The sequence below is a fragment of the Carcharodon carcharias genome, chromosome 30 (assembly GCF_017639515.1).
Source record: "Carcharodon carcharias isolate sCarCar2 chromosome 30, sCarCar2.pri, whole genome shotgun sequence".
In the NCBI taxonomy this organism is placed as follows: domain Eukaryota; kingdom Metazoa; phylum Chordata; class Chondrichthyes; order Lamniformes; family Lamnidae; genus Carcharodon; species Carcharodon carcharias.
This window is the reverse complement of record NC_054496.1, coordinates 3,913,321-4,057,499: the sequence shown is the minus strand read 5'-3', so window position 1 is coordinate 4,057,499 and position 144,179 is coordinate 3,913,321. Positions and strand designations below refer to the sequence as shown.

At 46.1% G+C, this 144,179-nt stretch overlaps 1 long non-coding RNA gene across 1 annotated transcript; it reads right to left on the bottom strand.

The window, feature by feature from the left end:
* Positions 1–44,365: 44,365 nt before the first annotated feature.
* LOC121271307 lies at positions 44,366–133,610 on the bottom strand. Its single transcript, XR_005941702.1, has 3 exons — positions 133,556–133,610; positions 125,117–125,250; positions 44,366–44,480 (listed from the first exon to the last, which is right to left on the bottom strand). It is a non-coding gene; the product is annotated as an uncharacterized LOC121271307 (long non-coding RNA).
* Between the last annotated feature and the right edge of the window lie 10,569 nt (positions 133,611–144,179).

Sequence of the window (144,179 nt, the reverse complement as noted above, 5' to 3'; positions counted from 1 at the left end):
CGTGAGTGGGCCAATTAAGGCCCGCCCATTGTGACATGCACCCAGAAGCACTGAGTGGTTCCCTGTGCAGGTTGGAGGGGAATGGGATGGTGGGGAGGGAGATCTCCTGACTGCTCCCTGTGCAGGTTGGAGGGGACTGGGATGGGGGGGATATCTCCTGATTGGGTGTCTGTGCAGGTTGGAGGGGAGTGGGATGGGGGGGATATCTCCTGATTGGGTCCCTGTGTAGGTTGGAGGGGAGTGGGATGGGGTGGGGGGGAGATCACCTGAGTGGTTCCCTGCGCTCTTTGTGCATGCAGGTGAAAGAGCACAGAGATCTCCCCAGGGCACCTCTGTGCCTCATGGGGATCTGTTTGACATGTGTAAGTTTAAATAAAGGAAGGAAAAAACTTTTGAAACACCGTCACATGAGCTGGGACATTTCAAAGAATTAATGTAAAAATGTTTACTATTTTTTAAAACACTTCATGAAGCCTCATCACCCCTTAAGGTTGGATGGGCAGCTCATTTAATTAAGTTAATGACTATTTAAATGGCCTTAATAGGCCTTTGACAGTTTGGCGAGCACACAGCCGGGTTGGCTGCACGCCTGCTGAACTGACAATCTAAATGACTCGTGGTGATGTCAGGACGCCAGCCCGACATCACCGCCCGTCATTTTACCCGTTGGCGAGTGGGCCCCACCTCTGGTCACCGACTGGAGGACTCTGCCATTTTCTGCCAAAACAGTCATTTTACAACATGGAAACCAGACTACTTGGGTACACTCACCAAGGTTAGCTGGTGCAGATTATAACACAGAAACCAGACTACTTGGGTACACTCACCAAGGTTAGCTGGCGCAGATTACAACATGGAAACCAGACTACTCGGGTACACTCGCCAAGGTTAGCTGGCACAGATTACAACATGGAAACCAGACTACTCGGGTACACTCGCCAAGGTTAACTGGCGCAGATTACAACACAGAAACCAGACTACTCGGGTACACTCACCAAGGTTAGCTGGCACAGATTACAGCATGGAGACCAGACTACTCGGGTACACTCACCAAGGTTAGCTGGCGCAGATTATAACATGGAAACCAGACTACTCGGGTACACTCACCAAGGTTAGCTGGCGCAGATTACAACATGGAAACCAGACTACTCGGGTACACTCACCAAGGTTAGCTGGCGCAGATTACAACATGGAAACCAGACTACTCGGGTACACTCACCAAGGTTAGCTGGCACAGATTACAACGTGGAAACCAGACTACTCGGGTACACTCACCAAGGTTAGCTGGCGCAGATTACAACATGGAAACCAGACTACTCGGGTACACTCACCAAGGTTAGCTGGCGCAGATTATAACATGGAAACCAGACTACTCAGGTACACTCACCAAGGTTAGCTGGCGCAGATTACAACATGGAAACCAGACTACTCGGGTACACTCACCAAGGTTAGCTGGCGCAGATTACAACATGGAAACCAGACTACTCGGGTACACTCACCAAGGTTAGCTGGCGCAGATTACAACATGGAAAAACCAGACTACTCGGGTACACTCACCAAGGTTAGCTGGCACAGATTACAACATGGAAAAACCAGACTACTCGGGTACACTCACCAAGGTTAGCTGGCACAGATTACAACATGGAAACCAGACTACTCAGGTACACTCGCCAAGGTTAGCTGGCGCAGATTACAACATGGAAAAACCAGACTACTCGGGTATACTCACCAAGGTTAGCTGGCACAGATTACAACATGGAAACCAGACTACTCAGGTACACTCGCCAAGGTTAGCTGGCACAGATTACAACATGGAAACCAGACTACTCGGGTACACTCACCAAGGTTAGCTGGCGCAGATTACAACATGGAAACCAGACTACTCGGGTACACTCACCAAGGTTAGCTGGCACAGATTACAAATTTGTGGGTTCGGAAAGTGTTGCAGGAAGGGACGAGGAACCATATACTTCCCACACCCATATGTTGCATGATTGTGAGGACCAGGTAGCTGAAGTTGACAGGGCATCTGAAGATTGAGATAGTAATTCGGATGAAGAAGATGAGGCAATTTATCCCAGAGGACACCTGCTGAAAGTGGTACTAAAGCTACTTACTCACCAGAAGGGGCCAGTCATTGGCTGGATGTAGAGCAGGAAAGGCCACTGGAAAATATAAAAACTGGTTGAATGTACGAGATAAAGGACAGGAGGTTAGGCCTATGGATTGGAAACATGAAGTACAAAAATGGAAGGCACGGGATGCAGTATCAGTTCAGACAGTGGGTCTGGGAGTGAACATGCCTCCAGGAAGAGATCGCAAACTGTTAAAAGAACGTCTATAAATGGGAGAAGCCAGGTTAGTGGCACGAGGGTTTGAAGAAAAATTGGGTGACCAGGATATAAAAGTAGATTCACCTACAGCAGGGAAAGTTATGTTGAAAATCTTTTTAGCTCTATTAGCTACAAATGCTTGGGAATGTAAGTCCATAGATATTAAAGCTGCTTTTTTGCAGGGACACCAACTTCAAAGGGAAATTTTTCTCCGTCCACCGAAAGAGGTGCTAAATGCAGAAGGGACTCTCTGGAAGCTAAATAAATGTGTATATAGTTTAAATGATGCCTCCAGAGTTTGGTATTTCTCAGTGAGGTTAGTGTTGTTACAGTTGGGCTGTCTTCAGTTGGAAGCAGACCCATCAATGTTTTATTGGAACCATGGGGGGGGAAACTTGCAGGCATCTTTATGATGCATGCAGATAATTTTTTGTGGGGTAGTAGTAGCAAATTTGAAACAGTTGTCATTAATGGGCTCAGAACGGAGTTTAAAATTGTAAGTCGGGTTTCTGGTGCTTTACACTGGATTGGAAATCAGGCAGCATGGATCGCACTTTGTTTTACATCAGCAATCCTATTTGGAGAACGTCAATCCCATTGCAACTAATTGTGATCGGGCCTCCCAGAAAGATACAGTAGCTTCTGAAACAGTAAAACAGGAACTCAGAAGTCTAATTTGGCAACTCAATTGGCTAGACATACAAACAAGGCCAGATGTCAGTATTGACAAACAAAACATTGACAGAAGTAAAAACGGAGCAGTGTGTTTTGAAATTCCCATCTTTGGGTGATGTTAGAAAAATTAAACTGATTGTGTTCAATGATGCATCTTATGCAAATCTATTTGATGGGTTTTTAAGTGCGGAAGGATTCATATTTCTCATGGGGGTGGGGACAAAAATGCAAATGCTGCCCTTTGGCATGGAATTTAAAAAGATACAAAGATTTGTAAAAAGTATGTTGACAGCGGAGACTCTCACCCTTGTTGAGGCGGTGGATATGGCCTTCTTTATATCAAAGATACTGGCAGAAGTTTTAAAAGGAAAAGGGTCACGTTGGGAAAATGTTCACTCTACAAAGTGCGTTAATGAGAAGAGATTGAGGATTGACATTGCAAGCTTAAAACAGATGCTCGAGAATAAGGAGATTGCCAGGATCAAGTGGATTAATAGCAGCTACCAATTATCTGACTGCTTCACCAATAGAGGAGCAAGCTCCAAGAAGTTACTAGAAATCCTCAAAGAGGGGTGTATTTTTCTTTAATTGTGGACATATCTTTCTGTGTTTTTCTAAGGAAGGGAATAAGGTCAATTTATTGAATGAAAAAATATAGATTGATATTTGGTACTGCCATTATTTTTTTATTATATAAACTCTGGGTTACTTTCTTTTTAAGAAGAGGGGAATCTGTTAGGGAAGGAATCATATAAGGCAGTTCATTTGCTAATTATTAAGTTGTTAACTAAGTATCCATTTGATTGTATAAAAGGGATAACAGCTGAGACTATTTCTGGCTGTGGAGAGTTTTATGATAAGCAATAAAATTCTGTCTGGAGGAGTCTGTCTTGGATTTGGTCTTAATTTCCAAACAACTATTGGAACTTAACATCTCACACAGGTACTGATGTAATGCATCCTCTCCAATGCAGATACTGATATAACACAGCCTATCCGATGCAGATACTGATAAAATACAGCCTCTCTTACACAGACACTGATATAACACAGCCTCTCTCATATAGGTACTGATATAGTCCAGCCTCTCTTATACAGGCACTGATATAATTACAGCTTCTCCAATACACATACTGATATAATACAGCCTCTCTGATATGTACTGATATAATACAGCTGTTCCAATACAAGTACTGATTAAATACAGCCTCTCCAATACAGGTACTGATGTAATAAAGCCTCTGCAATACAGGTACTGACGTAATAAAGCCTCTCAATACAGGTACTGATATAATACAGCCTCTCCAATACAGGTACTGATATAATACAGCCTCTCCAATACAGAGACTGATATAATATAGCCTCTCCAAGAGAGGTACCAACATAATTCAGCCTCTCCAATAAAGGTACTGATATAATACACCCTCTCCAATACAGGTTGTTGTGGCACAGCATTGATGTTGAGCTACTCAAATCCCAGAGGGAAAACTGAAACAGCTGTCACAACTGTTCTGCAATTTGTATTTTTATTTCAAAATGCATGCCTTGAATTCAGTAGTAACAAGTTCCCCAAGTCTTAGGGTATTTTTACAAAACTAAATTAAATATTGATTAATAGAAGAAAAGATTTTAAGAACATACATAGTATATCGTTCTACAAAACACTATAATAACTCCTAAATCTCCTAATTAATCTAGCTTCCAGTTGCACCTCCATTAAGGCAACAGTAAAACAAAATAACTTTCAACAGACCCCAGCAAAGCACACAATACCCTGGACAAGGATATTCACAGTGAGTTTTCTTAGCTTCAGTTCCTGCAGACAGCAGCTTGATGCACAGAGGCTGGACACTTTTCACACTAGTGTTAGATCTTAAAATGTCTTCCTCCTTACACATAACCTCATCTCCTTTATACAGGGTTCTCCCTTTTTAATGTAAATCCCATTGTTCCAATGTGTCTTTGCAACTTTACTTTTCCATAATGTAAATCTTTCATAGTAATGATATTATCAATGCCTTTTGGCAAAAAGAAACACAGTTTGACTTAGCTTCATATGGCTAGGTGTAACATCCCTTCATCTCTTTGAACTTCAAACTACTCTAGTTTATCTAAAAAAGCAAATGTTCCTCATACCTCATATCCTATAACTTCAACCATGTTTATGTGTTTAGCATTTCAAACCTAGTTTCTCTTCTGATAACTCAAAATCTCCTGACTAGCCCCACTATTAACCTACCTTTACCATAAATCACCATAATATTATGAAAATTATTATATTTTCATGACAACCCCCTCCTTACTGGGAAATGAACCATCATAATGTAAAAAGACGGCTTCATTTTCTTAACCCATCTTACATTACCTCCCATGCTTATTTATATACTCACACTATTACATTACCAGATGCATACACTAACATAATAAGATATATAAAAGTCCTTCACATCAACAGAAATCATTCCAGTCCAGTGTCCAGGTTTTTAAATGTCCAATTATCTCTTTTCAGCTTCAAACTCTTGACAATGCATCTGCAATCAGATTTTCTTGTCCAGCCACATGTATAATGCGTAGATGAAATGGTTGCAGTAATAAACTCCTCTGAACAACAAATGTGACTATCCCACAACATCAAGGATTGACTAGACCCTGTGTCTCTTAAAATTTTAACATCTTTACCAATTCCACCCTGTACACATGGAAAGGCTTCCCCATCACACACAAAATCTATAAACTTTTCTGCAGCCTGCTCCTCAGAATTCTCTTGGGTAAACTGTGAACACATTCCCACTTCTTTACCTGTCACTGATTCCTCCTGTTTTATGTGTATACAAACTACTGTTTTTTCCTGTGCCTGAAACTCAGAACCCACCGTGCCTTTACTTCCAGAACTTTTCTGCATCCCAATAGATTTTCTCTGTAATTTCCAACACACTGACTTCTTCTGTCCAACTTTATTACAATGAAAACACCTCAGTTTTCGAGTGTCACTTCTACCCCCAGCTCCTTCCTTTTTATTCTGAGAAAAAAACTTTCTGGGAATTACCACCTCCCCCTTCTCTTCCCTGACTACCCACCTTCCTTTCGCCTTCCCATTTTCTATTCCTTTTGGATTTAAAAGGGTGACAAAATGAGGTTTAGCTCTATGAGTTAACTCATAATCATCAGCTATTGCTGCTGCTTGTCTTACTGTTTCAACTCTCTGTTCCTCCACATGAGTTCTCACTACCGAAGGAATCAAACCTCTAAATTCTTCCAGGAGAATTACTTCTCTATGAGCTGCATATGTTGTCTCTATCTTCAGTGCCTGTATGCAATGGTAAAAATTACTTTGTTTTATCTCTCAAACCCAATATAGGTTTGCCCAGGCTGTTTTCTCATTATCCTAAATTTCTGCCTGTATGTCTAAGGAACCAACTTGTATGAACTCAAAATAGCCTTTTTCACCACATCATAGTTCACCGACATTTCTTCTGACAGTGAAGCATAGACCTCATGTGCTCTACCCACCAACCTGGATTGTAATAACAATGTACAGTTTTCCTGTGGCCATTTCATCTGTTTAGCTATCTTCTCAAATGAAATAAAGAATGCTTCAACATTTCTTTCTTGAAACTTTGGAAGAGCTTGTACAAATTTAAACATCCCCCCACTAGGTTATGATCTGGAACTAAGTCCTTCCTCACCCACTGGTGTCTCTTTTTTAACTGCCAGTGTTTTAAGCTGGAATTCCCTGTCTCTTTCTTTTCCTCGTTCCTGCCTTTCTAACCTTGCCGTTTCTAATTCCCTTTCCTATTTTCTTTCTCTCTCCTGCCTTTCTGCCTGTTCCCTTTGAAACGCCCTTTCTCTTTCTTTCTCTTTCCTTTCCTTTTTCTGCTGCCTCTAGTTCCAATTTTTTCATTTGCAATTGAATCTGAGCCCTTTCCAATGAACCACCCCTTAGAGAACTCGGTCTCTCAGGTATTCCTTCCGATTTCAAATGCAGTGCTATATCTTCAATTATGTCTGATTTCCTTACCCCTGCAGGTAAGCCTAATTGTAACACATCTGCCAATTCCATTAACTTAGCTTTATTTGCCATTTATAAACCAACCAAAGTTATAACTTCAACTCCTAAATACATCTTAACAACTGCCAAAGTCATATTGCAGCCTCACCACTTTAAAAAAACACCTCACCCCGCTTCTGAATTCAAAGTGCTTCTTGTACTCGTAACCTTAAGATTCACCAACTCCAAACCAAACGAGGAATTTCGAATGTATCCTGCAAAGAGCCCCCAACTTGTTCTGGCACAATGGATGGTAAATGCTGAGCTGCTCAAACCCCAGGAGGAAACTTGAAACAGCTGCCACAACTCTTTTGCAATTTGTATTTTATTTTGAGATGTGTGCCTTGAATTCAGTAGTAATGAGTCCACTGAGACTTAGAAGTTTTTTTACAAAACTAAACTAAACATTTATTAATGAAAGAAAAGATTTTAAGCACATACATTGGTCTACAAATTACTTATATGATAACTCCTAGCTCTCCTAATTAATCTGGCTCCCAGTTACACCTCTGTTAAGGCAACAGCAAAACAAAATAGGATTAAATAGACCCAGGCAGCCCACACAATACCCTGGACAGTGATATTCAAAGTGAATTTTCTTAGCTTTGGTTCCGGTAGACAGCAACTTGATGCATTGAGGCTGGAGTCTTTCACACTTGTGTCAGACCTTAAAATTCCTTCTTCCTTACACATAACCTCACGTCCTTTATAAATGTTTCTCCCTTTTTAATGTAATTGTTCCAATATGTTTTTTTTCAACTTCACATTTTCCATAATATAAATCTTTATAGCACTCATATTATCAGTAATCTTTGAGAAAAATAAACACACTGCTTGACTTAGCTTCATATGGCTAGGTGTAACATCCCATCATCTCTTTAAAATGCAAATTAACCTAATTTATCTAAAAATGCAAATGTCCCTTACACCTCACATTATGAAATTTCATAATTTCAACCATGTTTATGTATTTAGCATCTCAAACCTAGCTTCCTTTTTGATAACTCAAAAGCTCCAGGCCATCTGTCTTCAATTCAATTCAATCCCACACACACAACTACACACAAATAAACTAATCCAAAACCCAATATTAATCCACTCTTACACTAAATCACAATAATTTTATTAAAACTATTATACATTCATGACAGTCCTGATATAATACAGCCTCTCCAATACAGATACTGATATAATACCGCCTCTCCAATACAGGTACTGATATAATACAGCCTCTCAAATACAGGTACAGATATAATACAGCCTCTCCAATGCAGATACTGATATAGTACAGCCTCTCCAACACAGATACTGATATAATACAGCCTCTCCAATGCAGATACTGATATAGTACAGCCTCTCCAATACAGATACTGATATAATACAACTTCTCTAATACAGATAGTGATATAATAAAGCCTCTCCAATACAGATAGTGAAATAATACAGTATCTCCAATACACATACTGATATATTGCAGCCTCTCCGATACAGGCACTGATATGATACAGCCTCTCCAATACAGTTACTGATATAATACAGCCTCTCCAATACAGGTACTGATATAATACAGCCTCTCAAATACAGGTACAGATATAATACAGCCTCTCCAATACAGGTACTGATATATTGCAGCCTTTCCGACACAGGTACTGATATAATACAGCCACTCCAATACAGGTACTGATATAATACAGCCTCTCCAAAACAGGTACTGATATAATACAGCCTCTCCGATACAAGCACTGATATAATACAGCCTCTCCAAAACAGGTACTGATATAATACCGCCTCTCCAATACAGGTACTGATAAAATACAGCCTCTCCAATACAGGTACAGATATAATACAGCCTCTCCAATACAGGTACTGATATAATACAGCCTCTCCAGTACAGGTATTGATATAATACAGCCTCTCCAATACAGGTACTGATATAATACAGCCTCTCCAATACAGGTACTGATATAATACAGCCTCTCCAATACAGGTACTGATATAATACAGCCTCTCCAGTACAGGTATTGATATAATACAGCCTCTCCAAAACAGATACTGATATAATACAGCCTCTCCAATACAGGTATTGATATAATACAGCCTCTCCAATACAGATACTGATATAATACAGCCTCTCCAATACAGGTACAGATATAATACAGCCTCTCCAATACAGATACTGATATAATACAGCCTCTCCAATACAGGTACTGATATAATACAGCCTCTCCAATACAGATACTGATATAATACAGCCTCTCCAATACAGATACTGATATAATACAGCCTCTCCAATACAGGTACTGATATAGTACAGACTCTCCAATACAGATACTGATATAATACAGCCTCTCCAATACAGGTACTGATATAATACAGCCTCTCCAATACAGGTACTGATATAGTACAGCCTCTCCAATACAGATACTGATATAATACAGCCTCTCCAATACAGGTACAGATATAATACAGCCTCTCTCACACAGGTACTGATATAATACAGCCTCTCCAATACAGGTACTGATATAATACAGCCTCTCCAATACAGATACTGATATAATACAGCCTCTCCAATACAGGTACAGATATAATACAGCCTCTCCAATACAGAGACTGATACAATACAGCCTCTCCAATACAGGTACTGATATAATACAGCCTCTCCAATACAAGCACTGATATAATACAGCCTCTCTAATACAGATACTGATATAATACAGCCTCTCCAGTACAGATACTGATATAATACAGCCTCTCCAATACAGGTACTGATATAGTACAGCCTCTCCAATACAGATACTGATATAATACAGCCTCTCCAATACAAGCACTGATATAATACAGCCTCTCTAATACAGATACTGATATAATACAGCCTCTCCAGTACAGATACTGATATAATACAGCCTCTCCAATACAGGTACAGATATAATACAGCCTCTCCAATACAGATACTGATATAATACAGCCTCTCCAATACAGATACTGATATAATACAGCCTCTCCAATACAGGTACTGATAGAATACAGCCTCTCCAATACAGGTACTGATATAATACAGCCTCTCCAATACAGGTACTGATATAATACAGCCTCTCCAATACAGATACTGATATAATACAGCCTCTCCAATACAGATACTGATATAATACAGCCTCTCCAATACAGATACTGATATAATACAGCCTCTCCAATACAGGTACTGATATAATACAGCCTCTCCAATACAGATACTGATATAATACAGCCTCTCCAATACAGGTACTGATATAATACAGCCTCTCCAATACAGGTACTGATATAATACAGCCTCTCCAATACAGATACTGATATAATACAGCCTCTCCAATACAGGTACTGATATAATACAGCCTCTCCAATACAGATAGTGATATAATACAGCCTCTCCAATACAGGCACTGATATAATACAGCCTCTCCAATACAGATACTGATATAATACAACTTCTCTAATACAGATAGTGATATAATAAAGCCTCTCCAATACAGATAGTGAAATAATACAGTATCTCCAATACACATACTGATATATTGCAGCCTCTCCGATACAGGCACTGATATGATACAGCCTCTCCAATACAGTTACTGATATAATACAGCCTCTCCAATACAGGTACTGATATAATACAGCCTCTCAAATACAGGTACAGATATAATACAGCCTCTCCAATACAGGTACTGATATATTGCAGCCTTTCCGACACAGGTACTGATATAATACAGCCACTCCAATACAGGTACTGATATAATACAGCCTCTCCAAAACAGGTACTGATATAATACAGCCTCTCCGATACAAGCACTGATATAATACAGCCTCTCCAAAACAGGTACTGATATAATACCGCCTCTCCAATACAGGTACTGATAAAATACAGCCTCTCCAATACAGGTACAGATATAATACAGCCTCTCCAATACAGGTACTGATATAATACAGCCTCTCCAGTACAGGTATTGATATAATACAGCCTCTCCAATACAGGTACTGATATAATACAGCCTCTCCAATACAGGTACTGATATAATACAGCCTCTCCAATACAGGTACTGATATAATACAGCCTCTCCAGTACAGGTATTGATATAATACAGCCTCTCCAAAACAGATACTGATATAATACAGCCTCTCCAATACAGGTATTGATATAATACAGCCTCTCCAATACAGATACTGATATAATACAGCCTCTCCAATACAGGTACAGATATAATACAGCCTCTCCAATACAGATACTGATATAATACAGCCTCTCCAATACAGGTACTGATATAATACAGCCTCTCCAATACAGATACTGATATAATACAGCCTCTCCAATACAGATACTGATATAATACAGCCTCTCCAATACAGGTACTGATATAGTACAGACTCTCCAATACAGATACTGATATAATACAGCCTCTCCAATACAGGTACTGATATAATACAGCCTCTCCAATACAGGTACTGATATAGTACAGCCTCTCCAATACAGATACTGATATAATACAGCCTCTCCAATACAGGTACAGATATAATACAGCCTCTCTCACACAGGTACTGATATAATACAGCCTCTCCAATACAGGTACTGATATAATACAGCCTCTCCAATACAGATACTGATATAATACAGCCTCTCCAATACAGGTACAGATATAATACAGCCTCTCCAATACAGAGACTGATACAATACAGCCTCTCCAATACAGGTACTGATATAATACAGCCTCTCCAATACAAGCACTGATATAATACAGCCTCTCTAATACAGATACTGATATAATACAGCCTCTCCAGTACAGATACTGATATAATACAGCCTCTCCAATACAGGTACTGATATAGTACAGCCTCTCCAATACAGATACTGATATAATACAGCCTCTCCAATACAAGCACTGATATAATACAGCCTCTCTAATACAGATACTGATATAATACAGCCTCTCCAGTACAGATACTGATATAATACAGCCTCTCCAATACAGGTACAGATATAATACAGCCTCTCCAATACAGATACTGATATAATACAGCCTCTCCAATACAGATACTGATATAATACAGCCTCTCCAATACAGGTACTGATAGAATACAGCCTCTCCAATACAGGTACTGATATAATACAGCCTCTCCAATACAGGTACTGATATAATACAGCCTCTCCAATACAGATACTGATATAATACAGCCTCTCCAATACAGATACTGATATAATACAGCCTCTCCAATACAGATACTGATATAATACAGCCTCTCCAATACAGGTACTGATATAATACAGCCTCTCCAATACAGATACTGATATAATACAGCCTCTCCAATACAGGTACTGATATAATACAGCCTCTCCAATACAGGTACTGATATAATACAGCCTCTCCAATACAGATACTGATATAATACAGCCTCTCCAATACAGGTACTGATATAATACAGCCTCTCCAATACAGATAGTGATATAATACAGCCTCTCCAATACAGGCACTGATATAATACAGCCTCTCCAATACAGAGACTGATATAATACAGCCTCTCCAATACAGATACTGATATAATACAGCCTCTCCAATACAGGTACTGATATAATACAGCCTCTCCAATACAGCCGCTCCGATACTGACTATAATACAGCATCTCCCAATACAGATACTGATATAATACAGCCTCTCCAATACAGGTACTGATATAATACGCCTCCCAATACAGAACGAATAATACAGCCTCTCCAAGACAGGCACTGATATAATACAGCCTCTCCAATACAGATACTGGATAAATACAGCCTCTCCAATACAGAGACTGATATAATACAGCCTCTCAATACAGGATACTGATATAATACAGCCTCTCCAATACAGGTACTGATATAATACAGCCTCTCCAATACAGGATACTGATATAATACAGCCTCTCCAATACAGGTACTGATATAATACAGCCTCTCCAATACAGTTCTGATAATAATACAGCCTCTCCAAGTACTGGTTACTGATATAATACAGCCTCTCCAATACTGATACTATATAATACAGCCTCCTCCAATACAGGTACTGATATAATACAGCCTCTCCATACAGGTACTGATATAATACAGCCTCTCCAATACAGGCTACTGATATAATACAGCCTCTCCAATACAGTACTGATATAATTCAGCCTCTCCAATACAGATACGATATAATACAGCCTCTCCAATACAGGTACTGATATAATACAGCCTCTCCAATACAGGTACTGATATAATACAGCCTCTCCAATACAGATACTGATATAATACAGCCTCTCCAATACAGGTACTGATATAATACAGCCTCTCCAATACAGGTACTGATATAATACAGCCTCTCCAATACAGGTACTGATATAATACAGCCTCTCCAATACAGGTACTGATATAATACAGCCTCTCCAATACAGGTACTGATATAATACAGCCTCTCCAATACAGGTACTGATATAATACAGCCTCTCCAATACAGGTACTGATATAATACAGCCTCTCCAATACAGATACTGATATAATACAGCCTCTCCAATACAGGTACTGATATAATACAGCCTCTCCAATACAGGTACTGATATAATACAGCCTCTCCAATACAGGTACAGATATAATACAGCCTCTCCAATACAGGTACTGATATAATACAGCCTCTCTAATACAGGTACTGATATAATACAGCCTCTCCAATACAGATACTGATATAATACAGCCTCTCCAATACAGGTACTGATATAATACAGCCTCTCCAATACAGGTACTGATATAATACAGCCTCTCCAATACAGGTACTGATATAATACAGCCTCTCCAATACAGGTACTGATATAATACAGCCTCTCCAATACAGGTACTGATATAATACAGCCTCTCCAATACAGGTACTGATATAATACAGCCTCTCCAATACAGGTACTGATATAATACAGCCTCTCCAATACAGGTACTGATATAATACAGCCTCTCCAATACAGGTACAGATATAATACAGCCTCTCCAATACAGGTACTGATATAATACAGCCTCTCCAATACAGATACTGATATAATACAGCCTCTCCAATACAGGTACTGATATAATACAGCCTCTCCAATACAGAGACTGATATAATACAGCCTCTCCAATACAGGTACTGATATAATACAGCCTCTCCAATACAGTACTGATATAATACAGCCTCTCCAATACAGGTACTGATATAATACAGCCTCTCCAATACAGGTACTGATATAATACAGCCTCTCCAATACAAGTACAGATATAATACAGCCTCTCCAATACAGGTACTGATATAATACAGCCTCTCCAATACAGTACTGATATAATACAGCCTCTCCAATACAGGTACTGATATAATACAGCCTCTCCAATACAGGTACTGATATAATACAGCCTCTCCAATACAGGTACTGATATAATACAGCCTCTCCAATACAGGTACTGATATAATACAGCCTCTCCAATACAGGTACTGATATAATACAGCCTCTCCAATACAGGTACTGATATAATACAGCCTCTCCAATACAGAGACTGATATAATACAGCCTCTCCAATACAGAGACTGATATAATACAGCCTCTCCAATACAGATACTGATATAATACAGCCTCTCCAAAACAGGTACTGATATAGTACAGCCTCTCCAATACAGATACTGATATAATACAGCCTCTCCAATACAGGTACTGATATAATACAGCCTCTCCAATACAAGTACAGATATAATACAGCCTCTCCAATACAGATACTGATATAGTCATGTCCTCTTCCATACAGGTACTGATATAATACAGCCTCTCCAATGCAAGTACAGATATAATACAGCCTCTCCAATGCAAGTACAGATATAATACAGCCTCTCCAATACAGGTACTGATATAATACAGCCTCTCCAATACAGGTACTGATATAATACAGCCTCTCCAATACAGTACTGATATAATAACACAGCCTCTCCAATACAGGTACTGATATAATACAGCCTCTCCCATACAGAGACTGATATAATACAGCCTCTCCAATACAGGTACAGATATAATACAGCCTCTCCAATACAGTACTGATATAATACAGCCTCTCCAATACAGATACTGATATAATACAGCCTCTCCAATACAGGTACTGATATAAAACAGCCTCTCCAATACAGATACTGATATAATACAGCCTCTCCAATACAGTTACTGATATAATACAGCCTCTCCAATACAGGTACTGATATAATACAGCCTCTCCAATACAGGTACTGATATAATACAGCCTCTCCAATACAGGTACTGATATAATACAGCCTCTCCAATACAGGTACTGATATAATACAGCCTCTCCAATACAGGTACTGATATAATACAGCCTCTCCAATACAGTACTGATATAATACAGCCTCTCCAATACAGAGTACTGATATAATACAGCCTCTCCAATACAGGTACTGATATAATACAGCCTCTCCAATACAGGTACTGATATAATACAGCCTCTCCAATACAGTACTGATATAATACAGCCTCTCCAATACAGGTACTGATATAATACAGCCTCTCCAATACAGGTACTGATATAATACAGCCTCTCCAATACAGTACTGATATAATACAGCCTCTCCAATACAGGTACTGATATAATACAGCCTCTCCAATACAGGTACAGATATAATACAGCCTCTCCAATACAGGCACTGATATAATACAGCCTCTCCAATACAGGTACAGATATAATACAGCCTCTCCAATACAGATACTGATATAATACAGCCTCTCCAATGCAAGTACAGATATAATACAGCCTCTCCAATACAGGTACTGATATAATACAGCCTCTCCAATGCAAGAACAGATATAATACAGCCTCTCCAATACAGGTACTGATATAATACAGCCTCTCCAATACAGGTACTGATATAATACAGCCTCTCTCACACAGGTACTGATATAATACAGCCTCTCCAATGCAAGTACAGATATAATACAGCCTCTCCAATACAGGTACAGATATAATACAGCCTCTCCAATACAGGTACTGATATAATACAGCCTCTCCAATACAGGTACTGATATAATACAGCCTCTCCAATACAGGTACTGATATAATACAGCCTCTCCAATGCAAGTACAGATATAATACAGCCTCTCCAATACAGATACTGATATAATACAGCCTCTCCAATACAGGTACTGATATAATACAGCCTCTCCAATACAGGTACTGATATAATACAGCCTCTCCAATACAGGTACTGATATAATACAGCCTCTCCAATACAGTACTGATATAATACAGCCTCTCCAATACAGGTACTGATATAATACAGCCTCTCCAATACAGGTACTGATATAATACAGCCTCTCCAATACAGGTACTGATATAATACAGCCTCTCCAATACAGGTACTGATATAATACAGCCTCTCTCACACAGTTACTGATATAATACAGCCTCTCCAATACAGGTACTGATATAATACAGCCTCTCCAATACAGATACTGATATAATACAGCCTCTCCAATACAGGTACTGATATAATACAGCCTCTCCAATACAGGTACTGATATAATACAGCCTCTCCAATACAGAGACTGATATAATACAGCCTCTCCAATACAGGTACAGATATAATACAGCCTCTCCAATACAGGTACTGATATAATACAGCCTCTCCAATACAGATACTGATATAATACAGCCTCTCCAATACAGAGACTGATATAATACAGCCTCTCCAATACAGATACTGATATAATACAGCCTCTCCAATACAGTTACTGATATAATACAGCCTCTCCAATACAGGTACTGATATAATACAGCTTCTCCAATACAGGTACTGATATAGTACAGCCTCTCCAATACAGGTACTGATATAATACAGCCTCTCCAATACAGGTACTGATATAATACAGCCTCTCCAATACAGATACTGATATAACACAGCCTCTCCAATGCAAGTACAGATATAATACAGCCTCTCCAATACAAGCACTGATATAATACAGCCTCTCCAATACAGGTACTGATATAATACAGCCTCTCCAATACAGGTACTGATATAATACAGCCTCTCCAATACAGATACTGATATAATACAGCCTCTCTAATACAGGTACTGATATAACACAGCCTCTCCAATGCAAGTACAGATATAATACAGCCTCTCCAATACAGGTACTGATATAACACAGCCTCTCCAATACAGTACTGATATATACAGCTCTCAATACAAGCACAGGATATAATACAAGCCTCTCCCAAACAGTCACTGAAATCATACCAGCCTCCCAATACAGGTACATGATATAATACAGCCTCTCCCAATACAGGTTACTGTATAATACAGCCATCTCCAATACAAGTACAGATATAATACAAGCCTCTCCAATAGCAAGATACAGATATATACAGCCTCTCCAATACTAGGTACCGTATTAATACAGCCACTCCTCATACAGGCTACTGATATAATACAGCCTCTCCAAAAATACAGGTGCTGATATAATACAGCCTCTCCATATACAGGTACAGATATCAGTACAGCCTCTTCCAATTACTGTTACTGATATAATACAGCCTCTCCAATACAGGTACTGATATAATACAGCCTCTCCAATACAGGTACTGATATAATACAGCCTCTCCAATACAGGTACTGATATAATACAGCCTCTCCAATACAGATACTGATATAATACAGCCTCTCCAATACAGGTACTGATATAATACAGCCTCTCCAATACAGGTATTTAGAATACAGCCTCTCTCACACAGTTACTGATATAATACAGCCTCTCCAATACAGGTACTGATATAATACAGCCTCTCCAATACAGGTACTGATATAATACAGCCTCTCCAATACAGGTACTGATATAATACAGCCTCTCAATACAGATACTGATATAATTCAGCCTCTCCAATACAGGTACTGATATAGTACAGCCTCTCCAATACAGGTACTGATATAATACAGCCTCTCCAAAAACAGTTAGCTCTCAATACAGGTATCTGATAATACAGCCTCTCAATACAGATACTGATATAATACAGCCTCTCCAATACAGGTACTGATATAATACAGCCTCTCCAATACAGGTACTGATATAATACAGCCTCTCCAATACAGGTACTGATATAATACAGCCTCTCCAATACAGGTACTGATATAATACAGCCTCTCCAATACAGGTACTGATATAATACAGCCTCTCCAATACAGGTACTGATATAATCAGCCTCTCCAATACAGGTACTGATATAATACAGCCTCTCCAATACAGGTACTGATATAATACAGCCTCTCCAATACATGATACTGATATAATACAGCCTCTCCAATACAGTTACTGATATAATACAGCCTCTCCAATACAGGTACTGATATAATACAGCCTCTCCAATACAGGTACTGATATAATACAGCCTCTCCAATACAGGTACTGATATAATACAGCCTCTCCAATACAGGTACTGATATAATACAGCCTCTCCAATACAGGATACTGATATAATACAGCCTCCTCCAATACAGGTACTGATATAATACAGCCTCTCCAATACAGTACTGATATAATACAGCCTCTCCAATAGGAAAGCGATACTGATATAATACAGCCTCTCCAATACAGAGACTGATATAATACAGCCTCTCCAATACAGTTACTGATATAATACAGCCTCTCCAATACAGGTACTGATATAATACAGCCTCTCCAATACAGATACTGATATAATACAAGCCTCTCCAATACAGGTACTGATATAATACAGCCTCTCCAATACAGGTACTGATATAATACAGCCTCTCCAATACAGATACTGATATAATACAGCCTCTCCAATACAGTTACTGATATAATACAGCCTCTCCAATACAGGTACTGATATAATACAGCCTCTCCAATACAGGTACTGATATAATACAGCCTCTCCAATACAGGTACTGATATAATACAGCCTCTCCAATACAGGTACTGATATAATACAGCCTCTCCAATACAGTACTGATATAATACAGCCTCTCCAATACAGGTACTGATATAATACAGCCTCTCCAATACAGGTACTGATATAATACAGCCTCTCCAATACAGGTACTGATATAATACAGCCTCTCCAATACAGGTACTGATATAATACAGCCTCTCCAATACAGGTACTGATATAATACAGCCTCTCCAATACAGGTACTGATATAATACAGCCTCTCCAATACAGGTACTGATATAATACAGCCTCTCCAATACAGGTACTGATATAACACAGCCTCTCCAATGCAAGTACAGATATAATACAGCCTCTCCAATACAGGTACTGATATAACACAGCCTCTCCAATGCAAGTACAGATATAATACAGCCTCTCCAATACAGGTACTGATATAATACAGCCTCTCCAATACAGGTACTGATATAATACAGCCTCTCCAATACAGGTACTGATATAATACAGCCTCTCCAATACAGGTACTGATATAATACAGCCTCTCCAATACAGGTACTGATATAATACAGCCTCTCCAATACAGGTACTGATATAATACAGCCTCTCCAATACAGGTACTGATATAATACAGCCTCTCCAATACAGGTACTGATATAATACAGCCTCTCCAATACAGGTACTGATATAATACAGCCTCTCCAATACAGGTACTGATATAATACAGCCTCTCCAATACAGGTACTGATATAATACAGCCTCTCCAATACAGGTACTGATATAATACAGCCTCTCCAATACAGGTACTGATATAATACAGCCTCTCCATATACAGGTACTGATATAATACAGCCTCTCCAATACAGGTACTGATATAATACAGCCTCTCCAATACAGGTACTGATATAATACAGCCTCTCCAATACAGATACTGATATAATACAGCCTCTCCAATACAGATACTGATATAATACAGCCTCTCCAATACAAGCACTGATATAATACAGCCTCTCCAAAACAGTTACTGATATAATACAGCCTCTCTAATACAGGTACTGATATAATACAGCCTCTCCAATACAGATACTGATATAATACAGCCTCTCCAATACAGGTACTGATATAATACAGCCTCTCCAATACAGGTACTGATATAATACAGCCTCTCCAATACAGGTACTGATATAATACAGCCTCTCCAATACAGGTACTGATATAATACAGCCTCTCCAATACAGGTACTGATATAATACAGCCTCTCTCACACAGGTACTGATATAATACAGCCTCTCCAATACAGGTACTGATATAATACAGCCTCTCTCAAGCAGGTACTGATATAATACAGCATCTCCAATACAGGTACAGATATAACACAGCCTCTCCAATACAGATACTGATATAATACAGCCTCTCCAATACAGGTACTGATATAATACAGCCTCTCCAATACAGGTACTGATATAATACAGCCTCTCCAATACAGGTACTGATATAATACAGCCTCCTCCAATACAGGTACTGATATAATACAGCCTCTCCAATACAGGTACTGATATAATACAGCCTCTCCAATACAGATACTGATATAATACAGCCTCTCCAATACAGGTACTGATATAATACAGCCTCTCCAATACAGGTACTGATATAATACAGCCTCTCCAATACAGGTACTGATATAATACAGCCTCTCCAATACAGGTACTGATATAATACAGCCTCTCCAATACAGGTACTGATATATTACAGCCTCTCCAATACAGGTACTGATATAATACAGCCTCTCCAATACAGGTACTGATATAATACAGCCTCTCCAATACAGTTACTGATATAATACAGCCTCTCCAATACAGGTACTGATATAATACAGCCTCTCCAATACAGATACTGATATAATACAGCCTCTCCAATACAGGTACTGATAGAATATCAGCCTCTCCAATACAGTATTGATATAATACAGCCTTCCAATAAGGGTATGATATATTTCAGCCTCTCCCAATACAGTAATGATATAATACAGCCTCCTCTCCAATAACAGGTATGATATATACAGCCTCTCCCAATACAGATACTGATATAATACAGCCTCGCAATACTGGTATGATATAGGTTCAGCCTCTCCAATACAGGTAATTGATTTAATACAGCCTCTCCAATACAAGCACTGATATAATACAGGGCCTCTCTCAATACAGGTACTGATATAATACAGCCTCTCCAAGTACAGGTACTGATATAGTACAGCCTCTCCAATACAAGGTACGATATATACAGCCTCTCCAATACAGGTACTGATATAATACAGCCTCTCCAATACAGTACTGATATAATACCAGCCTCTCCAATACAGGTATTGATATAATACAGCCTCTCCAATACAGGTACTGATATAATACAGCCTCTCCAATACAGATACTGATATAATACAGCCTCTCCAATACAGGTACTGATATAATACAGCCTCTCTAATACAGGTACTGATATAATACAGCCTCTCCCATACAGATACTGATATAGTACAGCCTCTCCAATACAGATACTGATATAATACAGCCTCTCCAATACAGGTACTGATATAATACAGCCTCTCCAATACAGGTACTGATATAATACAGCCTCTCCAATACAGGCACTGATATAATACAGCCTCTCCAATACAGATACTGATATAATACAGCCTCTCCAATACAGGTACTGATATAATACAGCCTCTCCAATACAGGTACAGATATAATACAGCCTCTCCAATACAGGTACTGATATAATATAGCCTCTCCAATACAGGTACTGATATAATACAGCCTCTCCAATACAGATACTGATATAATACAGCCTCTCCAATACAGATACTGATATAATACAGCCTCTCCAATACAGATACTGATATAATACAGCCTCTCCAATACAGATACTGATATAATACAGCCTCTCCAATACAGATACTGATAGAATACAGCCTCTCCAATACAGGTACAGATATAATACAGCCTCTCCAATACAGAGACTGATATAATACAGCCTCTCCAATACAGGTACAGATATAATACAGCCTCTCCAATACAGGTACTGATATAATACAGCCTCTCCAATACAGGTACAGATATAATACAGCATTTCCAATACAGATACTGATATAATACAGCCTCTCCAATACAGGTACTGATATAATACAGCCTCTCCAATACAGATACTGATACAATACAGCCTCTCCAATACAGGTACAGATATAATACAGCCTCTCCAATACAGATACTGATATAATACAGCCTCTCCAATGCAAGTACAGATATAATACAGCCTCTCCAATACAGGTACTGATATAATACAGCCTCTCCAATGCAAGTACAGATATAATAGAGCCTCTCCAATACAGGTACTGATATAATACAGCCTCTCCAATACAGGTACAGATATAATACAGCCTCTCTAATACAGGTACTGATATAATACAGCCTCTCCAATACAGATACTGATATAATACAGCCTCTCCAATACAGATACTGATATAATACAGCCTCTCTAATACAGGTACTGATATAATACAGCCTCTCCAATACAGATACTGATATAATACAGCCTCTCCAATACAGATACTGATATAATACAGCCTCTCCAATACAGGTACTGATATAATACAGCCTCTCCAATACAGGTACAGATATAATACAGCCTCTCCCATACAGGCACTGATATAATACAGCCTCTCCAATACAGGTACAGATATAATACAGCCTCTCCAATACAAGTACAAATATAATACAGCCTCTCCAATACAGGTACAGATATAATACAGCCTCTCCAATACAGGTACTGATATAATACAGCCTCTCCAATACAGGTACAGATATAATACAGCCTCTCCAATACAGGTACAGATATAATACAGCCTCTCTAATACAGGTATTGATATAATACAGCCTCTCCAATACAAGTACAGATATAATACAGCCTCTCCAATACAGGTACAGATATAATACAGCCTCTCCCATACAGGCACTGATATAATACAGCCTCTCCAATACAGGTACAGATATAATACAGCCTCTCCAATACAGGTACAGATATAATACAGCCTCTCCAATACAGGTACAGATATAATACAGCCTCTCTAATACAGGTATTGATATAATACAGCCTCTCCAATACAAGTACAGATATAATACAGCCTCTCCAATACAGGTACAGATATAATACAGCCTCTCCCATACAGGCACTGATATAATACAGCCTCTCCAATACAGGTACTGATATAATGCAGCCTCTCCAATACAGGTACAGATATAATACAGTCTCTCCCATACAGGCACTGATATAATACAGCCTCTCCAATACAGGTACAGATATAATACAGTCTCTCCCATACAGGCACTGATATAATACAGCCTCTCCAATACAGGTACAGATATAATACAGTCTCTCCCATACAGGCACTGATATAATACAGCCTCTCCAATACAGGTACAGATATAATACAGCCTCTCCAATACAGATGCTGATGTAAAACATCCTAATTTTTTGTAGGAATCACATGGCAGTGCATCAGTTATGTTACTGGGCTAGCAAGCTTGAGGCCTGGCCTATGAGCTGGGGCTGTGATTTCACAATCCCTCTGTCACAGCTTTGGACAGTTAATTAAATAAATCTGCAATTTTGAAAGAAAAGCTGTATCAGTGATGACTGACCCTGAAGGAACCAGGTTATTGTGTTAACTGGTCTGTCCTTACCTGATCTGAAACTGGCCCTCTCTTGTGCATACTAATACAGTGCTGCTTTGATATTGTTTTTGTTGGTGATAATATGTTTTCTGAGTTCCTTTACACAAATATAATAATGCTGGCTTCTTTGCTAAGGGTCATGTGGATTGAATTTAGATGGAATGTCTCATGCTGACAGTGGCTTTGTGCCAATTGCTCCCTGCAGTCAGTCCTTTTATAAACAAGGCCTGTGCTGAACATTAATCTCACTCCTGCAACCAATGGAAAAGTTTGCAAAACAGAGAAGTTCCCAGAAATGAATAATGATGCCTCGGAAGTTACACTGAAGTTCTGTTACGTGTCAACATGTACACATCAGTTATTTCTATTAAAACCCCACAGTGTCACCCTCTGTTTCATGCTGCGTCAGCTGAACTAAGGCAGGGGAGGTTCTTGTGCTGAGGGGTGAAGGAGGAATCAGCCAGATTCCTGTGCCCAATTGCTGTTGACCCCTGTTATAAAATGCATGTTTTGGAATGTCAGCGTTGTTAAAGATAAGGTTCAGCTGTGATTTTTCCCTTACCCTGACCGCAAGCATTTAGCTGGGTTCACTCTGACATGCCAGTGTAATAGCCAAAAACATTGCTCTAAGTCTGCTCAAGTTTTCAGAACTTGCCATTCACCAAACACAAAATCTAACAGCAGTAAATGTTGAGAATACACAGTCAGTGCCTCTTTAAGGGGACATAGGAGTCAGTGGTATCAGGAGGAGGATTAAAGTCTGCCAATGAGAATCCCAGCTCACCATAGCTCAGCTATTCACTCAAATGATAATCAATTTACTGAATAGTTACCAGGGAAGGACAATGGAGTAGACGATTTAAATGGAGACAAGCTATAGCAGACTACTTTCTGGATATATGGAGTTGAGGAAAATGATGTGGAGGTGGGGGGAATCTATCAATAAGGGAGGCGTTTATTGAGCCTCATAGCCTATTGTTCATTAATATAATTTATATTTTTAGTTTCTGAAAACACGAGAATGGTGTTCACACAGACACAAAGGCACTAATACTTGCACTCAGTGCTGGTTGGATTCATGTCAAGTGCAAAGGAAGATGGTTGTGGTTGTTGGAGGTCAGTCATCTCAGCTCCAGGACATCACTGCAGGAGTTCCTCAGGTAGTGTCCTCGGCCCAACCATCTTCAGCTGCTTCATCAATGACCTTCCTTCCATCATAAGGTCAGAAGTGGGGATGTTTGCTGATGATTGCACAATGTTCAATACCATTCGCAACTTCTCAAATTACTGAATCAGTCCATGTCCAAATGCAGCAAGACCTGGACAATATCCAGGCTTGGGCTGACAAGTGGCATGTGACATTCACGCCACACAAGTGTCAGGCAATGACCATCTCCAACAAGAGAGAATCTGACCATCACCCCTTAACAATCAATGGCATTAAATTCACTGAATCTCTCACAATCAACATCTTGGGAGTTACCATTGACCAGAAACTGAACTGGACTAGCCATATAAATACTGTGGCTACAAAAGCAGGTCAGTGGCTACGAATCCTGCAACGAGTAACTCACCTCCTGACTCCCCAGAGCCTGTCCACCATCTACAAGGCACAAGTCAGGAGTGTGATGGAATACTCCCCACTTGCCTGGATGAGTGCAACTCCTACAACACTCAAGAAGCTTGACACCATCCAGGACAAAGCAGCCACTTGATTGGCATCCCTTCCACAAACATTCACTCCCTCCATCACTGACGCACAGTAGCAGCAGTGTGTACCATCTACAAGATGCACTGCAGGAACTCACCAAGGCTCCTTAGACAGCACCTTCCAAACGCACAATCACTACCATCTAGAAGGACAGAGGCAGCAGATAGATGGGAACACCACCGCCTGGAAGTTCCCCTCCAAGTCACTCACCATCCTGACTTGGAAATATATCAGCCGTTCCTTCACTGTCGCTGGGTCAAAATCCTGGAACTTCCTCTCTAACAGCACTGTGGGTGTACCTACACCACATGGACTGCAGCAGTTCAAGAAGGCAGCTCACCACCACCTTCTCAAGGGCAATTAGAGATGGGCAAAAAATGCTGGCTTTGGCAGCAAAGCCCACATCCAGTGAAAGAATTTTTAAAAACTGCTCCCTTCTCTGCCTAAACCTCATATTTTCATTTGAAATCAGATTCAGGCAGCAGCACAAGATTTGGGATGTGGCTCTAGCTCCCCCTGGTGAGTGAGTGTGTAATTACTGTCAATGCACAGCTGCACAGTATACAATTACAGTCTGCAGGGTACAATTATGGCCGACAGTGTACCATTACAGCTTACAGTGTACAATTACAGTGTATAGTTACAATGACAGCGTACAGTTAATGTACAGATACAGTGTCAGTGTACATTTACAGTGTACAGATACAGTGTACAGTTAGTGTACTAAGAGCAGGTACAATGTACAGTTACCATATATAGATAGTGTACAGTTAGTGCACTGTGGACAGATACAGTGTACAGTTACAGTGTGCAGTGTACAATTGCAGTGTACAGTTACAATGTACAATGTACAATTTACATTGTGCACTTTGCAGTGTATAAATACTATGTACAGTTAGTTACTGTGTACAATTACACTGTACAATTACAGTATACAGTTAGTGTACCAATACAGACTACAGTTAGTGTACCATGTACAGTTACAGTGTACATTGTACAATCAGTGTACAATTACAGTGTACAGTTACCATGTACTGTTACCATGTACAGTTACTGTGTACATCTACAGTGTATAGTTACAGTATACAATTGTCCCCAAATTGTTTGTGCAACACCAATTTGTCAAGTCCTTCTGAGCCTTGAAATGGCAGATAGGAAATGTATCAGCCCCCCCCATCCCCCGATTTTGGGAAGGACAAGCGTCCTTTACATATGCCTGAAGAAAGAAAAGACTTGCATTTATACAGCATTTTGCACAACGACATTTTAAAACACTTAACAGTGAATGAAATTTTTGAAGCTAAACTATTGTTGTAATTTAGCAAATGCAGCGCCAATTTGTGCACAGCAAGCTCCACAAACAGCAGTGTGATAATAACCAGATACAGGTAATCTCTTTTTGTGATATTGATCGAGGGATAAATATTGACCAGGGCAGGAAGGAGAACTCTCCTGCCCTTCTTCAAAATGGTGCCATGGGGTCTTTTACATCTGCCCAAACAGGCAGGTGGGGCATCCGTTTAATATCTTATCCAAAAGACTGCACTTGCAACAATGCAGCACCCAGTTAGTACTGTACTGGAGTATCGGCCTTAATCTTCGTGCTGTAGCCCTGGAATTGAACGCCTTTCGAGGCAAGATTCACAGCTGCCACTGATAAGAGAAACAGAAATGCTACTCTTTGTACCTGCCACTATATGAAAACCAGTCACATATCAGTCATGAGCTCACTGAATGGGGTAACAGGCTCGAGGGGCTGAATGACTGCCTCCTCTTCTGCTGTTCCAAGATCCTGGCCTCCAAGCTTTGGCCTCCAGTTTGTTACCCACTGCCCTCCCCCCCCCCTCAATCTTGAAATCCATGACCTCCAGATGCAGGCTCTGACCTCCAGCCGGGTTTCTCCCCAGCAATCCCCGACTTCCAGCCTCGTTGTGTGGGGAACCAGTAGGTCTTGAGATGCGATTGGAGGCCTAGAGGTGGAGGTCAGTGGAGGCTTTTGAATTGCTGGGCCTCCTCGGGCAGGCATCAGGACCCAGTAAGGGACCACCCACCTCCCGAGTCCGCCAACTCCTCACCTGGATGAAGCTGCTGTGTTTCCCGACACTCAGAGGAGCCGGCTGACCAGAGTCACAGCTGAAAAGTAGAACGACAATGAAGTCCACGGCATCGTCATCATATTTAATGTTTCAGCCTGATTCTGTGCAGCAGGTTAACTGCCCACTCACCTTCTGGTCTGGCCTCAGTCAAGTGGGGCCGGCTAGAGGACGGTTTGAGTTGGGAAACAGATTTCTCAGACTTTATACCCTCCCAACCACCAACAAGCTGTTTTTAGGTTAAAATCCACCCCTCCCTCCTCCCCCCACTCCCAATTCTCCAATTGCTTCAACTTTGCTGATTGGCCATTTTAAACTGCAAAAGGAACTGGAAAAATGAAACCTACGATGTATCTCTTTATTCCTGGTTACCCAGGAGTTTGTAAAAGGGGAATGTCTAAAATTAACGCTCCAATCTGTTTCATTCCAGAGAATCTCAGGAAATAGACACAACCCATGCGGTAATCCCAAAGGGAGGTTTGTAGCAGGGTTATGTGTTTTGGGGTCGGCACCTCCCAGCATTGGCATCGAACTCTGCGTCCTGGTCCCACTTCATGCTGGCAGCAGCGACCTTTCTTTGACCTTTGATAACTTGGGCAATTAGTGGCCAGAGGGCACGTTTATCATCCAGCTGAGGAAGGTGAGCAGGTTCTGGAGGCTGGAGGGCTCACAGAAGACATTCCAGGGAAGGCAGAAAGAGGCTGCAGCTCATTCACCGAGTGAAGGAGGGAACTGCGACCAGTCTTTCCTTGACATAGGTTTATTCATAAAATCCAGAGAGCAGACTCCCTTTTCTTGCCCTCGCACAGGTGGAAACCTATTCTTATATATACTTCAGAATAATGCCCTAACCACTAGAGCACACGCTTCATTCTGACAGCATTGCAGCAGGCGCCTCTATCTTAACACGCCACCTCAGCACTTGTGCCTCTCAAGTATTTGCCTACCACTAGAACGCACCCCCCACCCACACCCCCCACACCCCCCCCCCACCCCCCCCCCCCGCCACACACCCCCCCCCCCCACCCCCCCCCACCCCCCACCACCCCTCCAACCCCCTGCTCCCACCGCCCCACCCCTGGCTTCATGGTGAGCTGTTATCCCTTGAAAAGAACTCTTACTTTACCAGATTATCCAACTACAGGTTCAGTGCACTGAGACCAACTTTTGTGGGTAACCATTTCATGGGGCCGCACCCTATTGCAATTACGGAGAAGGGATTACCTTTAGAAAATGCAGTCTCTGCATTCCAGTATAACCTGATTTTCTGCCATTTTCAGAGGATCAGGTCTAAAGTATGGGAAATATAAACCCATCTTCAGTTTGTGTCAGATAACTGGAGTTGCAGGATTAAACCAGAATTACTGAGACTCTGGCCAGTTCGTTCAAATTATTGCCTTTTTTTTTTAAACAAATTAGATTTAGCTTCCAAGAACACTGACAAGATGGGTTTTACATAGTTTAGACCTGATTTCCTAAAAATGAGAGGACTCGGGTTGTACTGGCAGCTCAGGGACAGCTTGCTGCTACCGAGACAGTGTGATGTCAGCAATAGTACGTGGACGGTTTACAGTACAGACTGTACCAGGCTTCAGGCACATTTGATCTGATTAGGAAATGCTTCTTTATGATAACTGGCAGGCAGCAGGGAAAGAGCTGTCCACATCGGCCATGGAGCTGGACCCTGCGGAACATCCCCACATGAGAAAACTGAAATGGGAGCCTTAAATATAAGATAGTCACTGAAAACTCCCATCAGGGATTCAGGAGAAATTCTATACCCAGAGAGTGCTTGGTGAGACTGTGGAACTCTACCACAGGGAGTGTTGGAGGTGAATATGCATTTAAGAGTAAGTTAAGTGAACACATGAGGGAGAAAGGATTAGAAGGTAACTTGATGTGGGGGATGGGAGGAGGCTCATATGGACCAAAAACACTAGCATAGACCAGTTGGGCTGAATGGCCTGTTTCTGTGCTGTACATTCTATATAACATAATATTCATATGACTATACATCCAGTGCTTCATTCACCAGCGCAAAGAGCTATCAGCCCATGAATGTAAAGCTGTGCCACAACCACAAAGACAGAATTATGTGAATGCCTGTTACTCTGATAGGTATATAACTCCTTTATTCTATAGTACCAAGATTAAATAAAGGACCAGGAGTTCTGCAGGAGGCTGCATGGATCATATGCACTTCAGTCCTGGCAAATGCTGTTGCTGCATAATCCAAGGGTCAGACTGAGGTGTGGTACAACACGAGACCCACTTGCAACAACTGCTTAGGTAAGCACATTGCTATCATCCCCAAGCAATGATTCAGATGCTTCAATAGGCTTAACACAGTACTACAGAGCAAAGGTCATTGAGATTTCCTTACTTGGCACAGAAAGCCTCAGGCTGTTTCCTATCAACTTGGCCTTTATTCAGACTGGACCAGAAAATAACCATGTTCAATATTTCAAGAAACCCATAGAAACAGGCAGCAGCAAAGACAAATTACTCTTTAATAAGAATCTAATCTGACAGTGTGTACAATACAGGGTGAATCCAGTGTAACATTGGGTACAGTACAGAGATATATCCAGTGTAACAGTATGTACAATACTGGGGTATATCCAGTGTAATTGTGTGTACAGTACTGGGGTATATCCAATGTAACCGTGTCTACAGTACAGGGGTATATCAATTCCGACAGTGTACAGTACAGGGATATATCGAGTGTAATAGTGTGTACAGTACAGGGGTATATCCTGTGTAGCGATGTGTACATTACAGAGGTATATCCAGTGTAACAATGTGTATAGTACAGGGTATATCAATTCCAACAGTGTGTACAGTATAGGGGTATATCCAGTCCGACAGTGTGTACAGTACAGGGCTATATCCAGTCCAACAGTGTGTACAGTACAGGGGTATATCCTGTGTAGCAATGTGTACATTACAGAGGTATATCCAGTGTGACAATGTGTATAGTACAGGATATACCAATTCCAAAAGTGTGTATGGTATAGAGGTATATCCAGTGTAACAGTGTGTGTAGTGCAGAGATATATCCAGTGTAACAGTGTGTACAGTACAGGGGTATATCCAGTGTAACTGTGTGTACAGTACAGGGGTATATCCAATGTAACAGTGTGTACAGTACAGGGGTATATCCAGTGTAACTGTATGTATAGTACAGGGATATATCCAATGTAACAGTGTGTACAGTACAGGGGTATATCCAGTGTAACCGTGTGTACAGTACAGGGATATATCCAATGTAACAGTGTGTACAGTACAGGGGTATATCCAGTGTAACTGTATGTATAGTACAGTGGTATATCCAGTGTAACCGTGTGTACAGTACAGGGATATATCCAATGTAACAGTGTGTACAGTACAGGGCTATATCCAGTGTAACTGTGTGTACAGTACAGGGGTATATCCAATGTAACAGTGTGTACAGTACAGGGGTATATCCAGTGTAACTATGTGTACAGTACAGGGGTATATCCAATGTAACAGTGTGTACAGTACAGAGGTATAGCCAGTGTGAAGTGTACCCCATCCTGGTATCAGATCACCGGTCACAGACACCCTTGTTTGTTCCCCATCAGTTGAATCTCCTATCACTATTGCTTTTCTGGCCATCCTATGAACTCTGCCACACCCCCAACAAGGACAGCTGAGCCATCCATAGTGACAAAGATTTGGCTCTGGGTCTACTCCTCAAAAAAACATCACACTTACCAGAACTGAATACTGGTTAGAGGGCAACATACACTATCTGGCCGCAGCTCCTGGTCTGTTTGGTAGTTACCCATTTCCTTTCTGGCTGAATGCTGAGTGACCATATCCACAAAACTCTCAGCTTTCGGGATGCACCACAATCACTGGCATCACGCCAGCTACTGCTCAAGCTCTGATAGCCAGAACAGAACTCCTCCAGCTGATCCACTTCCAGCACGTGTTTGTCCAGGATATGAGAAGCATCCTGGAGTTCCCACATGGAACAGGATGTGCATCAAATGGAACTGAGATGCCCTGCTATGTCTGTATGTATTAGACCTAAAATTAACACATGCCCCTGTTCTGAACAAGGGAGATCGCTCACCAGACAGCTTCTCCCCTTGTCCTGTTCTCCCTTTTGGTGTTGTTTTTAACCTCTATCATTGACCCTCGCATTTCCTTATCTTGGCTCTCTGATTAAGCCTACTCCTAGGGAGTTCCTGGTTATAATTCTCTCTATGCTCTGCTGCTCTGCTCCCTCAGGTTTACACCCTTGCTCTCACTGACTCTCAGCTGCTGCTTTCACCTGTTGACCTTTCACGCTGCTTCCTCTCAGGCTTGCTCTCTCACCAGTCCAAGTGGCTTCCCCAAAAACTAACAATAGCTGGCTCATCAATATGCAACAGCTTCAAACACATCTTAGGAAAATTAACATTGGTGGCTGCAGAATTCTCGATTCTGTTTTCTCCCCTGCAGACCCTGAGCTTGTATTCAGTCCAGATGGATAGGAATGAAAGTTTCCTTTCGCAGCTGAGGTCTCAAGTCTTGAGTTTTGGGTATTTCAGTCCAACTTCAGCTAAAAGCAGCTTGGCAGGGGTGGATCTACAGTGAGTGGGGCCCTGTGCTCAGTTTCAGTTTCGGGCCCATCCACCCTGCCCCCACTCCCCCCACCAGGGACCCAAAAGATGAAGGCAAGAAAACACACAAATTGATCAGAGCTTCTTCGCTTGTAAAAATGTGTCTGCAGGAATAATTGTCTTGTTGAAATCCAAGCTTACCTCTTGTCTGAATGATTGGAAAGATGGGAAATATTGTGACGCGAGGCAGGCAAACATGGAACTTGCTGATGAGAAAAGCCAAAGACCCAGGACAGATTATATGTAAAGAGAGAGAGGGAGAGAGAGAGTCTGCAGGGAGGAGAGTGAAGCTGACTAGATGCCCACTTGCACATTGATGTTGGTATGATTTTGTTCAGAGATGGGGACAGCAGACTCGAGCACTGCTCCAGCAACGACCATTTACTGAGGCAAAGCAGCACTGACTACACATCTGTTACCCTAGGAGACCCGAGAAACATTACACCTTACTGAGATCTCATCACTCACTGGAAAATCTCAAAACAGCTTTACCCAGTGCATGAACTGCTCTTGTGGTTTCAGGTCAGCCAACCTTACAATCATTTAAATTAAAATCAAGTTAAAACTTGGCTTGAGGTCAACATTTCATACCCTGACCAAACTGGCTGAGCTTTCACTGAAACTCCTCTCCCCATGATTAATAAGGGAGAATGGGAATGTGTGGAGTGAAGCTCTGGGACTGCCCAGTATTTTCCCTCCGACATCTGACCATGGTCTGTTTTCCAGTCCAGTTTCTGGTGTCCCTGTGGCGCTGGACACGATGTCTGGAGTGAGAGCCAAGGAATGGTTCTGAAGATGTGACTATGAAAGCAGTTGATAGGATGTGGTCCAGAGCAGTGCCAGGTGAATCTGTCTCTATTTATTTCCTGTCATTGAGTCTAACTTGGCATTACTGAGGTAAGAAGCTAGCCGTAAGCGTGAGAGTATGGACTACAATTCCTCCTGTCCCAAAACCTCACATCCATTTCAACATTTATAGACTTGCAATTATACAGCATCTTTCACAACCACCAGAAGTCCCAAAGCTGGAGAGCCAATGAAATACTTTGGAAGTGGGAATATGGGACACGCTACAGCCAGTTTGTGCCCAGTAAGCTCCCACAAACAATGTGATAATGACCAGAATCTCTTTTGTGTGATGTTGATTGAGGGATAAATATCAGCCAGAACACCAAGGGTAACTCACCTGCTCTTCTTCAAAATAGTCTCATGGGATCTTCTACATCCAAAGGTGACACCTCTGACAGGTCAGCACTTCCCTGGAGTGTCTATCTGGATAGCAGTGGGACTAGAACCCACAACCGTCTGACCCAGAGGCCAGACTATGAGCACCGGAGCCAAACCAGTGAGTGAATTCCCTACTTGCATTGGTGATCATGGGCGGAGGGGAGCGGATAGACTTCACTATTGTTGGGTAGAGCGAGTTGGCTCACTGTGTGCCCCTAGCGGTTTGCTCTAGGCTTGTTAGCAAGGGCCACACCTTGTATCAGAGAGAAAGTGTATGTGGAAGGAGAGGGATTTATCAAATAAAAGGGGGTAATATAACAGCTACAATAACCCAGTTGGAAAAAGTGCAATTCCTGGCTAACTGTTCGTATCATTTCAGAACATTTCAATCTCCTTTCAAACTTACTTTTCTAAACATTGCTTTCCCAGCGGGATAGCAGAGTCTCACTATTTACCTTGTGAAGGTTTGACAGAGAGTGAGACAGACCCGCTTTGTGAAACAATCTTTTGTCAGTAATGTGAGTGCATCTGAAGGGTGTTTTCGCTGGGCTTGTTTTCGTAGCTGGTCAGAGTTAGAGATGTTGCCGACACTGCCCCGGGTGCCTATCTTTCCTGTCACACACGGGACTCAGTCCCAAAAAGAACCCATTACTCTGCGCTTCCCTTTTTAACTTTGCAAACGCAGCATCAGTTGGCCTGCCCAGCTTGAAAGTTTTGAAACTCATTCATTTTGAGGCTCCCCTGTCATTTGGGGGTCTTTGAGGGTCTTGTGCCACAACACGATGTGTTTCGTTGGTGAACCTTCACTAAATTCAATCTGAAATTGTGGAGTGGGAGTGCCAGGTGGAGCAGCACAGACAGTAACCATGGAATCATTTAACAAACAACAGGATGCTACCAGGGGGAACATCTGAGTCTTTCTGGATGGATGAATTAGGATGGGCTGAAAGACCTTCCTCATCAGTAATTAATTACCTTCTGGCTCAGGGAATTCAAAGGGTGTGTGTTTGCTGTGAGAATCCCAGAACAAAAATTCAGTAAACACTGGAAAATAAGAGTACTGGTCCAAAAGGTATTTTCCTATTGGGATAGGAAATGTTATAGAGTTATAGAGGCCTACAGCACAGAAAAAGGCCCTGTGGCCCATCGAGTCTGCACTGGTCAAACAAGTATCTAACTATTCTAATCCCATTTTCCAGCACTAGGCCCATAACCTTGTATGCCAAGGCATCGCAATTACACATCCAAATACTTCTTAAATGTTATCAGGGTTTCTGCCTCTACCATCCTTTCAGGCAGTGAGTTCCAGATTCCCACCACCCTCTGGGTGAAAAAATATTCTATGCCTCGGCTAATAAAGGCAAGTATCCCATATGCCTTCTAAACCACCTTATCTACCTGTTCCGCTACCTTAAGGGACCGGTGGACATGCACACCAAGGTCCCTCTGATCCTCGATACTTCCCAGGGTCCTACCATTCATCGTGTATTCCCGTGTCTTGTTTGTCCTGCCCCAGTGCATCACCTCATACTTATCTGGATTAAATTCCATTTGCCATTGATCAGCCCATCTGACCAGCCTGTCTATATCCTCCTGTAATCTAAGGCTATCCTCCTCACTATTTACCACCCCACCAATTTTCATGTCATCCAGGAACTTACTGATCAACCCTCCTACACTCAAGTCTAAATCATTTATATATACCACAAACAGCAAGGGACCCAACACCGATCCCTGTGGAACCCCACTGGATACAGGCATCCAGTCACAAAAACACCCCCAGACCATCACCCTCTGCTTCCTGTCACTCAGCCAATTCTGGATCCAATTTGCCAAATTGCCTTGGATCCCCTGGGCTCTTACCTTCAATATCAGCCTCCCATGTGGGACCTTATCAAAAGCCTTGCTGAAGTCCAAGCAGACTACGTCAAATGCATTGCCCTCATCTACACACCTGGTCACCTCTTCGAAAAATTCAGTCAGATTGGTCAGACTTGACCTCCCCTTAACAAAACCACGCTGACTGTCCTTGATTAATCCCTGCCTCTCCAAGTGCAGATTAATTCTGTCCCTCAGAACTGCTTCCAATAGTTTCCCCACCACTGAGGTTAGACTGACTGGCCTGTAGTTCCCTGGTTTATTCCTTCCTCCCTTCTTGAATAACGGTACCAAATTGGCTGTCCTCCAGTCCTCTGGCATCTCTCCTGTGGCCAGAGAGGTATTGAAAATTATTGCCAGCGCCCCTGCTATCTCCCCCCTTGCCTCACTCAACAGCCTGGGATTCATTTCATCCAGGCCTGGAGATTTATCTACTTTTAAGCCTGCCAGACCACTTAGAACCTCCTCCTTTTCTATACTAATTCTGCTTGATTTCCATACCCACGTTGTCCCTCTCACTTGTGAACTCCGACACAAAGTATTCATTTAGAACACTACCTTATGTTGCAGGAGAGTCACTCTGCTGAGGGTGGGAAATCCCAGTCTGCAGCCTGATATCGCTGGATGTAGCAACTCAAAACTCATTTGAAATCACATCACCCGCTGTGATCCCTAAAATCAGGGTGACTAGATCAGCTTTTCTTTCTGTACAAATTATAAAAGTGTAATTAGAAATTCAAAACATATTTGTCTTAGGCTTTCCTTTCCCCTCAAGGTGAAACTTACATTAAGGCTGAGCCATCAAAAACTGACAAAGCCGGAAATGAAAGCAAAGTCAAAGAACAGAAACAAAACCAGACAGAAAAATAAATCTGAAAGGTTTGAACATGAGCTACACATTTCTACCAGCAGATGGAACTGTTGTAACATGTAACCCATCATCCTGAACCGAGCAGAAGCGGTAAAATGGAGGCTCTGGTTTTACACATCCACCATGCAGGTGATATTTTTTTAACGGTCAGGATATTATTAGTGACAACTCCCCTGACTGTCTTTGAAATAGTCCCATGGGATCTTTTATATCTGTCTGAGTGGGTGGATGGCACTTGGCTAATACATGGGACAGCAGAGTTTAATATTACTCAACTCAAAGTGTCAAAATAGAAAAGACGTTTCTCTGGTGCTACGTTGGTCTTTAAAGTGCAGTTTCTTCACTATTTGCCTGTACAGCATCCTGACCATGCAAAGCTTTTTTGAAGCCACCAGGGCCAACTATAGACCAAGGTCAAAGGGACAAAATCCCCTTTGCCCACAGGATGGTGTTTCTCTCCTTAAGGATGACAACGATGTCCATCAACACTGGAAAGAGCATCTTCAACAACTCCGCAGCCATGAATCAATCCACAGTGGCAGCCGATACTATAAATTAACACTCAAAATGAAAGTGGAAGCTATAATCACACACGGTTCCTCAGGTTCGGCTGATTCCAGTGGGGTGAACAGGCGCCAGGAGGCTGGGCTGGGTTGAGCTATCACTGGCACCTCTTCACCCCATGGCACTTTCCCAACTTGGCACCATCCAGCTGTTAGGCCACCCTGCTCCTCACTGCACAGGCGCCCCACCAGTCAAACCTGGACTAGGTATCAGAAGAGCGCTGGGGAAATTCCATCAGCAATGCCTCCACTACACCCTCAGGGTTTAATGGGAGGACCATTGAACAAACACGAGTGTCCTTCTTGAAGCCAGTTCCATTAACATTCAGTTAAAACGCCTGCGAGCTCAGCTCCAGGCTATTGCCCAGTGAGCTGCGGTATAATCCATGGGAGAGCTGCACCAAGCAATTAAACAGATGAAAAACTACAAAACCTTTGGCCCTCGTTGGTGTTCCAGGTGATGTCTTCAAAGCTGGCGGCCCTTTGCTCACATTCAACTCTCCAAAAACTCATCCTACATATCTGGGAGGAAAAAGACACTCTCTCATTACACTGTTATAATTTGTACAGAAAGAAAAGCTGCTCAAGTCACTCTGATTTTAGGGATCACAGCGGGTGATGTGATTTCAAATGAGTTTTGAGTTGCTACATCCAGCGATATCAGGCTGCAGACTGGGATTTCCCACCCTCAGCAGAGTGACTCTCCTCAACATAAGGTAGTGTTCTAAATGAATACTTTGTGTCGGAGTTCACAAGTGAGGGGGACAACGTGGGTATGGAAATCAAGCCGAAGGACCCTCAAACAAACACTAGTGTCCTTCTTGAAGCCATCTCCACAAGCATTCAGGCAAAACTCCTTCAAAATCAACTACGATGGACTGGACACTGTCCGGGCGGCTGAAAATCGTCTCCCCACCAGGTCCTGTTCTCTCAAATCTCAAATGGTCAATGTTCCAGGAGAAGATGCTTCAAAGACAGTCTGGAACTCTCCTTGAAGCAGGGCAGCATTGACATTAATGACTGGGCTTGTCACCAATCGTCCAGAATGGACACAACTTGTCCATCAATCTGCAGATTGCTTTGAATCCCAACATCTTAACGATGATTCAGAGCAGCAGCAGAGAAGGAAAGGAAGTAAATCCTGCACACCAGATCTCACTATCTCATGGAATGTCCTACCCCATGTGCCCAAAGATCTAAGAATCGAGAATCGGCCTGTTCAATCACACGAAGACCCACAGCAGAAACTCACAATCCTGAGTAGATGTCATCCTCGAATCAGGGGGACAGTCAACAGTGACGATGATGATGGCTGTACACCACCATCAGGTCACTGAGTAGCTCTGTATTTTCACTGGCTCTGGACAGATTGCACATTCATTCAAAACCACCCAAGTTGATACATTTCTTTGAAGATATTTTATAAGAAAGGATATTACAACTGTATTTAGACAGTCAGTTAGACCTTCAAAGGATCGAAGTGGATTCCCACACACATTACTGCCAACACAACATGTAATGTAAACATCTGCACAGAATATTTATAGTTGATCAGCTGCACTCTCTGAATGATTTGCAAGGCAGGACCTCTATCCAAAGGTAATCCTCACAAATTCCACTCAGCAACGTGCAGAAACAGCAGGAACCGAATCAAACCCTGTAGCCAGATAGAAACTCCTCAAAAAACTTCTCTGAGATAGAAACACTTCCACCAGAATCTCTCCGCACCTTCTCCGGTTCCACCACCACAGTTAGCTGGGATTACCGTTTAATGGATAAACAGAATTTCTCCCAAAGGTACAGCAGGAAAGCAGGAAAATCCGTGAGGAAATTCACTTTTCTTTTGTTACACAGCTTTAATAGAAACATATATAAAATAAAAATAATAATTGGATACAGTTAGGAAGTAGAAACTTGGGATTGAAGTAGATCTGTCCATTGTAGGCCTAGCACCAGGAATGATGGGCTGAATGGTCTCCAGCTTGCTCAGCTGTATGTGATGAATGATATAAAAGAGGCTTTCTGATGGATGTATCAAACTGTGGCTAGAACAGTAACAGCAGTGTGTACCATCTACAAGACGTACTGCAGGAATTCACCAAGACTCCTTAGACAGCACCTTCCAAACCCACAACCGCTACCATCTAGAAGGACAAGGGCAACAGATGGGAACACCACCACCTAGAAGTTCCCCTCCAACTCACTCACCATCCTCACTTGGAAATATATCACCGTTCCCTCAATGTCACTGGGTCAAAATCCTGGAACTCCCTCCCTAACAGTGCTGTGGGTGTACCTACACCACATGGACTGCAGCAGCTCAAGAAGGCAGCTCACCACCACCTTCTCAAGAGCAATTAGGGATGGGTAATAAATGCTGGGCCCAGCCAGTGATGCCCTCATCCCATCAAAATGAATAAATAAAAAAATCAGTGCGTGGGCCCCAGCTATTCACAATATATATCAATGATTTGGATGAGGAAACCAAATGTAATGTTTCCAAGTTTGCCGATGACATGAAACTTGATGGGAATGTGAGTGGTGAGGAGGATGTTAAGAGGCTTCAAGGCGATTTAGACAAGTTGAGTGAGTGGGTAAATAAATGGCAGATGCAGTATAATGTGGGTAAGTGTGAAGTTATCCACTTTGGTAGGAAAAACAGAATGGCAGAGTATTATTTAAATGGTGATAGATTGGGAAATGTTGATGTACAAAGGGACCTGGGTGTCCTTGTACACCAATCACTGAAAGCAAGCACGCAGGTGCAGCAAGCAGTTACGAAAGCAAATGGTGTGTTGGCCTTCATTGCGAAGGGACTTGAGTACAGGAGCAAGGATGTCTCACTGCAGCTGTACAGAGCCTTGGTGAGACCACATCTGGAGTATTGTGTGCAGTTTTGGTCTCCTTATCTAAAAAAGGATATACTTGCCATAGAGGGAGTGCAGCAAATGTTCACCAGACTGATTTCTGGGATGGCAGGATTGTTGTATGAGGAGAGATTGGGCTAACTAGGCCTGTGTTCACCAGAGTTTAGAAGAATGAGAGGGGATTTTGTTGAAACTTATAAAATTCTGACAGGGATGGACAGACTGGATGCAGGGATGATGTTTCCTCTGGCTGGGGGTCTAGAATAAGGGGTCACTGTCTCAGGCTACGAGGTAGAACATTTAGGTCTGAGATGAGGAGAAACCTCTTCACTCAGAGGCTGGTGAACCTGTGGAATTCTCTACCACAGAGGCTGTGGAGGCCAAGTTACTGAATATATTTAAAAAGGAAATAGATAGATTTCTAGACTCTAAAGATGTCAAGGGTTATGAGGAGAGAGCGAGAGTATAGCATCGAGATAGAGGATTAGGAATGATCTTATTGATTGGTGGAGCAGGCTTGAAGGGGCCGAGTGGCCTACTCCTGCTCCTATTTTCTATTATAAATCACCTGTCTCCACCTGAAATGGGTCATTTACCTGTACTAACCTTTTCCTTTTCACACAGCTGTAGGAGCTCTCTCAGTGGTCCTCCATGTGTGCTCCTCACCAAGGTGAAATAACCAGCACATTCTGTATTAGAAATATGGCAGCTACACTCTGCTCAGCCCTCACCAAACTTGCCTCTAGTCAACACTTATTTACTTGCTGTTTGATTAATTTGCAAACCACAGGAAGTCTGTCCGGAAACCCAAGAGGTCCATGGCATCCAGTTTCAGAAATACTGCTTCATCTGTCCTGTGAGTGTTTGATGATGACGGTGTAGAGGGAGCTTTACTCTGTATCTCACCCCGTGCTGTACCTGCCCTGGGAGTGTTTGATGGTGACGGTGTAGAGGAAGCTTTACTCTGTATCTAACCCCGTGCTGTACCTGTCCTGGGAGTGTTTGATGGGGACAGTGTAGAGGAAGCTTTACTCTGTATCTAACCCCGTGCTGTACCTGTCCTGGGAGTGTTTGATGGGGACAGTGTAGAGGAAGCTTTACTCTGTATCTAACCCTGTGCTGTACCTGTCCTGGGAGTGTTTGATGGGGACAATGTAGAGGGAGCTTTACTCTGTATCTAACCCCGTGCTGTACCTGTCCTGGGAGTGTTTGATGGGGACAGTGTAGAGGTAGCTTTACTCTGTATCTAACCCCGTGCTGTACCTGTCCTGGGAGTGTTTGATGGGGACAGTGTAGAGGTAGCTTTACTCTGTATCTAACCCCGTGCTGTACCTGTCCTGGGAGTGTTTGATGGGGACTGTGTAGAGGGAGCTTTACCCTGTATCTAACCCCGTGCTGTACCTGTCCTGGGAGTGTTTGATGGTGACGGTGTAGAGGGAGATTTACTCTGTATTTAACCCCGTGTTGTACCTGTCCTGGGAGTGTTTGATGGGGACAGTGTAGAGGTAGCTTTACTCTGTATCTAACCCCGTGCTGTACCTGTCCTGGGAGTGTTTGATGGGGACAATGTCGAGGGAGCTTTACTCTATATCTAACCCCGTGCTGTACCTGTCCTGGGAGTGTTTGATGGGGACAGTGTTGAGGAACCTTTACTCTGTATCTAGCCCCGTGCTGTACCTGTCCTGGGAGTGTTTGATGGGGACAATGTAGAGGGAGCTTTACTCTGTATCTAAGCCCGTGCTGTACCTGCCCTGGGAGTGTTTGATGGGGACAGTGTAGAGGGAGATTTACTCTGTATCTAACCCCGTGCTGTACATGCCCTGGGAGTGTTTGATGGGGACAGTGTTGAGGAACCTTTACTCTGTATCTAACCCCGTGCTGTACCTGTCCTGGGAGTGTTTGATGGGGACAATGTAGAGGGAGCTTTACTCTGTATCTAACCCCGTGCTGTACCTGTCCTGGGAGTGTTTGATGGGGACAATGTAGAGGGAGCTTTCCTCTGTATCTAACCCCGTGCTGTACCTGTCCTGGAGTGTTTGATGGGGACAATGTAGAGGAAGCTTTACCCTGTATCTAACCCCGTGCTGTACCTGTCCTGGGAGTGTTTGATGGGGACAGTGTAGAGGAAGCTTTACTCTGTATCTAACCCCGTGCTGTACCTGCCCTGGGAGTGTTTGATGGGGACAGTGTAGAAGGAGCTTTACTCTGTATCTAACCCTGTGCTGTACCTGTCCTGGGAGTGTTTGATGGGGACAGTGTAGAGGTAGCTTTACTCTGTATCTTACCCCGTGCTGTACCTGTCCTGGGAGTGTTTGATGGGGACAATGTATCGTGATCCAATGGTGAAGTGTGGGTCAGGGTGGTGCATTCCCCGTCCATTGTGTAGCGAGGAAAGGTTACACTGTGAGAGTTTACAGGATCACTCCAGCGTTCTTTTGTTCAGCTCCTGCTCAAAGCAACACTGTCCATAGGGAAAGTGTCCCGCCCTAGCTGCCTATGTGATTTCAGAAAGTCGGAATCAGAGGATGAATCATTGACCTGGGGCACCCCCAGAAATCGGCCCACTTCCCTGCTACTTGACTGTAAATAGCATTTGCTAAGTGGCAAGAATCCTTTTTTAAAAATGTAGTTGTGTGTTGGATCAGGAGCGCACTGTGCGGTTAGAAGGTTTCCAGTCGCCTTTTGTCCGGGGTAAGTTTGTACATGTTTTGTTTGGACTCTGTGTTCCGCCTCCTTTAGTGTCAAATCTCTGCTTGGATGATAAGTACGATTGCAACATATTTTCTGGAAACTGGTGTTAGTCTAAATAACTGTGAATTAAGATGTCAGAATAAATGAGTGTAAACAGTACATACTTGCTGAGTCCCGCTGTCATAACACTGGGTCTGTACCATTTGACTGGAGACAAGGAGCAGCTGGGGATCTTGGCAGTTTGCAGCTCGAGTGATGCAAATGGACGTGCAAGTTTTGTGAAACCATCGCCTCAAAATTCCTTCTTTCCTCTCAGGTTCTTCCTTCTCCAAGAGAGGAGAACAGTGCTTGATGTTGGTACTTCAAATACTGCCATCCAATTATTGCAGAAATAAGGGGCATTGCCCTGGAGGACAGCGAATATTAAACAGAAAGGGCTCTGAATGACAGTGCCCTGGGTTGAAAACAAAGTCTGGTAGTGCCACTGTTTCACAATGCAGGGGCCTGGCACAGGGTCACCCATCAGGCCACAGAATCACAGAATGCAGGAGGCCATTCGGCCCATTGTGTCTGTGCTACTGGCAAAAGAAGCACCACAGGAAATGCAAAGGGAATGCACGTCCACAGCAGATCAGACAACTTTTGGATGAGTTTATTTTTATTTAAACCTCTTTTCCCCTCTTGGGAAGGAAGTTGAGCTGTTCCCACTCCAGAGATGCCCAGCACCCTTGTTAGGAAAGCGCCAGTGGCCTCAAGGTGATTTTACATGCCCTACCCACTCTCTGCTTGCTACCAATAATCCACACCATACTCTGCATTTCCAGCATTTTTAATTTCAGATTTCTTGCATTTGTAGATTTCTTTTTAATCATCTTGCACTGTCATTACTGCAAAACCAAGGTTATACAGCAATAGCTGTATAATTCAGAGATCAGAGACAGAAAGCAACAGCTCAGGGCAAAAACAGAGACAAATACTGCACCTGCAGGTGCACTGGGAAGGAGGTCAGACTCCTAAACTCTTCAATAGTGTCAGAGCCAAACCCATCAGCAGCAACAGTACCACAACCACACAAGCAACCTCAGGGCCATAAATATACCAATTATAGGTAAAACACCCAGGGGAGCCTCGGAGAGTCTCAGAGAACCCAGCCGGAGCCAGAGGGAAGATAAAGCATGCAAAGGGTGATAAGAAGTGATCGGTGTTCACATCACACGCAACCTGATAGTGAAACTCCCTCTTTACAGGAAGGTCCCAAATTCTTTCTGTACGTGGAGCCTGCAAGGCTCCCTCTGCATTATCTGCAGCCAGCATCATAGTGGCATGTAGAAGGAGACGGAAATATCACCCTTTCATGAATGTCCTGCACACCTCATTTACCAAGTATAATGGAGCAATTAAATCCCACAAACGGTTGCAGACGTTGACTGTCTGGAGAGTGTCTGGGGCACTGAAAGACAAAGTACAAAGTCCTTACTTCAAAAAGCACCCACAGGCCATGGTTTCTATTCAAACAAACAGAGCTTTACAACAACAGTGTGTCTGCTACCTGGATAACTGAGGAACAGCAGCTGGGAACTCTAATCGCAGTCTGACTGCTTAACTTACACTCGACATTATGCTGGGTCAGTGTAATTAGTGAGGTTTCTTTGGCTTATTAAAATTATTTGTTCACCCTCAATTACTAGGCCTCCCTCATGTCCCTCTTCATTCCTTTTACATGAACACATGGACTGAGAACAGACAGGGGACCAGCTTCTCTGTAACCAGGGTTTAACTGTGAGCTGTGAGGAATCACTTCTTCTGTTCAGTGGTTCACCCTTGGTGAGTGCCCAAGGCCACACTTACTGCCCTGCCCTCCACTAGTGTCCTGCAGCAGCCCTGCTCAACACCTCACCCATTCAGTGCTTAGTTGGCCCCTATCCCATCCAGCATCACATTCAGATCTGTAGCAGCAAAGAGCTGAGGACATAGCGAGTGAACCATGTCAGAGCCTAGGCCCCTGACTAGAAGAAAAAAATCCACAAGTTCTGGAAATCTGAAAAATAAACAACACAGCATTCAAAATCAAAAAGACATTTTAATGCTTTTGGTGGGACTGTTGAAGGTCTTTGTTGTGCATTTCCAGAATGTTTTGCTCTGTTTCTTTTTCTTCGAAACTATGTGACTCTGAGTAATAACCACACAGATTCAGCTTGGTTTGGACAAATTCCCATTATAGCTAAACAACAAGATATTGCACATCAGAGAATTGACCAAACAGTATCAGCAGAAAACAAGCATCCCACTAAACTAAATAAGACTATTAAATCAGACTGGGGCCCGAATAGGGAGCAACCACATTCATATGTAATGAAGTTGATTCATCATGGCATTGTACACATTAGTCTGGGTTCTGGGGCAGAGTTGTGATGTTTATCTACTGCACTGGCTTCCCGTTAAAACCTTTTCTTGGGGAATTTCTGTGAGGACGTAGTCTGAATAGACAAACCTTGAGTTCAGTTATAGATGAGTTACTGTTGCAATAGACTTAAACATTCTCATGGGCACTCCGGCACCTCCCTGCTCACTTTTCTGCAGTTGGGTTCATTTCCTACAGTGTCCTCGGACCCTGGCAGTCTATATTGTGCCTGGGATCTCCTTGGATCAAAGAGTCTGAGGGGATCAGGCAGCAAGGCAAGGGAGACCACCTTCTGCTCACTTTCTCCTGCAGTCTTTCAATGATCTTCAGTCCCTCTCCTCCAATTGTAAGCAGAAGGTTAGTATCCCAATAATAAGTTGAGGGCAGCACCAGCTCCATATCTGCTGGCTTCTCACCTCCCAAATCCCTGAGATGGAAGAGGGTTAGGCAGAATGTAATCCGTACTCTGGCTGCACTGGAATCCCATCACATTTCAACTCGACCTTGATATTCCAGTCAACAACAACAGCAATTTATATTTATATAGCACCACCTGCAAATTCTCCTCCAAACCACTCACCATCCTGTGTTGGAAATATATCCAAGTTCCTTCACTGTCGCTGGGTCAAAATCCTGGAACTCCCTTCCTAACAGCACTGTGTGTGTACCTACACCACATAGACTGCAGCGGTTCAAGAAAGCAGCTCATCACCACCTTCTCAATGGGAACTAGGGATGGGCAATAAATGCTGGCCCAGCCAGCAAAGCCCACATCCCATGAACAAATAAGAAAAAACCTTTAATGCAATGAAACACCCCTAGGCGATTCACAGGAGTATTATAAGACAAAGTATGACACCAAACCACAAGGAAGAATCAGGTCAAAGCCAAGGGTGAACCTTCTATCTATACGCCTAGATATATCTATGGGATACTGGATGTGTGCTCAGTATATGTACATTGGGTATCTGTGCACTGGGTGTCTGTAAGGTAAGTGCCCAGGTTATTGTGCCTGGATGTCTATGCACTTTGGGGAAATGTAGGAATGTATCTGAGAGTGAATAGTGTCATCTCATGTTTTATCGGTTCTGAAGAGCCTGCCATGTGTTCTCAGAACTCTCAGGCTATTTATAGCACCAGCTTCCTGTTTGAATATAAAACTCTGCCGATAATCCAGTGCTTCATTATTGGTTGAGGATATTTTGAGTGACCTCATGATTCAGTAAAATCCTTTTTGAAGTTCTCATAGTGCGGCTTGCAAACAGAAGGGCTATTTTAATTGTGAGTGTAGTTATGGGAGTAGTTTTAGGGTTCTGATTGGTTTTGTGCTTTGTGTACACTCACCTCTGACTTATCCTTCCTCCTATCTTTTACTCAACCTAACCCTTCTTGTAAACTGCACCATCCATATCCTTAGTGTAACCTCGACTTCTTGTTGTGACCTCTTTGCATACTGCATCTCACTCAGCAGTAACCTACTTCCACTGCTGTAAATCTGCTCCTTCTCCTCTGTTTTCAACACCCTTGATTGCAGCAAATGCACCCAGGGGGATAACAAGGGAGGGAGAATCCATTGCTCCTTTTCTCCATACCATTGATCTCCTTGTCACCATTCATCTGCCCCCATCTGTAACTATAAAACTGGAGAAGCATGGACCAAATTCTTGTGTGCCTTGCCTCCTCTGCTTCTTCCCAACAACTCCTCTGCATTTGTCCAGTCTTGCCCCGAATCTTTGTCATTTTGTAGTTTTTTTCCCAGCTTCTCCCAACTCCTCTCTGAACTCATCAGTTCCATGGGACCCACCTCCTCTACCCTGTAGACTGTGTTGCTCACTCAACACTTCATTCCGACTCCTATTCTCATCCACTGGACTAAACTGAAGAGCTAACTTTGCACAACTTCAGCAGCCCTTGTCCTTACCTTTAAACCCCTCCCTGGGCTCCCCTTACCCCAGCTCAGCAATCTCCTTCACCTCTTTATCACTTCCCAATGCCCTGGCCCTCTGATTACAACCTTGAGTGGGTCGCTTCTCTCATTGCCCAACATTCAGCCGGCTCGGCCCTATTCCACTTGGAGATAGGGAACTCCTCCCTAAATCCCTCTTGCTCTTGGTTTCTTTCTCTTCTTTAAAAACATCTCCAAAATCCATCTTATTAACAAAGTTTTCTGTCATCCTTCCTAATCTCTGCTTTCTTGGCTTATTATTGACTTCTTCATTTACTTCATTAGTACATTCTTTACACAAGAGATGATAAATTTGATTTGGTCTTGTTAATACTGGCTGCAAGTTTTCTCCCTGTTACCCAGCCCTTGGAGATGCAAGTTAACAGTGCAGTAATACTTGCCTGTCCCCTTACAATATGATCCCAGTGTGGTCTCTAACCCATTGCTCCATAGCTGAGGGTGAGAATTGAGCAGAGGTGGAAGATTGTCCCTGTATCTTTATACCTCACAGTATTTCATATTAGGGCAATGTTCAGTGTTACGCAGCAGTAGAAACTCCAGACCCTGCCTCCATTTCCATGCCCCAAATCAGCTGCTTTCTTAGGCTGAACCATTGACTTGGGTTGAACTTCAAACCCCACATCCAGTCCATTATCAGGCTTGCTTATTTCTATGCCAGATAGTTGCTTGCCTCTAATCTGACATTATCCTCATCGCTCCTGAAACCCTCAACGTGGTCACCTCCAGACTTGACTTTTACAAAGCTCCCTCTCGTCAGCCTCCAAAACAAAGCTTGAAATACTTTCTGACTCACCCATAGCTCTGCTGCTCACGACTTCATCCGTACAAAGTATCTCTCACCCATTACCCCAGTACTTGCCGAGCAAAACTGTTTCCTCATCCTCCAGTCAAAACCTTCACTGTTGCCTACAGATCCAATCATGGCCTCAATACACTGCAATGCCTCTCCCTACATTCCAGCTCTTCCAACTCCATCCACTCTGCAAACCCCTCACACCTCCCCCCACTACACCCAGACTTGATCACCAATGGCAGAGTCTTCGATCATTACCATGTTAGACCCTAGAATATTTCTCATTATCACCTACAGCTATGAAATCCGCCTGAAAACCTGTTTAACCACACTTTGCCTTAATCTCTTTCCAATTTGCCACTTTGTAAATGGTGTTACAATCCCCTGAATTTTCCAATGACTAATCTAAATGATCACATGATGATATTTCACATTTTAAGACTTTTACATACGAACATATGAATTAGGAGCAGGAGTGCATTTATGCATTTACATAGTCTACTTGAACTTCAGCAAGGCTTTTGATAAGGTCCTGCATGGGAGACTGATAACGAAGGTAAGAGCTCATGGGATCCAAGGCAATTTGGCAAATTGGATCCAGAATTGGCTGAGTGGCAGGAAGCAGAGGGTGATGGTTGAGGGGTATTTTTGTGACTGGATGCCTGTGTCCAGTGGGGTTCCACAGGGATTGGTGTTGGGTCCCTTGCTGTTTGTGGTATATATAAATGATTTAGACTTGAATGTAGGAGGGTTGATCAGTAAGTTCACGGATGACACGAAAATTGGTAAATAGTGAGGAGGATAGCCTTAGATTACAGGAGGATATAGACGGGCTGGTCACTTGGACTGATCAGTGGCAAATGGAATTTAATCCAGATAAGTGTGAGGTGATGCACTTGGGCAGGACAAACAAGGCACGGGAATACATTAATGGTAGGACCCTGGGAAGTACCGAGGATTAGAGGGACCTTGGTGTGCATGTCCACCGGTCCCTTAAGGTAGCGGGATAGGCAGGTAAGGTGGTTAAGAAGGCATATGGAATACATGCCTTTATTAGCCAAGGCATAAATTATAAGAGCAGGGAGGTTATGCTGGAACTGTATAAAACGCTGGTTAGGCCACAGCTAGAGTATTGCATGCAGTTCTGGAATCCACTTCATAGGAAGGATGTGATTGCACTAGAGAGAGTGCAGAGGAGATTTATCAGGGTGTTGCCTGGGCTGGAGAGTTTTAGTTATGAGAAGAGATTAGATAGACTGGGGTTATTTTCCTTGGAGCAGAGGAGATTGACAGGGGACATGATTGAGGTGTATAAAATTATGAGGGGCATAGATAGGGTAGACAGGAAGGAACTTTTCCCCTTGGTGGAGGGATCAGTGATCAGGGGGCATAGATTTAAGGTAAGGGGCAGGAGGTTTAGAGAGGATGTGAGGAAGAATTTTTTGGTGGTGGGACTGAAAAGGTGGTAGAGGCAGAAACCCTCATAACACTTAAGGAGTATTTGGATGTGCACTTGTGATGCCATGGCATACAAGGTTATGGGCCTAGTGCTGGAAAATGGGATTAGGATAGTTAGGTACTTGTTTCACTGGCACAGACTCGATGGGCCGAAGGGCCTTTTTCTGTGCTGTAGACGTCTTTGACCCTATGACTCTATGAGTAGGTCACACAACCCCTCGTGCCTGCTCCACCATTTAATAAGATCATGGCTGATCTAATTGTAACCCCAACCACACATTCCTGCCCACCCCCGACAATTTTTCACCCCCTTGTTAATCACAAATCTATCTACCTCTGTCTTAAAAATATTCAAAGACTCTTGTTTCCACTGCCTTTTGAGGAAGAGAGTTCCAAAGATTCACAACCCTCTGAGAAAAAAAAATTCTCCTCATCCCTGTCTTAAATGAGTGACCCCTTATTTTTAAACAGTGACCCCTAGTTCTAGATTCTCCCACAAGAGGAAACATTCTCTCTACATCCACCCTGTCAAGACCCCTCAGGATCTTAAAGGTTTCAATTAATTCACCTCTTACTCTTCTAAATTCCAGTAGATACAAGCCTAACCTGCCCAGCCTTTCCTCATAAGACAACCCACCCATTCCTGGTATTAGTGAATCTTCTCTGAACTGCTTCTAATGCATTTATATCTCTCTTTAAATAAGGAGACCAGTACTGTACACAGTACTCCAGATGTGTTCTCACCAGTGCCCTGTACAACTGAAGCATAACCTCTCTACTTTTGCAATCAATTCCCCTCACAATAAATGATAAAATTCTATTAGCTTTCCTAACTACCTGCTGCACCTGCATACTAACCTTTTGTGATTCGTGCACTAGGACACCCAGATCCCTCTGAATCTCAGAGCTCCTCAATCTCTCACCATTTAGATAATAAGCTTCTTTTTTATTCTTCCTGCCAAAATGAACGATTTCACATTTGCTGACATTATACTCTATTTGCCAGATCTTTGCCCACTCACTTAACCTATCTCTGTCACATTGTAGCCTCCTTACATCCTCTTCACAATTTACTTTCCTACCTATCTTTGTGTCATCAGCAAATTTAGTAACCATTTCTTCAGTCCCTTCATCCAAGTCATTTGTATAAATTGTACAAACTTGAGGCCCCAGCACTGATCCCAGTGTCATGCCACTCGTCACATCCTGCCAGTCAGAAAAATACCCACACGCCAACTCACTGCTTCCTGTTAGCTAGCCAAACGTCTATCCATGCTAATATGTTACCCCCTACGCCATGAGATTTTATTTTCTGCAATAACCTTTGACTTAGGCAACCTATACACTAAATTACAGCAAAGGTATTCTCTATTAACTTCTTAACACAACCAAAAACCCCATCCGCATTTGTACATTACTCTGCACGTTTGGCAGTAATGGCAGGAAGTGTTGAAGTCCCAAGCTCTTCCCAGTCTTAACAGGATCTCTTCTCCCTGCCCCACCAATCTTCCAATGTCCTTTTAAACAAAGTCCTTTTCACTCAATCTTCTGAATGTAATTGAATGGACTGCCAGTAGCAAGACACCGTTTGCTGTGTCCTTAGTCTTTTATTGTTTCTTTGGGCAGCAGATCCATCCTCACTAGCACTCCGCTTGGTGATGAGCCCAAATACAGGCCTTTTCCTCTGCCTGGAAGAGCAGCACCTGTTGTGGGTCTTCTTCCCCCAGATCTCTCTGTCTCTGACTGACACTGAGAGTCTTTGAGTCTGTTGGCATCCTTTGTGTCAAGGTGTCAAAACTTGCACTTTACTTGCAATAAGTCCCGCTTTGAGTTTCTGTACCCATAACAAGGGTTTGTCTTCAGGCAGATTTCACATGAGGTCACATCCTCTCCTCCAAACGATTCTATTTTACCTTGAATTAAAGGAGACAGTTTAAAACATAAACTGTCTTGCAAAGTCCAACAATCGTAACAATGGCCTTGGGCCAATTTGCTATATTAAAGATGCTTTATAATGTTAATTGTCATATTACGGACCACATTACAGAGAGGGAGAGACAGCAGAAGAGAGAGGAGGTGATAAGAAAGAAGATTAAGTAAAAAGAAAAGTAGCTGGACAATGGTTGACACAAACAATACCAGCACAGCATCGAGCAACTCAAAATAGTTAAAAGAGGAGAGCTGCCAAGCTTTCAGAGCCAAGAACAGATGTGTTTCTGACTAAAATACATGCAGATGTTGGATATTCAATGTCCAGCATATAACTCAATTCCACAGAATGGAGAAGCTGGAAAATAACTAGCAAGTTTTAGGAATGCTGGAGATTTAGAAATATGCAGGTTGACTAACAAGCATGAAAATATGCAACGGTGAGAGTGAAAGGTTTACTGGAGGTTCTTTCTAATTAGAGAGACCAGATAAAATCACTAACACACTCGCTTCTGGTCCTTACAACTCTCTAGTCTTGTACACTATAACAGAAGAAGTAAAGGGCTCTGGAAACAGATGTGGCCCATTAACCCAGGTCTCCCTGTCGAATATTCAATTACTCAGACCTGTTGTCCCACCTTAATCCACCCACCCACCCCACCCCCAACATTCCCAGCTCACCACAGCTATGATTCCCACATTATCTAGTCCTTCAAATTTGTTTAAAGTCTCCTGCAACACCTTGAACCATAAATGGGACATCAAAGCTCAGATCAAAGGAGAGTGGTGGAAGGATGGAGAACACAGCGGGGACATAATACAGCACAGGGAGAGTGAGAACACAGCGGGGACATAATACAGCACAGGAGAGAGTGAGAACACAGCGGGGACATAATACAGCGCAGGAGGGAGTGAGAACACAGCGGGGACATAATACAGCGCAGGAGGGAGTGAGAACACAGCGGGGACATAATACAGCGCAGGAGAGAGTGAGAACACAGCGGGGACATAATACAGCACAGGAGGGAGTGAGAACACAGCGGGGACATAATACAGTGCAGGAGAGAGTGAGAACACAGCGGGGACATAATACAGTGCAGGAGGGAGTGAGAACACAGCGGGGACATAATACAGCACAGAGAGAGTGAGAACACAGCGGGGACATAATACAGCGCAGGAGGGAGTGAGAACACAGCGGGGACATAAAACAGCGCAGGAGAGAGTGAGAACACAGCGGGGACATAATACAGCACAGGAGGGAGTGAGAACACAGCGGGGACATAATACAGTGCAGGAGAGAGTGAGAACACAGCGGGGACATAATACAGCACAGAGAGAGTGAGAACACAGCGGGGACATAATACAGTGCAGGAGGGAGTGAGAACACAGCGGGGACATAATACAGCACAGGAGAGAGTGAGAACACAGCGGGGACATAATACAGCGCAGGAGGGAGTGAGAACACAGCGGGGACATAATACAGCGCAGGAGGGAGTGAGAACACAGCGGGGACATAATACAGCGCAGGAGAGAGTGAGAACACAGCGGGGACATAATACAGCACAGGAGGGAGTGAGAACACAGCGGGGACATAATACAGTGCAGGAGAGAGTGAGAACACAGCGGGGACATAATACAGTGCAGGAGGGAGTGAGAACACAGCGGGGACATAATACAGCACAGAGAGAGTGAGAACACAGCGGGGACATAATACAGCGCAGGAGGGAGTGAGAACACAGCGGGGACATAAAACAGCGCAGGAGAGAGTGAGAACACAGCGGGGACATAATACAGCACAGGAGGGAGTGAGAACACAGCGGGGACATAATACAGTGCAGGAGAGAGTGAGAACACAGCGGGGACATAATACAGCACAGAGAGAGTGAGAACACAGCGGGGACATAATACAGTGCAGGAGGGAGTGAGAACACAGCGGGGACATAATACAGCACAGGAGGGAGTGAGAACACAGCGGGGACATAATACAGCACTGAGAGAGTTAGAACACAGCGGGGACATAATACAGCGCAGAGAGAGTGAGAACACAGCGGGGACATAATACAGCACAGGGAGAGTGAGAACACAGCGGGGACATAATACAGCACAGGGAGAGAGTGAGAACACAGCGGGGACATAATACAGCGCAGGGAGAGAGTGAGAACACAGCGGGGACATAATACAGCACAGAGGGAGTGAGAACACAGCGGGGACATAATACAGCACAGGAGAGAGTGAGAACACAGCGGGGACATAATACAGCACAGAGGGAGTGAGAACACAGCGGGGACATAATACAGCACAGGAGAGAGTGAGAACACAGCGGGGACATAATACAGCACAGAGGGAGTGAGAACACAGCGGGGACATAATACAGCACAGGAGAGAGTGAGAACACAGCGGGGACATAATACAGCACAGAGGGAGTGAGAACACAGCGGGGACATAATACAGCGCAGGGAGAGAGTGAGAACACAGCGGGGACATAATACAGCACAGGGAGAGAGTGAGAACACAGCGGGGACATAATACAGCGCAGGAGAGAGTGAGAACACAGCGGGGACATAATACAGCGCAGGAGAGAGTGAGAACACAGCGGGGACATAATACAGCACAGGGAGAGTGAGAACACAGCGGGGACATAATACAGCGCAGGAGGGAGTGAGAACACAGCGGGGACATAATACAGCACAGAGAGAGTGAGAACACAGCGGGGACATAATACAGCACAGAGAGAGTGAGAACACAGCGGGGACATAATACAGCGCAGGAGAGAGTGAGAACACAGCGGGGACATAATACAGCACAGAGGGAGTGAGAACACAGCGGGGACATAATACAGCGCAGGAGAGAGTGAGAACACAGCGGGGACATAATACAGCACAGAGAGAGTGAGAACACAGCGGGGACATAATACAGCACAGAGAGAGTGAGAACACAGCGGGGACATAATACAGCACAGGAGGGAGTGAGAACACAGCGGGGACATAATACAGCACAGAGAGAGTGAGAACACAGCGGGGACATAATACAGCACAGGGAGAGTGAGAACACAGCGGGGACATAATACAGCACAGAGAAAGTGAGAACACAGCGGGGACATAATACAGCACAGGGAGAGTGAGAACACAGCGGGGACATAATACAGCACAGAGAGAGTGAGAACACAGCGGAGACATAATACAGCACAGGGAGAGTGAGAACACAGCGGGGACATAATACAGCGCAGAGGGAGTGAGAACACAGCGGGGACATAATACAGCGCAGAGGGAGTGAGAACACAGCGGGGACATAATACAGCGCAGGAGAGAGTGAGAACACAGCGGGGACATAATACAGCACAGGGAGAGAGTGAGAACACAGCGGGGACATAATACAGCACAGGGAGAGAGTGAGAACACAGCGGGGACATAATACAGCACAGGGAGAGTGAGAACACAGCGGGGACATAATACAGCACAGGGAGAGAGTGAGAACACAGCGGGGACATAATACAGCACAGGGAGAGAGTGAGAACACAGCGGGGACATAATACAGCACAGGGAGAGAGTGAGAACACAGCGGGGACATAATACAGCACAGGAGAGAGTGAGAACACAGCGGGGACATAATACAGCACAGGAGAGAGTGAGAACACAGCGGGGACATAATACAGCACAGGAGAGAGTGAGAACACAGCGGGGACATAATACAGTGCAGGAGGGAGTGAGAACACAGCGGGGACATAATACAGCACAGGAGAGAGTGAGAACACAGCGGGGACATAATACAGCACAGGGAGAGAGTGAGAACACAGCGGGGACATAATACAGCACAGAGAGAGTGAGAACACAGCGGGGACATAATACAGCGCAGGAGGGTGTGAGAACACAGCGGGAACATAATACAGCGCAGGAGAGAGTGAGAACACAGCGGGGACATAATACAGTGCAGGAGGGAGTGAGAACACAGCGGGGACATAATACAGCGCAGGAGGGAGTGAGAACACAGCGGGGACATAATACAGCACAGGAGAGAGTGAGAACACAGCGGGGACATAATACAGCACAGGGAGAGTGAGAACACAGCGGGGACATAATACAGCGCAAGAGAGAGTGAGAACACAGCGGGGACATAATACAGCACAGGGAGAGTGAGAACACAGCGGGGAGATAATACAGCGCAAGAGAGAGTGAGAACACAGCGGGGACATAATACAGCACAGGGAGAGTGAGAACACAGCGGGGACATAATACAGCGCAAGAGAGAGTGAGAACACAGCGGGGACATAATACAGCACAGGAGAGAGTGAGAGTTCATTAGAGAGTGGCAGGAGAGTGTGAGAACACAGTGGGGACATAATACAGCACAGAGAGAGTGAGAACACAGCGGGGACATAATACAGCACAGGAGAGAGTGAGAACACGGTGGAGGTGTAATACAGCACAGGAGAGAGTGAGAACACGGTGGAGGTGTAATACAGCACAGGAGAGAGTGAGAACACAGCGGGGACATAATACAGCGCAGGAGACAGTGAGAACACAGCGGGGACATAATACAGCGTAGGAGAGAGTGAGAACACAGCGGGGACATAATACAGCACAGAGGGAGTGAGAACACAGCGGGGACATAATACAGCACAGAGGGAGTGAGAACACAGCGGGGACATAATACAGCACAGAGGGAGTGAGAACACAGCGGGGACATAATACAGCGCAGGAGAGAGTGAGAACACAGCGTGGACATAATACAGCACAGAGGGAGTGAGAACACAGCGGGGACATAATACAGCGCAGGAGGGAGTGAGAACACAGCGGGGACATAATACAGCGCAGGAGGGAGTGAGAACACAGCGGGGACATAATACAGCGCAGGAGGGAGTGAGAACACAGCGGGGACATAATACAGCGCAGGAGAGACTGAGAGTTCACTAGAGAGTGGCAGGAAAGAGTGAGAACACAGCGGGGACATAATACAGCACAGAGGGAGTGAGAACACAGCGGGGACATAATACAGCACAGGAGAGAGTGAGAACACAGCGGGGACATAATACAGCACAGGGAGAGTGAGAACACAGCGGGGACATAATACAGCACAGGAGAGAGTGAGAACACAGCGGGGACATAATACAGCACAGGAGAGAGTGAGAACACAGCGGGGACATAATACAGCACAGGAGAGAGTGAGAACACAGCGGGGACATAATACAGCACAGGAGAGAGTGAGAACACAGCGGGGACATAATACAGCGCAGGAGAGAGTGAGAACACAGCGGGGACATAATACAGCGCAGAGGGAGTGAGAACACAGCGGGGACATAATACAGCACAGGGAGAGAGTGAGAACACTGCGGGGACATAATACAGTGCAGGAGAGAGTGAGAGTTCACTAGGGAGTGGCAGGAGAGAGTGAGAACACAGCGGGGACATAATACAGCACAGGAGAGAGTGAGAACACAGCGGGGACATAATACAGCACAGGAGAGAGTGAGAACACAGCGGGGACATAATACAGCACAGGGAGAGTGAGAACACAGCGGGGACATAATACAGCGCAGGGAGAGAGTGAGAACACAGCGGTGACATAATACAGCACAGGGAGAGTGAGAACACAGCGGGGACATAATACAGCGCAGGGAGAGAGTGAGAACACAGCGGGGACATAATACAGCACAGGAGAGAGTGAGAACACAGCGGGGACATAATACAGCACAGGAGAGAGTGAGAACACAGCGGGGACATAATACAGCGCAGGAGAGAGTGAGAACACAGCGGGGACATAATACAGCGCAGAGGGAGTGAGAACACAGCGGGGACATAATACAGTGCAGAGGGAGTGAGAGTTCACTAGGGAGTGGCAGGAGAGAGTGAGAACACAGCGGGGACATAATACAGTGCAGGAGAGAGTGAGAGTTCACTAGGGAGTGGCAGGAGAGAGTGAGAACACAGCGGGGACATAATACAGCACAGGAGAGAGTGAGAACACAGCGGGGACATAATACAGCACAGGGAGAGTGAGAACACAGCGGGGACATAATAGAGCGCAGGGAGAGAGTGAGAACACAGCGGGGATATAATACAGCACAGGGAGAGTGAGAACACAGCGAGGACATAATACAGCGCAGGGAGAGAGTGAGAACACAGCGGGGACATAATACAGCGCAGGGAGAGAGTGAGAACACAGCGGGGACATAATACAGCACAGGAGCGAGTGAGAACACAGCGGGGACATAATACAGCACAGGGAGAGTGAGAACACAGCGGGGCCATAATACAGCACAGGGAGAGAGTGAGAACACAGCGGGGACATAATACAGCGCAGGGAGAGAGTGAGAACACAGCGGGGACATAATACAGCACAGGAGAGAGTAAGAACACAGCGGGGACATAATACAGCGCAGGAGAGAGTGAGAACACAACGGGGATAAAATACAGCGCAGGAGAGACTGAGAACACAGCGGGGACATAATACAGTGCAGGAGAGACTGAGAGTTCACTAGAGAGTGGCAGGAAAGAGTGAGAACACAGCGGGGACATAATACAGCACAGGGAGAGAGTGAGAACACAGCGGGGACATAATACAGCACAGAGAGAGTGAGAACACAGCGGGGACATAATACAGCGCAGGAGGGAGTGAGAACACAGCGGGGACATAATACAGCGCAGGAGAGAGTGAGAACACAGCGGGGACATAATACAGCGCAGGAGGGAGTGAGAACACAGCGGGGACATAATACAGCGCAGGAGGGAGTGAGAACACAGCAGGGACATAATACAGCACAGGAGAGAGTGAGAACACAGCGGGGACATAATACAACGCAGGAGAGAGTGAGAACACAGCGGGGACATAATACAGCACAGGGAGAGTGAGAACACAGCGGGGACATAATACAGCGCAAGAGAGAGTGAGAACACAGCGGGGACATAATACAGCACAGGGAGAGTGAGAACACAGCAGGGACATAATACAGCACAGGAGAGAGTGAGAACACAGCGGGGACATAATACAGCACAGAGGGAGTGAGAACACAGCGGGGACATAATACAGCACAGGAGAGAGTGAGAACACAGCGGGGACATAATACAGCACAGAGGGAGTGAGAACACAGCGGGGACATAATACAGCGCAGGGAGAGAGTGAGAACACAGCGGGGACATAATACAGCACAGGGAGAGAGTGAGAACACAGCGGGGACATAATACAGCGCAGGAGAGAGTGAGAACACAGCGGGGACATAATACAGCGCAGGAGAGAGTGAGAACACAGCGGGGACATAATACAGCACAGGGAGAGTGAGAACACAGCGGGGACATAATACAGCGCAGGAGGGAGTGAGAACACAGCGGGGAAATAATACAGCACAGAGAGAGTGAGAACACAGCGGGGACATAATACAGCACAGAGAGAGTGAGAACACAGCGGGGACATAATACAGCGCAGGAGAGAGTGAGAACACAGAGGGGACATAATACAGCACAGAGGGAGTGAGAACACAGCGGGGACATAACACAGCGCAGGAGAGAGTGAGAACACAGCGGGGACATAATACAGCACATAGAGAGTGAGAACACAGCGGGGACATAATACAGCACAGAGAGAGTGAGAACACAGCGGGGACATAATACAGCACAGGGAGAGTGAGAACACAGCGGGGACATAATACAGCACAGAGAAAGTGAGAACACAGCGGGGACATAATACAGCACAGGGAGAGTGAGAACACAGCGGGTACATAATACAGCACAGAGAGAGTGAGAACACAGCGGGGACATAATACAGCACAGGGAGAGTGAGAACACAGCGGGGACATAATACAGCGCAGAGAGAGAGTGAGAACACAGCGGGGACATAATACAGCACAGAGAGAGTGAGAACACAGCGGGGACATAATACAGCACAGAGAGAGTGAGAACACAGCGGGGACATAATACAGCACAGGGAGAGTGAGAACACAGCGGGGACATAATACAGCACAGGGAGAGTGAGAACACAGCGGGGACATAATACAGCGCAGAGGGAGTGAGAACACAGCGGGGACATAATACAGCGCAGGAGAGAGTGAGAACACAGCGGGGACATAATACAGCACAGGGAGAGAGTGAGAACACAGCGGGGACATAATACAGCACAGGAGAGAGTGAGAACACAGCGGGGACATAATACAGCACAGGGAGAGTGTTAACACAGCGGGGACATAATACAGCGCAACAGAGAGTGAGAACACAGCGGGGACATAATACAGCACAGGGAGAGTGAGAACACAGCGGGGACATAATACAGCGCAAGAGAGAGTGAGAACACAGCGGGGACATAATACAGCACAGGGAGAGTGAGAACACAGCGGGGACATAATACAGCGCAAGAGAGAGTGAGAACACAGCGGGGACATAATACAGCACAGGAGAGAGTGAGTGTTCATTAGAGAGTGGCAGGAGAGAGTGAGAACACAGCGGGGACATAATACAGCACAGAGAGAGTGAGAACACAGCGGGGACATAATACAGCACAGGAGAGAGTGAGAACACGGTGGAGGTGTAATACAGCACAGGAGAGAGTGAGAACACGGTGGAGGTGTAATACAGCACAGGAGAGAGTGAGAACACAGCGGGGACATAATACAGCGCAGGAGAGAGGGAGAACACAGCGGGGACATAATACAGCGTAGGAGAGAGTGATAACACAGCGGGGACATAATACAGCACAGAGGGAGTGAGAACACAGCGGGGACATAATACAGCACAGAGGGAGTGAGAACACAGCGGGGACATAATACAGCACAGAGGGAGTGAGAACACAGCGGGGACATAATACAGCGCAGGAGGGAGTGAGAACACAGCGGGGACATAATACAGCGCAGGAGGGAGTGAGAACACAGTGGGGACATAATACAGCGCAGGAGGGAGTGAGAACACAGCGGGGACATAATACAGCGCAGGAGAGACTGACAGTTCACTAGAGAGTGGCAGGAAAGAGTGAGAACACAGCGGGGACATAATACAGCACAGAGGGAGTGAGAACACAGCGGGGACATAATACAGCGCAGGAGGGAGTGAGAACACAGCGGGGACATAATACAGCGCAGGAGGGAGTGAGAACACAGCGGGGACATAATACAGCGCAGGAGGGAGTGAGAACACAGCGGGGACATAATACAGCGCAGGAGAGACTGAGAGTTCACTAGAGAGTGGCAGGAAAGAGTGAGAACACAGCGGGGACATAATACAGCACAGAGGGAGTGAGAACACAGCGGGGAACATAATACAGCACAGGAGAGAGTGAGAACACAGCGGGGACATAATACAGCACAGGGAGAGTGAGAACACAGCGGGGACATAATACAGCACAGGAGTGAGTGAGAACACAGCGGGGACATAATACAGCACAGGAGTGAGTGAGAACACAGCGGGGACATAATACAGCGCAGGAGAGAGTGAGAACACAGCGGGGACATAATACAGCGCAGAGGGAGTGAGAACACAGCGGGGACATAATACAGCACAGGGAGAGAGTGAGAACACAGCGGGGACATAATACAGTGCAGGAGAGAGTGAGAGTTCACTAGGGAGTGGCAGGAGAGAGTGAGAACACAGCGGGGACATAATACAGCACAGGAGAGAGTGAGAACACAGCGGGGACATAATACAGCACAGGAGAGAGTGAGAACACAGCGGGGACATAATACAGCACAGGGAGAGTGAGAACACAGCGGGGACATAATACAGCGCAGGGAGAGAGTGAGAACACAGCGGTGACATAATACAGCACAGGGAGAGTGAGAACACAGCGGGGACATAATACAGCGCAGGGAGAGAGTGAGAACACAGCGGGGACATAATACAGCACAGGAGAGAGTGAGAACACAGCGGGGACATAATACAGCACAGGAGAGAGTGAGAACACAGCAGCGACATAATACAGCGCAGGAGAGAGTGAGAACACAGCGGGGACATAATACAGCGCAGAGGGAGTGAGAACACAGCGGGGACATAATACATCACAGGGAGAGAGTGAGAACACAGCGGGGACATAATACAGTGCAGAGGGAGTGAGAGTTCACTAGGGAGTGGCAGGAGAGAGTGAGAACACAGCGGGGACATAATACAGTGCAGGAGAGAGTGAGAGTTCACTAGGGAGTGGCAGGAGAGAGTGAGAACACAGCGGGGACATAATACAGCACAGGAGAGAGTGAGAACACAGCGGGGACATAATACAGCACAGGGAGAGTGAGAACACAGCGGGGACATAATACAGCACAGGGAGAGTGAGAACACAGCGGGGACATAATACAGCGCAGGGAGAGAGTGAGAACACAGCGGGGACATAATACAGCGCAGGGAGAGAGTGAGAACACAGCGGGGACATAATACAGCACAGGAGGGAGTGAGAACACAGCGGGGACATAATACAGCACAGGGAGAGTGAGAACACAGCGGGGACATAATACAGCACAGGGAGAGAGTGAGAACACAGCGGGGACATAATACAGCACAGGAGAGCGTGAGAACACAGCGGGGACATAATACAGCACAGAGGGAGTGAGAACACAGCGGGGACATAATACAGCGCAGGAGGGAGTGAGAACACAGCGGGGACATAATACAGCGCAGGAGGGAGTGAGAACACAGCGGGGACATAATACAGCGCAGGAGGGAGTGAGAACACAGCGGGGACATAATACAGCGCAGGAGAGACTGAGAGTTCACTAGAGAGTGGCAGGAAAGAGTGAGAACACAGCGGGGACATAATACAGCACAGAGGGAGTGAGAACACAGCGGGGACATAATACAGCACAGGAGAGAGTGAGAACACAGCGGGGACATAATACAGCACAGGGAGAGTGAGAACACAGCGGGGACATAATACAGCACAGGAGTGAGTGAGAACACAGCGGGGACATAATACAGCACAGGAGAGAGTGAGAACACAGCGGGGACATAATGCATCACAGGAGAGAGTGAGAACACAGCGGGGACATAATACAGCACAGGAGAGAGTGAGAACACAGCGGGGACATAATACAGCGCAGGAGAGAGTGAGAACACAGCGGGGACATAACACAGCGCAGAGGGAGTGAGAACACAGCGGGGACATAATACAGCACAGGGAGAGAGTGAGAACACAGCGGGGACATAATACAGTGCAGGAGAGAGTGAGAGTTCACTAGGGAGTGGCAGGAGAGAGTGAGAACACAGCGGGGACATAATACAGCACAGGAGAGAGTGAGAACACAGCGGGGACATAATACAGCACAGGAGAGAGTGAGAACACAGCGGGGACATAATACAGCACAGGGAGAGTGAGAACACAGCGGGGACATAATACAGCGCAGGGAGAGAGTGAGAACACAGCGGTGACATAATACAGCACAGGGAGAGTGAGAACACAGCGGGGACATAATACAGCGCAGGGAGAGAGTGAGAACACAGCGGGGACATAATACAGCACAGGAGAGAGTGAGAACACAGCGGGGACATAATACAGCACAGGAGAGAGTGAGAACACAGCAGGGACATAATACAGCGCAGGAGAGAGTGAGAACACAGCGGGGACATAATACAGCGCAGAGGGAGTGAGAACACAGCGGGGACATAATACATCACAAGGAGAGAGTGAGAACACAGCGGGGACATAATACAGTGCAGAGGGAGTGAGAGTTCACTAGGGAGTGGCAGGAGAGAGTGAGAACACAGCGGGGACATAATACAGTGCAGGAGAGAGTGAGAGTTCACTAGGGAGTGGCAGGAGAGAGTGAGAACACAGCGGGGACATAATACAGCACAGGAGAGAGTGAGAACACAGCGGGGACATAATACAGCACAGGGAGAGTGAGAACACAGCGGGGACATAATACAGCACAGAGAGAGTGAGAACACAGCGGGGATATAATACAGCACAGGGAGAGTGAGAACACAGCGGGGACATAATACAGCGCAGGGAGAGAGTGAGAACACAGCGGGGACATAATACAGCGCAGGGAGAGAGTGAGAACACAGCGGGGACATAATACAGCACAGGAGGGAGTGAGAACACAGCGGGGACATAATACAGCACAGGGAGAGTGAGAACACAGCGGGGACATAATACAACACAGGGAGAGAGTGAGAACACAGCGGGGACATAATACAGCACAGGAGAGAGTGAGAACACAGCGGGGACATAATACAGCACAGGAGAGAGTGAGAACACAGCGGGGACATAATACAGCGCAGGAGAGAGTGAGAACACAGCGGGGACATAATACAGCGCAGAGGGAGTGAGAACACAGCGGGGACATAATACAGCACAGGGAGAGAGTGAGAACACAGCGGGGACATAATACAGTGCAGGAGAGAGTGAGAGTTCACTAGGGAGTGGCAGGAGAGAGTGAGAACACAGCGGGGACATAATACAGCACAGGAGAGAGTGAGAACACAGCGGGGACATAATACAGCACAGGAGAGAGTGAGAACACAGCGGGGACATAATACAGCACAGGGAGAGTGAGAACACAGCGGGCACATAATACAGCGCAGGGAGAGAGTGAGAACACAGCGGTGACATAATACAGCACAGGGAGAGTGAGAACACAGCGGGGACATAATACAGCGCAGGGAGAGAGTGAGAACACAGCGGGGACATAATACAGCACAGGAGAGAGTGAGAACACAGCGGGGACATAATACAGCACAGGAGAGAGTGAGAACACAGCGGGGACATAATACAGCGCAGGAGAGAGTGAGAACACAGCGGGGACATAATACAGCGCAGAGGGAGTGAGAACACAGCGGGGACATAATACAGCACAGGGAGAGAGTGAGAACACAGCGGGGACATAATACAGTGCAGAGGGAGTGAGGGTTCACCAGGGAGTGGCAGGAGAGAGTGAGAACACAGCGGGGACATAATACAGTGCAGGAGAGAGTGAGAGTTCACTAGGGAGTGGCAGGAGAGAGTGAGAACACAGCGGGGACATAATACAGCACAGGAGAGAGTGAGAACACAGCGGGGACATAATACAGCACAGAGAGAGTGAGAACACAGCGGGGATATAATACAGCACAGGGAGAGGGAGAACACAGCGGGGACATAATACAGCGCAGGGAGAGAGTGAGAACACAGCGGGGACATAATACAGCGCAGGGAGAGAGTGAGAACACAGCGGGGACATAATACAGCACAGGAGGGAGTGAGAACACAGCGGGGACATAATACAGCACAGGGAGAGTGAGAACACAGCGGGGACATAATACAGCACAGGGAGAGAGTGAGAACACAGCGGGGACATAATACAGCGCAGGGAGAGAGTGAGAACACAGCGGGGACATAATACAGCACAGGAGAGAGTGAGAACACAGTGGGGACATAATACAGCGCAGGAGAGAGTGAGAACACAGCGGGGACATAATACAGCGCAGGAGAGACTGAGAACACAGCGGGGACATAATACAGCACAGGAGAGACTGAGAGTTCACTACAGAGTGGCAGGAAAGAGTGAGAACACAGCGGGGACATAATACAGCACAGGGAGAGAGTGAGAACACAGCGGGGACATAATACAGCACAGAGAGAGTGAGAACACAGCGGGGACATAATACAGCGCAGGAGGGAGTGAGAACACAGCGGGGACATAATACAGCGCAGGAGAGAGTGAGAACACAGTGGGGACATAATACAGTGCAGGAGGGAGTGAGAACACAGCGGGGACATAATACAGCGCAGGAGGGAGTGAGAACACAGCAGGGACATAATACAGCACAGGAGAGAGTGAGAACACAGCGGGGACATAATACAGCGCAGGAGAGAGTGAGAACACAGCGGGGACATAATACAGCACAGGGAGAGTGAGAACACAGCGGGGACATAATACAGCGCAAGAGAGAGTGAGAACACAGCGGGGACATAATACAGCACAGGGAGAGTGAGAACACAGCGGGGACATAATACAGCGCAAGAGAGAGTGAGAACACAGCGGGGACATAATACAGCACAGGAGAGAGTGAGTGTTCATTAGAGAGTGGCAGGAGAGAGTGAGAACACAGCGGGGACATAATACAGCACAGAGAGAGTGAGAACACAGCGGGGACATAATACAGCACAGGAGAGAGTGAGAACACAGCGGGGACATAATACAGCACAGGAGAGAGTGAGAACACAGCGGGGACATAATACAGCGCAGGAGAGAGTGAGAACACAGCGGGGACATAATACAGCGCAGAGGGAGTGAGAACACAGCGGGGACATAATACAGTGCAGAGGGAGTGAGAGTTCACTAGGGAGTGGCAGGAGAGAGTGAGAACACAGCGGGGACATAATACAGTGCAGGAGAGAGTGAGAGTTCACTAGGGAGTGGCAGGAGAGAGTGAGAACACAGCGGGGACATAATACAGCACAGGAGAGAGTGAGAACACAGCGGGGACATAATACAGCACAGGGAGAGTGAGAACACAGCGGGGACATAATAGAGCGCAGGGAGAGAGTGAGAACACAGCGGGGATATAATACAGCACAGGGAGAGTGAGAACACAGCGAGGACATAATACAGCGCAGGGAGAGAGTGAGAACACAGCGGGGACATAATACAGCGCAGGGAGAGAGTGAGAACACAGCGGGGACATAATACAGCACAGGAGCGAGTGAGAACACAGCGGGGACATAATACAGCACAGGGAGAGTGAGAACACAGCGGGGCCATAATACAGCACAGGGAGAGAGTGAGAACACAGCGGGGACATAATACAGCGCAGGGAGAGAGTGAGAACACAGCGGGGACATAATACAGCACAGGAGAGAGTAAGAACACAGCGGGGACATAATACAGCGCAGGAGAGAGTGAGAACACAACGGGGATAAAATACAGCGCAGGAGAGACTGAGAACACAGCGGGGACATAATACAGTGCAGGAGAGACTGAGAGTTCACTAGAGAGTGGCAGGAAAGAGTGAGAACACAGCGGGGACATAATACAGCACAGGGAGAGAGTGAGAACACAGCGGGGACATAATACAGCACAGAGAGAGTGAGAACACAGCGGGGACATAATACAGCGCAGGAGGGAGTGAGAACACAGCGGGGACATAATACAGCGCAGGAGAGAGTGAGAACACAGCGGGGACATAATACAGCGCAGGAGGGAGTGAGAACACAGCGGGGACATAATACAGCGCAGGAGGGAGTGAGAACACAGCAGGGACATAATACAGCACAGGAGAGAGTGAGAACACAGCGGGGACATAATACAACGCAGGAGAGAGTGAGAACACAGCGGGGACATAATACAGCACAGGGAGAGTGAGAACACAGCGGGGACATAATACAGCGCAAGAGAGAGTGAGAACACAGCGGGGACATAATACAGCACAGGGAGAGTGAGAACACAGCAGGGACATAATACAGCACAGGAGAGAGTGAGAACACAGCGGGGACATAATACAGCACAGAGGGAGTGAGAACACAGCGGGGACATAATACAGCACAGGAGAGAGTGAGAACACAGCGGGGACATAATACAGCACAGAGGGAGTGAGAACACAGCGGGGACATAATACAGCGCAGGGAGAGAGTGAGAACACAGCGGGGACATAATACAGCACAGGGAGAGAGTGAGAACACAGCGGGGACATAATACAGCGCAGGAGAGAGTGAGAACACAGCGGGGACATAATACAGCGCAGGAGAGAGTGAGAACACAGCGGGGACATAATACAGCACAGGGAGAGTGAGAACACAGCGGGGACATAATACAGCGCAGGAGGGAGTGAGAACACAGCGGGGAAATAATACAGCACAGAGAGAGTGAGAACACAGCGGGGACATAATACAGCACAGAGAGAGTGAGAACACAGCGGGGACATAATACAGCGCAGGAGAGAGTGAGAACACAGAGGGGACATAATACAGCACAGAGGGAGTGAGAACACAGCGGGGACATAACACAGCGCAGGAGAGAGTGAGAACACAGCGGGGACATAATACAGCACATAGAGAGTGAGAACACAGCGGGGACATAATACAGCACAGAGAGAGTGAGAACACAGCGGGGACATAATACAGCACAGGGAGAGTGAGAACACAGCGGGGACATAATACAGCACAGAGAAAGTGAGAACACAGCGGGGACATAATACAGCACAGGGAGAGTGAGAACACAGCGGGTACATAATACAGCACAGAGAGAGTGAGAACACAGCGGGGACATAATACAGCACAGGGAGAGTGAGAACACAGCGGGGACATAATACAGCGCAGAGAGAGAGTGAGAACACAGCGGGGACATAATACAGCACAGAGAGAGTGAGAACACAGCGGGGACATAATACAGCACAGAGAGAGTGAGAACACAGCGGGGACATAATACAGCACAGGGAGAGTGAGAACACAGCGGGGACATAATACAGCACAGGGAGAGTGAGAACACAGCGGGGACATAATACAGCGCAGAGGGAGTGAGAACACAGCGGGGACATAATACAGCGCAGGAGAGAGTGAGAACACAGCGGGGACATAATACAGCACAGGGAGAGAGTGAGAACACAGCGGGGACATAATACAGCACAGGAGAGAGTGAGAACACAGCGGGGACATAATACAGCACAGGGAGAGTGTTAACACAGCGGGGACATAATACAGCGCAACAGAGAGTGAGAACACAGCGGGGACATAATACAGCACAGGGAGAGTGAGAACACAGCGGGGACATAATACAGCGCAAGAGAGAGTGAGAACACAGCGGGGACATAATACAGCACAGGGAGAGTGAGAACACAGCGGGGACATAATACAGCGCAAGAGAGAGTGAGAACACAGCGGGGACATAATACAGCACAGGAGAGAGTGAGTGTTCATTAGAGAGTGGCAGGAGAGAGTGAGAACACAGCGGGGACATAATACAGCACAGAGAGAGTGAGAACACAGCGGGGACATAATACAGCACAGGAGAGAGTGAGAACACGGTGGAGGTGTAATACAGCACAGGAGAGAGTGAGAACACGGTGGAGGTGTAATACAGCACAGGAGAGAGTGAGAACACAGCGGGGACATAATACAGCGCAGGAGAGAGGGAGAACACAGCGGGGACATAATACAGCGTAGGAGAGAGTGATAACACAGCGGGGACATAATACAGCACAGAGGGAGTGAGAACACAGCGGGGACATAATACAGCACAGAGGGAGTGAGAACACAGCGGGGACATAATACAGCACAGAGGGAGTGAGAACACAGCGGGGACATAATACAGCGCAGGAGGGAGTGAGAACACAGCGGGGACATAATACAGCGCAGGAGGGAGTGAGAACACAGTGGGGACATAATACAGCGCAGGAGGGAGTGAGAACACAGCGGGGACATAATACAGCGCAGGAGAGACTGACAGTTCACTAGAGAGTGGCAGGAAAGAGTGAGAACACAGCGGGGACATAATACAGCACAGAGGGAGTGAGAACACAGCGGGGACATAATACAGCGCAGGAGGGAGTGAGAACACAGCGGGGACATAATACAGCGCAGGAGGGAGTGAGAACACAGCGGGGACATAATACAGCGCAGGAGGGAGTGAGAACACAGCGGGGACATAATACAGCGCAGGAGAGACTGAGAGTTCACTAGAGAGTGGCAGGAAAGAGTGAGAACACAGCGGGGACATAATACAGCACAGAGGGAGTGAGAACACAGCGGGGAACATAATACAGCACAGGAGAGAGTGAGAACACAGCGGGGACATAATACAGCACAGGGAGAGTGAGAACACAGCGGGGACATAATACAGCACAGGAGTGAGTGAGAACACAGCGGGGACATAATACAGCACAGGAGTGAGTGAGAACACAGCGGGGACATAATACAGCGCAGGAGAGAGTGAGAACACAGCGGGGACATAATACAGCGCAGAGGGAGTGAGAACACAGCAGGGACATAATACAGCACAGGGAGAGAGTGAGAACACAGCGGGGACATAATACAGTGCAGGAGAGAGTGAGAGTTCACTAGGGAGTGGCAGGAGAGAGTGAGAACACAGCGGGGACATAATACAGCACAGGAGAGAGTGAGAACACAGCGGGGACATAATACAGCACAGGAGAGAGTGAGAACACAGCGGGGACATAATACAGCACAGGGAGAGTGAGAACACAGCGGGGACATAATACAGCGCAGGGAGAGAGTGAGAACACAGCGGTGACATAATACAGCACAGGGAGAGTGAGAACACAGCGGGGACATAATACAGCGCAGGGAGAGAGTGAGAACACAGCGGGGACATAATACAGCACAGGAGAGAGTGAGAACACAGCGGGGACATAATACAGCACAGGAGAGAGTGAGAACACAGCAGCGACATAATACAGCGCAGGAGAGAGTGAGAACACAGCGGGGACATAATACAGCGCAGAGGGAGTGAGAACACAGCGGGGACATAATACATCACAGGGAGAGAGTGAGAACACAGCGGGGACATAATACAGTGCAGAGGGAGTGAGAGTTCACTAGGGAGTGGCAGGAGAGAGTGAGAACACAGCGGGGACATAATACAGTGCAGGAGAGAGTGAGAGTTCACTAGGGAGTGGCAGGAGAGAGTGAGAACACAGCGGGGACATAATACAGCACAGGAGAGAGTGAGAACACAGCGGGGACATAATACAGCACAGGGAGAGTGAGAACACAGCGGGGACATAATACAGCACAGGGAGAGTGAGAACACAGCGGGGACATAATACAGCGCAGGGAGAGAGTGAGAACACAGCAGGGACATAATACAGCGCAGGGAGAGAGTGAGAACACAGCGGGGACATAATACAGCACAGGAGGGAGTGAGAACACAGCGGGGACATAATACAGCACAGGGAGAGTGAGAACACAGCGGGGACATAATACAGCACAGGGAGAGAGTGAGAACACAGCGGGGACATAATACAGCACAGGAGAGCGTGAGAACACAGCGGGGACATAATACAGCACAGAGGGAGTGAGAACACAGCGGGGACATAATACAGCGCAGGAGGGAGTGAGAACACAGCGGGGACATAATACAGCGCAGGAGGGAGTGAGAACACAGCGGGGACATAATACAGCGCAGGAGGGAGTGAGAACACAGCGGGGACATAATACAGCGCAGGAGAGACTGAGAGTTCACTAGAGAGTGGCAGGAAAGAGTGAGAACACAGCGGGGACATAATACAGCACAGAGGGAGTGAGAACACAGCGGGGACATAATACAGCACAGGAGAGAGTGAGAACACAGCGGGGACATAATACAGCACAGGGAGAGTGAGAACACAGCGGGGACATAATACAGCACAGGAGTGAGTGAGAACACAGCGGGGACATAATACAGCACAGGAGAGAGTGAGAACACAGCGGGGACATAATGCATCACAGGAGAGAGTGAGAACACAGCGGGGACATAATACAGCACAGGAGAGAGTGAGAACACAGCGGGGACATAATACAGCGCAGGAGAGAGTGAGAACACAGCGGGGACATAACACAGCGCAGAGGGAGTGAGAACACAGCGGGGACATAATACAGCACAGGGAGAGAGTGAGAACACAGCGGGGACATAATACAGTGCAGGAGAGAGTGAGAGTTCACTAGGGAGTGGCAGGAGAGAGTGAGAACACAGCGGGGACATAATACAGCACAGGAGAGAGTGAGAACACAGCGGGGACATAATACAGCACAGGAGAGAGTGAGAACACAGCGGGGACATAATACAGCACAGGGAGAGTGAGAACACAGCGGGGACATAATACAGCGCAGGGAGAGAGTGAGAACACAGCGGTGACATAATACAGCACAGGGAGAGTGAGAACACAGCGGGGACATAATACAGCGCAGGGAGAGAGTGAGAACACAGCGGGGACATAATACAGCACAGGAGAGAGTGAGAACACAGCGGGGACATAATACAGCACAGGAGAGAGTGAGAACACAGCAGGGACATAATACAGCGCAGGAGAGAGTGAGAACACAGCGGGGACATAATACAGCGCAGAGGGAGTGAGAACACAGCGGGGACATAATACATCACAAGGAGAGAGTGAGAACACAGCGGGGACATAATACAGTGCAGAGGGAGTGAGAGTTCACTAGGGAGTGGCAGGAGAGAGTGAGAACACAGCGGGGACATAATACAGTGCAGGAGAGAGTGAGAGTTCACTAGGGAGTGGCAGGAGAGAGTGAGAACACAGCGGGGACATAATACAGCACAGGAGAGAATGAGAACACAGCGGGGACATAATACAGCACAGGGAGAGTGAGAACACAGCGGGGACATAATACAGCACAGAGAGAGTGAGAACACAGCGGGGATATAATACAGCACAGGGAGAGTGAGAACACAGCGGGGACATAATACAGCGCAGGGAGAGAGTGAGAACACAGCGGGGACATAATACAGCGCAGGGAGAGAGTGAGAACACAGCGGGGACATAATACAGCACAGGAGGGAGTGAGAACACAGCGGGGACATAATACAGCACAGGGAGAGTGAGAACACAGCGGGGACATAATACAACACAGGGAGAGAGTGAGAACACAGCGGGGACATAATACAGCACAGGAGAGAGTGAGAACACAGCGGGGACATAATACAGCACAGGAGAGAGTGATAACACAGCGGGGACATAATACAGCGCAGGAGAGAGTGAGAACACAGCGGGGACATAATACAGCGCAGAGGGAGTGAGAACACAGCGGGGACATAATACAGCACAGGGAGAGAGTGAGAACACAGCGGGGACATAATACAGTGCAGGAGAGAGTGAGAGTTCACTAGGGAGTGGCAGGAGAGAGTGAGAACACAGCGGGGACATAATACAGCACAGGAGAGAGTGAGAACACAGCGGGGACATAATACAGCACAGGAGAGAGTGAGAACACAGCGGGGACATAATACAGCACAGGGAGAGTGAGAACACAGCGGGCACATAATACAGCGCAGGGAGAGAGTGAGAACACAGCGGTGACATAATACAGCACAGGGAGAGTGAGAACACAGCGGGGACATAATACAGCGCAGGGAGAGAGTGAGAACACAGCGGGGACATAATACAGCACAGGAGAGAGTGAGAACACAGCGGGGACATAATACAGCACAGGAGAGAGTGAGAACACAGCGGGGACATAATACAGCGCAGGAGAGAGTGAGAACACAGCGGGGACATAATACAGCGCAGAGGGAGTGAGAACACAGCGGGGACATAATACAGCACAGGGAGAGAGTGAGAACACAGCGGGGACATAATACAGTGCAGAGGGAGTGAGGGTTCACCAGGGAGTGGCAGGAGAGAGTGAGAACACAGCGGGGACATAATACAGTGCAGGAGAGAGTGAGAGTTCACTAGGGAGTGGCAGGAGAGAGTGAGAACACAGCGGGGACATAATACAGCACAGGAGAGAGTGAGAACACAGCGGGGACATAATACAGCACAGAGAGAGTGAGAACACAGCGGGGATATAATACAGCACAGGGAGAGGGAGAACACAGCGGGGACATAATACAGCGCAGGGAGAGAGTGAGAACACAGCGGGGACATAATACAGCGCAGGGAGAGAGTGAGAACACAGCGGGGACATAATACAGCACAGGAGGGAGTGAGAACACAGCGGGGACATAATACAGCACAGGGAGAGTGAGAACACAGCGGGGACATAATACAGCACAGGGAGAGAGTGAGAACACAGCGGGGACATAATACAGCGCAGGGAGAGAGTGAGAACACAGCGGGGACATAATACAGCACAGGAGAGAGTGAGAACACAGTGGGGACATAATACAGCGCAGGAGAGAGTGAGAACACAGCGGGGACATAATACAGCGCAGGAGAGACTGAGAACACAGCGGGGACATAATACAGCACAGGAGAGACTGAGAGTTCACTACAGAGTGGCAGGAAAGAGTGAGAACACAGCGGGGACATAATACAGCACAGGGAGAGAGTGAGAACACAGCGGGGACATAATACAGCACAGAGAGAGTGAGAACACAGCGGGGACATAATACAGCGCAGGAGGGAGTGAGAACACAGCGGGGACATAATACAGCGCAGGAGAGAGTGAGAACACAGTGGGGACATAATACAGTGCAGGAGGGAGTGAGAACACAGCGGGGACATAATACAGCGCAGGAGGGAGTGAGAGCACAGCAGGGACATAATACAGCACAGGAGAGAGTGAGAACACAGCGGGGACATAATACAGCGCAGGAGAGAGTGAGAACACAGCGGGGACATAATACAGCACAGGGAGAGTGAGAACACAGCGGGGACATAATACAGCGCAAGAGAGAGTGAGAACACAGCGGGGACATAATACAGCACAGGGAGAGTGAGAACACAGCGGGGACATAATACAGCGCAAGAGAGAGTGAGAACACAGCGGGGACATAATACAGCACAGGGAGAGTGAGAACACAGCGGGGAGATAATACAGCGCAAGAGAGAGTGAGAACACAGCGGGGACATAATACAGCACAGGGAGAGTGAGAACACAGCGGGGACATCATACAGCGCAAGAGAGAGTGGGAACACAGCGGGGACATAATACAGCACAGGAGAGAGTGAGAGTTCATTAGAGAGTGGCAGGAGAGAGTGAGAACACAGCGGGGACATAATACAGCGCAGGAGAGAGTGAGAACACAGCGGGGACATAATACAGCGCAGGAGAGAGTGAGAACACAGCGGGGACATAATACAGCACAGGGAGAGTGAGAACACAGCGGGGACATAATACAGCGCAGGAGGGAGTGAGAACACAGCGGGGAAATAATACAGCACAGAGAGAGTGAGAACACAGCGGGGACATAATACAGCACAGAGAGAGTGAGAACACAGCGGGGACATAATACAGCGCAGGAGAGAGTGAGAACACAGCGGGGACATAATACAGCACAGAGGGAGTGAGAACACAGCGGGGACATAACACAGCGCAGGAGAGAGTGAGAACACAGCGGGGACATAATACAGCACATAGAGAGTGAGAACACAGCGGGGACATAATACAGCACAGAGAGAGTGAGAACACAGCGGGGACATAATACAGCACAGGGAGAGTGAGAACACAGCGGGGACATAATACAGCACAGAGAAAGTGAGAACACAGCGGGGACATAATACAGCACAGGGAGAGTGAGAACACAGCGGGTACATAATACAGCACAGAGAGAGTGAGAACACAGCGGGGACATAATACAGCACAGGGAGAGTGAGAACACAGCGGGGACATAATACAGCGCAGAGAGAGAGTGAGAACACAGCGGGGACATAATACAGCACAGAGAGAGTGAGAACACAGCGGGGACATAATACAGCACAGAGAGAGTGAGAACACAGCGGGGACATAATACAGCACAGGGAGAGTGAGAACACAGCGGGGACATAATACAGCACAGGGAGAGTGAGAACACAGCGGGGACATAATACAGCGCAGAGGGAGTGAGAACACAGCGGGGACATAATACAGCGCAGGAGAGAGTGAGAACACAGCGGGAACATAATACAGCACAGGGAGAGAGTGAGAACACAGCGGGGACATAATACAGCACAGGAGAGAGTGAGAACACAGCGGGGACATAATACAGCACAGGGAGAGTGTTAACACAGCGGGGACATAATACAGCGCAACAGAGAGTGAGAACACAGCGGGGACATAATACAGCACAGGGAGAGTGAGAACACAGCGGGGACATAATACAGCGCAAGAGAGAGTGAGAACACAGCGGGGACATAATACAGCACAGGGAGAGTGAGAACACAGCGGGGACATAATACAGCGCAAGAGAGAGTGAGAACACAGCGGGGACATAATACAGCACAGGAGAGAGTGAGTGTTCATTAGAGAGTGGCAGGAGAGAGTGAGAACACAGCGGGGACATAATACAGCACAGAGAGAGTGAGAACACAGCGGGGACATAATACAGCACAGGAGAGAGTGAGAACACGGTGGAGGTGTAATACAGCACAGGAGAGAGTGAGAACACGGTGGAGGTGTAATACAGCACAGGAGAGAGTGAGAACACAGCGGGGACATAATACAGCGCAGGAGAGAGGGAGAACACAGCGGGGACATAATACAGCGTAGGAGAGAGTGATAACACAGCGGGGACATAATACAGCACAGAGGGAGTGAGAACACAGCGGGGACATAATACAGCACAGAGGGAGTGAGAACACAGCGGGGACATAATACAGCACAGAGGGAGTGAGAACACAGCAGGGACATAATACAGCGCAGGAGGGAGTGAGAACACAGCGGGGACATAATACAGCGCAGGAGGGAGTGAGAACACAGTGGGGACATAATACAGCGCAGGAGGGAGTGAGAACACAGCGGGGACATAATACAGCGCAGGAGAGACTGAGAGTTCACTAGAGAGTGGCAGGAAAGAGTGAGAACACAGCGGGGACATAATACAGCACAGAGGGAGTGAGAACACAGCGGGGACATAATACAGCGCAGGAGGGAGTGAGAACACAGTGGGGACATAATACAGCGCAGGAGGGAGTGAGAACACAGCGGGGACATAATACAGCGCAGGAGGGAGTGAGAACACAGCGGGGACATAATACAGCGCAGGAGAGACTGAGAGTTCACTAGAGAGTGGCAGGAAAGAGTGAGAACACAGCGGGGACATAATACAGCACAGAGGGAGTGAGAACACAGCGGGGAACATAATACAGCACAGGAGAGAGTGAGAACACAGCGGGGACATAATACAGCACAGGGAGAGTGAGAACACAGCGGGGACATAATACAGCACAGGAGAGAGTGAGAACACAGTGGGGACATAATACAGCACAGGAGAGAGTGAGAACACAGCGGGGACATAATACAGCACAGGAGAGAGTGAGAACACAGCGGGGACATAATACAGCGCAGGAGAGAGTGAGAACACAGCGGGGACATAATACAGCGCAGAGGGAGTGAGAACACAGCGGGGACATAATACAGCACAGGGAGAGAGTGAGAACACAGCGGGGACATAATACAGTGCAGGAGAGAGTGAGAGTTCACTAGGGAGTGGCAGGAGAGAGTGAGAACACAGCGGGGACATAATACAGCACAGGAGAGAGTGAGAACACAGCGGGGACATAATACAGCACAGGAGAGAGTGAGAACACAGCGGGGACATAATACAGCACAGGGAGAGTGAGAACACAGCGGGGACATAATACAGCGCAGGGAGAGAGTGAGAACACAGCGGTGACATAATACAGCACAGGGAGAGTGAGAACACAGCGGGGACATAATACAGCGCAGGGAGAGAGTGAGAACACAGCGGGGACATAATACAGCACAGGAGAGAGTGAGAACACAGCGGGGACATAATACAGCACAGGAGAGAGTGAGAACACAGCAGGGACATAATACAGCGCAGGAGAGAGTGAGAACACAGCGGGGACATAATACAGCGCAGAGGGAGTGAGAACACAGCGGGGACATAATACATCACAGGGAGAGAGTGAGAACACAGCGGGGACATAATACAGTGCAGAGGGAGTGAGAGTTCACTAGGGAGTGGCAGGAGAGAGTGAGAACACAGCGGGGACATAATACAGTGCAGGAGAGAGTGAGAGTTCACTAGGGAGTGGCAGGAGAGAGTGAGAACACAGCGGGGACATAATACAGCACAGGAGAGAGTGAGAACACAGCGGGGACATAATACAGCACAGGGAGAGTGAGAACACAGCGGGGACATAATACAGCACAGAGAGAGTGAGAACACAGCGGGGATATAATACAGCACAGGGAGAGTGAGAACACAGCGGGGACATAATACAGCGCAGGGAGAGAGTGAGAACACAGCGGGGAAATAATACAGCGCAGGGAGAGAGTGAGAACACAGCGGGGACATAATACAGCACAGGAGGGAGTGAGAACACAGCGGGGACATAATACAGCACAGGGAGAGTGAGAACACAGCGGGGACATAATACAGCACAGGGAGAGAGTGAGAACACAGCGGGGACATAATACAGCACAGGAGAGAGTGAGAACACAGCGGGGACATAATACAGCACAGAGGGAGTGAGAACACAGCGGGGACATAATACAGCGCAGGAGGGAGTGAGAACACAGCGGGGACATAATACAGCGCAGGAGGGAGTGAGAACACAGCGGGGACATAATACAGCGCAGGAGGGAGTGAGAACACAGCGGGGACATAATACAGCGCAGGAGAGACTGAGAGTTCACTAGAGAGTGGCAGGAAAGAGTGAGAACACAGCGGGGACATAATACAGCACAGAGGGAGTGAGAACACAGCGGGGACATAATACAGCACAGGAGAGAGTGAGAACACAGCGGGGACATAATACAGCACAGGGAGAGTGAGAACACAGCGGGGACATAATACAGCACAGGAGTGAGTGAGAACACAGCGGGGACATAATACAGCACAGGAGAGAGTGAGAACACAGCGGGGACATAATACAGCACAGGAGAGAGTGAGAACACAGCGGGGACATAATACAGCACAGGAGAGAGTGAGAACACAGCGGGGACATAATACAGCGCAGGAGAGAGTGAGAACACAGCGGGGACATAATACAGCGCAGAGGGAGTGAGAACACAGCGGGGACATAATACAGCACAGGGAGAGAGTGAGAACACAGCGGGGACATAATACAGTGCAGGAGAGAGTGAGAGTTCACTAGGGAGTGGCAGGAGAGAGTGAGAACACAGCGGGGACATAATACAGCACAGGAGAGAGTGAGAACACAGCGGGGACATAATACAGCACAGGAGAGAGTGAGAACACAGCGGGGACATAATACAGCACAGGGAGAGTGAGAACACAGCGGGGACATAATACAGCGCAGGGAGAGAGTGAGAACACAGCGGTGACATAATACAGCACAGGGAGAGTGAGAACACAGCGGGGACATAATACAGCGCAGGGAGAGAGTGAGAACACAGCGGGGACATAATATAGCACAGGAGAGAGTGAGAACACAGCGGGGACATAATACAGCACAGGAGAGAGTGAGAACACAGCAGGGACATAATACAGCGCAGGAGAGAGTGAGAACACAGCGGGGACATAATACAGCGCAGAGGGAGTGAGAACACAGCGGGGACATAATACATCACAAGGAGAGAGTGAGAACACAGCGGGGACATAATACAGTGCAGAGGGAGTGAGAGTTCACTAGGGAGTGGCAGGAGAGAGTGAGAACACAGCGGGGACATAATACAGTGCAGGAGAGAGTGAGAGTTCACTAGGGAGTGGCAGGAGAGAGTGAGAACACAGCGGGGACATAATACAGCACAGGAGAGAGTGAGAACACAGCGGGGACATAATACAGCACAGGGAGAGTGAGAACACAGCGGGGACATAATACAGCACAGAGAGAGTGAGAACACAGCGGGGATATAATACAGCACAGGGAGAGTGAGAACACAGCGGGGACATAATACAGCGCAGGGAGAGAGTGAGAACACAGCGGGGACATAATACAGCGCAGGGAGAGAGTGAGAACACAGCGGGGACATAATACAGCACAGGAGGGAGTGAGAACACAGCGGGGACATAATACAGCACAGGGAGAGTGAGAACACAGCGGGGACATAATACAACACAGGGAGAGAGTGAGAACACAGCGGGGACATAATACAGCACAGGAGAGAGTGAGAACACAGCGGGGACATAATACAGCACAGGAGAGAGTGAGAACACAGCGGGGACATAATACAGCGCAGGAGAGAGTGAGAACACAGCGGGGACATAATACAGCGCAGAGGGAGTGAGAACACAGCGGGGACATAATACAGCACAGGGAGAGAGTGAGAACACAGCGGGGACATAATACAGTGCAGGAGAGAGTGAGAGTTCACTAGGGAGTGGCAGGAGAGAGTGAGAACACAGCGGGGACATAATACAGCACAGGAGAGAGTGAGAACACAGCGGGGACATAATACAGCACAGGAGAGAGTGAGAACACAGCGGGGACATAATACAGCACAGGGAGAGTGAGAACACAGCGGGCACATAATACAGCGCAGGGAGAGAGTGAGAACACAGCGGTGACATAATACAGCACAGGGAGAGTGAGAACACAGCGGGGACATAATACAGCGCAGGGAGAGAGTGAGAACACAGCGGGGACATAATACAGCACAGGAGAGAGTGAGAACACAGCGGGGACATAATACAGCACAGGAGAGAGTGAGAACACAGCGGGGACATAATACAGCGCAGGAGAGAGTGAGAACACAGCGGGGACATAATACAGCGCAGAGGGAGTGAGAACACAGCGGGGACATAATACAGCACAGGGAGAGAGTGAGAACACAGCGGGGACATAATACAGTGCAGAGGGAGTGAGGGTTCACCAGGGAGTGGCAGGAGAGAGTGAGAACACAGCGGGGACATAATACAGTGCAGGAGAGAGTGAGAGTTCACTAGGGAGTGGCAGGAGAGAGTGAGAACACAGCGGGGACATAATACAGCACAGGAGAGAGTAAGAACACAGCGGGGACATAATACAGCACAGGGAGAGTGAGAACACAGCGGGGACATAATACAGCACAGAGAGAGTGAGAACACAGCGGGGATATAATACAGCACAGGGAGAGTGAGAACACAGCGGGGACATAATACAGCGCAGGGAGAGAGTGAGAACACAGCGGGGACATAATACAGCGCAGGGAGAGAGTGAGAACACAGCGGGGACATAATACAGCACAGGAGGGAGTGAGAACACAGCGGGGACATAATACAGCACAGGGAGAGTGAGAACACAGCGGGGACATAATACAGCACAGGGAGAGAGTGAGAACACAGCGGGGACATAATACAGCGCAGGGAGAGAGTGAGAACACAGCGGGGAGATAATACAGCACAGGAGAGAGTGAGAACACAGTGGGGACATAATACAGCGCAGGAGAGAGTGAGAACACAGCGGGGACATAATACAGCGCAGGAGAGACTGAGAACACAGCGGGGACATAATACAGCACAGGAGAGACTGAGAGTTCACTACAGAGTGGCAGGAAAGAGTGAGAACACAGCGGGGACATAATACAGCACAGGGAGAGAGTGAGAACACAGCGGGGACATAATACAGCACAGAGAGAGTGAGAACACAGCGGGGACATAATACAGCGCAGGAGGGAGTGACAACACAGCGGGGACATAATACAGCGCAGGAGAGAGTGAGAACACAGTGGGGACATAATACAGTGCAGGAGGGAGTGAGAACACAGCGGGGACATAATACAGCGCAGGAGGGAGTGAGAACTCAGCAGGGACATAATACAGCGCAGGAGAGAGTGAGAACACAGCGGGGACATAATACAGCACAGGGAGAGTGAGAACACAGCGGGGACATAATACAGCGCAAGAGAGAGTGAGAACACAGCGGGGACATAATACATCACAGGGAGAGTGAGAACACAGCGGGGACATAATACAGCGCAAGAGAGAGTGAGAACACAGCGGGGACATAATACAGCACAGGGAGAGTGAGAACACAGCGGGGAGATAATACAGCGCAAGAGAGAGTGAGAACACAGCGGGGACATAATACAGCACAGGGAGAGTGAGAACACAGCGGGGACATCATACAGCGCAAGAGAGAGTGGGAACACAGCGGGGACATAATACAGCACAGGAGAGAGTGAGAGTTCATTAGAGAGTGGCAGGAGAGAGTGAGAACACAGCGGGGACATAATACAGCACAGCGAGAGTGAGAACACAGCGGGGACATAACACAGCACAGGAGAGAGTGAGAACACGGTGGAGGTGTAATACAGCACAGGAGAGAGTGAGAACACAGCGGGGACATAATACAGCACAGGGAGAGTGAGAACACAGCGGGGACATAATACAGCGCAGGCAGAGAGTGAGAACACAGCGGGGACATAATACAGCACAGGGAGAGTGAGAACACAGCGGGGACATAATACAGCGCAGGGAGAGAGTGAGAACACAGCGGGGACATAATACAGCGCAGGGAGAGAGTGAGAACACAGCGGGGACATAATACAGCACAGGAGGGAGTGAGAACACAGCGGGGACATAATACAGCGCAGGAGAGAGTGAGAACACAGCGGGGACATAATACAGCGCAGGAGAGACTGAGAACACAGCGGGGACATAATACAGCACAGGAGAGACTGAGAGTTCACTAGAGAGTGGCAGGAAAGAGTGAGAACACAGCGGGGACATAATACAGCACAGGGAGAGAGTGAGAACACAGCGGGGACATAATACAGCACAGAGAGAGTGAGAACACAGCGGGGACATAATACAGCGCAGGAGGGAGTGAGAACACAGCAGGGACATAATACAGCGCAGGAGAGAGTGAGAACACTGCGGGGACATAATACAGCGCAGGAGGGAGTGAGAACACAGCGGGGACATAATACAGCGCAGGAGGGAGTGAGAACACAGCAGGGACATAATACAGCACAGGAGAGAGTGAGAACACAGCGGGGACATAATACAGCGCAGGAGAGAGTGAGAACACAGCGGGGACATAATACAGCACAGGGAGAGTGAGAACACAGCGGGGACATAATACAGCACAGGAGAGAGTGAGAACACAGCGGGGACATAATACAGCACAGAGGGAGTGAGAACACAGCGGGGACATAATACAGCACAGGAGAGAGTGAGAACACAGCGGGGACATAATACAGCACAGAGGGAGTGAGAACACAGCGGGGACATAATACAGCGCAGGGAGAGAGTGAGAACACAGCGGGGACATAATACAGCACAGGGAGAGAGTGAGAACACAGCGGGGACATAATACAGCGCAGGAGAGAGTGAGAACACAGCGGGGACATAATACAGCGCAGGAGAGAGTGAGAACACAGCGGGGACATAATACAGCACAGGGAGAGTGAGAACACAGCGGGGACATAATACAGCGCAGGAGGGAGTGAGAACACAGCGGGGACATAATACAGCACAGAGAGAGTGAGAACACAGCGGGGACATAATACAGCACAGAGAGAGTGAGAACACAGCGGGGACATAATACAGCGCAGGAGAGAGTGAGAACACAGCGGGGACATAATACAGCACAGAGGGAGTGAGAACACAGCGGGGACATAATACAGCGCAGGAGAGAGTGAGTTCACAGCGGGGACATAATACAGCACAGAGAGAGTGAGAACACAGCGGGGACATAATACAGCACAGAGAGAGTGAGAACACAGCGGGGACATAATACAGCACAGAGAGAGTGAGAACACAGCGGGGACATAATACAGCACAGGGAGAGTGAGAACACAGCGGGGACATAATACAGCGCAGGGAGAGAGTGAGAACACAGCGGTGACATAATACAGCACAGGGAGAGTGAGAACACAGCGGGGACATAATACAGCGCAGGGAGAGAGTGAGAACACAGCGGGGACATAATACAGCACAGGAGAGAGTGAGAACACAGCGGGGACATAATACAGCACAGGAGAGAGTGAGAACACAGCAGGGACATAATACAGCGCAGGAGAGAGTGAGAACACAGCGGGGACATAATACAGCGCAGAGGGAGTGAGAACACAGCGGGGACATAATACATCACAGGGAGAGAGTGAGAACACAGCGGGGACATAATACAGTGCAGAGGGAGTGAGAGTTCACTAGGGAGTGGCAGGAGAGAGTGAGAACACAGCGGGGACATAATACAGTGCAGGAGAGAGTGAGAGTTCACTAGGGAGTGGCAGGAGAGAGGGAGAACACAGCGGGGACATAATACAGCACAGGAGAGAGTGAGAACACAGCGGGGACATAATACAGCACAGGGAGAGTGAGAACACAGCGGGGACATAATACAGCACAGAGAGAGTGAGAACACAGCGGGGATATAATACAGCACAGGGAGAGTGAGAACACAGCGGGGACATAATACAGCGCAGGGAGAGAGTGAGAACACAGCGGGGAAATAATACAGCGCAGGGAGAGAGTGAGAACACAGCGGGGACATAATACAGCACAGGAGGGAGTGAGAACACAGCGGGGACATAATACAGCACAGGGAGAGTGAGAACACAGCGGGGACATAATACAGCACAGGGAGAGAGTGAGAACACAGCGGGGACATAATACAGCACAGGAGAGAGTGAGAACACAGCGGGGACATAATACAGCACAGAGGGAGTGAGAACACAGCGGGGACATAATACAGCGCAGGAGGGAGTGAGAACACAGCGGGGACATAATACAGCGCAGGAGGGAGTGAGAACACAGCGGGGACATAATACAGCGCAGGAGGGAGTGAAAACACAGCGGGGACATAATACAGCGCAGGAGAGACTGAGAGTTCACTAGAGAGTGGCAGGAAAGAGTGAGAACACAGCGGGGACATAATACAGCACAGAGGGAGTGAGAACACAGCGGGGACATAATACAGCACAGGAGAGAGTGAGAACACAGCGGGGACATAATACAGCACAGGGAGAGTGAGAACACAGCGGGGACATAATACAGCACAGGAGTGAGTGAGAACACAGCGGGGACATAATACAGCACAGGAGAGAGTGAGAACACAGCGGGGACATAATACAGCACAGGAGAGAGTGAGAACACAGCGGGGACATAATACAGCACAGGAGAGAGTGAGAACACAGCGGGGACATAATACAGCGCAGGAGAGAGTGAGAACACAGCGGGGACATAATACAGCGCAGAGGGAGTGAGAACACAGCGGGGACATAATACAGCACAGGGAGAGAGTGAGAACACAGCGGGGACATAATACAGTGCAGGAGAGAGTGAGAGTTCACTAGGGAGTGGCAGGAGAGAGTGAGAACACAGCGGGGACATAATACAGCACAGGAGAGAGTGAGAACACAGCGGGGACATAATACAGCACAGGAGAGAGTGAGAACACAGCGGGGACATAATACAGCACAGGGAGAGTGAGAACACAGCGGGGACATAATACAGCGCAGGGAGAGAGTGAGAACACAGCGGTGACATAATACAGCACAGGGAGAGTGAGAACACAGCGGGGACATAATACAGCGCAGGGAGAGAGTGAGAACACAGCGGGGACATAATACAGCACAGGAGAGAGTGAGAACACAGCGGGGACATAATACAGCACAGGAGAGAGTGAGAACACAGCAGGGACATAATACAGCGCAGGAGAGAGTGAGAACACAGCGGGGACATAATACAGCGCAGAGGGAGTGAGAACACAGCGGGGACATAATACATCACAAGGAGAGAGTGAGAACACAGCGGGGACATAATACAGTGCAGAGGGAGTGAGAGTTCACTAGGGAGTGGCAGGAGAGAGTGAGAACACAGCGGGGACATAATACAGTGCAGGAGAGAGTGAGAGTTCACTAGGGAGTGGCAGGAGAGAGTGAGAACACAGCGGGGACATAATACAGCACAGGAGAGAGTGAGAACACAGCGGGGACATAATACAGCACAGGGAGAGTGAGAACACAGCGGGGACATAATACAGCACAGAGAGAGTGAGAACACAGCGGGGATATAATACAGCACAGGGAGAGTGAGAACACAGCGGGGACATAATACAGCGCAGGGAGAGAGTGAGAACACAGCGGGGACATAATACAGCGCAGGGAGAGAGTGAGAACACAGCGGGGACATAATACAGCACAGGAGGGAGTGAGAACACAGCGGGGACATAATACAGCACAGGGAGAGTGAGAACACAGCGGGGACATAATACAACACAGGGAGAGAGTGAGAACACAGCGGGGACATAATACAGCACAGGAGAGAGTGAGAACACAGCGGGGACATAATACAGCACAGGAGAGAGTGAGAACACAGCGGGGACATAATACAGCGCAGGAGAGAGTGAGAACACAGCGGGGACATAATACAGCGCAGAGGGAGTGAGAACACAGCGGGGACATAATACAGCACAGGGAGAGAGTGAGAACACAGCGGGGACATAATACAGTGCAGGAGAGAGTGAGAGTTCACTAGGGAGTGGCAGGAGAGAGTGAGAACACAGCGGGGACATAATACAGCACAGGAGAGAGTGAGAACACAGCGGGGACATAATACAGCACAGGAGAGAGTGAGAACACAGCGGGGACATAATACAGCACAGGGAGAGTGAGAACACAGCGGGCACATAATACAGCGCAGGGAGAGAGTGAGAACACAGCGGTGACATAATACAGCACAGGGAGAGTGAGAACACAGCGGGGACATAATACAGCGCAGGGAGAGAGTGAGAACACAGCGGGGACATAATACAGCACAGGAGAGAGTGAGAACACAGCGGGGACATAATACAGCACAGGAGAGAGTGAGAACACAGCGGGGACATAATACAGCGCAGGAGAGAGTGAGAACACAGCGGGGACATAATACAGCGCAGAGGGAGTGAGAACACAGCGGGGACATAATACAGCACAGGGAGAGAGTGAGAACACAGCGGGGACATAATACAGTGCAGAGGGAGTGAGGGTTCACCAGGGAGTGGCAGGAGAGAGTGAGAACACAGCGGGGACATAATACAGTGCAGGAGAGAGTGAGAGTTCACTAGGGAGTGGCAGGAGAGAGTGAGAACACAGCGGGGACATAATACAGCACAGGAGAGAGTAAGAACACAGCGGGGACATAATACAGCACAGGGAGAGTGAGAACACAGCGGGGACATAATACAGCACAGAGAGAGTGAGAACACAGCGGGGATATAATACAGCACAGGGAGAGTGAGAACACAGCGGGGACATAATACAGCGCAGGGAGAGAGTGAGAACACAGCGGGGACATAATACAGCGCAGGGAGAGAGTGAGAACACAGCGGGGACATAATACAGCACAGGAGGGAGTGAGAACACAGCGGGGACATAATACAGCACAGGGAGAGTGAGAACACAGCGGGGACATAATACAGCACAGGGAGAGAGTGAGAACACAGCGGGGACATAATACAGCGCAGGGAGAGAGTGAGAACACAGCGGGGAGATAATACAGCACAGGAGAGAGTGAGAACACAGTGGGGACATAATACAGCGCAGGAGAGAGTGAGAACACAGCGGGGACATAATACAGCGCAGGAGAGACTGAGAACACAGCGGGGACATAATACAGCACAGGAGAGACTGAGAGTTCACTACAGAGTGGCAGGAAAGAGTGAGAACACAGCGGGGACATAATACAGCACAGGGAGAGAGTGAGAACACAGCGGGGACATAATACAGCACAGAGAGAGTGAGAACACAGCGGGGACATAATACAGCGCAGGAGGGAGTGAGAACACAGCGGGGACATAATACAGCGCAGGAGAGAGTGAGAACACAGTGGGGACATAATACAGTGCAGGAGGGAGTGAGAACACAGCGGGGACATAATACAGCGCAGGAGGGAGTGAGAACTCAGCAGGGACATAATACAGCGCAGGAGAGAGTGAGAACACAGCGGGGACATAATACAGCACAGGGAGAGTGAGAACACAGCGGGGACATAATACAGCGCAAGAGAGAGTGAGAACACAGCGGGGACATAATACATCACAGGGAGAGTGAGAACACAGCGGGGACATAATACAGCGCAAGAGAGAGTGAGAACACAGCGGGGACATAATACAGCACAGGGAGAGTGAGAACACAGCGGGGAGATAATACAGCGCAACAGAGAGTGAGAACACAGCGGGGACATAATACAGCACAGGGAGAGTGAGAACACAGCGGGGACATCATACAGCGCAAGAGAGAGTGGGAACACAGCGGGGACATAATACAGCACAGGAGAGAGTGAGAGTTCATTAGAGAGTGGCAGGAGAGAGTGAGAACACAGCGGGGACATAATACAGCACAGCGAGAGTGAGAACACAGCGGGGACATAACACAGCACAGGAGAGAGTGAGAACACGGTGGAGGTGTAATACAGCACAGGAGAGAGTGAGAACACAGCGGGGACATAATACAGCACAGGGAGAGTGAGAACACAGCGGGGACATAATACAGCGCAGGCAGAGAGTGAGAACACAGCGGGGACATAATACAGCACAGGGAGAGTGAGAACACAGCGGGGACATAATACAGCGCAGGGAGAGAGTGAGAACACAGCGGGGACATAATACAGCGCAGGGAGAGAGTGAGAACACAGCGGGGACATAATACAGCACAGGAGGGAGTGAGAACACAGCGGGGACATAATACAGCGCAGGAGAGAGTGAGAACACAGCGGGGACATAATACAGCGCAGGAGAGACTGAGAACACAGCGGGGACATAATACAGCACAGGAGAGACTGAGAGTTCACTAGAGAGTGGCAGGAAAGAGTGAGAACACAGCGGGGACATAATACAGCACAGGGAGAGAGTGAGAACACAGCGGGGACATAATACAGCACAGAGAGAGTGAGAACACAGCGGGGACATAATACAGCGCAGGAGGGAGTGAGAACACAGCAGGGACATAATACAGCGCAGGAGAGAGTGAGAACACTGCGGGGACATAATACAGCGCAGGAGGGAGTGAGAACACAGCGGGGACATAATACAGCGCAGGAGGGAGTGAGAACACAGCAGGGAAATAATACAGCACAGGAGAGAGTGAGAACACAGCGGGGACATAATACAGCGCAGGAGAGAGTGAGAACACAGCGGGGACATAATACAGCACAGGGAGAGTGAGAACACAGCGGGGACATAATACAGCACAGGAGAGAGTGAGAACACAGCGGGGACATAATACAGCACAGAGGGAGTGAGAACACAGCGGGGACATAATACAGCACAGGAGAGAGTGAGAACACAGCGGGGACATAATACAGCACAGAGGGAGTGAGAACACAGCGGGGACATAATACAGCGCAGGGAGAGAGTGAGAACACAGCGGGGACATAATACAGCACAGGGAGAGAGTGAGAACACAGCGGGGACATAATACAGCGCAGGAGAGAGTGAGAACACAGCGGGGACATAATACAGCGCAGGAGAGAGTGAGAACACAGCGGGGACATAATACAGCACAGGGAGAGTGAGAACACAGCGGGGACATAATACAGCGCAGGAGGGAGTGAGAACACAGCGGGGACATAATACAGCACAGAGAGAGTGAGAACACAGCGGGGACATAATACAGCACAGAGAGAGTGAGAACACAGCGGGGACATAATACAGCGCAGGAGAGAGTGAGAACACAGCGGGGACATAATACAGCACAGAGGGAGTGAGAACACAGCGGGGACATAATACAGCGCAGGAGAGAGTGAGAGTTCACTAGGGAGTGGCAGGAGAGAGTGAGAACACAGCGGGGACATAATACAGCACAGGAGAGAGTGAGAACACAGCGGGGACATAATACAGCACAGGAGAGAGTGAGAACACAGCGGGGACATAATACAGCACAGGGAGAGTGAGAACACAGCGGGCACATAATACAGCGCAGGGAGAGAGTGAGAACACAGCGGTGACATAATACAGCACAGGGAGAGTGAGAACACAGCGGGGACATAATACAGCGCAGGGAGAGAGTGAGAACACAGCGGGGACATAATACAGCACAGGAGAGAGTGAGAACACAGCGGGGACATAATACAGCACAGGAGAGAGTGAGAACACAGCGGGGACATAATACAGCGCAGGAGAGAGTGAGAACACAGCGGGGACATAATACAGCGCAGAGGGAGTGAGAACACAGCGGGGACATAATACAGCACAGGGAGAGAGTGAGAACACAGCGGGGACATAATACAGTGCAGAGGGAGTGAGGGTTCACCAGGGAGTGGCAGGAGAGAGTGAGAACACAGCGGGGACATAATACAGTGCAGGAGAGAGTGAGAGTTCACTAGGGAGTGGCAGGAGAGAGTGAGAACACAGCGGGGACATAATACAGCACAGGAGAGAGTAAGAACACAGCGGGGACATAATACAGCACAGGGAGAGTGAGAACACAGCGGGGACATAATACAGCACAGAGAGAGTGAGAACACAGCGGGGATATAATACAGCACAGGGAGAGTGAGAACACAGCGGGGACATAATACAGCGCAGGGAGAGAGTGAGAACACAGCGGGGACATAATACAGCGCAGGGAGAGAGTGAGAACACAGCGGGGACATAATACAGCACAGGAGGGAGTGAGAACACAGCGGGGACATAATACAGCACAGGGAGAGTGAGAACACAGCGGGGACATAATACAGCACAGGGAGAGAGTGAGAACACAGCGGGGACATAATACAGCGCAGGGAGAGAGTGAGAACACAGCGGGGAGATAATACAGCACAGGAGAGAGTGAGAACACAGTGGGGACATAATACAGCGCAGGAGAGAGTGAGAACACAGCGGGGACATAATACAGCGCAGGAGAGACTGAGAACACAGCGGGGACATAATACAGCACAGGAGAGACTGAGAGTTCACTACAGAGTGGCAGGAAAGAGTGAGAACACAGCGGGGACATAATACAGCACAGGGAGAGAGTGAGAACACAGCGGGGACATAATACAGCACAGAGAGAGTGAGAACACAGCGGGGACATAATACAGCGCAGGAGGGAGTGAGAACACAGCGGGGACATAATACAGCGCAGGAGAGAGTGAGAACACAGTGGGGACATAATACAGTGCAGGAGGGAGTGAGAACACAGCGGGGACATAATACAGCGCAGGAGGGAGTGAGAACTCAGCAGGGACATAATACAGCGCAGGAGAGAGTGAGAACACAGCGGGGACATAATACAGCACAGGGAGAGTGAGAACACAGCGGGGACATAATACAGCGCAAGAGAGAGTGAGAACACAGCGGGGACATAATACATCACAGGGAGAGTGAGAACACAGCGGGGACATAATACAGCGCAAGAGAGAGTGAGAACACAGCGGGGACATAATACAGCACAGGGAGAGTGAGAACACAGCGGGGAGATAATACAGCGCAACAGAGAGTGAGAACACAGCGGGGACATAATACAGCACAGGGAGAGTGAGAACACAGCGGGGACATCATACAGCGCAAGAGAGAGTGGGAACACAGCGGGGACATAATACAGCACAGGAGAGAGTGAGAGTTCATTAGAGAGTGGCAGGAGAGAGTGAGAACACAGCGGGGACATAATACAGCACAGCGAGAGTGAGAACACAGCGGGGACATAACACAGCACAGGAGAGAGTGAGAACACGGTGGAGGTGTAATACAGCACAGGAGAGAGTGAGAACACAGCGGGGACATAATACAGCACAGGGAGAGTGAGAACACAGCGGGGACATAATACAGCGCAGGCAGAGAGTGAGAACACAGCGGGGACATAATACAGCACAGGGAGAGTGAGAACACAGCGGGGACATAATACAGCGCAGGGAGAGAGTGAGAACACAGCGGGGACATAATACAGCGCAGGGAGAGAGTGAGAACACAGCGGGGACATAATACAGCACAGGAGGGAGTGAGAACACAGCGGGGACATAATACAGCGCAGGAGAGAGTGAGAACACAGCGGGGACATAATACAGCGCAGGAGAGACTGAGAACACAGCGGGGACATAATACAGCACAGGAGAGACTGAGAGTTCACTAGAGAGTGGCAGGAAAGAGTGAGAACACAGCGGGGACATAATACAGCACAGGGAGAGAGTGAGAACACAGCGGGGACATAATACAGCACAGAGAGAGTGAGAACACAGCGGGGACATAATACAGCGCAGGAGGGAGTGAGAACACAGCAGGGACATAATACAGCGCAGGAGAGAGTGAGAACACTGCGGGGACATAATACAGCGCAGGAGGGAGTGAGAACACAGCGGGGACATAATACAGCGCAGGAGGGAGTGAGAACACAGCAGGGAAATAATACAGCACAGGAGAGAGTGAGAACACAGCGGGGACATAATACAGCGCAGGAGAGAGTGAGAACACAGCGGGGACATAATACAGCACAGGGAGAGTGAGAACACAGCGGGGACATAATACAGCACAGGAGAGAGTGAGAACACAGCGGGGACATAATACAGCACAGAGGGAGTGAGAACACAGCGGGGACATAATACAGCACAGGAGAGAGTGAGAACACAGCGGGGACATAATACAGCACAGAGGGAGTGAGAACACAGCGGGGACATAATACAGCGCAGGGAGAGAGTGAGAACACAGCGGGGACATAATACAGCACAGGGAGAGAGTGAGAACACAGCGGGGACATAATACAGCGCAGGAGAGAGTGAGAACACAGCGGGGACATAATACAGCGCAGGAGAGAGTGAGAACACAGCGGGGACATAATACAGCACAGGGAGAGTGAGAACACAGCGGGGACATAATACAGCGCAGGAGGGAGTGAGAACACAGCGGGGACATAATACAGCACAGAGAGAGTGAGAACACAGCGGGGACATAATACAGCACAGAGAGAGTGAGAACACAGCGGGGACATAATACAGCGCAGGAGAGAGTGAGAACACAGCGGGGACATAATACAGCACAGAGGGAGTGAGAACACAGCGGGGACATAATACAGCGCAGGAGAGAGTGAGTTCACAGCGGGGACATAATACAGCACAGAGAGAGTGAGAACACAGCGGGGACATAATACAGCACAGAGAGAGTGAGAACACAGCGGGGACATAATACAGCACAGAGAGAGTGAGAACACAGCGGGGACATAATACAGCACAGGGAGAGTGAGAACACAGCGGGGACATAATACAGCACAGAGAAAGTGAGAACACAGCGGGGACATAATACAGCACAGGGAGAGTGAGAACACAGCGGGTACATAATACAGCACAGAGAGAGTGAGAACACAGCGGGGACATAATACAGCACAGGGAGAGTGAGAACACAGCGGGGACATAATACAGCGCAGAGAGAGAGTGAGAACACAGCGGGGACATAATACAGCACAGAGAGAGTGAGAACACAGCGGGGACATAATACAGCACAGAGAGAGTGAGAACACAGCGGGGACATAATACAGCGCAGGAGAGAGTGAGAACACAGCGGGGACATAATACAGCACAGGGAGAGAGTGAGAACACAGCGGGGACATAATACAGCACAGGAGAGAGTGAGAACACAGCGGGGACATAATACAGCACAGGGAGAGAGTGAGAACACAGCGGGGACATAATACAGCACAGGGAGAGAGTGAGAACACAGCGGGGACATAATACAGCACAGGAGAGAGTGAGAACACAGCGGGGACATAATACAGCACAGGAGAGAGTGAGAACACAGCGGGGACATAATACAGCACAGGAGAGAGTGAGAACACAGCGGGGACATAATACAGCACAGGAGAGAATGAGAACACAGCGGGGACATAATACAGCACAGGGAGAGAGTGAGAACACAGCGGGGACATAATACAGTGCAGGAGGGAGTGAGAACACAGCGGGGACATAATACAGCACAGGAGAGAGTGAGAACACAGCGGACACATAATACAGCACAGGGAGAGAGTGAGAACACAGCGGGGACATAATACAGCACAGAGAGAGTGAGAACACAGCGGGGACATAATACAGCGCAGGAGGGAGTGAGAACACAGCGGGGACATAATACAGCGCAGGAGAGAGTGAGAACACAGCGGGGACATAATACAGCGCAGGAGGGAGTGAGAACACAGCGGGGACATAATACAGCACAGGAGAGAGTGAGAACACAGCGGGGACATAATACAGCACAGGGAGAGTGAGAACACAGCGGGGACATAATACAGCGCAAGAGAGAGTGAGAACACAGCGGGGACATAATACAGCACAGGGAGAGTGAGAACACAGCGGGGACATAATACAGCGCAAGAGAGAGTGAGAACACAGCGGGGACATAATATAGCACAGGAGAGAGTGAGTGTTCATTAGAGAGTGGCAGGAGAGAGTGAGAACACAGCGGGGACATAATACAGCACAGAGAGAGTGAGAACACAGCGGGGACATAATACAGCACAGGAGAGAGTGAGAACACGGTGGAGGTGTAATACAGCACAGGAGAGAGTGAGAACACGGTGGAGGTGTAATACAGCACAGGAGAGAGTGAGAACACAGCGGGGACATAATACAGCGCAGGAGAGAGGGAGAACACAGCGGGGACATAATACAGCGTAGGAGAGAGTGAGAACACAGCGGGGACATAATACAGCACAGAGGGAGTGAGAACACAGCGGGGACATAATACAGCGCAGGAGGGAGTGAGAATACAGCAGGGACATAATACAGTGCAGGAGGGAGTGAGAACACAGCGGGGACATAATACAGCGCAGGAGAGACTGAGAGTTCACTAGAGAGTGGCAGGAAAGAGTGAGAACACAGAGGGGACTTAATACAGCGCAGGAGAGAGTGAGAACACAGCGGGGACATAATACAGCACAGGGAGAGTGAGAACACAGCGGGGACATAATACAGCACAGGAGTGAGTGAGAACACAGCGGGGACATAATACAGCACAGGAGAGAGTGAGAACACAGCGGGGACATAATACAGCACAGGAGAGAGTGAGAACACAGCGGGGACATAATACAGCGCAGGAGAGAGTGAGAACACAGCGGGGACATAATACAGCGCAGAGGGAGTGAGAACACAGCGGGGACATAATACAGCACAGGGAGAGAGTGAGAACACAGCGGGGACATAATACAGTGCAGGAGAGAGTGAGAGTTCACTAGGGAGTGGCAGGAGAGAGTGAGAACACAGCGGGGACATAATACAGCACAGGAGAGAGTGAGAACACAGCGGGGACATAATACAGCACAGGAGAGAGTGAGAACACAGCGGGGACATAATACAGCACAGGGAGAGTGAGAACACAGCGGGGACATAATACAGCGCAGGGAGAGAGTGAGAACACAGCGGTGACATAATACAGCACAGGGAGAGTGAGAACACAGCGGGGACATAATACAGCGCAGGGAGAGAGTGAGAACACAGCGGGGACATAATACAGCACAGGAGAGAGTGAGAACACAGCGGGGACATAATACAGCACAGGAGAGAGTGAGAACACAGCGGGGACATAATACAGCGCAGGAGAGAGTGAGAACACAGCGGGGACATAATACAGCGCAGTGGGAGTGAGAACACAGCGGGGACATAATACAGCACAGGGAGAGAGTGAGAACACAGCGGGGACATAATACAGTGCAGAGGGAGTGAGAGTTCACTAGGGAGTGGCAGGAGAGAGTGAGAACACAGCGGGGACATAATACAGTGCAGGAGAGAGTGAGAGTTCACTAGGGAGTGGCAGGAGAGAGTGAGAACACAGCGGGGACATAATACAGCACAGGAGAGAGTGAGAACACAGCGGGGTCATAATAGAGCGCAGGGAGAGAGTGAGAACACAGCGGGGATATAATACAGCACAGGGAGAGTGAGAACACAGCGGGGACATATACAGCGCAGGGAGAGAGTGAGAACACAGCTTGGACATAATACAGCACAGGAGGGAGTGAGAACACAGCGGGGACATAATACAGCACAGGGAGAGTGAGAACACAGCGGGGACATAATACAGCACTGGGAGAGAGTGAGAACACAGCGGAGACATAATACAGCGCAGGGAGAGAGTGAGAACACAGCGGGGACATAATACAGCACAGGAGAGAGTGAGAACACAGCGGGGACATAATACAGCGCAGGAGAGAGTGAGAACACAGCGGGGACATAATACAGCGCAGGAGAGACTGAGAACACAGCGGGGACATAATACAGCACAGGAGAGACTGAGAGTTCACTAGAGATGGCAGGAAAGAGTGAGAACACAGCGGGGACATAATACAGCACAGAGAGAGTGAGAACACAGCGGGGACATAATACAGCGCAGGAGGGAGTGAGAACACAGCGGGGACATAATACAGCGCAGGAGAGAGTGAGAACACAGCGGGGACATAATACAGTGCAGGAGGGAGTGAGAACACAGCGGGGACATAATACAGCGCAGGAGGGAGTGAGAACACAGCAGGGACATAATACAGCACAGGAGAGAGTGAGAACACAGCGGGGACATAATACAGCGCAGGAGAGAGTGAGAACACAGCGGGGACATAATACAGCACAGGGAGAGTGAGAACACAGCGGGGACATAATACAGCGCAAGAGAGAGTGAGAACACAGCGGGGACATAATACAGCACAGGGAGAGTGAGAACACAGCGGGGACATCATACAGCGCAAGAGAGAGTGGGAACACAGCGGGGACATAATACAGCACAGGAGAGAGTGAGAGTTCATTAGAGAGTGGCAGGAGAGAGTGAGAACACAGCGGGGACATAATACAGCACAGAGAGAGTGAGAACACAGCGGGGACATAACACAGCACAGGAGAGAGTGAGAACACGGTGGAGGTGTAATACAGCACAGGAGAGAGTGAGAACACAGCGGGGACATAATACAGCACAGGGAGAATGAGAACACAGCGGGGACATAATCCAGCGCAGGCAGAGAGTGAGAACACAGCGGGGACATAATACAGCACAGGGAGAGTGAGAACACAGCGGGGACATAATACATCGCAGGGAGAGAGTGAGAACACAGCGGGGACATAATACAGCACAGGAGGGAGTGAGAACACAGCGGGGACATAATACAGCACAGGGAGAGTGAGAACACAGCGGGGACATAATACAGCGCAGGGAGAGAGTGAGAACACAGCGGGGACATAATACAGCGCAGGGAGAGAGTGAGAACACAGCGGGGACATAATACAGCGCAGGGAGAGTGTGAGAACACAGCGGGGACATAATACAGCACAGGAGAGAGTGAGAACACAGCGGGGACATAATACAGCGCAGGAGAGACTGAGAACACAGCGGGGACATAATACAGCACAGGAGAGATTGAGAGTTCACTAGAGAGTGGCAGGAAAGAGTGAGAACACAGCGGGGACATAATACAGCACAGGAGAGACTGAGAGTTCATTAGAGAGTGGCAGGAAAGAGTGAGAACACAGCGGGGACATAATACAGCGCAGGAGAGACTGAGAGTTCACTAGAGAGTGGCAGGAAAGAGTGAGAACACAGCGGGGACATAATACAGCGCAGGAGAGACTGAGAGTTCACTAGAGAGTGGCAGGGAGAGAGTGAGAACACAGCGGGGACATAATACAGCGCAGGAGAGACTGAGAGTTCACTAGAGAGTGGCAGGGAGAGAGTGAGAACACAGCGGGGACATAATACAGCGCAGGAGAGACTGAGAGTTCACTAGAGAGTGGCAGGGAAAGAGTGAGAACACAGCAGGGACATAATACAGCGCAGGAGAGACTGAGAGTTCACTAGAGAGTGGCAGGAAAGAGTGAGAACACAGCAGGGACATAATACAGCGCAGGAGAGACTGAGAGTTCACTAGAGAGTGGCAGGAAAAAGTGAGAACACAGCGGGGACATAATACAGCACAGGAGAGACTGAGAGTTAATTAGAGAGTGGCAGGAAAGAGTGAGAACACAGCGGGGACATAATACAGCACAGGGAGAGAGTGAGAGTTCATTAGAGAGTGGCAGGAAAAAGTGAGAACACAGCGGGGACATAATACAGCGCAGGAGAGACTGAGAGTTCATTCGAGAGTGGCAGGAAAGAGTGAGAACACAGCAGGGACATAATACAGCGCAGGAGAGACTGAGAGTTCATTAGAGAGTGGCAGGAAAGGAGTGAAAACACAGCGGGGACATAATACAGCACAGAGAGAGTGAGAGTTCATTAGAGAGTGGCAGGAAAAAGTGAGAACACAGCGGGGACATAATACAGCACAGGAGAGAGTGAGAGTTCACTAGAGAGTGGCAGGAAAGAGTGAGAACACAGCGGGGACATAATACAGCACAGGAGAGACTGAGAGTTCACTAGAGAGTGGCAGGAAAGAGTGAGAACACAGCGGGGACATAATACAGCACAGGAGAGAGTGAGAGTTCACTAGAGAGTGGCAGGAAAGAGTGAGAACACAGCGGGGACATAATACAGCGCAGGAGAGAGTGAGAACACAGCGGGGACATAATACAGCGCAGGAGGGAGTGAGAACACAGCGGGGACATAATACAGCACAGGAGAGAGTGAGAACACAGCGGGGACATAATACAGCACAGGGAGAGTGAGAACACAGCGGGGACATAATACAGCGCAAGAGAGAGTGAGAACACAGCGGGGACATAATACAGCACAGGGAGAGTGAGAACACAGCGGGGACATAATACAGCGCAAGAGAGAGTGAGAACACAGCGGGGACATAATATAGCACAGGAGAGAGTGAGTGTTCAATAGAGAGTGGCAGGAGAGAGTGAGAACACAGCGGGGACATAATACAGCACAGAGAGAGTGAGAACACAGCGGGGACATAATACAGCACAGGAGAGAGTGAGAACACGGTGGAGGTGTAATACAGCACAGGAGAGAGTGAGAACACGGTGGAGGTGTAATACAGCACAGGAGAGAGTGAGAACACAGCGGGGACATAATACAGCGCAGGAGAGAGGGAGAACACAGCGGGGACATAATACAGCGTAGGAGAGAGTGAGAACACAGCGGGGACATAATACAGCACAGAGGGAGTGAGAACACAGCGGGGACATAATACAGCGCAGGAGGGAGTGAGAATACAGCAGGGACATAATACAGTGCAGGAGGGAGTGAGAACACAGCGGGGACATAATACAGCGCAGGAGAGACTGAGAGTTCACTAGAGAGTGGCAGGAAAGAGTGAGAACACAGAGGGGACTTAATACAGCGCAGGAGAGAGTGAGAACACAGCGGGGACATAATACAGCACAGGGAGAGTGAGAACACAGCGGGGACATAATACAGCACAGGAGTGAGTGAGAACACAGCGGGGACATAATACAGCACAGGAGAGAGTGAGAACACAGCGGGGACATAATACAGCACAGGAGAGAGTGAGAACACAGCGGGGACATAATACAGCGCAGGAGAGAGTGAGAACACAGCGGGGACATAATACAGCGCAGAGGGAGTGAGAACACAGCGGGGACATAATACAGCACAGGGAGAGAGTGAGAACACAGCGGGGACATAATACAGTGCAGGAGAGAGTGAGAGTTCACTAGGGAGTGGCAGGAGAGAGTGAGAACACAGCGGGGACATAATACAGCACAGGAGAGAGTGAGAACACAGCGGGGACATAATACAGCACAGGAGAGAGTGAGAACACAGCGGGGACATAATACAGCACAGGGAGAGTGAGAACACAGCGGGGACATAATACAGCGCAGGGAGAGAGTGAGAACACAGCGGTGACATAATACAGCACAGGGAGAGTGAGAACACAGCGGGGACATAATACAGCGCAGGGAGAGAGTGAGAACACAGCGGGGACATAATACAGCACAGGAGAGAGTGAGAACACAGCGGGGACATAATACAGCACAGGAGAGAGTGAGAACACAGCGGGGACATAATACAGCGCAGGAGAGAGTGAGAACACAGCGGGGACATAATACAGCGCAGTGGGAGTGAGAACACAGCGGGGACATAATACAGCACAGGGAGAGAGTGAGAACACAGCGGGGACATAATACAGTGCAGAGGGAGTGAGAGTTCACTAGGGAGTGGCAGGAGAGAGTGAGAACACAGCGGGGACATAATACAGTGCAGGAGAGAGTGAGAGTTCACTAGGGAGTGGCAGGAGAGAGTGAGAACACAGCGGGGACATAATACAGCACAGGAGAGAGTGAGAACACAGCGGGGTCATAATAGAGCGCAGGGAGAGAGTGAGAACACAGCGGGGATATAATACAGCACAGGGAGAGTGAGAACACAGCGGGGACATATACAGCGCAGGGAGAGAGTGAGAACACAGCTTGGACATAATACAGCACAGGAGGGAGTGAGAACACAGCGGGGACATAATACAGCACAGGGAGAGTGAGAACACAGCGGGGACATAATACAGCACTGGGAGAGAGTGAGAACACAGCGGAGACATAATACAGCGCAGGGAGAGAGTGAGAACACAGCGGGGACATAATACAGCACAGGAGAGAGTGAGAACACAGCGGGGACATAATACAGCGCAGGAGAGAGTGAGAACACAGCGGGGACATAATACAGCGCAGGAGAGACTGAGAACACAGCGGGGACATAATACAGCACAGGAGAGACTGAGAGTTCACTAGAGATGGCAGGAAAGAGTGAGAACACAGCGGGGACATAATACAGCACAGAGAGAGTGAGAACACAGCGGGGACATAATACAGCGCAGGAGGGAGTGAGAACACAGCGGGGACATAATACAGCGCAGGAGAGAGTGAGAACACAGCGGGGACATAATACAGTGCAGGAGGGAGTGAGAACACAGCGGGGACATAATACAGCGCAGGAGGGAGTGAGAACACAGCAGGGACATAATACAGCACAGGAGAGAGTGAGAACACAGCGGGGACATAATACAGCGCAGGAGAGAGTGAGAACACAGCGGGGACATAATACAGCACAGGGAGAGTGAGAACACAGCGGGGACATAATACAGCGCAAGAGAGAGTGAGAACACAGCGGGGACATAATACAGCACAGGGAGAGTGAGAACACAGCGGGGACATCATACAGCGCAAGAGAGAGTGGGAACACAGCGGGGACATAATACAGCACAGGAGAGAGTGAGAGTTCATTAGAGAGTGGCAGGAGAGAGTGAGAACACAGCGGGGACATAATACAGCACAGAGAGAGTGAGAACACAGCGGGGACATAACACAGCACAGGAGAGAGTGAGAACACGGTGGAGGTGTAATACAGCACAGGAGAGAGTGAGAACACAGCGGGGACATAATACAGCACAGGGAGAATGAGAACACAGCGGGGACATAATCCAGCGCAGGCAGAGAGTGAGAACACAGCGGGGACATAATACAGCACAGGGAGAGTGAGAACACAGCGGGGACATAATACATCGCAGGGAGAGAGTGAGAACACAGCGGGGACATAATACAGCACAGGAGGGAGTGAGAACACAGCGGGGACATAATACAGCACAGGGAGAGTGAGAACACAGCGGGGACATAATACAGCGCAGGGAGAGAGTGAGAACACAGCGGGGACATAATACAGCGCAGGGAGAGAGTGAGAACACAGCGGGGACATAATACAGCGCAGGGAGAGTGTGAGAACACAGCGGGGACATAATACAGCACAGGAGAGAGTGAGAACACAGCGGGGACATAATACAGCGCAGGAGAGACTGAGAACACAGCGGGGACATAATACAGCACAGGAGAGATTGAGAGTTCACTAGAGAGTGGCAGGAAAGAGTGAGAACACAGCGGGGACATAATACAGCACAGGAGAGACTGAGAGTTCATTAGAGAGTGGCAGGAAAGAGTGAGAACACAGCGGGGACATAATACAGCGCAGGAGAGACTGAGAGTTCACTAGAGAGTGGCAGGAAAGAGTGAGAACACAGCGGGGACATAATACAGCGCAGGAGAGACTGAGAGTTCACTAGAGAGTGGCAGGGAGAGAGTGAGAACACAGCGGGGACATAATACAGCGCAGGAGAGACTGAGAGTTCACTAGAGAGTGGCAGGGAGAGAGTGAGAACACAGCGGGGACATAATACAGCGCAGGAGAGACTGAGAGTTCACTAGAGAGTGGCAGGGAAAGAGTGAGAACACAGCAGGGACATAATACAGCGCAGGAGAGACTGAGAGTTCACTAGAGAGTGGCAGGAAAGAGTGAGAACACAGCAGGGACATAATACAGCGCAGGAGAGACTGAGAGTTCACTAGAGAGTGGCAGGAAAAAGTGAGAACACAGCGGGGACATAATACAGCACAGGAGAGACTGAGAGTTAATTAGAGAGTGGCAGGAAAGAGTGAGAACACAGCGGGGACATAATACAGCACAGGGAGAGAGTGAGAGTTCATTAGAGAGTGGCAGGAAAAAGTGAGAACACAGCGGGGACATAATACAGCGCAGGAGAGACTGAGAGTTCATTCGAGAGTGGCAGGAAAGAGTGAGAACACAGCAGGGACATAATACAGCGCAGGAGAGACTGAGAGTTCATTAGAGAGTGGCAGGAAAGGAGTGAAAACACAGCGGGGACATAATACAGCACAGAGAGAGTGAGAGTTCATTAGAGAGTGGCAGGAAAAAGTGAGAACACAGCGGGGACATAATACAGCACAGGAGAGAGTGAGAGTTCACTAGAGAGTGGCAGGAAAGAGTGAGAACACAGCGGGGACATAATACAGCACAGGAGAGACTGAGAGTTCACTAGAGAGTGGCAGGAAAGAGTGAGAACACAGCGGGGACATAATACAGCACAGGAGAGAGTGAGAGTTCACTAGAGAGTGGCAGGAAAGAGTGAGAACACAGCGGGGACATAATACAGCACAGGAGGGAGTGAGAGTTCATTAGAGAGTGGCAGGAAAGAGTGAGAACACAGCGGGGACATAATACAGCGCAGGAGAGACTGAGAGTTCACTAGAGAGTGGCAGGAAAGAGTGAGAACACAGCGGGGACATAATACAGTGCAGGAGAGAGTGAGAGTTCATTAGAGAGTGGCAGGAAAAAGTGAGAACACAGCGGGGACATAATACAGCACAGAGAGAGTGAGAGTTCATGAGGGAGTGAGAGTTCACTAGAGAGTGGCAGGAAAGAGTGAGAACACAGCGGGGACATAATACAGCACAGGAGAGAGTGAGAGTTCACTAGAGAGTGGCAGGAAAAAGTGAGAACACAGCAGGGACATAATACAGCACAGGAGAGAGTGAGAGTTCATGAGGGAGTGAGAGTTCACTAGAGAGTGGCAGGAAAGGAGTGAAAACACAATGGGGACATAATACAGCGCAGGAGAGAGTGAGAGTTCACTAGAGTGGCAGGAAAGGAGTGAAAACACAGTGGGGACATAATACAGCACAGAGAGAGTGAGAGTTCATGAGGGAGTGAGAGTTCACTAGAGAGTGGCAGGAAAGAGTGAGAACACAGCGGGGACATAATACAGTGCAGGAGGGAGTGAGAGTTCACTAGAGAGTGGCAGGAAAGAGTGAGAACACAGCGGGGACATAATACAGTGCAGGAGGGAGTGAGAGTTCACTAGAGAGTGGCAGGAAAGAGTGAGAACACAGTGGGGACATAATATAGCACAGAGAGAGTGAGAACACAAAGCAGCTTTTCCACCAAAAGCAAGTCTGTGGGTTCAGAGTTTGCATTTGGAAAGAAAAATAGTGGTGTGACATCACAGAAATGCAGGTAGGTAATTGGCTGGAATGAATTTCCGATTTATCTTTCTAAATGAAGGAATAAACTGGTTGGTCTTATCTTGCATTGTTAAAGTAAGGTGTTGTAAGTATTTATAGGATTTATCAGCATTAGTAAGTTTTATTAGTATTGGTAAGTTTTAATAATAGTAAGGTTTATTAATATTGGTAAAGGTTTATTAGCAGTATCATGGTTATTAACTAACAGATTACGGAATGACGGGGGCTGCTCCAACCTTGAGAGTGCACATCCTGAAAAACACTTCCCATGTCCTGGATGACCAGTTGTGCAGGAAGTGTCATCAGCTGCAGCAGCTTTAGCTCTGGGATTCAGAACTTGAGCAGCAGCTGACATCACTGCAGTACGTCTGTGACGTTCAGAGCTTCATGGATAACACATTTATAGATGTGGTCACCCCGCAGTTTAAGAATATGCAAGGAGAGGGGGAAAGGGTGGCCACCAGACAGTCAAGCAGAGAGAGACAGATAGAGCAGGAGTCCCCGAGTGCATCCCACTCTCCAACCAGTATTCAGCTCTGAATATTGATGACAGTGATGGTTCATCTGGAGGATGCAGCCAGAGCCAAATCCATGGCACCATGGGTAGTCCAGCTGTACAGAGGGGTACAAGGAAGTCCGGAAAAGCCATGGTGATAGGTGATTCATTAGTCGGGAGAATAAGTAGGTGTTTCTGTGGCCATAGACATGAATCCAAGATGGTGTGTTGCCTTCCTGATGCCAGGGTCCAGGATGTCACTGAGGTGGGAGGGTGGACAGCCAGCAGTCGTGGTCCGCACTGGTATGAACAACATGAATAGAAAGAGGGATGTGGTCCTGCAGTCAGAATTCAGGGAGTTAGGTAGAAAATTAGTAATCAGGACCTCAAAAGTAGTAACCTCTGGATTACTGCCAGTGCCATACGCAAGTCACTATAGAAATAGAAGGATAAGGTGGATGAATGTGTGGCTAGGGAGACAGTGCATGAGGGAGGGCTTTAGATTCTTGGGACTGGCTCTGGGAGAGATGGGACCTGTACAGGCTGGATGGGTTGAATCTGAATAGAGCCATCACTGAGTTCCTTGCAGATTGTTTTGGGGTAAGAACAGATCTGGACCAAATAAATTGGAGCTAAAGGTTGGCAGGAAAAATGGTAACAGAAAAATGGTCTACCTTCAAAGAAGAGATAATTCAGGCACAGTCAAGGTACATTCCCTCGAAGGGGAAAGATAGGACAAACAAATCCAGAGCTCCTTGGATGACAAAAGAGATAGAGTTTAAGATGAAGATGAAGTTTGCTTGTGACAGATGTTGGGTGGATAACATAACGGAGAATCAGGCTGAATATAGAAGGTTCAGAGGGGCTGTGAGAAAGCAAGTAAGTGAAACAAGGCGAGAGTATGAAAAGAGACCACCAGCTAACATAAAGGGGAATCCCAAAGTCTTCTCTAGACATATAAATAGTAAAAGGGCGGTAAACAGAGCTGATTAAGGACCAAAAAGGGGATTTACGCTTGGAGGCAGAGGGTATAGCTGAAGTATTAAATGAATACTTTGTATCTGTCTTTATCAAGGAAGAAGATGCTATCCAGGCCACAGTGAAAGAGGAGGAAATCCAGTCACTAGAAGGGTTTAAAATTGAAAAGAAGGTGGTGGTATTGGATGGGTTTTCTGTACTTATGTTGATAAGGCACTGGGACCGAATGAGATGCACCCAAGGATACAGCGAGAAGTGAAAGTGACAAGTGCGGAGGCATTGGCCATAATTTTTCAGCCTTCCTTAGACTCAGGGGCGGTGCCAGTGGGCTGGAGAATTGTAAACGTTACACCCTTGTTCAAAAAAGGGTGTAAGGATAAACCCAGTAACTACAGGCCAGTCAGTTTAACTTCAGTGGAGAGGAAACTTCTAGAAACAATAATTTGGAACAAAATTCATCATCACATGCACAAATGTAGGTGAATTAAGGCAAGCCAGCATAGATTGGATAAGGGAAGATCATGTTTCACGAACTTGCTGGAGTTTTTGATGAGGTAACAGAGAGGGTTGATGAGGGCAATGCTGTTGATGTGGTGTATATGGACTTCCAAAAGGCATTTGACACAGTGTCACACAACAGACTTGTGAGTAAAATTATAGCTCACGGAATAAAAGGGACAGGAGCAACATGGATATGAAATTGCCTGCGTGACAGGAAACAGAGAGTAGAGGTTAATGAGTGTTTTTTGGGGGAAGGTTTGTAATAGAGTTCCCCAGGAGTCAGTGTTGGGATCCTTGCTTTTCCTGATATATATTAATTACCTAGATCTTGGTGTACAGGGCATAATTTCAGAATTTGCAGATGATACGAAACTTGGAAGCATTGTGAACTGTGAGGAGGATAGCGTAGAACTTCAAAGGGACATAGACAAGTTGGTGGAATGGGTGGACAAATGGCAGATGAAGTTCAATGTGCAGAAATATGAAGTGATTGATTTTGGTAGGAAGAACATGGAGAGACAATATAAAATGAAGGGTACAACTCTAAAGTGGGTGCTGGAGCAGAGGGACCTGGGTGTGTATGTGCATAAATTGTTGAAGGTGGCAGAACAGGTTGAGAGAGCAGTTAATAACGTATAAAATAACCTAGGCTTTATTAATAGGGCCATAGAGTACAAGAGCAAGGAGATTATGTTGAACTTGTATAAGACACTAGTTTGGCCTCAGCTGGAGTATTGTGTCCAGTTTTGGTGCCGCACTTTAGGAAGGTATTGGAGAGACTGCAGAAAAGATTCACTAGAATGGTTCCAGGGATGAAGAACTTCAGTTATGAAGAGAGATTGGAGAAGTTGGGACTGCTTTCCTGGTAAGAAGAAGGCTGAGAGGAGATTTGATAGAGGTATTCAAAATCTTGAGGGGTCTGGACAGAGTAGATAGGGAGAAACTGCTCCCACTCAAGAACGAGAGGGCACAGATTTAATGTAATTGGAAAAGAAGCAAAAGAGACATGAGGAAAAACTTTTTCATGCAGCGAGTGGTTAGGGTCTGGAATGCACTGCTGAGAGTGTGGTGGAGGCAGGGTCAATCGAGGTATTCAAGAGGGAATTAGATTATTATCTGAAAAGGAAGAATGTGCAGGGTTACGGGGAGAAGGCGGAGGAATGGCACTAGGTGAATTGCTCTTCAGAGAGTTGGTGCGGACATGATGGGCCAAATGGCCTCCTTCTGCAGCATAACAATTCTGTGATTCAGTAATCTGAAGTCATTAGGATCTATATTCCAAGTGCTTGTCCAAGCAACTAGAAACTTTGCTGTGGTAATATAACTTGACTGCAGCTAGTGAAGTCAAAATAACAATTGGCTGGAACAGAGACCATGAATCCAGTAGGTCCGAAGGATGACCTTTCACCTCTGGGAGCCAGGATTGAATCCAGCCCTTGTAGACAAGGTGAAGCTCTCCACCTTCGGGAATTTAAGGGGATAGTATATTTAAACAATTCAGTTCACCTCTCGGAGCTGAGTTTAAATCCTTAACCCGCTGGAATGGAATGAAAGTCCCCTCACTTTATTAACTTTGGCTTACCTCAGTCCAGTGTGGTTAAAGGAGAGTCAGGGCCACCCTTAAACTTACAGTTTGCAGAAGCTCATAATGACAAGGCATCAGTGAACAGGAACTCAAAATACAACACTGGGGCTAATTTAAGTTTCTCTTCTTAAATAGTGCTTGACCATGTTGTGAGTAGGAATTGTATCCCAGTGAGAATCAGAATCTGTGGAACTATGTGAGCAAGATGGGAAGATTAAGTCTATCTCTGACTTAGGGACAATTAAGGGAACTTTACCAGAGAATCCAAAAGTGCAGCCATTCCAATGGTCTGTGCATTTAACTAGGTTGTCATATTCCCTAGATCATTAAAGTACAGACTCTGCACTGTGAATCCGGTGAATCGTGACTGACTTGCAGAAAGATGATGTGTGAAATAAAGACTCAGTAAAAACAACCACAATGGTCCTCTTTGAAAGAAGTGTGCTACTTTGATGTGAATCTACTTTGCTCAGTTTTGTAACCACAAGCACTCGGTAGATGCTGAGCTTATCAGAGGCTGGATAGTGACAAGGACCTGAGGATGGTGCCAAAGTATCATGTCCAAGTGTCACTCCAAACTGGTAATCAAACTACCTGATCTCTGTACAACATAAAAGTACATTGTTTAAATGTTAGACATTCTTCATGCTCTAAATTATCACAGGTCCTTCTTATTCACATTTCCTCAGTGCTGTTTTGTCACCTGCATTCAAATAGCACCGAGAATGATTTGGTATCAGTCTGTTGATTGTTTATATAAAGAGCTCAAAGTGTAACCCCTGCCCCTCTCATTCAGCGGTTTGCTGCAATTAGTAAGACTCCAGTTCTTCTTGATATCATTTTATTCATGTTAAAAGAGTTACAGAAAGTAACAAGAAGTTTCTTCAGAGCAGAAGCCCTGGCTGGTTCTAACAGAAGATGTTCTGCTTCTGTGATCTGAAAATTCCAACAAGCCAACCCATCTCACTTCAGATAAAAACATATAAAAACACCATCTGTAGATATCTGCTTTCATTACCCATCATTCAAACTGGGTATTCGTTGATGATTGAAAGCTTCCAGAAGATAATACAGTATTTCTTTCTCTTCTTCCTAATTTACTCCCTTTAGAAGCACTAGCTCTCACTGGGTTATGAGTGTCACATACACTGATTCTCACTGGGGTACAGGTCTCACAAACACTGACACTGTGGTACAAGTCTCACACACACTGACACTCACTGCGATACGAGTCTCACACACACTGACTCTCACTGTGGTACAGTTCCACAAACATTGGCTCTCATTGTGGTACAGTTCCACAAACTTTGACTCTCACTGTGGTACAGTTCCACAAACACTGACTCTCACTGCGGTGCAGTTCCACAAACACTGACTCTCACTGTGGTACAGATCCACACACACTGACATTCACCGGGGTATAGTTTCACACATACTCCCTCTCGTTGGGGTACAGTCCCACACACACTGACTCTCGCTGGACTACAGTTCCACACACACTGACTCTCACTGGGGTACAGCTCCACACACACTGACTCTCACAATGGAACAGTTTCACAAATTCAGACTTTCATTGGGGTACAGCTCCACACACACTGAATCTTACTGGGGTACAGTTCCACACACAATGACTCTTACTGGGTTACAGATCCACACACACTGACTCACATTGGATTACAAATCCACACACACTGACGGTCACTGGGGTACAGTGGAACACACTGATACTCACTGGGTACAGTTCCATACACACTGACTGTCATCGGGGTACAGTTCCACACACTGACACTCACTGGGGTACATTTCAACGTACTGATCCTCACTGGGTACAGTTCCACACACACTGACATTCTCACTGTGACACAGTTCCACACACACTGACACTCTCACTGCGGTACAGTTCCACACACAATGACATTCTCACTGTGGTACAGTTCCGTACACACTGCCTCTCACTGGGGTACTTTCCCACACACGTTGATTCTCAGTGGACTACAGTCCCACACACACTGACTCTCAATGGGGTACAGTTCAACACACTGATACCCACTGGGTACAGTTCCATACACATTGACTGTCATAGGGGTACAGTTTCACACACACTGACACTCACTGGGGTACAGTTCCACACACAATGAATCGCACTGGGGTTCAGTTCCACACAGACGGACGCTCAACGGTGTATAGTTGCACACGCACTATCTCTCACAGGAATAGAGTCCCACACACACTGACTCTCACTGGACTACAGTCCCACACACACTGACTCTCACTGGGATACAGTTCCACACACACTGAATCTTACTGGGGTACAGTTCCACACACAATGACTCTTACTGGGTTATAGATCTACACACACTGACTCACACTGGGTTACAAATCCACACACACTGACAGTCACTGGGGTACAGTTCAACACACTGATACTCACTGGGTGCAGTTCCATAAACACTGACTGTCATCGGGGTACAGTTCCACACACACTGACAGTCACTGGGGTACATTTCAACGCACTGATCCTCACCGGGTACAGTTCCACACACACTGACATTCTCACTGTGATACAGTTCCACACACACTGACACTTTCACTGCGGTACAGTTGCACACGCAATGACATTCTCACTGTGGTACAGTTCCGTACACACTGCCTCTCACTGGGGTATAGTCCCACACACATTGATTCTCAGTGGACTACAGTCCCACACACACTGACTCTCAATAAGTTACAGTTCAACTGACTGGGTACAGTTCCATACACACTGACTGTCATAGGGGTACAGTTTCACACACACTGACATTCACTGGGGTACAGTTCCACATACAATGAATCGCACTGGGGTTCAGTTCCACACAGACTGACGCTCACCGGTGTATAGTTCCACACACACTATCTCTCACAGGAGTAGAGTTCCACACACACTGACTCTCACTGGGATACAATTCCACACACAATGAATTGCACTGGGGTACAGTTCCACACACACTGACTCTCACTGGGTTACAGATCCACACACAGTGATTCTCACTGGATTACAGTTCCACACACACTGACAGTCACTGGGGTACAGTTCAACACACTGATACTCACTGGGTACAGTTCCATACACACTGACTGTCATAGGGGTACAGTTCCACACACATTGACATTCTCACTGTAGTACAGTTCCACACACACTGACATTCTCACTGTGGTACAGTTCCATACACACTGACTCTCACTGGGATACAGTTCCACACACAATGACTCTCACTAGAGTACATTTCCACACACACTGACCCTCACTGGGGTACATTCCCACACACAATGACTCTTTCCAGGGAACACGCTGGGCTCAGCGGGTATGACACTCATCGAGCTACAGTTTCACACACACTGACTCTCACTGGCGTACAGTTCCACACACACTGACTCTCATTGGGTTACAGCACCACACACACTGATTCTCATCTGGGTACAGTTCCATACATCTTGACTCTCACTGGGGTACATTTCCACACACACTGACACTCACTGGGATACAGTTCCACACGCACTGACTCTCACTGGACTACAGCACCACACACATTGACTCTCACCGAGGTACAGCTCCACATACTGAGTCTCACTGGGGTACAGTTCTACATACACTGGCTCTCACTGGGGTACATGTCCACACATAATCACTCTCACAAGGATTCAGATCCACACACACTGATACTCACTGTTGTTTCGTTTCACACACACTGACTCTCGCTGTGGTACATTTCCATGAACAATGACTCGCACTGGGGTACAGTTCCACACATAATGACTCACACTGGGGTTCAGTTCCACATACACTGACTCTCACTGGGGTCCAGTTCCATATACACTGAGTCTCACTGGGGTATAGTCCCACACACATTGACTCACACTGGACTACAGTCCCACACACACTGACTCTCACTGGGGTTCAGTTCCACATACACTGACTCTCAGTGGGGTACAGCACCACACACACTGATTCTCATCTGGGGTATAGTTCCATACATATTGACTCTCACCAGGGTACAGTTCCACACACACTGACATTCTCACTGTGGTACAGTTCCACACACACTGACATTCTCACTGTGGTACAGTTCCATACATACTGACTCTCACTGGGGTACAGTTCCACACACACTGACACTCACTCACGTACATTCTCACACACAATGAATCGCACTGGGGTATAGTTCCACACACAATGACTCTTTCCGGGGAACACGCTGGGCTCAGCGGGTATGACACTCACTGAGCTACAGTTCACACACACTGACTCTCATTGGGGTACAGCACCACACACACTGATTCTCAACTGGGTACAGTTCCATACATATTGACTCTCACTGGGGTACATTTCCACACACACTGACTCTCACTGGACTACAGCACCACACACATTGACTCTCACCGGGGTACAGCTCCACATACTGACTCTCACTGGGGTACAGTTCCACACACACTGAATCTCACTTGGGTACAGTTCCACACGAAATGACTCTCACTGGGGTACAGTTCCACACACACTGGCTCTCGCTGGGGTCCATGTCCACACATAATCACTCTCACAAGGGTACAGATCCACATACACTGATACTCACCATTGTATCTTTTCACGCACACAGACTCTCGCTGGGGTACATTTCCACGCACAATGACTCGCACTGGGGTACAGTTTCACATATAATGACGCACACTGGGGTTCAGTTCCACACATAGTGACTCTCACTGGGGTCCAGTTCCACACACAATGACTCTCACTGGGGTACAGCACCACACACACTGATTCTCATCTGGGGTACAGTTCCATACATATTGACTCTCACCGGGTTACATTTCCACACACACTGACTCTCACTGGGGTACAGTTCCACACACACTGACTCTCACTGGGGTACAGTTCCACACACACTGACTCTCACTGGGGTACAGTTCCACACACACTGACACTCATCATTGTATGGTTTCACGCACACTGACTCTCGCTGGGGTACATTTCCACACACAATGACTAGCACTGGGGTATATTTCCACACGTAATGGCTCGCACTGGGGTACAGGTCCACACATACTGTGTCTCACTGGTGTACAGTTCCACACACTGACTCTCACTAGGATTCAGTTCCGCATGCACTGCCTATTGCTGGGGTACTGTCCCACACACACTGACCCTCACCGGGGTACAGCTCCACACACTGACTCTCACTCTGGGGCACAGTTCCACACACACTGACGGTCCCTTGGGGTACAGTTCCATACACAATGACTCTCACTGGGTTACAGTTCTACACACACTGGCTCTCACTGGGGTACATGTCCACACAAGGATTCAGATCCACACACACTGATACTCACTGTTGTATCGTTTCACACACACTGACTCACGCTGTGGTACATTTCCATGAACAATGACTCGCACTGGGGTACAGTTCCACACATAATGACTCACACTGCGGTTCAGTTCCACACACAATGACTCTCACTAGAGTACATTTCCACACACACACTGACTCGCACTGAGGTACAGGTCCACACATACTGTGTCTCACTGGTGTACAGTTCCACACACTGACTCTCACTGGGGTTCAGTTTCGCATGCACTGCCTCTTGCTGGGGTACTGTCCCACACACACTGACTCTCACTGGGCTACAATTCTACACACACTGACTCTCACTGGGCTACAATTCTACACACACTGACTCTCACTGGGCTACAATTCTACACACACTGACTCTCACTGGGATACAGTTCCACACACACTGACTCTCACTGGGATACAGTTCCACACACAATGACTCTCACTGGGATACAGTTCCACACACAATGACCCTCACTAGAATACATTTCCACACACACACTGACTCTCACTGGGGTCCATGTCCACATGCAATGACTCTTACTGGGGAACACACTGGGCTCACTGGGAATGACACTCACCGGGCTACAGTTTCACACACACTGACTCTCACTGGGGTACTGTTCCAGACACACTGGCTCTTACTGGGGTTCAGTTCCACACACACTGACTCTCATTGGGGTATAATTCTATACAAACTGACTCTTGCTGGGATGCAGCCGCCTGCACACTGACTCTCACTGGGGTACAGCTCCACACACAATAATGACTCTTGCTGGAGTACAGTTCCATACACAATGTCTCTCACTGGGGTACAGTTCCACAAACAATGACTTTTACTGGAGTACAGTTCCATACACAATGTCTCTCACTGGGGTACAGTTCCACAAACAATGACTTTTACTGGAGTACAGTTCCATACACAATGTCTCTCATTGGGGTACATTTCCACACACACTGACTCTCACTGGGGAAAAGTTCCACACACACTGACACTCAATGTGTACAGTTCCATATACACGGACTCTCACTGGGGTACTGTTCCACACTCTGACATTCACTTGGGTACAGTTCCACACACACTGACACTCAATGGGGTACAGTTTCACACACTGACACTCACTGAGTACTGTTCCACACACACTGACTCTCAATGCGGTACAGTTCCACACACTGAGTCCCACCGGGGTATGTCTCCATATTTACAGGCCCTGACTCAGACTCCAATTTCCCAATGTTTGTGCTGTTCGCTAGGTTATAATACAGAGGTTTCCCTGCCTTAAAGAAGCTTGTGCTATAAAATCAAGGGCACTGGTAACCTCCACTACCATGTAGAGAAAAGAACTGGGAAACGGGTGCACATGAGACTATCGTGCAGAAGCTAACAGAGATCTAACTGAATTTAAGTTATCTTAAAATGCTTTAATGAGAGAGGGGCTTGTAAACATGAGTTTTAATTAAGCATTTGTACAGGGAGCAGCAACTTGCCTCATCACTGAGCAGAATAACACAAGCACACGGCCTGTGTTAAAAAGTGCACTTGATGTAGAAGTTCGCCATTTGGCTTCATCTCACTTCTTGCTTTTTTTAAAATATAAGAGAATTATCAATCTCACTAATACCTATGTAAAGTTTCACTCAGTTCTGACAATTGGACAACATGCCATGTTAGTGCCTGCGAGCCTTCGAAGGAGTGGTGTTGCAAGGCATTTGACCACTTACCATTAATTTAATATCTTACTGTTCCAAGAAATTAACCTACTCACATTGATACACAGAGAGGATTATTTCAATGTGAAATCACAGGAAGTGCAGCTGTGTCTTTTTTCACACCAATGTGACAGCACCATTCACTCTCAGACTTGGTCAGGGAGTTATCAGTGCAAGTTTGCACTGGGTGCTGTTGTTTGACAGGAGAAAAATGAAACCCTGTCTGGGAACTTACAGTAAAGGGCAAAATTTAAATTCCAGCTGAAATGTTACATATGTAATATGGGGATATGAACTTTTGAGTCAGCCCCTAAAACCCCTAATTTGCTCAGAGATTGTTAGCATGAGTCTGTCAGCGGAAACGTTATCATGCAAGATCAGAAATTTGATTAAAATTACAACTAGTGATTAGTCATATTGTTGGACCAAATGAGATTAATGCAGAAGTTACTTGCTTGCTCTTGTCTTTACAGGCTTGCTTCATTACAAGTTCAAGCCCAGTTAAAGCAGTAAAATACAAAAGCAAAATACTGCAGATGCTGGAATCCTGAAAAAAAACAGAAAATGCTGGAGATTCTCAGCAGGTCAGGAAGTATCTGAGGAGAGAGAAACAGAGAGTCATCATCAACCTGGAAGGTTCATTCCATTTCTCTTCACAGATGCTGTCTGACCTGATGGGTATTCCAGCATTTTCTGTTCTTATTACAGTTAAATGAGTGCTGGGCTTCTTTCTACTTCAAGATAACTGGCCTTCTGTTTCTGTCCAGGTTAAGTACAGATAGAAAGCACGCTGAGATTCAGGGATGGATTGAGGTTTAAATAAGGCCCTCACTACACAGCCTGGAGACTCCTGAACAACAAAACTCAATACATTTTCTCCAATACCCCATCATGGTTTAGAAACTCTTTACAATGTTCTATTTCAGAATATCCCTGAGCTTCTCCCATCTCCTCTTTTACTGTAATGTTTAGGAATTTGAAGAAGAAATTTTTTTGCCTTTAGTGAGGAGGAACATGGAATAAACATTCAGGAAGATCCCTATTTCTGCCAAAGTGAAGAGCACAATTCAATATTGCTGTACCTGGCCACAGGGTAATTCACTCCTGCAGAAATTATTACTGAACCCCTCAGCTGTTCACACAAGGCTCCAAAAGGAACAAGCCACAGAGGATTTGGTGAGAGGGGAAATCAGGATAAGGCGAGGTGTTAGAAGTTATGAGATGGTGCATATGAGATGGTACACTCTCATAATCAAAGAGATGGCACAGCATTTGAAATTGGAAGGAATCTCCGAGAGACCAAGTTCTCCAAGGGGTGGTTCATTGGAATGGGCTCAAATTCAGTTGCAAATAAAAAAAAATTGGAACTAGGGACAGAAAAAAAAGATGAGGAAAGCAAAAGGCCATTCCAAAGGGAACAGACGGATAGGACATTCCAAAGGGAACAGGCAGAAAGGACATTCCAAAGGGAACAGGCAGTAAGGACATTCCAAAGGGAACAGGCAGAAAGGGTATTCCAAAGGGAATAGGTAGAAAGGACATTCCAAAGGGAACAGGCAGAAAGGACATTCCAAAAGGAACAGGCAGAAAGGACATTCCAAAGGGAACAGGCAGAAAGGACATTCAAGAGGGAACAGGCAGAAAGGGTATTCCAAAAGGAACAGGCAGAAAGGACATTCCAAAAGGAACAGGCAGAAAGGGTATTCCAAAGGGAACAGGCAGAAAGGACATTCCAAAAGGAACAGGCAGAAAGGGTATTCCAAAGGGAACAGGCAGAAAGGACATTCCAAAAGGAACAGGCAGAAAGGACATTCAAGAGGGAACAGGCAGAAAGGGTATTCCAAAGGGAACAGGCAGAAAGGACATTCCAAAAGGAACAGGCAGAAAGGACATTCCAAAAGGAACAGGCAGAAAGGACATTCAAGAGGGAACAGGCAGAAAGGGTATTCCAAAGGGAACAGGCAGAAAGGACATTCCAAAAGGAACAGGCAGAAAGGGTATTCCAAAGGGAACAGGCAGAAAGGACATTCCAAAAGGAACAGGCAGAAAGGGTATTCCAAAGGGAACAGGCAGAAAGGACATTCCAAAAGGAACAGGCAGAAAGGGTATTCCAAAAGGAACAGGCAGAAAGGACATTCAAGAGGGAACAGGCAGAAAGGGTATTCCAAAGGGAACAGGCAGAAAGGACATTCCAAAAGGAACAGGCAGAAAGGACATTCCAAAAGGAACAGGCAGAAAGGACATTCAAGAGGGAACAGGCAGAAAGGGTATTCCAAAGGGAACAGGCAGAAAGGACATTCCAAAAGGAACAGGCAGAAAGGGTATTCCAAAGGGAACAGGCAGAAAGGACATTCCAAAAGGAACAGGCAGAAAGGACATTCAAGAGGGAACAGGCAGAAAGGGTATTCCAAAGGGAACAGGCAGAAAGGACATTCCAAAGGGAACAGGCAGTAAGGACATTCCAAAGGGAACAGGCAGAAAGGGTATTCCAAAGGGAATAGGTAGAAAGGACATTCCAAAGGGAACAGGCAGAAAGGGTATTCCAAAGGGAACAGGCAGAAAGGACATTCCAAAAGGAACAGGCAGAAAGGACATTCAAGAGGGAACAGGCAGAAAGGGTATTCCAAAGGGAACAGGCAGAAAGGACATTCCAAAGGGAACAGGCAGTAAGGACATTCCAAAGGGAACAGGCAGAAAGGGTATTCCAAAGGGAATAGGTAGAAAGGACATTCCAAAGGGAACAGGCAGAAAGGGTATTCCAAAGGGAACAGGCAGAAAGGGTATTCCAACGGGAACAGACAGAAAGGGTATTCCAAAGGGAACAGGCAGAAAGGACATTCCAAAAGGAACAGGCAGAAAGGGTATTCCAAAGGGAACAGGCAGAAAGGGTATTCCAAAGGGAACAGGCAGAAAGGACATTCCAAAGGGAACAGGCAGAAAGGACAATCCAAAAGGAACAGGCAGAAAGGGTATTCCAAAGGGAACAGGCAGAAAGGACATTCCAAAGGGAACAGGCAGAAAGGGTATTCCAAAAGGAACAGGCAGAAAGGACATTCCAAAGGGAACAGGCAGAAAGGGTATTCCAAAGGGAACAGGCAGAAAGGGTATTCCAAAGGGAACAGGCAGAAAGGACATTCCAAAAGGAACAGGCAGAAAGGACATTCCAAAGGGAACAGGCAGAAAGGGTATTCCAAAGGGAACAGGCAGAAAGGACATTCCAAAAGGAACAGGCAGAAAGGGTATTCCAAAGGGAACAGGCAGAAAGGACATTCCAAAGGGAACAGGCAGTAAGGACATTCCAAAAGGAACAGGCAGAAAGGGTATTCCAAAGGGAACAGGCAGAAAGGACATTCCAAAGGGAACAGGCAGTAAGGACATTCCAAAAGGAACAGGCAGAAAGGACAATCCAAAAGGAACAGGCAGAAAGGGTATTCCAAAAGGAACAGGCAGAAAGGACATTCAAGAGGGAACAGGCAGAAAGGGCAGAGAAAGAAAAAGAAAAAGGAAGAGAGAGAGCATTTCAAAGGGAGCTAAAAATGGCCAAGTTAGAAAAGGGGGAAAGAGAAAAAGTGAGAAAATTCCAGCTTACAATGCTGGCAGTTAAAAAAGAGACACCAGTAGGTGAGGCAGGACATATTTCCAGATCAGAACCTAGTGGGGAGGTGTTTAAATTTGTACAAGCTCTTCCAAGGTTTGAAGAAAGGGCTGTGGAAGCATTCTTTATTTCATTTGAGAAGGTAGCTAAACAGATGAACTGGCCAAAGGAAAACTGGACACTGCCCATGCAGAGCAAAGCGACAGATAGAGTTCAGGAAATTTATGCTTCACTGTCAGAGGAGGTTTCTAGGGATTAAGATGTGGTGAAAAGGCCATTTTGAGTGCATATGAGTTGGTCCCTAAAGCATATAGGCAAAAGTTTCAAAATTTAAGAAAACGACCTGGGCAAACTTAAATTGAATTTGAAAGGGTTAAGCAAAATAGTTTTGACAGGTGGATATGAGCATTAAGAGTTGAAACTACCTATGAAATTCTCAGAGAGACCATTCTCTTGGAAGAATTTTAAAACTCCCTATCTTCGGTAATAAGAACCTATGTTGAAGACCAAAAGGTTGCAACTGCTAGATAGGCAGCAGAAATGGCTGATGATTATGAGCTGATCCATAAAACCAAAAACTTTTCCCATCACCCCCATAAATTTGAAAAGGATAGAAAATGGGAGAGTGAAAGGAAGGCAAGTAGCCAGGGTAAGGAATGCATAAAAAACAAAAACAGAATTACCTGGAAAAACTCAGCAGGTCTGGCAGCCTCGGCGGAGAAGAAAAGAGTTGACGTTTCGAGTCCTCATGAATGGATAGCTGGGAATGCCTTGAGATCTCCTCCCCAGATCAGGAAGGAAGGTACTGACAGTAGAGGTGAAACTCAAAACACTTGAAATGTTTCCATTGTAATAAAGTGGGACACATTCATTCAGAATGCTGGAAGTTGAAAGGGAAGCCCAAGGGACTTATTGGAGTTTGTAAGAGTGAGTCCGAAAAGGGAACTCAAAGAGAAAATGCCATAAATCAAATTGTAGCTTTAATTACAAATAAGAGTCTGGAGGTAAACACTGCTGTGAAGCGAATAAGGTAGATGAGAGATATAAAGGGTTTTTGTCTAAAGAAAAGATAACCCCTTTTTCATCAAATGATGCAACTAAACCCATAACTATATTAAGGGACACAGGAGCTACACAAACTCTTTTGCTGGAGAAGGACCTAGTTTGCCCTCCAGTGAGTTCAATGAAAGCTAAATTATTGGTAAACGGGATAAGTGGAGAGTATATCCCGGTTCCATCCTACAAAGTGCAATTGGAGTGTAATTTGTTATCTGGATCGGTGGTTGTAGGAGTGGTTAAGAAATTACCCATGGATGGAGTTGATTAACTTCTGGGGAATGATTTGGCAGCAGTGAAGGTTATAGCTTCACCCATAATTACGGAAAGCCCGAGAGAGGCTAAAGGGATGGAGCAGTTACAAGAACAATTCCCGGTATTTATCCATCGGTGTGAGGACCAGAGCAATGGCTAAACAAAGTCCATCACCAGAGGTCAAAGTAATACCATGAGCAGATGTTAGAGTAGCCGAAGTTTTCTTTAAGGATGAGGATAATTCAAAGGAAGTGTTTGGCAGGTCTTCAGTAATTGAGGTTCAGAAAGCAGATCCAAAGTTAAACAAGTTAGCACAGTCAACTCACACTGCAGCTGAGGCTGAAGGGGTTCCGGAGTGCTATTACATTAAAAATGGAGTTCTGATGAGGAAGTGGAGACATCCTCACAGACCTGTAGATGAAGAATGGATGGTTGTTCATCAGATATTAGTACCGCCCAAATATCGTAAGGAGATATTGCGAATAGCACATGAAATCCCTACAGCAGGACATGTAGGAATATGGAAAACCCAAGCATCGATAAACGGGCATTTTACCTGGCCAAGACTTCATAAGGACGTAGTGCAATTTTGTAAAACATGTCATACATGTCAGGGAGCAGGTAAACCTCACTAGTTTATCAAACCAGCATCTTTAATACCCATACCAGTTTTCGAAGAACCATTTAGTGGGGTATTAGTAGATTGTGTAGGACCATTACCCAGAATGAAAGCAGGACATCAGTATATCCTTACAATCATGGATATGATAACCCAATTTCCAGAAGCTATTCCTTTAAAGACAATTACTGCTAAGGTGGTAGTGGAAAAGTTAACTCAGTTTTTCACTCATTATGGCCTACCAGTTGAAATACAATCTGACCAAAGTTCTAGCTTCATGTCTAAAATTTTCCAGGACATAATCAGCTATTTGGGTATCAAACAACTAAAGTCTACCGCTTATCACCCACAGACACAGGGAGCTTCAGAGAGATACCATCAGACTCTCAAAACCATGATTAAGACCTATTACCATGAATACCCAAAGGAATGGAACAAAGGATTAGATTTCTTACTATTTGCTACCAGAGAATCTCCGAATGAATCTAATTGATTCTAATTGGCCATTCTAATTGACCTATGGTCATGAAATAATAGGTCCATTAAAAGTGATTAAGGAAAAGTTCCTAAAACAGAAAGACGAATCCTCCATGTTGGATTATGTGTCCATGTTTTTAGAAAGACTCACAGAAGCATGTAAGGTAGCACAAGAACACAAAAATTTACCAAGCCAAAATGAAAGAATGCTACAACTAGAACGTTCCAAGCAGGAGACGAAGTAATGGAATTATTACATTTGCAGGGTAAACCACTGAAAGTGAAACTCGGTGGCCCCTACAAGGTACTTAGGAGAGTTAGTAAAGTGACTTATCTGATAGATACTCCTGAGCTTAGGAAGAAGAAACGGTTATGTCACATAAACATATTGAAGCAATATCATTGCAGAGCGGATGATAAGACAGAGCAAGTGTGCCAGGTGGTAGGAGAAATGGACGATGACAGAGACATTAAGGGCATGGTAGAAAGAGAAGTAGACAATGCCCAAAGCAAACCTCCTACAATTCGACTAGCCAATATGACAATACTGGGACAGTTAGACACTGTGATCTCATATCACAGTAGAAAAAGAAATTCTAGCATTGTTGTTGTCTCTTCAACACTTTGAAGTTTATGTCTGATGTGATAACAAAGAAACACTAATCTACACTGACCATAATCCGCTGGCATTCACTGAAAAGTTTAAAACTCGAGATGCGAAACTGTTCAGATGGAGTCTATTGTTTCAACCATCCAATGTAAAGATTGTTCATATTGCCAGTAAAGATAATGTGATCACGGATGCATTGTCCCAGGTGTAAAATACTAAAATAAGTTAAAGGGTTAAGAAATGCTGAAGATCGTATAAGGGGGAGGCAGGATGAATGAAAGTAAGTCTCGTCTTTTGTTGTCCATGTGTCACATACCTTGTGATGGAACACATTTTTAAAAATGGTGTTCCATCTTTTTTAAGGCTGGAGGCATATAAAGAACATATCTTTTTATTTTCTGTTGGACTGTGGATTAGAATTACAATGGCTGCAGTTTAAAGGACATGCCCACTGGAACAGGATGAGAGATATATACAATGTTGCAATCTTGGAACAGAGTGTGCCATGAAAGAAGGATGATACTGGAAAGGAGTCCTGGACCAAGGCAGCTGCCTGACAACAGCATTTTAATTGGCTCCTGACTAGGTGTCCCAGGGTTTTGTGTGGTAATAGGGCAGCAGAAAGCTCCTGACCTGCAAAGAGGAAGCATCTAAAACCTCTTTCCCTCATATCTCTGTAACCTGCTCTCTCTCTCTGAAAACCCCTATGAAAAGGAAAAGGGGAAAACCACTGTTAGAGACATTGAAAAGCAAGTTCTCAACCAGTGAACTAAATACTGAAAGTGCTGGAAGATCAATTTGTGTCATCAACAAGAACTGAAAGCAATTTGGAAAACATCAATCAAAATCAACCCATCAAATCCTGTACTCCAGATTGGTGTTATTGAACTGTTTGATCCCATCCTTAAAGTTCATGTTTTGTGTGTCTCATGTGTCTTGTTTGTGTGTGAATAGGGATTTAAGAAGGGGGTAAAGTTTAAGTTACAGTATTAGAAGTTAGCAGTTCATAGTTCTTTCTTTTAGACCACAACGCGTAGGAGCAGAAGTAGGCCATTCGGCCCATTGAGTCTGCTCTGCCATTCAATGAGATCATGGCTGATCTGACAATCCTCAATTCCAATTTCCTGCCTTTTCCCCATAACTCTTGATTCCCTTACTGATTAAAATTCTGTCTATCTCAGCCTTGAATATACTTAAAGACCCAGCCTCTACAGCCCTCTGCGGTAAAGAATTCCACAGCTTCACTACCCTCCGAGAGAAGAAATTCCTCCTCATCTCTGTCTTAAATGAACGATCTCATATTCTGAGATTATGCCCTCTGATCCTACACTTCCCCACAAGGGGAACCAACCTCTCAGCCTCTACCCTGTCAAGCCCCCTAAGAATCTTATATGTTTCGATAAGGTTGCCTCTCATTCTTTTAAACTCCAATGAGTACATACCCAACCTACTCAGATTCTCCTCATATGAAAATCCCTCCATACCCGGGATCAACCTAGTGAACCTTCTCCGCACTGCTTCCAATGCCAGTATATCTTTCCTTGGATAAGGGGCCAAAACTGTCCACAGTATTCTAGGTGTGGTTTAACTAGTGTCTTGTACAGTTTTGGCAAGACTTCGCTATATTTATACTCCATTCCCTTTGGAATAAAGGCCAACATTCCATTTGCCTTCCCTATTACCTGTTGAACTTGTGTGCTAGCTTCTTGTGATTAATGCATGAGGACCCCTGAATCCCCCTTTGCTGCAGTTTTCTGCAGTCTTTCTCCATTTAAATAATATTCAGCTCCTCTATTCCTCCTGCCAAAATACATAACCTCACATTTTCCCACATTATATTCCATCTGTCAAGTTTTTGCCCACTTACTTACCCTGTCTATATCCCTCTGTAGACTCTGTGTCATCCTCACCACTTGCCTTCCCATCTATTTTTGTGTCGTTCACAAACTTGGCGATAGTACATTCACTTCCCTCATTCAAGTCATTACTGTATATTGTAAATAATTGTGGCTCCAGCACAGATCCCTCTGGCACTCCACTAGTTACAGGTTGCCATCCTGAAAATGTCCCCCTTATCCCAACCCTGTCTTCTATTAGATAGCCAATCCCTCTACCCATGCTAATGTACTACCCTCAATACCAATGGGCTCTTATCTTATTAAGTAGCCTTATGTGCAGTACCTTATCGAACTCCTTTTGGAAATCCAAACATATTACATCTACTGGTTCCCCTTTATCTATCCTGCTTGTTACCTCCTCAAAGAATTCTAATAAATTTGTCAGACATGATTACCCTTCATGAAGCCATGCTGACTCTGTTTGATTACATTATGTATTTCTAAATGCTCTACTATTACTACCTTAAAAATAGACTCTAACATTTTCCCAATGACAGGTGTTAGAGTGTTTCTTGCCTCCTCCCTTTACCACTAATCTTTGCCATATTGTGTGTTTTTTTCCTTTCATTTGATACTATCCTTAACTTCCTTGGTTAACCCTGGTTCGTTTATCCCCTTTCTAGAACCCTTCTTCCTCACTGGGATCTTAGTGTGAGTCATGAACTATTTTCTTAAACACCTGCCATTGTTCATCAACTATCTTTTCTGCTAAACTCCTTTCCCAGCCCACTCCAGCCAACTCTACCCTCATTCCATTGTAATTACCCTTATTTAAGTTTAGCACAGTTGTTTCCAACCCAGGTTTCTCACTCTTAAACTGAAAGCTTAATTCTACCATGTCGTGATCACTGTTTCCTGGGGGATCTTTTACTCTGAGAAAATTTATTAAGCTTGCCTCATTATACATTACCAGGTTCAAAATAGCCTGCTCCCTGGTTGGATTCACAACATATTGTTCTAGGAAACTGTCCCGAATACATTCTATGAATTCTTGCTCATGGCTACCTCTGCCAATGTGATTTTCCCAATCTACATGAAGATTAAAGTCACCCATAATTAATGTACTGACTTTTTTACATGTCCTCATTATCTCCTAATTTATTCTCTGTCCTACAGTATAGCTAATATTACTACTCCCACCAGTGTCTTCTTCCCCTTGTTACTTCTTACCTCCACCCATTTGGATCTTCCGATCCAAGATCGTTTCTTGCTACTGTACTTATTCCATCTCGTACTAACAAAGCTACCCCATCACCCTTTCCCTCCTGTCTGTCCTTTCGAAAAGTCACATACTTCTGAATATTTAGTTCCCAGCTTTGATCTCCTTGTAACCGTGTCTTCGTAATGGCTATAAGATCATACCCATTAACCTCTATTTGTGCTTTTAATTCACTTATTTTGTTCCAAATACTACGTGCATTAAGTAAAGAGCCATTAATTTTGCCTTTTTACCATTTTTTCACCCCTTCAGTCCTATTTGCTGCTTTTTTTTATGCTTGCACACTCTGTCCCTTCCTGTCACACTCTGAGTTTCATTTTCTAAATAGCTGCCCTGCAATGCTGCCATATCCTTTTGCTTTGTAAGCCTATGTATACCCTCTCCAGAACCCTCCCCACCCTTCTATTCAGTTAAAAGCCCTCTCTGCAGCCCTAATTATTCGATTCACCAGAACACTCATCCCAGCATGGTTCAAGTGAAGCCGGTCCCTCTGGAACAGCTCCCTTTTACCCCAGTACTGGTGCCAGTGCCCCATGAACTGAAACCCAGTCTTCCCACACCAATCTTTGAGCCATGCATTTAACTCCTAACTTTATTTACCCTATGCCAGTTTGCTCATGGCACAGGTAGTAATCCCGAGATTATTACTTTGGAGGTTCTGCTTTTTAATTTAGCTCCTAACTGTTCAAATTCTTTCAGCAGAACCTCCTTTCTAGTCCTATCAATGTTGCTGGTACCAACGTGGATGGCGACAACTGGATCCCTCCCCTCCCACTCCAAGTTCCTCTCCAGCCCTGAGGAGGTGTCCTTAACCCTGGCACTGGGCAGACAACACAACCTTTGGGACTCACGCTCACAGCTCCAGAGAACAGTATCTATCCCCCTAATTATACTGTCCCCAAACGCTAGTACGTTCCTATTTCCTCGCCCCACTTGAATGGCTTCCTGTATCACGGTGCTGTGGTCAGTTCGATCATCCTACCTGCAGTCCCCAGTCTCGCCCACACAGCTTGCAAGAGCTTTGCAACTGTTGACAATTGAAGGGGTCAAGGCTCCTTGTAACACTACCCCCGGGTCCCCATACCTGTCTCACCTGCAGTCACATCCTCCTGTCCCTGATCACAAACCAAACTTGAATGACCTAATCTGAGGGGTGTGACCGCCTCCTGAAGCAAAGTGTCCAGGTAATTTTTTCTCTCCCTGATGTGGTGCAATGTCTGCAGCTCGGACTCCAGCTCCTTAACTTGGATCTGAAGTTCCTCGAGCTGCAAACACTTACTACAGGTGTAAAAACAAAAAAACTGCGGATGCTGGAAATCCAAAACAAAAACAGAATTACCTGGAAAAACTCAGCAGGTCTGGCAGCATCGGCGGAGAAGAAAAGAGTTGACGTTTCGAGTCCTCATGACCCTTCGACAGAACCTGAGTTCGAGTCCAAGAAAGAGTTGAAATATAAGCTGGTTTAAAGTGTGTGTGTGGGGGGCGGAGAGATAGAGAGACAGAGAGGTGGTGGGGGGGGCGGGGGGGGCGGTGTGTGTGGTTGTAGGGACAAACAAGCAGTGATAGAAGCAGATCATCAAAAGATGTCAACGACAATAGTACAATAGAACACATAGGTGTTAAAGTTAAAGTTGGTGATATTATGTAAACGAATGTGCTAATTAAGAATGGATGGTAGGGCACTCAAGGTATAGCTCTAGTGGGGGTTTTTTTTAATTTTTTTTATAATGGAAATAGGTGGGAAAAGGAAAATCTTTATAATTTATTGGAAAAAAAAGGGAAGGGGGAAACAGAAAGGGGGTGGGGATGGGGGAGGGAGCTCACAACCTAAAGTTGTTGAATTCAATATTCAGTCCGGAAGGCTGTAAAGTGCCTAGTCGGAAGATGAGGTGTTGTTCCTCCAGTTTGCGTTGGGCTTCACTGGAACAATGCAGCAAGCCAAGGACAGACATGTGGGCAAGAGAGCAGGGTGGAGTGTTAAAATGGCAAGCGACAGGGAGGTTTGGGTCATTCTTGCGGACAGACCGCAGGTGTTCTGCAAAGCGGTCGCCCAGTTTACGTTTGGTCTCTCCAATGTAGAGGAGACCACATTGGGAGCAACGAATGCAGTAGACTAAGTTGGGGGAAATGCAAGTGAAATGCTGCTTCACTTGAAAGGAGTGTTTGGGTCCTTGGACGGTGAGGAGAGAGGAAGTGAAGGGGCAGGTGTTGCATCACACCACCCCCCCCCCCCACCTCTCTGTCTCTCTATCTCTCCGCCCCCCACACACACACTTTAAACCAGCTTATATTTCAACTCTTTCTTGGACTCGAACTCAAGTTCTGTCGAAGGGTCATGAGGACTCGAAACGTCAACTCTTTTCTTCTCCGCCGATGCTGCCAGACCTGCTGAGTTTTTCCAGGTAATTCTGTTTTTGTTTTAGTACAGGTGTGTTCACTCTGGATTACCTTGGTGTCCAGCAGTCCCCACATGCTGCAGCAACAACATATCACCCGCCCTGCCATCGCTATCATATTTTATTTAATTTATTAATTACTCTAGTATCCCTGCTCTTTACATTTTATTGTAATTATTTCTTTTTACAGCAGTATTGATCTTATACTTAAGCTATTTTAAAGAAAAAGAGAGAATAAAAGACTAGAGACCCAAACACAAACTAAAGATCTTAAACAAAAACAGAATTACCTGGAAAAACTCAGCAGGTCCGGCAGCATCGGCGGAGAAGAAAAGAGTTGACGTTTCGAGTCCTCATGACCCTTCGACAGAACTTGAGTTCGAGTCCAGGAAAGAGCTGAAATATAAGCTGGTTTAAGGTGTGTGTGTGGGGGGCGGAGAGATAGAGAGACAGAGAGGTGGAGGGGGTTGGTGTGGTTGTAGGGACAAACAAGCAGTGATCTTACTTTAAAGACTAGAAATACTCACCAATCAGCAGCTTTCCCTGCACTCACTGTAGTTCATGACATCACTCCACCGCTGGTCTCTGTGCAGCTAGGCCTCTGAATCCACCCTTTTATCCTCTCCTGCTCATCTCTCGCTCAAAATGTACTACTTTGAGCCTTAGGAATAGAGCAAGATTCAATTCCTGAAGGCTGAAAAAGAGACACTTCCTACACACTTGGTCCCCCAAGACACAAGAAGTGTCCTTAAGTTCCCACATGGCACAGGATTTACAAACAACCGATCTCAGCTGCCCATCCAGGATTCTAAAAAATCTTTATTCCCTCTTTTAGAATCTAGTTATTATCTTGTATACACTATTAATTAATGCCTCTAGATCTGTTCATGCTAAAGCTCTTATCAATTCACGTAATACTACTTACCCTGTTTGAAATGTTATTAAATAAGCTAAACTCTACATTTAATATAGCACTGTATGGATTCCCAGACCTTGTTAAAACCTCTGCCCTACCTTAGAGAGAAAAACAAACATTAAAACTCACCAATCAATCAAGTACCTTCTGTTCTGTAACATCACTCCTTGCTTTTTCTGGTCACTGCTCAGCTCTCCTCCCACTTCTCTCCTTTATTCCCTGCTGCTGCCTCCACTCAGGTCCACTACCCCCTCCTCTGATTTATCAGTGATGTTAAGAGCCTGTAACATTGCTTGCCACATGACACTGGTGACCTATTGGATCCCATGGGTGAATGCCAACAAGTGATAGCATGCTGGTGAATGGAGCAATGGCTCAGGTGTTGGCACTGCTGCTGTGTCTACCCTTCCTATGAACCCATTCCATTTCTTCCATGTGATCGGCCCCATCCCAGTGACAGCCCCCAACCTTCCCTCCCCCTCTCGCCCCTCCCCCTCAGCCACAGGAGGCAGCACAGCTCTCGTCACCTCGGCCATGTCGGATTGTCCCAATTCACCCGCGTCGGGGGCGGATCAGAGACTGCGCGACTCCCTGAGCCGCAATCCCTTCACCCCGTCCTCCCTCTCCCCGTCACTCAGCACTGTCACCCCGGGGAGGTCAGAGAAGAGAGTGACGGAGGGACCCGGCTGTGTGGAGGGAGAAGCAGTACCCTCTGGAAGAAGGAGTGGCTGGGGCTCCGCACACGCTGCTGAAGGGCCACAGTGAGCCATCGTTGGTCAGTGCCCAGCTAGACCCAGGGTCTACAGACACCGCCTTTCATTCCAGTCAATGACCGAGAACTGCGAGTGTCTCGGGAACTGGTTAACCACATCTTCCAGCTGCTGCAGGCTTTAGTGCCACGGGGACATGGAGGGCATCCACTGCCAGTGGCCCTGAAAGTGACAGCAGTGCTCCTTCCAGGGCTCCACAGGTAACCTCTGTGGGATATCACAAGCCTGTGACACCTGCCCACAACATTCTGACAGCAATGACCAGCACCGTTGAGGTTCAGGCATCAGTAATATGTCCAGGGAGTGTGAGGCTAGACTATCACTTTGGTCTGAAGGCTGCACAGAGCATAGGGAAGGGGCCCTGGAGTGAGGCACCTTGTGCTGAAAGATTTCACATCTGAGTGACACTTACACTGCTCATCAGAACAAGGGCTCTTTAAGGCTCATAGGCAGGGAGACCTTCTTGGGAGTTTATTGATAATAGTGAACATTGTGTTACAAGTGATTAATACCCATACCCAGGCTGTGCAATTACATCTTCTTACCCTTCCTAACCCTGCCACTATATCTTGGTGCTCCCCCGACATCCACAGCAGAGGTGGAGGCAGCCAGCTGACAGTAACACCCTGTCTGTGCTGTCCTTGGGCTGAGACCTGGAGGGCCCCGGCCTGCTTTCAGGGTCCTGCTGTGTTGCAGTGGCACCCTCCTCGGCCTATGGAGTTGGAGCTGCTGAGGTCACAGGAAGAGGGGATTTGAATGGGCCGGATACTCCCAGAGTCACCTGGATGGCCCTGGGATGTGCACCTTCTGATCCTCCTCCCTATGAGTGCCTCGGGGTCCCTGGCTGACTCCTCGAGGAGAAGGGGAAGCTGGAGTGAGATCGAGCTGCCCCGCACCCCTCTCATGTACACGCTGTTGGAGGCCAACTATAGCATCAGTGATGGAGTTCAGCTTGTGCAGCAGTGCAGGAACGATGTCCTGGACCAAGGTCTCCATGGTGGCTGCCATCCTACTAGTGTTGCCCTCAGTTTGTTGGCATATCGACGCTATCACCTCAGCCTGAAAGCAGACGGACTCCTCCACCATGCCTTGCAATCTGAGGAGTGCAGCAGACACCCCTTCCTGATGTTCCCGAGCTTGCCTTTACAGTTCCAGCAACTGAGGTATGACTGAGTCCTGAAGCTCGTCATCTGACTCGGACTCAGCAAATTTCTGGCCTCTAGCAGTCCTTCGAGTGCCGGAAATCTGGGAAATCCCTGCCACCACCTGCCGCTGAGCTGTGGAGACTAGATCACTGAAAGTATTTAAAGAGGAGGTAGATAGATTTTTGAAATATCGGGGAGCTGAGGCTATGAGGAGCTGGCACGAAAGAGGAGTTGAGGCCTGGGGTAGATCAGCCATGATCTTATTGAATGGTGGGGCAGGCTTGAGGGGCCGAATGGCCTACTCCTGCTCCTATTTCTCATGTTCTTATGTTCTTCATGTCCACCATTGAAAAGGCATGTTTCCCATAATGCATAATGGGAATGCATAATTGTTGCAGTGGGATTGGGGTGATACAGTGTGGGAAGCTGCCATTATGGCCAGCGGGTAAAAAAGTTGTTTTTCCTGCCTGCAACCGCACTTAGTTCAAATCAGGCACAATTCCACCCACAGGCTTTAATTCACTGAGTCTCCAGCACTGATCCCTGTGGCACTCCACTAGTCACAGCTTGCCAACTCAGGAAAGACCCATTAATCCCTACTCTCTGTTTCTTGTTAGATAACTATTCCTTTATCCGTGCTAATATGTTAGCCCCCACACTATGTTCTCTTATCTTGTGTAGTAATCCTTGATGTGGCATCTTATCAAACGCCTTTTGGATATCCAAGTACACCACATCTACAGGTTCCCCTTTATCTACCTTGCTTGTTACTTCCTCCAAAAATCGAGCCTCTCCACCATTCAATTAGATCATGGCTGATCATCCATCTCTACGCCATTTCTCCCCCTATCGCCATTCTGATGATGTCATTAGTCTCCAGAAATCTATCGATTTCTTGAAGATGTTCAGTGATTGAGCTTCCACAGCTCAATGGGGTAGAGAATTCCAGATTCACTACTCTCTGAGTGAAGGAATTCCTCCTCATCTCAGTCTTAAATGGCCTACCCCTTATTTTGAGATTATGTCCCCAGGTTTTAGATTTACCAGCCAAGGGAAACATCCTACCTACATCCACCCTGTCACACCCTGTAAGAATTTTGTAAGTTTCAATGAGATCGCCTCTCATTCTCCGAAACTTTAGAGAATAAAGGCCCAGTTTCCTCAATTTCTCCTCATAAGACAATCCCACCATCCATGAAGTTAATCTGGTGAACCTCTCTATGGCAAATATCTCTTCCTTAGATAAGGAGACCAATACACAACACTCCAGGTGTGGTCTCACCAAGGCTCTATACAATTGCAGCAAGACATCCCTGCTCCTGTACTCAAATCCCCTTGTGATGAAGGCCAGTTACCAGGTCCCCTGACTCATGCTCTAGAGGAACAGCACTAGGTTTAGTTGCTCTTTTCCTAATTAAATACTTGTAGAAACTCTTACTATCTGCTTTTATATTAGTAGCTAGCTTTCTCTCAGATACTTCTTTCTGCCTCTTTATTGTTTTTGGCATTCTTTGCTGGTTCTTAAATTCTGACCAATCTCCTGACCTACCACTAATCTTTACAGATTTGTACAGTTTTGCTTTTAATTTAATACTATCCTTAACTTCCTTTCCCATCACACTCTGGTTATCATTACCTAAATCGCTACCCTGCTCTAATACCTTGTGTTTCTCTTTGATTTACCAAAACGCCCCTCACATGATCCCTTCTCACTATCAGCCAGTCCACAACTCTTAATCCCAGCCAGGTCAAGCACAGGTTTCATATTTTCACTTTATCTCCATTCAGGCAGTTCGTCTCAGATTCAAAGAAGGAACACTCACCCATGTACTAATCTGAATGATAAATATTTTGAGTAAATGCTTTGATGGATCCTGGAACATGATGACAGAATTCATATGAAAACATATCATTGCATCACAAAATAACACATCTTCCCTCTGATTCTGTTTCCCTTCTAGTGGTCAAAGCAGTGTCCTTTTGAAGGGGAGCAATTTGCTCAGAATACTGAGAGGAGTCACGTACCAGTTAGATATTTCACTGTCACAGGTAAATAGTGTAATGGGCATTAGATTGATGTTTTTCAGTTATTCATAATAACGTCAAGTAAGCTGTTGCTGCTTTTTTTGTCTGACTCAAACAGTTTGATGAATTTTGTTAGTGACTTGCTATCCGAAGATGCTGTCAATTTGTTTGCGAGTTCCAACAGACAGATGGAGAGTCTAAAACATTTCTATAACAGCAAGTTGATAAAGCCTCAATTTAGTGAGAAATTACACACAGTGTGTGGGCCGTCACCATGTCAGAGTCATTATGATCACCTTGCCACAGGTCTGTCCTATTGTAAATGCTGCAAGGGCTAGTAGTTAGGGTAGTAATTGAGGATTTGTTTCTGCTGAGTAGTTGCGCTTTCTCAATGTAACTGCTGCAGAAGAGGCTTTCTAATAATTGGAACACTGCTTGGTTATGAACACATCCTTCACACTTTTGATAGCACACCACAATTACATCCTATCAATTACCCCAATTATATGATCATCAATGCTTTCTGATGTTACACAGTAATGAATACACTCTAGTCTTACTTTGTCATTAAAACACTGCAATCTGATCTCCCACTATCATTAACACACCCTGATCCCTCTGTGCTGAACATAGATTTATTTATTTTGTTCTGATGGAAACTGGCTAAAACCCAGCCAAGTATGACATCCCCCCTCTCCAGTCCTCTGACTAATCCTTCTCTGAGAGACTCTGGCAGGAGCTCCAGATTGTCAGAGATTCATTATGGATCGCAGCATCTGATATACACATCAACCTAATCTTAGAGCCAGCCTGGGATTCACTCTGCAAACTGCTCGATTGACCCAGTCACTGATTGTTGAAAGGCTGGGATATGATTTTCCTGTCAGACACTTATTTTAATTCAATTGAAAATGGAACTTTATTTGTAAAATTGTTCAACATCTCTAATGTCATTAAACAAGATTATGCTACCTCACATAGAACCCTATAACTTGGGGCTAATCCATACAAAGATGATTATAGCTAGTTAATATAGTTGTCAAGAAACAGGGGCCTGGAAATTAGGCCATATAGCCCCTGTTTTCAGGTGCTCGATACAATAGTAGGTTGCAGATCTGTAGCCACATCTAAGGGGTATATGATTGTGAGATGGCTTGTGCATAGAGGCCTCTGCTTCTTGCCCCCATTTTCGGGACTTGGTAGGTGGCTACACAGTCTAATTTCTAGAATCCCATTTATTTACAGCTCTGGTTATAATATACTTGTATGGCTAAGCTACAAATTAAAGGGTTCTATGTGATGTAGCATAATCTGTCTTATTTGGTGACATTGAAGATATTGAGCTATTTTATAAATAAAGCTCCCTGCATCTGAAAACCATTCTTCACACGAAAAACTGCAGTGAAATGTTCTTACATCAGCATTGTTACTTGATTTGAGGGTCAGTGAACTGAGAGGAAGAAGAGTTCCTGAATGGGATATGAAAACGGCTATTGGTGATTGCAATTGTATTCATACACCTCGCTGTCAACTAGATTCAACCAGGAGAAACATTAAATGGTTTCCTGCCCTCAGAGATGCCAGACTCTCTGGAGCCAGTTTACTTCATAACTCCACATGAGCTTCAGGTCTGTACATAACACCATTTACCTGCCTTTGTCCCTTATCCCTATCCCTTGACACTGCTTTTAACAAAAAGAATCTGTCAATCTCAGTCTTGAAAGCTCCAACTGTTCCAAGATCCATTGGTATTTTAGGAAATTTCCACATTTCCACTACACTTTGGGTGGAAAATGCTTCCTGATTTCCCTCTTGAACAATCTCGCAATAATTTTAAGATATCTGGATGCCTCAGGGGGAATCGTTACCCAGCATTTAGACAATGGAATCCTTTTTCCATTTGCTGTGGGCTCAGTTCTAGCTGTGGTGAACTTTGAGGTCGTTAGGAATTTTACAGTTAAAAGAAAAAATATAGTCTTCAGGCTCAAACTCAGAGCAGGGTTAAGAACACACTGTCCAACTGAGCTTACTAAAGGGTGGGAATTTACCCCAGAATCTTGGATTGAGAAAAATAACTATAGCGGCCATTCCGAGCTGTTTCACACCCATCTTGGATTCAGCAAGAGAAGATTTTGAAGTTATGCTTTATTTATGAGATATGTAAGCTGTATGTTATAATCCACCCTTCCTCTTCACCAAAAGGACAGAGATAACCTTGAGTTATCTTTCTCCTGGTTTGTACATCAGAGAGAGACAATATGGTAAGCCGCACTCGGGCCTGGGTTTGCACAAATGCCTCATTGTTCCCACTGATCCTGTTAATCAGCCTATTATTACGAGTTGGGCAGTCATTTGAAACGCATTCTGTCATCTGCACACAGTTAAAGGCAAAACAGCTGCAAGTGTTTTAGAGAGAGAAAAATAAATTTGACAAAAATATGTTTTCTGTCCTTGGGTCTGGAAGTTTAACTTGGCAATGGCCCATTTCTTTGTGCTTTGAGTTACTCACTGTCCTGGGATTGTTAACGGAGTAACAACTGATGATCGAGCAAAAGCAAATGAACACTTTATAAAATAATTTGGCTTGGATTTTAACTGGGCAGTAGGAAACCACACTAATGAGTGAATATCACACCCGTTGGCCCCAGAATGAATTCCGCCCAATTTTACCATTAAATCTGCTCACTGGCCATGCACTTGCAACCAGCAGGAGGCGATGGAAGCTGTTTGTTAGCATTAGGTAAGTGATGGAGTTGACATTGGGGTCAATTTCTATTTGCAAAGGGAGGGAAGTCTGTTGCAGGACAGGCTTAAGCTTATTTTGTGGATGTCTCCTAGCCCCACAAGGAAAGTAAAAAATTGACCTGTTGGGGCCTCTTTTGGTTCCTTTTCCATTATCACCAGCTGGTAGGAGAAGCACAGGAGCTTCTCAATAAGCCACCATTTAAAATTGCAGTCAGGTCCCATAGACTATCTCTGGGATCCAACATGTATCTGTAAAGAAGGACTGCACCAGTTTTAGGCTTAGGGTAGCAGGTTAAAATTCAGGACAACTTTCCAGTTGGTAAGTAACATGGGAAATTTTAACTGCCTATCTACCTATTTCTGCTGTTTGAACAGGATAAAAATCACTCAATATCTGAACTAAGCAAACTTCAAAAATATTCTTTGGTCAATGTATGGTCTAAAGTGCACTTTCGATAGTATAAAATCATGAGTTTCAGACCCCAGCCTTGTGATCACAGAAAGGCAGGCAGCATGGGCCAGGAGAGAACCGAAGGACAGGTACCTGCTCTCCCTGACTTTAACCTCTTACCGGATAGAACACAGTAATGTCAGGGGATGGACAGCAAGTAACTGACCCCTTCTCTTGGTTAGAGTATGTGGGTATTCCTCCCCGCTTCTGCCCCATTTCACACCCAATTGCCCAATGTCTCTCTATTCTGTCCCATTTCTCTGCCCCTCCTATTTCTCTTCTCTGATCTAGAACTCTCACAGCTCCTCCATTATTCAAGCTTCTTCCAGAAGTATGGCTACCTCCTTTGTGTTGAACATTTCTATTTCCATCAATAAATTATTAAGAAACTAAAGTCTATCCCAGATTGAAAGTGGCTGCCATATGGGGAGATGCACCAGATGAACTTTAAAGTCCCACAGTTCCAGAGAGACCATGTGATGTACTCCACAAGCTCACTGTGGATGGGAGAACCTCATCAGGCCTGTAGTCTCCACATAGGTTTCAGATTTCATTCGAAACAGTGGTAACCTCATTTCTGCACATGTTCCTTCCAAGCACCACTCCCGCTGGGAGAACAGAACCGATTCAAAGATCCACTGCAGTAGATCCTCCTTTCTCAAACTGTCTTTCCTGGCTGAGTCTTCACAACCACCTACAATCTCTGAGCTTTTAAAACTCAAGTTTTAAAAATCCACCCTTGCCACCACTTGCTGAAGTACCTCAATTTCACTCATTAGTTTTGCATAGTGTCCACATTGTGGCTTTCAGCCCATCACTGAAACATTTCAGTTCAAAGTGCTTCCTGTGATGTAGAAGGTACTCAAATTGGATGGAAAGACATTCTCCACATTCTCTTTTTTCATGTTACTCACAGTAAGGGTCACAATCCTGACCTGAGTCCAGCTGCATGAACACAACCCAACATCCACAACGCTGCAGCAAGACAACAGTGGGGCCATTAGACTGAGGCCTGCAGAGCAAGAATCAGCTAAACAGCAAACCTTTTATATTCAGCCTGTCAGACCATTCATAAAAGATTGTTTAATATCTGGTTTCCTGCTCCACAGGCAGTCTTTTGTGTGAGTGGTGTGGATTTATTGGGAATGAGAGAGCAGCCCTCCATCCTGACCTCAGGGAATTGTGGTATGGAAGTAGAGGCCCTGTGTGCTTTTTCAGGAATATCTGCCAGGAATGCATGAAATCAGACTCCGCATCAATCACTGGAAAAGTGCCTAGGGGGAGTACTTATTTTCCGGTTGCTAGAATGTGAGTGGAGTCTGGGAAATGTACAGCTGCCCTGTAAACTGGGTTCTTGTCACCTTTCAGAATATTGACTCTCCTGTTCGGATGCTCCTAACATTTAATCCAGTTTTCAGGGGCTGACACTAAGTCACACACAAGCGAAAATCAGAATAGTTCTTTTTTCACTTTGAATTTTTTGTGATATAAGTTTTGACAGGAAAAACAAAGCATGTTTGGGAATTGTTTATTTCTGCAGTTTAAGTTGATTAAAGCAGTCATTTGTTTATTTGCTGTTCCACATGGAAAATCTTCCTATTCCCCCAGTCTCTCTCAGCCTTAGGTTTATCTGGGGCCCTGCATTACCCCTCCACTTCTTACTCAGCCTAATCAAGAAACAAACATTGCCACTTACCCTATTCCCTATACTGCTTAGCTGTACAAAATACATAATCTTAATATGGTTGAAAGAAATGACTAGCACAGCAAGGTGAATTAACTGCTCAGATGAGATAGGGAGTGTAGGGTGTTAACAGAGCCTCTGGTAGGACTGGCTGAGTTGGGCTGTGAGATCTCCTGCCTAGTTGAGTGCTTTATGAACACTGACATACTTACTTGCTGACCTTGGCACTCACTCATCGAGCCTGAGTACTATTCCCCATACTTCATGGCCATGGGTCTCTATTTGCTTACACATTGCGTGTGTTTTTAAGCCTGTCAGTCTGCTCAAAATGCTTCTTGACCTGCCTGCTCACTGGCCTGCCCCTGGGTTTGCAGCTTACTGGTCACCCTACCTAAATGTATTTTTTTGATCACTTGTATTATCACTCACACCGGATAGTGGTGTCCAGCAAGCTCCCTCACACAGCCTCAAACTGCATTTTCAGCAAGTGTTCCCTGACCCAAGTGCTGTCATATAATATCCCTCACAATTATTGCCCTCTGCATTTCCTTTCTACAATGCTTCCTCCTGACAGTAAGACATCTAGTGCCTACTGAACTGACCCTCAGGCCCCAACTTTCATCTCAGTTACATACGAACATAGAACGGGAGTAGGCCACTCAGTCCTTCAAGCCTGCTCTGCCATTCAATAAGATCATGGCTGATCTGATTGTAATCTCCCCCCTACTCCTGATAACCTTTCAGCCCCTTGTTAATCAAGAATCTATCTAGCTCTGCCTTAAAAATATTTAAAGACTCTGCTTCCACCACCTTTTGAAGAGAGTTTCAAAGACCCATAACCCCCTGAGAGAAAAAAAATTTCCTCATCTCTGCCTTAAATGAGCAACACCTTATTTTTAAACAATGACCCCTCGTTCTAGATTTTTCCACAAGATAAAGCATCCTCTTCACACTCACCTTGTTAAGACTCCTCAAGATCTTAAAGGTTTCAATCAAGTCACCTTTTACTCTTCTAAACTCCAATGGATGCAAGCCTAACTTGTCTAACCTTTCCTAATAAAACAACTCACCCATTCCAGATATTAGTTTAGTAACTCATCTCTGAACTGCTTCAAACACATTTACATCTTTCCTTTAAATAAGATGACCATTGTACACAGTACTCCAGATGTGGTCTCACCAGTGCTCTGTACAACTGAAGCATAAATTCCCTACTCTTGTATTCAATTTGCCTCACATTAAGTAAGAATGTTCTATTAGCTTTCCTAATTACTTGCTGGTACCTACATATTAGCCTTTTGTGATTCATGCATTAAACTTAAATAAGGGCAATTATGAGGGCATGAATGCGGAGCTAGCTAAAGTGAACTGGCAAATGAGGGTTAAGGAATATGTCAAACAAGTTCAGTGGCGGACATTTTAAAGGATATTTCGGAATATGCAGAATAGATACATTCCAATGAGAAAGAAACATTCTAAAGGGAGGGCCCACCATCCATGGTTAACTAAAAAAGTTAAAGTCAATATCAAACAAAAAGAAAATTACACAAAGGCAGGTGGCAGGTCAGAAGATTGGAAAGAATATAAAGGACAGCAAAGGATGACAAAAAGATTAATAAGGAAGGAAAAACTAGAGTATGAGAGAAAGCTAGCTAGTAATACAAAGATGAACAGTAAGAGTTTCTACAGGTATTTAAATAAGCAAAGAATTAACAAAGTGAGTATTGGTCCTATGGAGGGTGCATCTGGGGAATTGATAATGGAAAGTAGGGAGATGGGGGATGAATTAAACAAGTATTTTGCTTTGGTCTTCACTATAGAGGACACAAGTAACATCCCGGAAATAGCAGTAAATCAAGAAATGAAAGGGAGGGAAGAACTCAGGAAAATTACAATCACCAGGGAAGTGGTATTGAACAAATTGTTGGGCCTGTGGACTGACAAATCCCCAGGTCCAGATGGACTTCACCCTAAGATCTTGAAAGAAGTGGCTAGGGAGATGGTTGATGCACCGATTTTAATTTTCCAAAATTCCCTAGATTCAGGGAAGGTTCCATTAGATTGGAAAATAGCAAACATAACTCCTTTATTCAAAAAGGGAGGGAGACTGAAAGCAGGGAACTACAGGCCAGTTAGCCTAGCATCCGTCATAGTGAAAATGTTAGAAGCTATTATTAAAGCTGTTATAGCAGGGCACTTAGAAAAATTCAAGGCAATCAGACAGAGTCAACGTGGTTCTGTAAAAGGGGAAATCATGTTTAACCAATTTATTGGAGTTCTTTGAAGGAGTCACATCTGCTGTGGATAAAGGGGAACCAGTGGATGTGTTGTACTTAGATTTCCAGAAGGCATTTGATAAAGTGCTACATCAAAGGTTATTGTGAAAAATAAAAGCTCATGGTGTGGGGGGTTAACATATTGGCATGGATAGAAGATTGGCTTACTAACAGGAAGCAGAGAGTTGGCATAAATGGGTCTTTTCTGGTTGGCAGGATGTGACAAGTGGCATGCCATAGGGATCAATGCTGGGGCCGCAGCTTTTTACAATTTATGCAAGTGACTTAGATTAAGGGACTGAAGGATTGGTGGCTGAATTTGCTGATGACACAAAAATAGGTAGGAAAGTAAATTGTGAAGAGGATGTAAGGAGGCTACAAAGTGACAGAGATAGGTTAAGTGAGTGGGCAAAGATCTGCAAATGGAGTGTAATGGGGGCAAATGTGAAATCATTCATTTTGGCAGGAAGGATAAAAAGGAAGCTTATTATCTAAATGGTGAGAGATTGCAGAGCTCTGAGATTCAGAGGGATCTGGGTGTCCTAGTGCATGAATCACAAAAGGTTAGTATACAGGTACAGCAGGGAGTTAGGAAAGCTAATAGAATGTTATCATTTATTGTGAGGGGAATTGAATACAAAAGTAGGGAGGTTATGCTTCAGTTGTACTGGGCATGGTGAGACCACATCTGGAGTATTATGTGCAATACTGGTCTACTTATTTAAAGAAAGATGTAAGTGCGTTAGAAGCAATTCAGAGAGGGTTTACTGGACTAATACCTGGAATGGGTGTGTGGTCTTATGAGAAAATGCTGGACAGCTAACGCTTGTAGCCACTGGAATTTAGAAGAGTAAGAGGTGACTTAATTGAAACCTTTAAGATTCCGAGGGGTCTTGACAGAGTGGATGTAGAGAGGATGTTTCCTCTTGTGGAAAAATCTAGAACGAAGGGTCATTGTTTAAAAATAAAGGGCCACTCATTTAAGACAGAGATGAGGAGAATTTTTTTTTCTCTGAGAGGATTGTGAGTCTTTGGAACTCTCTTCTTCAAAATGTGGTGGAAGCAGAGTCTTTGAATGCTTTTAAGGCAGATGGATTCTTGATTAACAAGCGGAGGGGTGAAAGGTTGTCAAGGGTTCTGGAGAGGGGATAAGTAGGCTAACAAAGCAAAAGGATTTGGTGGCATTGTAGGGCAGCTACTTAGGTAATGATACCCAGAGTGTGACAGGAAGGGACAGAGTGTACAAACATGAAAAAAACAGCAGCAAATAGGGTCAAAGGGGGAAAAAATGGTGAAAAGGCAAAATTAATGGCTCTTTACTTAAATGCATGTAGTATTCGGAACAAAATAAATTAATTAACAGCACAAATAGAGGTTAATGGGTATGATCTTACAGCCGTAACGAAGACATGGTTACCAGGAGATCAAAGCTGGGAACTAAATATTCAGGGGTATGTGACTTATCGCAAGGACAGACAGGAAGGAAAGGGTGGTGGGGTAGCTTTCTTAGTACGAGGTGGAATAAGTATGATAGCAAGAAATGATCTTGGATTGGAAGATGTGGAATTCATATGGGTGGAGGTAGGAAATAACAAGGGGAAGAAGACACTGGTGAGAGTAGTCTATAGGCCCCCTAACAGTAGCTATGCTGTAGGACAGAGAATAAATTAGGAGATAATGAGGACATGTAAAAAAGGCAGTACATTAATCATGGGTGACTTTAATCTTCATGTAGATTGGGAAAAACAAATTGGTAGAGGTAGCCACGAGCAAGAATTCATGGAGTGTATTTAGGACAACTTCCTAGAACAATATGTTGTGGATCCAACCAGGGATCAGGCTATTTTGAATCTGGTAATATGTAATGAATATGTAATATGTTTAATAAATGATCTCAGAGTTAAAGACCCCCTAGGAAGCAGTGACCATAACATGGTGGAATTTAGTATTCAGTTTGAGAGTGAGAAACTTAGTTCGGAAACAACTGTGCTAAATTTAAATAAGGGCAATTACAAAGGAACGAGGGCAGAGTTGGCTGGAGTGGACTGGGAAAGGAGTTTAGCAGAAAAGACAGTTGATGAACAACGGCAGACGTTTAAGAAAATAGTTCATGACTCACAACAAAAGATATATCCCAGTGGGATAAACCAGCCATGGTTAGCCAAGGAAGTTAAGGATAGTGTCAAAGTGAAAAAAAAAACATAAAATGTGGCAAAGATTAATGGTAAGCCAGAGAACTGGGAAAGTTTTAAAAGCCAACGAAAGGTGACAAAAAAAACCTAAGAGGGAGAAAATAAACTTTGTGGGTAAACTAACAAGTAATATAAAAACGGACAGTAAGAGCTTCTTTAAATATATAAAAAGAAAGAGGCCAAAGTCAATATAGTCCCCTTAGAGAAGTAGGCCGAGGAAATAATAATGGGGAACCAGGAAATGGCAGAGGAGTTGAATAAATACTTTGCATCAGTCTTCATAGTAGAAGACACTAATAGCATTCCAAAAATACAATATAATCATGGGGCAAAAGCGGGAGAGGAAATAAATACAATAACTATCACTAGAGAAAAAGTACTAGGAAAACTAATGGGGCTAAAGGCCAAAACGTCACCTGGACCTGATAGGTTGCATTCTAGGGTATTAAAGGAAATAACTGCAGAGATAGTGGATGCACTGGTAAGTAACCTTCCAAGAATCCTTAGATTCTTGAAAAGACCCAGAGGATTGGAATACTGCCAATGTAACACCCTTATTCAAAAAGGGAGGGAGACAAAAAACAGGTAAATATAGGCCAGTTAGCTTAACATCTGTCATTGGGAAAATGTTACAGTCTATTAAACATTTAGAAATGCATAATATGATCAAGCAGAGTCAGCATGGTTTCATGAATAGGAAATCATGCCTGACAAATTTATTAGAATTCTTTGAGGAGGTAACAAGCAAGGTAGATAAAGGGGAACCAGTAGATGTAATATATTTGGATTTCCAAAAGGTGTTTGATAAGGCTACTAAATAAGATGGTGTTGGGGGCAATATATTAGCATGGTGTTGGGAGTAGTAAATTAGCATAGATAGAGGACTGGCTAACTTAATAAGATAAGAGTCCATGGCGTTGGGGGTGGTATATTAGCATGGATAGAGGACTGGCTAACTAATAGAAGTCTGAGAGTTGGGATACGGGTTGGGGGGGGGCGGGGGGGGGCTGTTGGCTGCATTTTCAGGATGGCAACCTGTAACTAGTGGAGTGCCACAAGAATCAGTGCTGGGGCCATAATTATTTACTATATATATTAATGGATGGGGGAAGTGAATGTACTATCGCCAAGTTTATGGATGACACAAAAATAGGTGGGAAGGCAAGTGGTGAGGATGACACAGAGTCTACAGAGGGATGTAGACAGGTTAAGTGAGTGGGCAAAAATATGGCAGATGGAATATAATGTGGGAAATGTAAGGTTATGTACATTGGCAGGAAGAATAGTGGAGCTGAATATTATTTAAATGGAGAAAGATTGCAGAAATCTACAGCACAGAGGGATTTGGGGGTCCTCGTGCATGTATCCCAAAAGGCTAGCACACAAGTTCAGCAGGTAATAGGTAAGGCAAATAGAATGGCCTTTATTTCAAAGGGAATGGAGTATAAAAATCAGGAAGTTTTGCTAAAACTATACAAAGCACGAGTTAGACCATGCCTAGAATACTGTGAACAGTTTTGGTCCCCTTATCTAAGGAAAGATATACTGGCATTGGAGGCAGTCTAGGGAATGTTCACTAGGTTGATCCTGGGGATGGAGGGATCTTCTTATGAGGAGAGGTTGAGTAGGTTGAGCCTGTACTCATTGGAGTTTAGGAGAATGAGAGGTGACCTTATTGAAACATATGTGATTCTTAGGAGGCTTGACAGGGTAGATGCTGAGAGGTTGTTTCCCCTTGTAGGAGAGTCTAGGACCAGAGGGCATAATCTCAGAGTAAGGGGTCACCCATTTAAGACAGAGATGAGGAGGAATTTCTTCTCGCAGAAGGTAGTCAATCTGTGGAATTTTTTACCACAGTGGGCTGCAGAGGCTGGTTCGTTAAGTATATTCAAGGCTGAGATAGACAGATTTTTAATCAGTAAGGGAATCAAGGGTTATGGGGAAAAGGCAGGAAAGTAGAGTTGAGGATTATTAGATCAACCATGATCTTATTGAATGGTGGAGCAGATTCGATGAGCTGAGTGGCCTACTTCTGCTCCTACGTCTTATCGGTAGGCAGGAATATGGGGTTGAGGTTACATTCAGATCAGCCATGATTTTATTGAATGGAGGAGCAGGCTCGAGGGGCTAAGTGGCCTACTCCTGCTTCCAATTCGTATGTTCACGTGCAAGATACCCAGATCCCCCTGCATCTCAGAGCTCTGCAATCTCTCACCATTTAGATAGTATGCTTCTCTTTTATTCTTCCTGCCAAAATGGACAATTTCACATTTGCCCACATTATACTCCATTTGCCAGATCTTTGCCCACTCACTTAACCTATCTATATCTTTTCATAGCCTCCTTATGTCCTCCTCACAACTTACTTTCCTACCTATCTTTGTGTCATCAGCAAATTTGGCAACCATCTCATCCATCCCTTCATCCAAGCCCTTTATATAAATGGTAAATAGTTGAGGTCCCAGCACTGATCCCTGTAGCACACCACTTGTTTCATCTTGCCAACCTGAAAAAGATCCATTTATGCCCACTCTTTGCTCCCTGTTAGCTGGCCAATCTTCTATCCATGCCAATATGTTACCCCCTACACCATGAGCTTTTATTTTCCACAATAACTTTTGATGTGGCACTTTATCAAATGTCTTCTGGAAATCTAAGTACAGTACATCTACCGGTTCCCCATTATCCACAGTGCATGTTACTTCTTCAAAGAACTCCAATAATTTGATTAAACACGATTTCCCTTTCACAAAACCATGTTCACACTGCCTGATTACCTTGAGCTTATCCAAGTGCTCTCCTCTCGCTTCTTTAATAACAGCTTTTAACATTTTCCTCAAAACAGATGTTAAGCTAACTGACCTGTAGTTTCCTGCTTTCTGTCTCCCTCCCTTTTTGAATAATGGAATTATATTTGCTATTTTTCAATCCAATTACACCTTTCCCAAATCTAAGGAGTTTTGGAAAATTAAAACCAATGCATCAACTATCTCACTAGCCACTTCTTTTAAGACCCTAGAATGAAGTCGATCAGGACCCAGCTGCAGCTCCAACAATTTACTCAGTACCACTTCTCTGGTGATTACAATTTTCCTGAATTCCTCCCTACCTTCCATTTCCTGATTTACAGCTGCCTCTGGGATGTTATTTGTATCCTCTATAGTGAAGACTAATGCAAAATACCTGTTCAATTCATCTGCCATTTGCTTGTTTAGACACACATATACAGATACGCATTCATACATACCCAGCTCCATAGACTACCAAGGGAGGAGATCGCAGGGGCTCTGACCCAAATTTTTAATTCCTCTCTGGCCACAGGGGAGCTGCCAGACGACTGACTGGAGAACAGCTAATAAAAAAAAAAAACTGCGGATGCTGGAAATCCAAAACAAGAACAGAATTACCTGGAAAAAATCAGCAGGTCTGGCAGCATCGGCGGAGAAGAAAAGAATTGACGTTTCGAGTCCTCATGACCCTTCAACAGAACTGAGTGAATCTTAGGAAAGGGGTGAAATATAAGCTGATTTAAGGTGGGGGGTGGGGGGAGGTGGGAGAGAAGTGGGGGGTGTGGTTGTAGGGGTAAGCAAGCAGTGATAGGAGCAGATAATCAAAAGATGACACAGATAAAAGAACAAAAGAACACAGGTGTTGAAGGTGGTGATATTATCTAAACGAATGTGCTAATTAAGAATGGATGGTAGGGCACTCAAGGTACAGCTCTATTAGGGGTGGGGTGGGAAGACTAGCGGGGCATAAAAGATTTAAAAATAATGGAAATAGGTGGGCAAAGAAAAATCAATATAAATTATTAGAAAAAACAAAAGGAAGGGGGAAGAAACAGAAAGGGGGTGGGGATGGAGGAGGGAGTTCAAGATCTAAAGTTGTTAAATTTACGTAAACTGGGCGACCGCTTTGCAGAACGCCTGCGGTCTGTCCGCAAGAATGACCCAAACCTCCCTGTTGCTGGCCATTTTAACACTCCACCCTGCTCTCTTGCCCACATGTCTGTCCTTGGCTTGCTGCATTGTTCCAGTGAAGCCCAACGCAAACTGGAGGAACAACACCTCATCTTCCGACTAGGCACTTTACAGCCTTCTGGACTGAATATTGAATTCAACAACTTTAGATCTTGAACTCCTCCTCCATCCCCACCCCCTTTCCGTTTCTTCCCCCTTCCTTTTGTTTTTTCCCATAATTTATATAGATTTTTCTTTTCCCACCTATTTCCATTATTTTTAAATTTTTTATGCCCCGCTAGTCTTTCCACCCCACCCCCACTAGAGCTGTACCCTGAGTGCCCTACCATCCATTCTTAATTAGCACATTCGTTTAGATAATTTCACTACCTTCAACACCTCTGTGTTCTTTTGTTCTTTTGTCTGTGACATCTTTTGATTATCTGCTCCTATCACTGCTTGCTTGTCCCTACAACCACGCCACCCCCCCCACTTCTACCCAACCACCCCCCACCCCCCCCACCTTAAATCAGCTTATATTTCACCCCTTTCCTAAGATTCACTCAGTTCTGTTGAAGGGTCATGAGGACTCGAAACGTCAACTCTTTTCTTCGCCGCCGAAGCTGCCAGACCTGCTGAGTTTTTCCAGGTAATTCTGTTTTTGTTTTGGAGAACAGCTAATGTGGTTCTGCTATTTAAGAAGGGTTGTAGAGTTAAGCCAGGGAACTACAGGCCAGTGAGTCTCACGTCAGTTGTAGGGAAACTATTGGAGAAATTGCTGAAGGAGAGTATCTATCTCCACTTGGAGAGGCAAGGTTTGATCAGGGATAGTCAGCATGGCTTTGTCAGAGTGAGGTCATGCCTAACAAATTTGATTGAATTTTTTGAGGAGGTGACCAGGTGTGTAGATGAGGGTAGTGCAGTTGATGTAGTTTATATGGATTTCTGCAAAGCCTTTGTCAAGGTCCCACATGAGAGACTTGTAAAGCAGGCAAATGCACATGGGATACAGGGTAATTTGATAAGGTGGATTCAAAGTTGGCTTAGTTGTAGGAGACAAAGGGTGATGATAGAAGGCTGATTTAGTGACTGGAAGCCAGTGTCCAGTGGCGTACCACAGGGATCTGTGCTGTGTCCCCTATTATTCATCATTTATATAAACAACATAGATGACCATGTGGCGGGGGGGGGAGGGGGGTAGGATTACTAAGTTTGTGGATGACACAAAGATTGGCCGGGTGGTTAACAGTGAGGTTGAGTGTCTTGGGCTACAGGAAGATATAGACGGGATGGTCAAATGGGCAGATAAGTGGCAGATGGAATTTAACCCTGAAAAATGTGAGGTGATACACTTTGGAAGGAGTAATTTGACACGGAAGTATTCAATGAACGGCATGACACTAGGAAATTCTGAGGAACAAAGGGAC